Source organism: Camellia sinensis, chromosome 2 (assembly GCF_055761805.1).
Source record: "Camellia sinensis isolate YWXY chromosome 2, ASM5576180v1, whole genome shotgun sequence".
In the NCBI taxonomy this organism is placed as follows: Eukaryota; Viridiplantae; Streptophyta; class Magnoliopsida; order Ericales; family Theaceae; genus Camellia; species Camellia sinensis.
The window spans coordinates 48519042-48663220 of NC_138962.1; the positions used below are offsets into that span (position 1 = coordinate 48519042).

Below are 144179 nucleotides of genomic sequence, written 5' to 3' on the forward strand. Positions count from 1 at the left end.
TTCTAGCTGTCCTTTTTGAGATATTTTCGACCTGAGCTCTTATATTTCTATATATAGAGGGCCTTCTCTATTGTTTTCAAGGTTGAAAATTTTGGGAGTCTCTCTCTCTACAATTCTTTCTCTCTAGATTTCTCTCTCTCTCTCTTGCCCTTTTGTGCATACAAGTAGAGATACACTTCTAGTTTGCCTATCAACCCTTAACCAAAGTTGCTTATCTTTGGGTTGAGGTCGCTTGAGACCCTCTTTGAGCTCTAAAAGGTGTTTGTGGCTTGGATCGTTGCCTATTTTGTGCTTTGGCTCCAAGAGGTATACTACTTACTTTGCTAGCTTGTTTTGCACACTTGCTTTGCCATCTTTTTCTACAATTTTGGGGCTAGTTTGGACATGTAAAAAGTTCTGTTTTTTAAGCCTAAAAGTGGTGGTTTGAGCCCTTTTGAGTTAGGAGGTTGTCCATCCCTTTTGCTTCTTAGCTTGTTAAGCTTTTTGAACTATTTTTCATCACTTTCAAATCATCTTTTTTGGGCCTTTTAACCACTAAATTTTAGAGGATTTCAGTGGTAAAAATCAACTTTTGAAGTCCAAATTTGGAGGGGTTAGCCTCTCCTTTTTGTGTCTTGTTTGTATGCCTAGTTAGTTCTATGTGTTAGCATGTTTTTCTAGCTTAACTTAGCTTAATTCCAGCATGTTTTTGCTTCTGAAATAGCATGATTTAGCTCTATTTTGGGCTGTTTGGGTCAGTTGAGGCTTGTATTGCATAGTTATAGTGTTAATTCCTTCACTAGCTTAGTGTTTTAAGGCTTTAATCATCATTGGTGTGAGTTGATTGCATGTTTTGGTGCTTTTTCTACTTCATTTCGGCACTTAAATCTCTGCAATCTCCCTCATTTCTTCACTTTTTCATTTGCTTTGAGGGTTGCTTCAACCTTAGGATTGTTTAAGCTTGAGATATAGGCTCATGCTTAATGGTTTAATCCTCATTTGAGGGTTCATTACCAACGGCATGAAACTTCTCTCATGCCTTAAACTGTCCCTTGGTTGACAATTCTTTCATCTTAGAAGACATTCACCAATGGACAATTGGATTAAGGAATGGTTTGGTAATTAAAATGAGTAAACAAAAATTGACAAGTAAAAGAGGCAAGATAAACATCTTTCGTGTCGCATTGCACGTGTTCGAATCGAACGTTAATTCGAACATGAGGAAAATGGGACATTCATACTCAAAATTGATGAAATGTGCCACTTTCCTTGGTCACCATCACCCTTGATCATACATGATAGGGTGGAGGTCTTTTTGAGTCTTGTTTTACACTCATTAAACTTGTACAAACTTGGTTCTTTGACCATCATGTATGGAAATTGCTTGATTGGTGGTTTGAGAGCCGAGAGTTATACTCCTTTCAGCTTGTGTGATGATAAGGAGGGTAACAGTACAGATAACCCTTGAGAATACACTGTTTTCCCTCTGTTTGCTCTCTATTGCAGCAAAAAGGAAGTTCAGGGTAGCAGTGGCCAACCGGCCCTCAATAGTGGCCGACGGCCACTAGCAATGGCCAATCGGCCATCAATGGTAGCTAACGACCACCATTGATAGCCGACCAGTCATCAATGAAATTTTGCACAATGTGTTCCTGAGGTGGAGCAGAGGCATTCTAGGAGTTGGCAGCACTGTTGGTGTTCAAATGTGTAAACAGAGGCGTTCAGTGGCAAGGCGATACCTTTTTCGAGTAGAGGAACCGAGCATGTATGCATCCCTCACTTCCCGAGGCCATTTAATTGCTTTGTTTAGTTAATTAGTGGTAGCTAATTAATTAGTTTAATTTCTTTGTACTTAATTAGCTTAGTATTTAGCTAATTAATTCGATTTGTAATATTTAATTAGCTTAGAATAAGTTAGTTAATTAGTTTCAGTTTGTAATAATTAGTTAGCTTAATTACTGTAGCTAGTTAGTTAGCTTATTCATTCGGACCCTCCTTCGCAAGGGCGTAATGTTGTAATAAGTGTGCGTGCGTATGTGTATGTCTTCCAACCCCACGTCTTTCTCCCTTTTATTTAATCGCTTTTGATGGTTCGATTAGGGACATATTTCGATTAGCATGTTGCATGCTTGCATCCATTCATTTGTCTTGCATGCACCGAGGCTCAGCGCGTCATTCAAATTGCATTGCAATTTCAATACTTCTTTGAATACGTGTTTTATCGCATGTTGTTCAAATCAATCCATATGCCATATTAGTAGCCGAGCTATTAATTTCATATTGCATGCATTGCATTAGGCATCTTAACATAGTTAGGATCATGCATTTTTCTAACTAGTTTTTGTTTTGGCTTGGAGTACTCGGTGAGTTTTTATACTTGCATGAGTGTGATTGTCACATTGCTATGATTAGCATGCTTGCCACGAGGCTATGTGCTTAAATGCTTAATTACATGAACGCCTGTGGATGAAGGCTTGTTGTTTGAATTGGAAAGATTCAACGAATGTAAGTTTTAAGCCCACTTTGTTGTGGCAAATCCTGTTTTAAGCCCACTATGTTTGGTGGCAAATTCGCATTTTTTTAAGCCCACTTGAGGTGGCGAATTCAAACCATTTTCGCAAACAAATATGAGTTAAATTGTTCTAAGTCTTACAAACTAGTCTATACTTGCATGTGTGTGTCACATAGTAACGCTAGTTTAATAACTGGAATAAGAGCACACAATGTTTTTAAAAGAACATATCATGATTAGTAGAGGCTGATCTTTGATCGGGCTAGCGGGGATGCTCATTTCAGGACCTTGCCCTCTTGTACCTAAGTTCCCGAGCCAAGGCAACTTTGGTGATGACGGACACGTTGCCCTCAGCACAAGTTAGGGTTTCCTAAATTTTTCCAAAATAAATAATATTTAGGTGGCGACTCTGTATCTGGAAAAGCAGTCTAATTTTGACATTATTTGATTTAAAATCGATTTTAAAAAATGTTTGCCGAATTTGGACTCTTTGGTGTTTATCAGTTTCACATTGCACTTTCGAGACTAGATTCAGAACCACGAGAATCCGAACTGTGAGGCCTTTCTTTTCAACCCTTTCCGAAAGGCGGGGCGCAAGAAAATGGCGAGTCCACAGATCGCCGTTGACCTATTCGGTCTTGTGCTGTGATATAAGGGCGTGTATGCCACCTAGGCGTTTGAGTAGAAAATTCCTTTGGGAACAATATTGGTGTAGTCTGTTTTGAGGAATCCAAGGAAATTCTAGAAGCGTATGGGTCAGTGCTTGGAACCCCGTCTTTGAGTGAATGGGGTGGGAGAAGAATGTGGGTGTTTGAGTGTCGGGGGCAGAAATTCTTGGGAAATTAGTCCGTTGAACAATATTAAGGTGGGTGACAAATAGTCACTTTGGAATGGTTTGGATGTAAGTTGTGAAGTTGGACTTTGGAAATTCAGCGCTGATTTAGCTGTAAGGCGGTGTAATACCATGGGTTGTGTTTGGGGGTGTTGAGCCTCGCTTATATGTGTGTGGTTATCAATGTGCACTTATCGGTGTATGTTTTTGAAACCCGTGAGTCAAGGTAAAGTGTTAGTTTCTTGGTTGGGAACACTCGTAAGCCTTCGAGTATCGACGGTCATTTTCATTAGTGTTGGTATTGGTGTAAAACTTTCGAAATTTGGAAAGTCATGTGTGCTGTATTATCACTTTTAGCACTGTCTTTATTTCTATTAGTTGTTGTTATAAAAATGTAGTTGTTACATTGTGAAATCACTGTAGGTGTGATGGATGTGATTGGGTGTTGGTTGGGATTCACCGGTTGTTTGTTAAGGAAATAAATTGAAAAGTGATTGTTGGTTTTTGTAACCTTTCATAGCATTTTTTATTTCAACTAAAACCATGGGAAGAAGATTTTAAGGTTTGTTTTGAGAAAATGTGTAAGTGGGAAAAAGAGTTTTCTTTTAAGATAATATGAAAAACCCTTGTTTTAACTAGCTTATGTGACCGTTTCGTTACCTTGTGTGGATGATAACTTGCGTTGGTAATGATAATGATCATGACAAAATGAAATTGCAAGATGATGGTATTTTGTGTTGATGACACAATTGTTATTTCTGTTAATTGTTATTGTGGAAATGTTATGTTGATGTTGGTTGTGGCATCACCATGTGAGTGATGGACGTTATTGGGTGACGGTAAAGACTCACCAATTGTTATATTGGAACAGAATTGAAAATAAATAAAATTTGGGACTTGCTTGAAAGGTATTTTTGGTTTATGATCGGTGTGAGTTTTGAGCACCTATAGGGAAATGTTTTACATACAAAGAAATGATTTGTTTTATCAAGAGTCGAGAAAATGATGAATTTTTTTTTTTTTTACAAGTTGAGTTGTTAGTTATTATACCTTTATGGTTGGGATTGCGTAACAACTTTATTTGAATTGCTAATCTTGGGTCTGCATGTTCGGTTATGTGGGTCGATTGGCGTTGTATGGGCTTGTTATGTCGGAGTTTGCCTTGAGCAGGGTTTTGTTGTAAATGCATTCCTTTTTAGTGAGTTAACCAAGAATCCTGTAGTGAAAACTTGATTTTCCTCCATGTTGGGATGTTAAGCACCCTGGGGTGTTTGGACGTGCCGTGGTCGTTGTCTTCTGGTGGAGGCCTTGGGTGTACGAGTTTTTGTCGTTGTTGTTCTTGTTTCATAGGCCCAGCGAGTGGTATGGGTCGAGGAGAGGTCTGTGACCTTTTTTTTGTGTCCTTGGTAAGTCGGGTGTCCTTGGAGCTCCGAGGTGTTAGACCTAGAGTCGGGAAAGTATTCCAAGTTTAGATGAAGCCTAGAGTTAGTGTCGTATTCCCTTGGTTGGTGGGGAGGTCTTCTGTAACGACCCCATCACGTGTAATGATTAGTACTTGATTAATTAAGAGGATTTGAAATTTAATTGCTGAGTATTAGGATTTAATTTGGAATTTATGAGAATTGTGGAATCTGACTCGTATATGATTCTATTAAAGATTTATTTCGCAATTACAAATTAAAGGTCCAAATAGCTTAAGGAAGTGAAGTTAGGAAGTTGAATCGATTTAATCTTAATTACGGACCCATTTGGGAGTTTAATTAATATTCGGTTCAGTTTAGTAAAATTGAGATTTGATTAATTAGATCCGAATTGGAGAAAATTAAGTTAATTAAATTATTAGGATTGAGAATTGTGATTATTATGAATTAAACTTATTTATGGGACATCCAATTTGGATATGTAATTTATTAACGGAAATTTGAAGTCTAATTAGAAATTGAAGGCCTTAATGATGTGAGAAATCAAGATTGAGAATGAAAATAAGTTTAATTTAATATTTGGAGCCTTTTGAGAGTTGGATTAAAAATCTGATTCAGAGTGATAAATTTAATATAATTAATTAGGCTCTAAAAGAAATCAAATTAGACTAATTAAGCTAAGTGAGATTTGTGCTTAGTCATGATTAATTGGGTTAGGATTTTACACAACTAATTAAATTAAGAGATGGTTAATTATGCTAATTATAATTAAAGTTCAATTTCAATTAAGTATTCTAAGCGAGATTAATTAGTTAAGGAAATAATAAATACACCACATGGATTTATGTTACAAAGCCAAGTGTCCCACTAAATTAATAAATAAAATAATAAACTAAAAGATGAAGAATGAAGTCTAGGAGCTTCAACTTGCTGGAATCAGATTAGAGAAAGAAAGAGGGAAAGAGAGCACGGCTGAGAAACCAAGGGAGAAGGAAGAAAAGGAAAAGAGAGTGGGTTATCAAAACTCAAGCTAAAAATTAGGGAAAATTCATCCTAAAGTAAGAAACTTCATCCTCTCTCTAGTAATAAAAATTTATTCAAGGTGTATTTTGAGAAGATTAAAAATAAAGATTTGAGGATTAATTATAATTTGTTAAATTTGGACCTTATTTCTACATGCATGTAATTTGGAAGAATTAAAGAATGAATATGGGTTTTGATTTTAATTATTAACCCATATATATAATGTAATCTAAGAGTTTGACTCAAATTAAACATATTTTGGGACATCTATGACTATGAATTAAATTGAGGTTAAAATAAATTGAGTTAAGCTTGAGATTAAGGAAATGAGTTTGGGAAAATTTATCAAGTTTAACTTGTGTTATTCCTCATGAATTTGGACTTCATCTTTACATGCATCAATGAATCTTTAAGAAAGTTGGAGAATTAATTTCATGTTTGGGTATAAGGAGAGCAAGTTTTGGGAAATTATGAATTCATGAACATTTTGAACTTAATATTGAATTAAAGGAATTTTGGATGTAATTGGTTTGAATTTTGACCCTAATTTCACACATGCAAATATTTTCTAAGAATTTTTATAACTTTAATTTCATGTTTTAGATAATCCTCCATGCATCATAAATTAAGAAAGTTATGGAATTAATCTCATGGATTTTGTAAGAAATAAGGTTTTAAGTAAGAAATTAAGTAGGCTCATAGTTGTGGAAATTAATTTGGAAAATTACTTGTTTTGATATGATTTTGTAGTATTTTCTTGTAATACATGAGTTTAAGGGAATTGAGTCATTCAAGTTCACATTTTGAAGAGACAAAGGAAATGTTTTAAGAAAATCAAGTTTATGAAAATTTGGAGTTAATCTTAAAGTTTTGATTTTATAATTAGATTTTTATTTAATCCATGCATGTGATGTAATTTAAGAATTTTATTCAATTTAGATACATTTTAGAACACCCATGATTATAAATTAAGTATTTGGTTAAAAATTGAGTTAAGTTGAATTTCTAAGAAATTGATTTGTGTAATTCATAGTTAAGTTGATTTTGTTATTAATAGTAAAATTGGATCTATTTGTATTACATACATCATGGAATTTCAAAGAGGTTAGGAAGTCTAATTTATATTTTAGAATTGTGGGTTGATATAAAAAACATGAATTAAAACTAAATTTGGGCAATTGGAGCATGATTTTGAATGAATGTTTTTTAATTGAAAGTGTTTACTAAATTATACAATGTTTCTCCATTTTTGTGTACCAAAAATACATGTTTTGAGGCTTTGAATATCAAATTTGAACTTCAATTGCAATTTTGTAAATTCCAGAATTTACGCTGTCTGCTCGAGCGAGGAAAGCCTCGCTCGAGCGTGAAAATCGAGCTCCCAAAATTTTTTTTAATTTTACAGTCTGCTCGAGCAATCAAAGTGGCGCTCGAGCGAAGACCCAATTTTCAGCATATTTTGGAAAATTGCATTTAGTTCACATTTTATTCTCATCTCTTTCCAAAGCATTCTAGACATGATTTATGACTCAATAAAGATTAATACACTACCAATCAACATAGATTAGTTAGTTAAAGAATGAATCATTGATCTAGTGGTAATTGTTTAAGAAGCCGAGTAAAAGATCAATCTATTTGGAAAAGAAGGGCTTAGTAATGAAAGAATATGTGAAATAAGAACCCGGTTTATTTGAATGAGAAAGAATAAGCGTAGTAGAACTTCAGACTATTTAGACGGAAAAAGACTAGGAAAGTCAAGTTTGATCAAGGGAGTAATATTGTATTTCAATGTGTATATGTTATGTGCTTGTGTAGGTCGCGCGCCATTGTCTGCCTGATTTATCTGATATGTCCAGTCCGTCTGATTTGCTTCTGCGACTACTTGTGAGTAATAACTTAGTAAAGTTATGTTCAACTGTACTTATTTTCTGTGTGACAAAATAAGATCTGTTTTCTGAAATGATATGTTCTGTACAATGAATGATTGTCCAATTTCTAATATTTATTCGTGACATCCTTAACATCATGTGATATCTGTTAGCTATTACCGGGTATCGGAGGTTCCTTTATGAAACTTAATCTGTCAGCACTCTGTTACCTGTACCGGAGGCCCTGTCATAGGGGCTCAGCTTCTGTTCTGTTACCCGGATCCGGAGGTTCCTTTATGGAACTAGTTATTCGTAACCCTCACGTATCTACATTTGTTTTGTATCTGCTCTATTAATGCTAATGGATGTATCACGTATGCTTAAGCATGACTTATGATTTCTGTATATGATTTGGACAAATTATGAATTTGATACGAAACTGAATTATGAATTCTGAATCTGTACGGACTCATTAATTAAAACCCTTTACTCTGTTATTATTCACTAGGCTCTAGCTCACTGTATTATTTATGTATGTAGGTGATCAGGCGCATGACCAGACTTACAGGCATATCAGCCTAGGATCTGTTTTTGTCAGCCAACCTATGTGCCTCCCGTGGAGGTTCCGAATATGTCAGTGATTATTGCCATGTGATTTAAAGTTTTAGTTCTGTTTTCTTGTTTGGTTAAACAAGTCCTGTGTATTTTGAAAAAGGGGCTAAGTCCTTTTTGCCTGATCTGTATATATATTATGACTTAAAGATAATGTGTATATATGTATATAAAAAGTTTTAAAATTTTTCTGTCTCATATAAGTTTGCACAGCTCAATGGACGTTGACCTGTCTCAGAGGCCTTCGGTAATCCCCTAATATTATGTTATTTGCTTCCGTTAGCCCCTAATATTATGTTAATCTGTCTCAGAGGCCTTCGGTAATCCCGGGATTATTGGCTGGTTACGATGCTAAACCTATTGGGGCGGGTTTGGGTCGTGACATCTTCCTTGGTGCGGTGTTTCCTTCAGGAGGTGTTGGCTTTTATTTCTGCGTTTGTTTAATTTCGGGGACGAAATTTCCTAAGGTGGGGAGGTTGTGATGTCCCGAATCTTGGACTTGACTTGAACCTGCCTTTTGGACCTAACTTTTTCCTGCTTGGTACCTTGTTGGTTGTGTTGTTTTGATGATTAAGAGTTCGAACTTGTTTAATCTACTTCGCGTTTTATCTACTTCAGCAGAAAGAACGAAACTGAAGGGAACGGGATCACCTTAAAAAGTTCGGGCTAAGTTAGGTTGAATCGCACGTATAGGGGCTTAGGTCGCACGTGCGGATTGGGGGCCGCACCTGCGGGAAGGATAGCCGCACGTACAGGAGTGAGCTAGGTTGAAGTTTTGGTTCACTTTAGTTGCACATGCGGTGGAAAATTTCGGTACGTACAGGAAAGGGCTCTGCACGTACGGCCAGACGAGTGAATTGCCTCGTTTTTTGTGCTTTTTCAGTTTTATGTTTTGATCATTGGTCCCTTTTTCTCTCATTTTCTGAATATGTCTCTCTCTATACAACCTTTCTCTCTTTTTCTCTCATCTCTCTCTACCCAAACTCTCAAATGTTTGCATTTTCATTTGATCCCAAGAATCCATTAAGATTTTGGTACTAGTTCCTTATACCAAAACAACGAGCCTACCGAGGGCTACGTTTTGACCGGTGGAGATCGAATTCCGACAAAGTGGATTTTTAGGCCTTTCTCCTTTTCTCTCTTTGAAGTAGAGATTTCTTTGATCTTTTTCAATACCTCATTTATAGATAGACATGCAATAGGTTTTATTACATAAAAACCATGTTGTTATGGATTTTTTTTGAAAATCATGATAGAGGATCTAAAAGTTGATATTGAGTTTGAGATTTTTGTGAAATTAAATTGTTGTTTGGATTAATTGGGAAGTGGTTTAACATGTTGGTGTTGAGAACGAGGTAAAGCCCTAATTTTTGTAAAAATGCTTAACGAGTAAAAAGGGTTGAAATTGTGAAATAATCATGTTATGAATTAAGGGATTTAATTAATGAATTGGTGATTAATTTGAGATTGATCGGGTCTCATGAAATTTTAGCATATATCTTGTGTTAGGTTGTTCATAGTTAAGTATGACAAATTGGTAGCTTGTTAATTGCTAAAAAGGGGGTTTAATTATGAGATTAGAATCATTGGGTTACACTTTTATTGAGTTGAATTGAATGGATTATGACTTGGTTATCCATAGGTTGGTTTTTGGTTAAATGAAGAAAATGAGTTCTTTTTTTATTTTTTATTTTTATAGTTAGTGTACTGTGAATAAGAAATTGTGGAAATTGATTTTTGGAAGAAGGAGTAATTATAACTCTTTTGAAATTGAGAAATAACTTTAGGTAGAAATTGAGAACCTGTGAATATTATTGTTGTTGTTGAACTTAACGCCTCATAAAAATTGAATAATTGTGTTATGTGTATTTAATACATGTTGTTTAGAGGTTTTGTCCTTAGTCATTAGTAGAGGATGATGTTATGATGTTGAAATGGTTACGGGTATATAGTACACTCGAGTTATTTATGTTTGTGGTACAAGTGATGGTCGGAAATTGTACACGTGCTGAGAATATGAGGTACAGTACCTTTCAGCTAACGCCAGGAGAACTTGGCCGCGCTGAGAATAAGAGGTACCAGCACCTTGGAGAACTTGGCAGAGGTACCATTACCTTTCAATTGGTGTTTGGAAAATTGGCATTTCGTTGTGAAAAAATGTGCCATTGGCTTACCGTACTTATGGCAGGTAAAGTAGAGTTGTTTATTATAATTGTTTCAATGTAACTGTGATATGTCTTGGGTTGTGATGATTGTGGTTCTGGGAAACCGAGTTGTCGTACAAGTTGAGGAGGTAGTGGCTGGGTGCGCGTTGTTTTCATCTCTTGCACTAAATGGTTATATGTACACGTGGGTGTAACCAATTGATTGTTGATAGTATTTTTCTTAACTTTGGGTTTTAAGGCATGGAAACGTGATGGAGGTATTTATGCATTGGGATTATAAGAAATAAGGAAAAGAAAATCGAATCTTTGTGAATTTGTTTCAAAGGCAAGGCAATTATTATGTAATATTTTGTTAAAGATGGGAAAAACGAGAAGTAAATGAGAATTGGTGTATTGTTGAATAAATCGGAAGATTTTAACAAAAAAAAATACCTATGTATGTATACTCTAGTTATAAACTGGCACACTATGTATATGATATAATGTGAAGCATTTATAATCATAGCTATCTGTATGTTGTTATTGTTTAGGATCATATTGGGATCTCTACTGGACTTTACGTTCATCCCACGTTGCTAATTCTTTTCAAGTGATGCTAAGAAGTATTCGAGATCGAGGATCAACCTTAGTTGTTGGCCACGAGACCTTCTTATTTGTGGGTGGAATGTCGTTTTTGTAAAAGAGTTAGGGTATGTTTGGTTTGTGTTTGTAGAGTAGTTTCTGAGATAAAAAGTACGAAAACTTGTTTGGTTTGGCTTTTTTTAAAAATGATTTTGGAAAATTGTTTTGGGGAGAGAGTTTTTTTTTAAAAAAAAAGTGATTGATTTGATGTGTATGAGAGAGAGAAAGTGATTTTGGAAAGTAGATAACCAAACAAAATTTTGAGATTTTTTTTGAAAAAATTTGTTTGGTTTGATTGCTCTTGAAAATTTGTTTGTATAGAATTTTTTCCGAAAATTTTTCTAAAAAACAAACCAAAGAAGCCCTTAAACTCTTTCTTTTACTTTTAAAGATGTAAGCCTTCGGGCAGTTTATTGAGATATACTCCTATTGCATTCATTTTATAGTCGGATGAGAAAATTTTTATTTATTCCTCCTCGTGATGCAAGGATTTTTCCGCATGTTATCTCTGAAATTGATTTAATTTAATGAATTTGGTAATGGATTCTGAGTAATAAAAAGTGGAGCGTTACAGTATAATATTAAATATAAGTATAAGATTCATTTTATATAAGTGAAAAAATTCACATTTTCCTTCTTCTCCCGATGTGGGATTGTAAAATAAATTATAGATTAATTAAAGTTTTATTTTTATATAGTTAAATGGAAGCTAGTCAATGGAGATTTTTTTAATTGATTAAAATTAAGAAAATCAGTATGAGAAATCACGGTTAAACTAGTAAATCAGTTAAATCGAAAACGGTTTAATCTAATCGGTGGATCAAAAAATCAACCAACTTATACAAAAATTAATAAATTAAAACTTTTAAATGTTATTTTAATTTTAAAATTTAAACTGTCCTAAATTAAAGCATGCACAACACTACAATATTAAATAGGAGTACAAAATTTACTTTATATAAATGAAACAATTCACTTTTTCAATCTTTTCCCAATGCAGGATTATAAAATAAAATTAACAATTGTTTAGGCAAACTATGCACAACACTATAATATTAAATAGTTATAAGATTCACTTTATATAAGTGAGCCAATTCACTTTTTTTTTATTCTCCTTATATGGGATTGTAAAATTAATCATAAACTAATTAAAGTTTTATTTTTATATGGTTAAATGAAAGCTAGTCAATAGAGATTTTTTTAATTGATTAAAATTAAGAAAATCAATATAAGAAATCGTAATTAAACTGGTGAATCAGTCAAACCAAAAACGGTTTAATCTAATCGATTAGATCAAAAAATCAACCAACTTATACAAAAATTAATTAATTAAAACTTTTAAATGTTATTTTAATTTTGAAATTTAACTGTCTGAAATTGAAGCTTGCATAACACTACAATATTAAATGGGAGTATAAAGTTTACTTTATGTACGTGAAATAATTCATTTTTTCCATCTTTTCCCTATATGGGCTTATAAAATAAAAGTTAACAATTGTTTACGCGGAAAGTTTATTTTTAATCAAGCAATCTTAGTCATTCAATCTTTAATCATATTAATCTTTAGTTTATTTCGAATCAAACAAATCTAACCATTATATTTTGATAAAACCGCCATCAAACAAATCTAAACCATTATATTTTGATAAAACTACTAAAATCGTGATTAAACCAATGAATCAATCAAATCAAAAATGATTCAGTTCAATTGGTTAGGTCAAAAAACTATTCAACTTACACAAAAAGTAATTAAAACTTTTAAATTTCATTTTAAAAATTAAATTATATTGAATTGAAACATGCACAACATTAAATGAGAGTATAATATTCACTTTATATAAGTGAAATAGCTCACTTTTTTCTTCTTTTTTTCTCGATGTGAAATTATCAAATAAATCATAAACTAATTAGAGTTTTATTTTTATATAGTTAAATAAAAACTAACCAATGGAGATTTTTTAATTATTTAAAATTTAAAAATAAAGAAAATTAGTATGATATTTTAGAACTCTCACAAGTCTTCTCACTACAAGTACATTTTTCCTTATATAATAAGATAAATAGATAGATTGTGTAAAAAAAATTTATAATTATTTTTTTTTTTGAAACATCTAGGGTGCCGTTTGGTAACACTTTTGTTTTCAGTTTTCAGTTTATATTTATAAAAATTTTAAAAACTAAAATAAAAACTTGTTTGGTAAATTTTTGATTTATAAATCAGTAGTCTCAGTTTATAAATTTGGCCAAAAAATGTAAACTAAAAAAATATGCTTCCGTTTTGAGTTTTGAGTTTTTCTTTTTTTTTACCACCCAACACTAACCACCACCCGCCACCAATTTCCACCACCGTCTTCCGCCACCACCACCTGCCACCACCACTCACCACCCACCTGTCACCACCACCCGCCACCATCACCCACCACCCACCTGACATCCACTCGCCACCACCCACTTGCCACCCACTCACCACCACCACCCACCCACCCGCTGCCACCGCCGCCACCACCACTCACCACCTGCTGCCACCGCCGCCACCACCACCCACCACGCGCCTGCCATCCACCCGCCACCACCTACCTGCCGCCACCACCACCAACCACCACCCACTACTCACCCACTTGCCACCACCACCAACCACCACCACCATCACCTACCACCCACCTGCCACCACCACCCGCCACCACCATCACCACCCACTCGCCACCACGCGTCACCGTCACCTACCCACGTACCACCACCACTACCCGCCACCTACCTGGCGCCACCATCCACCCACCACCACCCACTTACCACCACCATCCACCCACTCGTCACCGCTTTCCACCACCGTCTTCCGCCGCCGCCGCCGCCACCACCTGCCACTTGCCACCACTTTCCACCACCGTCTTCCGCCACCACCACCCACCCACCCGCCACTTGCCACCACTTTCCACCACCGTCTTCTGCCACCATCACCCACCAGCTGCCACCATTTTCCACCACATGCCATCATTTTCCACCACCAACACCTGCCATCATTTTCCACCACCGTCTTCCGCCGCCACCGCTCGTCACCACTCACCACCCGCCACCGCTTGTCATTTCTCACTCTTTTTTATATTTTTAAATTTTTTTAAACATTTTGTTTAAACCAAACGCGTTTGTAGTTTATATTTTTTTAAAAATAAACAAAAACCAGTTTATAAAATTTTTATAAATATAAACTAAAATGTAAATTACCAAACAGGCCCAACATTTCCTTTTAGAATTGTCAAAACACGCGTTTCTTATTTTTGTGTAATTTTTCAGTAGGAAAATGGCGTTCACAACCTCTTGCAATTCCTAATTTTGGGATTCTTGTTTATGAAGAAAGCAATATGTAAGAAAGTATAGAACGTACAATAATAATACTATATATTTTAAAAGATATTTTTAAAATTTTAAAATTTGTGAAAAAAATTCAACTGCACCGTGGTCCATAACAAATGAGGTCCTGAAATAAATTTGCATCATTAATTGTAATTTAATAAATTATGGATAAAAAATTATTCCCTCCAACTTTAAATTTGACCATATATGCCAAGTATTTAAAAAAAACTAAAAAATCTAAATAAATTGTATTGCTTACTCAAGCATTTTCTACAACACACCACTTGTGTGGAATCCACCTACACCATAAGTAAATTAAATAGAAAAATATTATATATAATTATATTTTTTATTTTATTTTTTCATTCTTAATCACTATAATATAACTAAAATTTATTTAAAAATATCGATGTGTATGGGTGATTCACATTTATTTTACGTATATATCTCACAAAACATAATTTTAATCTCCACTGCACAATCCATTCCGGTTCAAAATCTGTGACCTAAATTTGGGTCCAATTTGTCTATAAAAGGGAGGCAACCTTTTCCTCTCATCTTCATCAACCAAATCATTCGAGAGAGGGAGAGAGAGAAATGGGTTCCATAGGTGGAGTTAACCAGCCCCATGCAGTGTGTGTCCCATATCCAGCTCAAGGACATGTCAACCCAATACTAAAACTAGCAAATAGCTACTCCATCTTAGAGGCTTTCACATAACCTTTGTCAACACAGAGTACAACCACAACCGTCTTCTGAGATCCACAGGCCCCAACTCCCTCGACGGCTTGCCGGACTTTCGCTTCGAAACCATTCCCGACGGCCTCCCTCCGTCGGATGCGGACTCCACCCAAGACATCCCTTCTCTCTGTGATTCCACCTCCAAGAATTGCTTAGTTCCTTTCTCCAATTTAATCTCCAAGCTCAACGACGCGTCATCACCGTCCGATGTGCCGCCGGTGACGTGTGTAGTCTCCGATGCGTGCATGAGCTTCACTCTTGATGCTGCTGAGGAGTTTGGTGTTCCTGAAGTATTATTCTGGACACCAGGTGCTTGTGGGGTTTTGGGTTATTCTTACTACAAGCATCTTATGGAAAGAGAACTGGTTCCTCTCAAAGGTAAAAATATTATACTACTATTTTTTTAATCAGAGATTTCTCTAACATGATTAAGATGGGATTTATACATTTTTTTTTATTGCGTCCCACTTTATGTGATGTGGTTGTTTGTAGTGAGTTCTGTGATGAAATAGTCTGCACTTTAAATTTTTAGTATAGATTTTACTTTTATTTAAATTGAAATTTGAACATTATCGATATGGTTGGATTTGATTATTTTTACTGTTTATTTTTTAAGGAGTTTCCAGCATATTATTCATGAAAAATGATGGGTGTGTTTGGTTTGTGTTTATTATTATGTTTGCATATTATTCATTCGATATGTTTGCATATTATTTTTTAAGGAGTTTCCTGCATATTATTCATGAGTTTCAAAAAATGAGTGACATATTTTATTATGTTTGTCTTTAAAAAATAAATACATTTTTTTTATTTTTATGATTCAGACATTTTATTTTGTAGGGCCCTCCATATATATCATTTATGAAAAAATTATATCAATTCAATAATCGTATTGAAGACAAATATATTTTTAAAAATATATCATTTATTTTTTTTAGAGACAAATATGATAAAATAAAAATATTAAAAGGTCTTATAAATCAACGTTTCATAGTATCGAAACATGATTCCTAATGAGCCGTACAAACCCATCAAATTCTCTCAAATTAAGATGTAAATTTGAGAGAAATTCAACCAAAATATATATATATATATATATATATTTATTTATATATTTATTAAACACACCTGTTAAAATAGATTTAATAATTTTGATAAATGCTATTATTTAATGAAGAGTGATGTTACATATATCAATTAGTGTACTAATTAGTGTACCAACACTAGTTATGATATTATTATTGACCTTACTTATTATACAAATTACAAATATTAAAAATATTTTAAATTATATCATATTATCAATTAATAAACTAATTGATACATATAGCATTAGTCTTTAATAAATGCCTCTAACAAAGTTTTAATCAATTCCACAATGCTACTACATACACAAAAGTTCACATACATGTAGGCCACACATGGTGTCCAGGGGTTCTGCACGTTCTATATATAGTATTTTTTTGATTAATAAAATTGTAAAACAAAGATATCATTAAAGTCAACAATATTATAAATGAAGTGTAGGGAAAAAAAATCAAATGATAAAACTAAAAATAGCCTAACATTTTCTTTCCATTTAACTTAACCAAATTATAAAAAATAAAAAATAAAAAAGAAAGAAAGAAATGAATTATAACTTATATTTCTTAATTTTTAAAATGTAAAATTAAATATTTATGTTTGACACTCCCACAAGCACTCTTTTTTTCTTTTCTTTTTTTTTTTCCTGACAAGAGATATATAATCATTTTTAAAATATTATAAGATCGATGTATTTTTTAATTAAGATTCAACGATTTTTATATAAATTTGTGTTATTTATTTAAGGCCATGCACGAAATGCCATGTGGTTTACCTTGGTATCCTGCTAAATATTGTATTTAACTTTTGTCTTTAGTAATTTTTTAAAATTTATTTCAAATTTTTTAATTTTTATAGTCTATCTAAGATTAAAAAAAAAATCCAAAGAAAGTTCACTATATTAAAAAAATAAAAATAACAAAGTGACTTTTTTATTTTTTATAATTTTTTTCAAATTTTTATTTTTACTTTTTTGAATGGTCTAGTCCAATAAAATTTAGAACTCTAAAACTTTAAAAAAAATTATTTTTAAATAGGGAATTTTTTTTTAAGGTTCATGATATTAAGATTTTATAAGATAAATAATATACAATATTTTCATAGCAGTTGGAGTCCCTCAATATTTTTACAGAGAAAATTCGATTCAAATAAATTTTAGCCTCGGCATAGAAAATTTTTAATTTTTACAAAAAAATTTCTTTGATTTGACAAGAAAATTTTGAAATTTCTCTAGATATGATTATAGAAAAATTTAGGGAAAATTACATATACGCCCCTCGAGGTTTGGCTAAATTACAGATACCCCCTGAGGTTTCAGAAATTACATCCCGCCCCCTGAGGTTTGTATTTTCATAACAATTTGCCCCCTGAGGTTTATATTTCATAACAAATTACCCCCTAATTTCTTATGCAAATATAGCATTCAGGGGGGAATTCGTAATTTCTCAAACCTCAGGGGGCATCTGTAATTTAGCCAAACCTCGAGGGGTGTATATGTAATTTGCCCAAAAATTTATTTAGGAAGCTTAGCTAATAAAAAAAAATATTTTCGACCTCTCTTACTATATAAAGTTGGAGAATGATAATTCACTAATTTTTTCTTTTAAAAATCATTATTAAAAAAATAAAAAATAAAAAAAAATGAATCTGGAACACAACAGCTATGTTTGATTTTGGCTTAAAAAAAGCACAAATTTGGCTACAAAAATTAATAAGACAAAATACCACAACTAAACTATAATCATTACACTTTTTCTTTCACAAAAGTCAAAAAAAAATCAAAAATAAAAACCAAATGAGAATAAAAAAACTAAATTAAAATAGCCAAAAAATCAAAAACCTAAATTATTTTAACTGTTCCCAAACAAAAACTAACACTATACATAATGTTTTTTTTGGTGACGTTTGCAATGAAATATAGATGCGAGTTTCCTAGCAAATGGATATCTGGACACAACAATGAGCAATGCTAGGTATCATGAAAAAACTTTCATGAAAATGATCATGAAAAATTTATGACCCTTGAATTACACTTAAAATAAAACACTACACACTAATCAAGGTAATCTAAGAGTCATAAATTTTTCATGATCAGTTTCATGAAAATTTTTTCATGATCCGTATCTTTTCTCCACAACAATTGATTGGATTCCTAGAATGAACAACATCCGATTGAAAGATCTTCCAACTTTCATCCGAACCACTGGCAATGACCCAATTCACTTCATGCTCAATTTCCTCATCCGCGAAACAGATCGAACTAACAGAGCCTCTGCGATCGTCATCAACACATTCCACGAGCTCGAACGCGCCGTCGTCGATTCTCTCTCCTCCACCTTCATTCAACCTATCTACACCATCGGACCACTACACCTAATGCTCAACAACCAAATCTCCGCCGACGATAAATTGAATTCCATAGGCTCTAATCTCTGGAAAGAAGACCCCGACTGCATCGATTGGCTCAATTCCCAACAACCCAACTCCGTTGTGTACGTGAATTTCGGTAGCATCACTGTCATGACCGCCCAACAACTCACTGAGTTCGCTTGGGGACTCGCCAAAAGCGAGAAGAACTTTTTGTAGATAATTCGGGCCGACATTGTTTCCGGCGACACTACCATTTTGCCGCCAAAGTTCGTGGCGGAGACTAAAGACAGAGGGGTGTTAGCGAGTTGGTGCCCTCAAGAGCAGGTCCTAAACCACCCTTCGATTGGGGGGTTCTTGACTCACAGTGGGTGGAATTCGACGATCGAAAGTGTTTCCAGCGGTGTTCCGATGATCTGCTGGCCGTTCTTCGCCGAACAACAGATGAATTGCCGGTACAGTCGTAGGGAATGGGGAATTGGGTTGGAGATAGATAGTGATGTGAAGCCAGAAGTGGAGAATCTTGTGAGGGAGTTGATGGAGGGTGAGAAGGGGAAGGAGATGAAGAAGAAGGCCATGGAGTGGAAGAAGGCGGCGGAGGAGGTCGCCGGAGCTGGTGGCTCATCTTCCCTTAACTTAGACAAACTGGTCAGTGAGCTAGTGAAATAAATAAAATACTATTATTATGTCATTTTAAATTATTATTTTTTTTTTTTTTTGGATGATTTTCAAATTTAAATAAAATTTTTAATTTGTGATGGGGTGAATCTCAATTCATTAACGTATAAAATTATTTTGAGATTCAACTTTCTAAATACTCTCATAATTTAAATTGTCTTAATACAATATCCAACGTATAAGAAATATTTTTATTTGGTTTCCAATCTAACTCCGTTAATGGAATCTCGTTTAGTATGTAACATTTTTAGCTTAAAATTAATAAAAAATTAAAAAATTAAAAAATTTATAACTTATACCAAAAGTTAAAGATTTTATTTTCTCTCTTTTTTTGCATATCTTTTCTTAAAAAATCAAAAAGTCATTTCAAACGTACTAATTTTTTTATCTCATATTTTAATTACAAAATAAAAAAATTACTAAAATAACATGTTCCCAAATAACGCCTCAATATCGTCAAAAGTCAAAGGTAAATTATAATATCAAAGATCAAAATGACACAAATCATACATTTTAAAGAGTAAAAGTGTAATTTTTTACGTTAGTGACACAGTTCACATATTATGACATCATTTTTTTTATTGTGAACTTAAAATATACAATTAATGACATAACAACTGTAATATATATTTTAATAAAATGATTAAAATTTAATTCATTCTAAATTATTTTTCTACACTTTTAAAATAAATTTTATGTTATTATTTAATTTTAAAAATTATTTTTATTTATTTGTTTAGCCTATACATAACACGGATTGATATGCTAATAATAAATTAAAAGAGAAATTTTTTAAGTGTATTTTCACAGTTATCCTTGATTCTAATGGAATCTACTGGGAGAGTTAGGTTCAAAGACTAATTTTTTTTTTTTTACTTTTAAAATAAATTTTATGTTATTATTTAATTTTAAATTATTTGTTTAGCCCTAGCACAGGTTGATATGTTAGTATTTAATAAATTAAAATAGAAATTTTTTTAAGTGTATTTTCATATTTATCCTTGATTCTTGTGGGGAAGTATTTTTTGAATGACAATACGTGGTTAAGGTGACATCGAAATGTCACTCGAGGTACCACGTGGCCAGATCATGTTGCCAAGGTGATCTCGACTAGACCAAAGTTATCTGCAAAGATACCGGAATCTGAGGTAAGCAGATATGGAACAGGAGTCTTAGAACAGGGAATGATCTAAGTCTGGACAAAGATAGGGCTCAAGAAAAGTTTATCTCTATCTAGCTGAGGGTCTAGGATTAGCATTGAGCCTGAATCCATTGAAATGAGGCTTCTAAAGAGATCAAGTCACTGTTGGTTATAAAAGCAAGACACCCTTGTGGGTCTAAGGTAAGTTCTTTTCTAAGGAGTTTTGAGTACTCTTTGCTATCTTTGAATGATATTGATTACTGACTTGATTGTCGGAGTGCCCCCAGGTGGACGAACCACCGTTGGATTTTCATCTTCTTGTGCAGGTTATTAGGCTTAATCTATTCTGTCGGTGCTCGCCAGTTGAATTCTTTGTTTGGTTGTGTGGTCAAAAATCAACATCCATAATTTGGCACCGTCTATGGAAATCTTAAGGAAAATAGATGGCTAGCGACGGACGGGAAGAAAAGATTGGGGATGACATTAACAGTGAGAGTTGTGAACACGCAGATCCTAACGTCGGGAAAGAAAACCGTAATGAAGGAACATAGGATCTGAATCTTGGGGAGAAGAATGTCAGCAAAGAGGGGAATGTCTCGAAAAAACCAGATCGAGACGAGTATTACAACGAAAGTGACCTCCAGGTATGGAAGTATAGATGCTTGAGGAAGGACGGCGAGAAGAAAGGAATGACAAACAAGTTGGCAGACCTACAATAGTTTGTCAACTTTATGATGCAAAACAACGTGATGCATCCACTGTTTCCATTGCAAGACACACCGGCACCAGCGACCAATACTGAAGCCCAAAAAAGAGGGCATAAAATAATCCTAAGAGTCCCGCAGCATGGCCAGGAAAATAAGCGCTCACATTAACTTCACGGGATGTCAGGCGAGCAGAGTCAATGAGAGTAGAGTCACAGAGGACACCCTGAACCAAGAGGACCTATGCCAAAGAACCTCGGCATATCCAGGGGAAGGGACTTTGCTTTGATACGGTGAATGAAGAGAAGTCCAAGAGGATGCACAATGATGCCGGGAGCAGCACGCTAAAAAGGTTGAAATCTGTTGATAACCGAGCTCCCGGCCAAACGAAGGAGGATCTGAGGGATTGCCTCCAGAGGGAGCGACTCCATACCGAGGTAACATCCCCTGTGAAGCCGAGAACGCCGTTCTCAATAGAGTTAGATAGATTTGAGGCCCCAAAGAGATTCCATATGCTAAGGTTCTAGATTTATGACGGTAAGTCTAATCCAAACTTTCATGTCAAACTCAATTGCTTTGTATAGCGCGAATGAGCAGTTGTTGTGCAAGATGTTCCCTTCATCCTTTAGGAAAATCACATCAAATTGGTTCCACAAGTTGTCGAAAGGAACTGTGAAGAGTTGGGAAAGCCTGGCCAAGATGTTTGTGGCCAGGTTTGTAACAAATAAGTTGCAGCCACTAAGGGTAGACTCCGTGCTGGCTTTAAACATTAGCGAAGGTGAAAGTCTCAGGGCTTATGCCAAACGGCATTATGAGGTGTTCAAACGAATACCGTCATACAACCAGGAGCTAGCGGTTGTATCTTTCAAAAACGGCCTGAAAGATGAATACTCGCTTTGAAAGTTACTTACAAAACTCTACCAAAGAGTATAGAGGAGCTCATGACACAAATTGAGAAATATGCCAGAGCAGAGAAAGACATATATGAAGCAAAGGCACCAAAGCAGGAGAAGAGAAACAGCTCACCGAAGCGAGGCTAAGGTAACACTAGTTTCAACAGGTAGGAAATAGGGTTGAGGGCTACACAGGCAGTCACCACGGTATTCAGGATCCCAATCTACAAAGTTCTGGAAAGGATCAGAAACTAACCGTATTACAGAGCGTTGGAAAATATCCTTGGCGAGTTTATGGGAAAGAGCCTTAGAAGCATTGTGCTTACCATAATGAGGATAGGCACTTGACTCAAGGATGTAGGGCTTTAAAGACACACTTGGAGGATCTAGTCAGACAGGATCACCTGAGACCTAGTAGATGAAGCCAAGACCAAGGAAGAGCAAGCAAGGCCACCACAAGCACCGGCAACACCACCTCTACCACTACCACCACAACAAGTAGAGGGACCTCGGGTGATCAATGTAATTCACTCAAAGGTCAATAAGAATAATGTACGGGGGGAAACTTAGAGAGTGAGGCACCTCCAACATGTGTACTAGGTCCAGGAAAAGAAGCCTAGGACAAATGAGTATCAGGGACCAATGGTTTCTTTTACTGAGGCAGACTTGGATATGGTGCAGCATCCACACAATGATGCCCTAGTGATAACACTGAAGATTGCAGAGTGTTAGGTGAGGCGCATACTAGTTGATCAAGGCAGTTCTTGTGACATCATATATGTTAAATGTTACAAGGAGCTTGGCCTTCACCCAGATGATCTGGAACAATCCAACAGCCCAATGGTTGGATTTAACGGAATGCCGACATGGCCTTTGAGAGCCACGAATCTAAAGGTGCAAGCAGGCACGAAAAAGGTAAGCATGAAGTTTACAGCAATTGATACCTCCTCCCCTTACAATGTTATTTTGGGAAGACCGTGATTGCACGCAATGAGGGTTGTTCCCTCAACGCTACACCAACTGTTACGGTTCCCAACTGAGCATGAAATCGAGGAGGTCAGAGGGGATCAAGTGTAGGCAAAAAATTGTTTCATGGCAGTAATGAAGTCCACTTGTAACGTGTGAGAGGCAAAGAGAGTAGAAATTGAAAACGAGAAAATTGAGGTCCTAGATGATGTCGAAAAAGAACCAGCCAACAAGAGTAAAGAAGCTTTGAAGAAGATTTTGGTCCAAGAAGGAGATGAGGAGCGTTTCTTTCTTCTCAGCTCAGGCTTAGCCAAGGAGGAAGAAAATGAGTTGGAGGCTTTTCTGTGAGCAAACATCAAAGTGTTTGCCTGGACGCCCTATGATATGCCTAGCTTTGACCCCGAGGTCACCTGCCACAGGCTCAATGTGGACAGGTCAGCTAAACCTGTCATCTAGTGAGCAAGAAGGCCAACATTAGTACATGTGGCGGCAGTCGAGGAACAAATAGACAAGTTGTTGGAAACCCAAGCCATCCGAGAAGTGAACTTACCCTACTTGGCTATCCAACACAGTGGTAGTGAAAAAGAAGAACGACAAATGGAGGGTCTACGTGGACTTCACTTGCCTAAATAAGGCTTGCCCGAAAGACAGTTTTCCTGTGAAAACCCATATTTAAATTATTCTTGAAAGAAAATAAAAGTAAATTAATAAATTACTTTTAAATTAACCAAATCCTATCACTAACAAAGACCTTATTAAGAATGATAATTTTGTGAGTGTTCAATATTTGTTGTTTATAAATTATTTTAATTAGGATTCAATATAATAATCATTCTTACTAAATATCTTAGATAAAAATCTTAAGGTATCAATTTTTAGAACCCCTACAAATACACACAAAAAAAAAAATACAAACAAACAAACCGTGGGCAAACAACCCACAGCTCCTACCAAACCCACCATCGTTTAGAATTTAGGATAGCCATAAAATTTAGGGAAAGCTTGTAAAATTTAAGGAAAAGCTTATAAAATTTAGGAAAAGCTTGCTCTTAGAAATTGGAGAAAGGGAATGGAATTTTTTGAAAAAAATAAAAATAAAATAACGGAAAGAATGAGAGGGAGAGAGAGATGTCTTCAACTAGCATTTTATATATATATATATATATATATATATGCATGCAAGCCTTCCTTGTGCATGCAAGCATTCGGTAGAAGAAAGAAAAAAAAAAAAAAAAAAAAAAAAAAAAAAAAAAAAAGAAAAAAAAAAGAGAGAAATCTCTTAAGCAACCAAGTTTAGTAGTAGGAGAGGAAGAAGAGTAGGAGGTTAAGAAAACCAAAGTTCTCATCCATTTTGTCACCCTACTACTAGGTAAGAAAACCCTCTCAACCCTCTCATTTTTTTTATATAATTGAAATTTTTCAGATTATGTACATTTGATACATTGTCTAAAACAGTGTTGAATCTGCCAGCATGTTTGCCCGAATTTTTAGACAATTTTATACTCAAACTTTCGAGATGATTTCTGCTACAAAGTTGTTGATAATGATGTCTTGTTTGTCCAAAAAATTTTGGAAATAATTTTTGAGCTTTCTACGAATTTATACAAATTTTTAACTAAATCTGAAACTGTATTGAGAATAAATTGTTTTGAATCTGTCAGCCTGTTACTCGAATTTTTAGATAATTTTATACTCAAAATTTAGAAATGATTTCTTCTACAAAGTTGTTGATAATGATGTCTAGTTTGTCCAACAATTTTTGGAAATACTTTTTGAGCTTTCTACGAATTTATATAAATTTTCAACTAAATCTGAAACTGTGTTGAGAATAAATTGTTTTGAATCTGCCTGCCTGTTACCCGAATTTTTAGATAATTTTATACTCAAACTTTCGAAATTATTTCTTCTACAAAGTTGTTAATAATGATGTCTAGTTTGTCTATAAATTTTTGGAAATAATTTTGAGCTTTCTACGAATTTATACAAATTTTTAACTAAATCTGAAACTGTGTTGAGAATAAATTGTTTTGAATCTGCCAGCATGTTTACCCGAATTTTTAGATAATTTTATACTCAAAATTTTGAGATGATTTCTTCTACAAAGTTGTTGATAATGATGTCTAGTTTGTCCAGAAATATTTGGAAATACTTTTTGAGCTTTCTACGAATTTATACAAATTTTTAACTAAATCTGAAACTGTGTTGAGAATAAACTGTTTTGAATCTGCCAGCATGTTTACCCGAATTTTTAGATAATTTTATACTTAAAATTTCGAGATGATTTCTTCTACAAAGTTGCTGATAATGATTTCTAGTTTATCCAAAAATTTTTGAAAACAATGTTTGAGCTTTCTACGAATTTATACAAATTTTTAACTAAATCTGAAACTGTGTGACAGATTTTACCATGTATTTGAAAATTTATTTAAAATTTTATACTAAGCCAAATCTGGTAATTTCTAACTAAAAGATGAAATTTGAGAAGTCTAGTTTCATGTTAAATTTTTAGATTATGGGTTTGATCTATAAATTTAAGCATGGAATTAATATAAGGAAATGTGACAAATCTGTGTCTTAAACACCCTTGGAATTTTTAAGAATTATTTATAATTTATTTTTGGAAAATGCTTTCTGAAAAATGACCATAACATGTTTATGGATTATTCTATAGATTGATATGAATTTTAGAGTTGTATAAATAATGTTTATAAAATTTTACTTGCAAGATATATATTCTGAAAATTTTTCAGGGCAGGATAAAATCACCACTTTCATATTATACTAGTCTAATTTAGTAAATCAAAAATTTGTGCAGGTGTGCATTTATGGTTTATTTCTTGTATTTAAGTTATTATGTTCATACCATGGTTTTAAGTAATTGTTTACTAAATTTTGTACATTGAACTATTATTGGGTGACATGCATAATAGTTTATATTGGGAGTTTTTCTTTAGTTGGTATAATGTTATTGGTGATTGAGATTTGAATAATTTATGTTTAATATATAAATTAACCAAAAGGATTAACGGTATATAATGAGTTACTGATGAAGGGTTAATACCGGGTATTCAGGGTGAGCCCTGGTTTTGAGAATTCTCACGTAAATTATGTTGCGAAACTCTAAGATGGCACGGGACTTATTTGAACCCTTTTCGGTATTCGGTTTTGGAGTAAGGGTGGATGTGCAGGTGGCACACGGGGAGGTTACTTGCAGGTGGCACACAGGGAGGTTACTTACCCCTAGCAGACCGTTTCCTTGGGGCAGACCACGGATGCCACTACTTGGGTATATAACTCCGGACGTGGGCATCCCTGGTAGTTACGGTTGGTAACACTTAAATATTTGACCAAGGGAGGGTTTCAAATTAACCGTTGCCATGCTTAGTGGTTGGTAAGTTAAATCTCTTTGGTGAGATTTCGAATGTCACCTAATTTATAAAAATTACTGAAATTATTCTAATGGTTGTAATTTCTGTGTATAATTATATGGTTATCTCATGTTTAGAATATTATTTTTCTCTTAAAAAGAATGGTAGGTTGGTTACGTTTTCTTACTGTGTTGCAAAACTCATGGCATATATTTTGTTGCCCTGGCGTTTCATGCCAGATTATGTTGAAAAAGGGACTGAGGCTGAAATTGGAGCTCCTGCCAATATCGAACCTTGGCTGACTTAGAGTCAAGATTTTATCAAAATAAAATCATGTTATCCCTTGTATTAGGATTTAACTATGTTGTGACGTTGGGTGTGAATTTGTAGTTTTATTTTGTTGTTGGACTTTGACTATGTAAGAACTTAAAAGTTCCTAATTAGTAGTTAAAACTTTATCTAGCAAGTTATCGTTATTTAAATCTTATGACGTTTCAAAAAAAAAAAAAAAATTAGGGCGTCACAGCTTGGTATGAGAGCCTAGGTTTGAACCTTTGGGCCATGGGTAGTAGTTTATTATTTTTACAATTAAGAAAACCTTAAGTTAATTTGTAATTCTCGGTGACCTAACTAAGTTAGAACCTTTTTATTTGTAGGATGCCAGGGTCATTAGACATTAACTCTAACGAGGAAAATTCGGTGGAAAACTATGACATAGAATCTGACCCAAGTGAAGAAGTGGAGATGCCTATAGAAGACTATGAATCCATAGAATCTGACCCAAGTGAAGAAGTAGAGATGCCTATACAAGACTATGAATTTGAGCTTGAGCTTGACCCTGAACCTGATCCTAAACTTGAGCCTGAGTCTGAGTCTGATGAAGTTGAAGAAGTTGTACCAATATACAACCCCCCGGAGGTTATTGTGATTGAGTCAGACACTGAAGATGAGTCTATGGAAGGCGATACCGAGGAGAACACTGGAGATATAGGAGCCACGTTTGAGGGTTGGGATGTGCGAAACGGGTTGCAGATTGGCTATTTTGTATATGTCAGACTTGATCCCCTAGGAGGTTGTGCTTGGAAAGCTGAAAGTTGGGTGGGTACCTATATCGGACCTATCCAGATTCTAGGACAAAAGACTCCTTGGGTTTATCAATTAGGCCCTTTCCCGAATGGTTTCACCAATAAGGTGGGCGACCTTTTTGACTTTTGGAGCCTTCAATGTATCATGCCCGACCCAAGAAAAATTGTGAGGAGGGATGGGTCAGTGGACTTCAGAGACTGGAGGACCTATCGGGAGGAGCTGGTGCTGCTGCTAGGGCATCATGTGTGCGAAACTGCTATCTTCGTAAGGATGCTGTGGCAATTCATGGGACTTTTCCAAGCCACATGGGAGTCAAAAGCCCTGGTGTGGAGAGACTTTCCTTGGCTATTTTAAGGGGTCTTAAGGGAACTATAAGCTAGGCTAACTGATTGTTTTGTATGCTCACATGTAAAAATTGCCTAGTTTAGAATTGTGAGTGTAGGAGTTAACTCAGATTGTAGGGGCTATCTCTTGCCCGTAGTATGTTATTTAATCTTTTCCTTTGTTTTAATTGTATTTTGCTAATTGTAGCTTATCTAATCTAATTAATGAAATCTTTTTTTTTTTAAACTATCCTTGCACATGAATATAATAATAATAATGATGAAAATAAATAAATGAATAAATCACAAGAAAATCCCATCATGCAGAATGGCTGGACGAACAAGAAATAATAACAACGGTAATGGCGATGGAGTGGCTGATGGCGATGTCAGTAGAATTATACGCGCGATTGCTGATGGGCTAAGCAATATACCACCCCGAAACCAAGATCAAAACAAATCGGAAATGATAGCAAAATTTGAAAAGCTACGTCCCCACAAATTCCTTGGTAGACCGAACCCCCATGAAGCTGAAGCTTGGTTAATTCAAATTAAGAAGTTGCTAGATACCTCCGACATTCGAAATGAACAAGATAGAGTGACCATGGCGGCATTTCAAATGGAAGGCGAAGCAGATCATTGGTGGGAAATGATCAAGAGTACTCGACAAGTAGAGACATTAATTTGGAGACAGTTCGAAGACCTGTTCATGGAAAAGTATTTTCCTAGCTCGTTAAGACAAGAAATGATTCAAGAGTTCCTCCAACTGAAATAAGGAAAAATGTCAATCGCTCAATATGCGAACCGTTTTGAAGCTCTTTCACGGTACGCTTCAGCCATAGTAGCAAATGAAGAGGATAAGGTTAGGCAATTTGAATGGGGTTTGGACACAGACATTAGAGGAAGAATGATCGCAGTGCAACTCTCCACCTATGCCCAGATGGTGGATCGAGTTTTAATTGTGGAACGAGAGTTAGCAGATTTCGAACGCATTCGAAATCAGCGATCAAGGAACAACAACCAACCACGCGGAGGAGGCCCAGTCTGCAACACCAAAAACCATCCTGCGCCAGCACCTTATGCCGGAGGGATGCAGCAGCAACAAAGGCAGAATCGAGGAAACCAGCAAAGAGGAAACTTTGTAAGTGAGTGGAAAGGAAGATGTTTTGGAGGTGGTCAACAGGGGCATCGTCGAAGTGAGTGTCCTCAAGGTGGGAGGTATTTTACGGATCAGCGAGGGGCACAACCATACAACAAATGCCAACCAAGCCTACTCAACATGCCCAGACCAACAAGGGGCAACCTCAAGCCTCTAAGAATGCAGGCCGACCAAGAACACAACCTGTAACAACCCTCATGCTGTTTACTGATTAATGACTGATTGATTACCGATAATCACTGATTACTGCTAAACGGAACTGATAATGACTGATAACTGACTGATAATTGAACTGATTAAAGTACTGAACTGACTGACTGAAATTGGAAACCGAATTGATTGAGTATATGTAGGTTAAATTGCATTCTATCTGTTTGACTGTATGATTATCTGTTCATGCTTATATGTTTAAACTGCTAATTGAAGGCCTTATCGGCGGCCGAATTAGAAACCGACTGATGTTCCCTGACCCTCGTAATTAATGTGATTTTATGGTGTATTTACCTGAAAACTGATTAGGTATGATTAAATTAGATTAAAATGAGTTAATCACATGAATTGGACTTATTTACCAAACTAGCCTTATAGTGGGCCACTACCTCAAACCTTTTGAGGCTTATTACATTTAATGCATTTGATTAAAACCAACATTTCATCAGCCTTTGTGTTGCCTCTAACCGACCAAGAAGAGAGTTAGAGAGAGAGGGAATTGTTCTTGTTGATTTAGCTTGAGAATCTTGAAGAATTGAAGGAGTTTTGTACAATTGAGCTTTCCTATCCTAAATACTAGACTTAAGGTAGCTCCATTGTCTTCTTGTTCATGTTTTGAGTGGATTCTCGCATGGTTCATGTCATATTGATGGAGTTTGGAGCCAATCATGGGTTAGATGTTGAATTGTAGCTTAATTGTTGCATGCATGTACATATATTGAAGTATTAAGGTTGTAGTTCATAATTCCTCACATGCATGTTCATAATTTTGTAATGGTCCATGTTTTCAACTTGTTTTTGGATCAATTGGCTCCCTAGAGCATCAAATTGAAGCTTTAAAATGATTTAAAGATCATGCATGTCATGTTTGAGGATTGTCCTTGGAAAATGGTTTGAAATTGGGTTTGAATAAAACACCCTTGGGCTTTGATTTCTCAAATTGAGTTTTAAATCATGTTTAACTATGAGTTTACATGTGTTTTCTGGAAATTTAGCCCAAGAGGTCGAGTTTTGATGCTTTTGAACTTGGTTTTGGAGCTTGGAGGTGCAATCTGGGTTTTCCAGATTTCGCACTTCCGCTCGAGCGGGGGAAGTGCCGCTCGAGCGTGGAATCCGAGCATCCAGCATCTCTCTGCACTGTTTTACAGTCTGCTCGAGCGGAGGATTGGGCGCTCGAGCGGAGTCTTGTCTCAAGCTCGAGCGGGCGTCGAGCGGAGATTTCACCCATCCAGTACTTTTACAGTACGCTCGAGCGGGGAAGTTTACGCTCGAGCGTGTACCTTTGTTGCATGACCGCTCGAGCGGGGAAACGTGCGCTCGAGCGGGACTCTGTTTTTCTGAAAATGCTTTTAAATGTGCATCTTTGCATCCTCATCCCGTTCTAGGCATTCTTAGGCCTAGTTTAAGGCATCTTGTTGAGGATATAGATGTAGAACACACCGAGGCATTAGGGATTAAGTTGTTATCTTTCCCAACTGTGTAGCTTAGTGTGTGTTCAACCTGTGAACTGTGTAGGGTTGGCGACTGGGGAGGCACGCTCTAGCATACTGTAGCCCAAACTCTGTGAGTAACAATTGTGTAAAGATATGTTCAACTGATATCTTTTGAATACTGAACTGAACTGTTTACTGAACTGGTATTACTGAATGAATGTATGTCCTTTATTTTTGAACTGTACTGTGGCATCCTTAGTACCTACTGTTACTGTTACTGTTACTGTTACTGTTACAGAGATCTCTGTCGGTTCCCTCGTGGAACCACTACTGTTTACTGACTGATGGCCATCATTACTGTTCGGTCTTTTAAGACCTACTGTCACTGTTACGCTAATGGATGTACCACATATGACTGTTTACTGTACTAAACAACTGAAATACTGATTGAATTGAACTGTTTCCATTACTGTAAGGACATTCATTCTAAACCCCTTTACGCTTTATGTTATTCACTGGGCTTTAGCTCACTGTTTATATATATATGTAGGTGCTCAGCCACCAGATCGGAGCTAGGAGCGTGGGTTAGACTCCAGTTTTGTCAAGCCAGCCTTTGTGCCTCACTGCGAGGTTCCGAGTTGCCATGCTATGGCCTGGGGGTGTTTTGTTTGTTTTCCCCCGCCTGTCTTCATACTGTCTAACTGTTCTGTATAGACTGAATGTTTACCGTACTGTTATCAAGGGATTAGGTCCCTGTACTGTGTGACTGTAAATTCTGTATAGACTGTACTGTTTGTGTATGTATGAATGCATGAAAAATCTTTTTGGCATACAGACTGTCGCAGCTCGTTGGACATTGTTTAATTACTGTTTTGGCTTCCGCCAGGCCCTGTACTCTGTTTTACTGTATTACTGTTCAGCAGGCCTTCGGTAATCTCGGATTACTGGCCGGTTACGGTGCTAAACCCATAGGGCCGGGTTTGGGCTGTGACACAACCACAAGGAGCTAGAAATGGAAAGAAACCGGGAGAGACTAACCAACAGGCAGTAGGAAGAATGTATGCTCTCCAAGAAGAAGAAGATGTTGATAACCCATCAGTAATTCAAGGTATGTTAATCCTTATGAATTCTTGGGTTAAAGTATTGTTTGATTCTAGGGCTTCGCATTCTTTTATATCCACTGCATGTATGACAAGTTTGGGTTTAAAGCCAGAGACGCTAGGGATAGCTATGAGTGTCGCTTCGCCCTTAGGAGGTCAAACCCGAGTAAATCTAGTATGTAAATCTTGTGAGCTAGAAATCTCCAGTTCATTTTTGATCTGTGATCTAAGAGTTATGGATATGTCTGATTTTGACGTCATCCTAAGAATGGATTGGTTGTCAGTTCATCGAGCCATTATTGATTGTTACTGTAAGACAGTGATAGTATCCCCCCTTAACGGCACGAAAGTTCAATTTAAAGGAGATAGACAAGATTCTCTAACTCCAACGTGTCGCAAGTCGCGATGGCATGATCAACTAAACGGATGGTTGGCAAGCCTAATTTTGGAAGATAAAACTCGAGAGGATCCAGGATTACCCCATGTGGTGTGTGAGTACGCTGACGTTTTCCCTGACGAATTACCAGGATGACCCCCAAAACGAGATGTAGATTTCACGATTGAGCTTCAACCCGAGACTTCACCGATTTCAATAGCACCATATCGTATGGCGCTAGCTGAACTTCGAGAATTGAAGGAGCAGTTACAAGAACTGTTGTGTAAGAAGTTCATCAGACCAAGCACGTCCCTTGGGGAGCACTAGCATTATTCGCGAAGAAGAAGGATGTAACCTTAAGATTGCGCATCGATTATCGACAACTAAATCGAGCCACTATTAAAAATCGATATCCCTTACCCAGAATTGATGACTTGTTCGATCAACTAAGAGGTTCAAAATGTTTTTCCAAAATTGACCTTAGGTCGGGATACCACCAACTTCGTTCCAGAGGAGAAGATATACCCAAAACTGCATTTCGAACCCGTTATGGCCACTATGAGTTTGTGGTAATGCAATTTGGTTTGACAAATGCTCCTAGGGTATTCATGAGTTTAATGAACAAAATTTTTACCCCCTATTTAGACCAATTCGTGGTAGTATTCATTGATGATATTTTGATATACTCACGATCGGAGGAAGACCACGAGCAACATCTAAGAACCGTTTTGCAAATTCTAAGAGAAAACCAATTGTATGCTAAAGCTAGCAAATGTGAATTTTGGTTGAAGGAAGTAAAGTTCTTAGGTCATGTTGTGTCTGAATCAGGGATATCAGTGGATCCTGCTAAAGTAGAAGCAGTAATGGGGTGGAAACAACCTAAGAATACGTTTGAGATTCGTAGTTTCTTGGGATTAACAGGTTATTATAGGAGATTCATTCAGGATTTCTCCAAATTAGCCAAGCCGATGACACGCCTAATGCAAAAAGGAGTAAAGTTTGAATGGAACGAAGCGTGTGAACAGTCATTTCAAGAACTCAAGAAGAGACTGACAAGCGCTCCTATATTAGTCATACCCGAACGTGACGTTGGGTACACTATTTATTGTGATGCCTCTAAGGAAGGGTTAGGTAGTGTGTTAATGCAAAACGGGAAGGTAGTAGCTTACGGATCAAGACAATTGAAGAATCATGAGAAAAATTATCCTACTCACGATCTGGAGTTGGCGGCTGTGGTCTATGCACTTAAGACTTGGCGACATTACCTTTATGGCGAAAAATTTGAGATATTTACCGATCATAAAAGCTTGAAGTACTTGTTCACCCAAAGAGATTTGAACATGAGACAGAGACGCTGGATGGAGTACCTTGAAGATTACCAATTCACCATATCTTATCATCCTGGGAAGGCTAATGTTGTAGCAGATACACTAAGTCGAAAGACAAGAGAGATTGTAGCCAGCATATCAATTAAAGAATAGGAAATGGTAAGCACTATGAATGAGTTTAAGTTACAACCAAAGACTCAGAATGGGAAGGGTAGGTTGTTTACAATAGTTACAACACCCCAACTTCTTACCAAAGTGTTGGAAGCCCAAAGATTTGATCAGGAGACCGACTTCATCAATGCCCGATTAGTGACCGAGGAATCTTCACCGGATTGGACACTCCATCAAGATGGTAGTTTAAGGTATTTAGGTAGAATTTTTGTGCCAAACATCGAACAATTAAGAGACAAAGTACTTGAAGAATTTCACCATTCAGTTTTTGTGATTCATCCGGGAGGAAACAAGATGTACCAGAATCTTAAGCGACAGTATTGGTGGAGTGGAATGAAGAAGGACGTTGCTCAATTCGTATCTAAGTGCTTGACGTGTCAGCAAGTGAAGGTAGAACATCAAAAGTCAGCAGGGAAACTCCAACCTATACCAATACCTAAGTGGAAATGGGAACACATAACAATGGATTTTGTAACAGGATTACCCCGGTCACCGCAAGGACATGATGCCATTTGGGTGGTGGTTGATCGATTAACTAAGACAGCACATTTCCTACCAATAGGACCAGCAGGCACACTCGAATCTTTAAGCCGATTATTTATTCGAGAAATCATTAGATTGCATGGAGTACCAGTCTCAATAGTGTCAGATCGTGATTCTCGTTTTACGTCACAGTTCTAGCAAAGTCTACAAAGGGCCTTGGGTACAGAGTTGTGTTTTAGTACAGCTTTTCACCCTCAAACTGACGGTCAATCAGAAAGAATAATTCAGACTTTAGAAGACATGCTTCGAGCTTGTGTGATGGACTTTAAAGGTAATTGGGGGAAACACTTACCACTAGTCGAATTCTCTTACAATAACAGTTTTCAAGCAAGTATTGGTATGGCACCGTATAAAGCTTTGTACGGACGGCCTTGCCGATCACCAATATGTTGGACAGAAGTCGGAGAGGCACCTCTTTTAGGGCCAGAATTAGTTCAAGAAACTACCGAGAAAGTGAAACTAATTAGGCAAAGGCTCGAGACCACTCAGAGTAGGCAGAAAAACTATGCAGATAAAAGGAGAAGACCTTTAGCATTTAAAGTTGGAGATCATGTGTTTCTGAAAATACAGCCTCGTCGAGGAGTTGTTCGTTTCGGAAAGAAGGGAAAGTTGTCACCTCGCTTCATTGGACCTTTCGAAATTTTGGACAAAATCGGAGAAGTGGCGTACCGTTTGGCTCTACCGCCTTAACTGGCTGGAGTACATAATGTTTTCCACGTCTCTATGCTACGGAAATACGAGCCACACCCTTCTCACATCATCAATTGGGAGGAGATTAATCTTGATGAAGACGTGACAATTGAAGAAAAGCCTGTCAAGCTTTTAGATCGTCGCGAGAAGAAATTCCGAGGTAAAACTATACCATTGGTTCGAGTTCTCTGGAGACATTGTGGGACGGAAGAGTCAACGTGGGAGCGAGAAGATATGATACGTGTCAATTATCCTCAACTTTTCGAGTCTAAAGGTACGAATTAATTTCGAGGACAAAATTCTTTTTAGGAGGGTAGATTGTGAAAACCCATATTTAAATTATTCTTGAAAGAAAATAAATAACTAAATTAATTAATTAGTTTTAAATTAACCAAATCCTATCACTAACAAAGACTCTATTAAGAATGATAATTTTGTGAGTGTTCAATATTTGTTGTTTATAAATTAGTTTAATTAGGATTCAATATAATAATTATTCTTACTAAATATCTTAGATAAAAATCTTAGGGTATCAATTTTCAGAATCCCTACAAATACACACAAAAAAAAAAAATACTAACAAACAAACAGTGGGCAAACAACCCACAGCTCCTACCAAACCCACCATCTTTTAGAATTTAGGATAGCCATAAAATTTAGGGAAAGCTTGTAAAATTTAGGAAAAAGCTTATAAAATTTAGGGAAAGCTTGCTCTTAGAAATTGGAGAAAGGGAATGGAATTTTTTGAAAAAAATAAAAATAAAATAATGGAAAGAATGAGAGGGAGAGAGAGATGTCTTCAACTAGCATTTTATATATATATATATATATATATATATATATATATATGCATGCAAGCCTTCCTTGTGCATGCAAGCATTCGGTAAAAGAAAGAAAGAAAGAAAAAAAAAAAAAAAAAAAAAAAAAAAAAAAAAAAGAGAGAGAAATCTCTTAAGCAACCAAGTTTAGTAGTAGGAGAGGAAGAAGAGTAGGAGGTTAAGGAAACCAAAGTTCTCATCCATTTTGTCACCCTACTACTAGGTAAGAAAACCTCTCAACCCTCTCATTTTTTTTTATATAATTGAAATTTTTCAGATTATGTACATTTGATACATTGTCTAAAACTGTGTTGAATCTGCCAGCATGTTTGCCCGAATTTTTAGACAATTTTATACTCAAAATTTCGAGATGATTTCTTCTACAAAGTTGTTGATAATGATGTTTAGTTTGTCCAAAAATTTTTGGAAATAATTTTTGAGCTTTCTACAAATTTATACAAATTTTTAACTAAATCTAAAACCGTATTGAGAATAAATTGTTTTGAATCTGCCAGCCTGTTACCCGAATTTTTAGATAATTTTATACTCAAAATTTCGAAATGATTTATTCTAAAAAGTTGTTGATAATGATGTCTAGTTTGTCGAGAAATGTTTGGAAATAATTTTTGAGCTTTCTACGAATTTATACAAATTTTTAACTAAATCTGAAACTGTGTTGAGAATAATTGTTTTGAATCTGCCAGCCTGTTACCCGAATTTTTAGATAATTTTATACTCAAAATTTCCAAATGATTTCTTCTAAAACGTTGTTGATAATGATGTCTAGTTTGTCTAGAAGTTTTTGGAAATAATTTTTCGCTTTCTACGAATTTATACAAATTTTTAACTAAATCTGAAACTGTGTTGAGAATAAATTGTTTTGAATCTGCCAGCATGTTTACCCGAATTTTTAGATAATTTTATACTCAAACTTTTGAGATGATTTATTCTACAAAGTTGTTGATAATGATGTCTAGTTTGTCCAGAAATATTTGGAAATACTTTTTGAGCTTTCTACGAATTTATACAAATTTTTAACTAAATCTGAAACTGTGTTGAGAATAAACTGTTTTGAATCTGCCAGCATGTTTACCCGAATTTTTAGATAATTTTATACTCAAACTTTCGAGATGATTTCTTCTACAAAGTTGCTTATAATGATTTTTAGTTTATCCAGAAATTTTTGAAAACAATTTTTGAGCTTTCTACGAATTTATACAAATTTTTAACTAAATCTGAAACTGTGTGACAGATTTTACCATGTATTTGAAAATTTATTTAAAATTTTATACTAAGCCAAATCTGGTAATTTCTAACTAAAAGATGAAATTTGAGAAGTCTAGTTTCATGATAAATTTTTAGATTATGGGTTTGATCTATAAATTTAAGCATGGAATTAATATAAGGAAATGTGACAAATCTGTGTCTTAAACACCCTTGGAATTTTTAAGAATTATTTATAATTTATTTTTGGAAAATGATTTCTGAAAAATGACCATAACATGTTTATGGATTATTCTATAGATTGATATGAATTTTAGAGTTGTATAAGTAATGTACTTAAAATTTTACTTGCAAGATATATATTCTGAAAATTTTTCAGGGCAGGATAAAATCACCACTTTCAGATTATACTAGTCTAATTTAGTAAATCAAAAATTTGTGCAGGTGTGCATTTATGGTTTATTTATTGTATTTAAGTTATTATGTTCATACCATGATTTTAAGTAATTGTTTACTAAATTTTGTACATTGAACTATTATTGGGTGGCATGCATAATATTTTATGTTGGGAGTTTTTCTTTAGTTGGTATAATGTTATTGGTGATTGAGATTTGAATAATTTGTGTTTAATATATAAATTAACCAAAAGGATTAACGGTATATAATGAGTTATTGATGAAGGGTTAATACCGGGTATTCAGGGTGAGCCTTGGTTTTGAGAATTCTCACGTAAATTATGTTGCGAAACTCTAAGATGGCACGGGACTTATTTGAACCCTTTTCGGTATTCGGTTTTGGAATAAGGGTGGATGTGCAGGTGGCACACAGGGAGGTTACTTGCAGGTGGCACACAGGGAGGTTACTTACCCCTGGCAGACCGTTTCCTTGGGGCAGACCACAGATGCCACTACTTGGGTATATAACTCCGGACGTGGGCATCCCTGGTAGTTACGGTTGGTAACACTTAAATATTTGACCAAGGGAGGGTTTCAAATTAACCGTTGCCATGCTTAGTGGTTGGTAAGTTAAATCTCTTTGGTGAGATTTCGAGTGTCACCTAATTTATAAAAATTACTGAAATTATTCTAATGGTTGTAATTTCTGTGTATAATTATATGGTTATCTCATGTTTAGAATATTATTTTTCTCTTAAAAAGAATGGTAGGTTGGTTACGTTTTCTTACTGTGTTGCAAAACTCATGGCATATATTTTGTTGCCCTGGCGTTTCATGCCAGATTATGTTGAAGAACGGACTGAGGCTGAAATTGGAGCTGCTGCCAATATCGAACCTTGGCTGACTTAGAGTCAAGATTTTATCAAAATAAAATCCTGTTATCCCTTGTATTAGGATTTAACTATGTTGTGACGTTGGGTGTGAATTTGTAGTTTTATTTTGTTGTTGGACTTTGACTATGTAAGAACTTAAAAGTTCCTAATTAGTAGTTAAAACTTTATCTAGCAAGTTATCGTTATTTAAATCTTATGACGTTTCAAAAAAAAAAAATTTTGGGGTGTCACATTTCCACTATCCAAGATTGATCAATTAGTAGTTGTCACTTCAGGGCATAAGAGGATGAGTTTCCTAGACGCGTATAAAGGCTACCATCAGATAGCAATGTATGCTACCATCAGATAGCAATGTATGCCCCAGATAAACAGAAGATGGCATTCATTATCCCGAAAGGTCTCTATTGTTACAAAGTGATACCTTTCGGATTAAAGAATGCAGGAGCAACCTACTAGAGGCTGGTAACCAAGATGTTAAAACATCTAATTGGGAGGATAGTTGAGGTCTACATTGATGACATGGTCGTGAAGACCAAGGAACCTGAGAACATATTAGCTGCAACTCAATGCTTCAAAATGTGCATTTGGAGTTAGGGTCCGGTAAGTTCTTGGAATACTTGGAGACCAGGAGGGGCATAGAAACAAACCCAAAACAGATCAAGGCCATCCTTGACTTAAAGAGCCGGCGTCAGCTAAGCAAATCCAGATTTTGACCTGCAAGGCAGCAGCCTTGAATAGATTTGTTAGCTGAAGTTCTGATAAATGCAAGCCATTTTTTCAATTGTTAAAGAAGGCCATAGATTTTTTGTGGACAAAAGAGTGCGAAGTCGCCTTAGCCAACTTGAAAAGGTACCTGACAACAGCTCCAGTTTTGTCAACTCCAATATTTAGAGAATAATTGTTTCCATACTTGGCAGTTTTCAGACCACGCAGTTGTAACAGCGCCCGCGTTGGGCCTCATGCTACAGTTCGGACTCGATTTGTGTCACGGTTCTTAATCTGAACCAAAGAGTCCAAATCTGGCAAATCGTTTGAGAAAACAGATTTTGTTGAAAAAGTAGTGCCAAACATGGACTGCTTTGCCAGATACAGAGTCGCCACCTAAATATTTTTAAAATGGGGAAATTTAGGAAACCCTGACTCGGTGCCGAAGGCCACATGTCCGTCATCACCGGAGTTTGTCTCGGCTCGGGAGCTTGGGTACGATCGGGGAAGGCCACATGTCCGTCAGGGTCGGAGATTGTAACTCCTAGATGTATAATCATTGGGAAAATTGGAATAAAAAGTAATGGGTTAATAAGTTTGTATTTTTTCTTGAAATTTCAATATTTTCTTGAAACCCTAGGTTGATTAATGATGATAACCAATGATTTGGCCCAAATTGAAAGTAGAATAATGAAATTGAGATATTGAATTAGATATGTACAAGTTTAATTGGAATTTGAAAATGTTTGAAAATTATGTTTAAAATTTGCGAATGAAGTTTGTTATGAATGTTGTAATTCATGCTTTAATGTAAAGGAAAAATTGGGGAAATAATTTATTAAGGATATGGATGACATGAACTCGGTTGTGGAATGTTGAAATGGAATTCAAGGATTTAGTTTGAATTATGTTGAATTGCAAATTGATGTGTAATTGGTATAAAGAGAATTAAACAAATTAAGAATGGAATAATTATATGTGACCCGATTTCTATGTGTATTACGAATTGTGTAGGGTCAGCTACAGGGGCGGACCAAGCATCTGAACACTGTGAGTAGTAGTACGGTAGTCGTACATTCAATGATCGTTAATGATTCTTATTGTTAACATTCTATTTCTTGCAAGTATGTTGATTAACAAAGAATACTAACATTATGTGCAAGATATCTATAGTGATTCATGACAAACCAAGGGAACGTATAAGCACTATGGAATCATGGTATTCATGTATCTCTGAAATCATTCAATTTGTAAATGTGCTTATCTCTCATTAGCAATTATTAGGAACGTCCTGTTAAACTTAAGTTAATTACGTTAACTCATGTGAATGATGTAACGGCTACCAGTAGTACTCTGCTAAGTATAAGCCAAATATGGTAACATATATGAACGAGCAAACAAAGGTGTATGCTTCTATATGCTATTAATAGATCAAGTGAACTACGCTATTTCTTAACGAATAATTAGCTAAGACCACGGATTGTTTTATACGTTAATACCTGCTAAGTATTATGATAAACAACGGATTGATTTACGGATGGCTCAACCCAAAGACAGAATTCAATATCGATGACCTTGTCATGTAGCCCACATTATGATGTAACCTGTTCTGTCTTTGCTAAGTGTACTGTAATGACATGATATAACAAGAAATGTTCTATGTTCTAATATGTTACGTTTTGGAAGTAAAGAACAATTGGCCATATATGTAAAGTATTCATGACATCCGTAGCACACGACCCTTATCCGGGGGTAATAATACTGTGTTTTCAAGTATGTTACAAGTTCAAGTATGTTACAAGTATACGCATGTTACAAGTTCAAGTATATACAAGTTTACGTATGTTATAAGTTTACATCTGTTACAAGTTTACGTATATTATAAGTTTAAGTCTGTTACAAGTTTAAGTTTGTTACAAGTTCACGTATGTTATAAGTTCAAGGATATTACAAGTTCTTAGTACCGAGGAACAAGAATGCTTTATATTGACTTGTTAGCACTATTGAAGTGCCAGGTATAATTAAGTTTGAATTCTGATTTTTGTTTATGAATTAAGCATAATGCATATGTATGAATTTGTTTCCGTTTATGATATGACTTGATATGTATGGTTGGTCTGTAAAACCTGTTAATTACTGGTATGGAACAAAGTGCTACTTGGAACTAAATGCTACATTGTGAGTCACCTCTGGAATCCATGTGAGCCACCTCTTGAGTCGATACATATATGGATGAGGCTTATAGCCAATCTGGGCCTATGGCCATTCTATATGATCTATGAGGCCAGAGGCCATTCTGTATTTTCGGTATGGAACAAAGTGTTGTACGGAACTAAGTGCTGCAATGCGAGTCACCTCTAGAATCCGTACGAGCCACCTCTTGAGTCCATACATATGTGCAAGTTATGAGGCCTATGGCCATTCCGAATAAGTTATTATAATATAAAACAAAGTGCTACATGGAACTAAGTGCTACGATGTGAATCACCTTTAGAGTCTGTGTGAGACACCTCTTGAATTTATACACATATGTTCAAGGGCTTTATGTTCAAGGGCTTTATGCCATATAATCAAGGGCTTCATGCCACATGTACAAGGGCTATATGCCAACATGTTTAAAAGTTTAATGCTAATATGTTCAAGGGTTATCGCCACTTTGTTCAAGGGCTTAAAGCCCTTATGTTCCAAGATATTATGTTTCAAGTCAATATGTTTCAAGACTGGGCCTTGGGCTTCAAGAATTAATACAGAATCAATTAACCTTATGCCTCATTATTTATGTATGCATTGATATGTATTATAATTCAAGTTGAGCATTGAATCGCTTATGTGCTATTATTCACTGAGCTTCACTCACTTTATATTATGTCTGTTCTGTAGGTAATCACTTTGGGAGTCCGTCTTAACCCTTGAAGCTCACCCTTCAATTGTCAACCTTAGTATGCCCAGGCTCCCAGACCAAGTCTATGCATTTATGTTAAGTTTTGTTAAGATTTTGGCTTGCACTTTAATTATTTACCTAAGGTTAAAATGTATGTATATGACCCCTTTCTATACCAATGTTTGTTTATGCGGTCATGTATGTGTATGGGTATGTCTAAAAATAAATGACTGTCGCGAATGTGATCCTGGCATGTTAGGTTTAGCTCAATGGATGCTTTTCTGTGTTATTTTATTATATTAAATGCTTCCGTTCAAGCCCCATATGATATGTATATCAGGTTAAGTGTCCGTTTCTGTATGGGTCATGCCCGAACTTTTAGGGGCGGGTTTGGGGCGTGACAAGTGGTATCAGAGCACGAGTTGCTATCTCACACACGAATCCATTGAGCTTTAGGATGTCTATAAAAGACGTAGGCATTGTAGACACCCCATTTTTGACCGACCTTAAGACTCAGACGTCACCAATTGAGTGCTTGGTGATGTTGCATATCGCGCTCGTTCAGAAGTCTCAGAGTCGCGGCCGTGAGCCCTGCCTCTTGACTCCCGAACCTTCTTTTGTACCTTGCCTCGGTTCGCGAACCAGACTCAGTTTTCTCTGTTTCTTTTCTTGAGGGGAGGGAGAGGTCCCGTAGACCATCTCTCAGTGGCCGTGGGCTACATTTCGTGGTCGTAGGCCATTTTGCCCGTTTCGGAGCCCAGTTCCCGGTTTTCGGAGCCGTCAGGCCGTGTGCCTCGGTTCGGGACCGCCTAACCACTTCCATTTGCTCCGGTTTTTGGCATGTATCTTATTTACTCCCTTTCGAGGGACACTGTGATCCGAGAGACCAACTTCGTGGTTGAGCACCACTCCCGGTGCCTAACAGCCCACTTTCGGGGCCCTAAACTGCGTGTTTCGGCTCCTGAACCTTCATTCTGCATTTTTGGGCTTTGACCCAAACTTGAGATAGTCATATTTTGAGCTCCTTTTCATGTTTGATTAAGGACCTCTTGATGTTTGACATCTCCATCTATCACTTGCTTCTTTACCCCTCCATTTTTCCCTTTTCTTGCACGATAGTTTAGGCCTACGTGTATTTATTTTCGTGGCTTGATGTAAACTACAAAGTTCCTTGTTTTGAACCCCTTTTCAACTTTGTTGAAGGTCTGTTGGCCATTTTGGACCCGCAGCTACCACTTCCCTCTTTGTCTCACCCTTTTGGCCTTTTTGGGGGGAATTTTGAATCCGAATTTCCCCCCCTTTTTTCCCCCTCTTTTTCCACCCCTTTTGCCTATATATACAGCACCCCAGGTCTGTATTAAGGGTTAGAAATTTTTTTTTAGAGCTCCTACATTATATATCTCTCTCTCTCTATATTCCAACCATCAAAACTCCAAGTTCCCTACACCATTTCTTCACCATTCCTTCACCACCACCTAGCACCACCACCACCACTCCATACCAGCAGTTTGGAGGTCATTTCCAGAGGCAAGGAGCATATTTTTCTCAAGCCAAGAGGTTGCTAAAGACTAGTCTTCAAGGGTGAGTCTCGTTTTTCCCTTTTTTGCACTTTTCTTGGTCTATATCTTAGCCCGTCTTGCTTATACATTTGAGCTCCGACCAAAACTTAAAGTGGCCATATTTTGAGCTTATTTTCATCTTTCATTAAGAGTCTTACCCTATTTGGGACCTCCTTGTTGCACTTGCTTCATTACCCTCTTGTATGCCATCTTTCTTGCATGATATTTTTGGCTTGTGTGTGATCTGTTTTGAGGCATGTTATAAACTGTAAGTGTGCTTATTTTGAGCCCTTATTCAACATTGTTGAAGGGCTCATCACCATTTGATATTTCCATATGCCACTTGCCATTGTAGCCCTCTTTCCCCCCCTTTTTTGCATGATTTATTAGCCTATGGTGTTTTTGTTTTTGGACCTTGATTCGAACTGAAAGTGATATTATTTTGACCCCCTTGTCATGTTTCATTAAGAATATTTTTCTGTTTGGGGCTTTTTTTGTATACTTAGTGTTGTAACCTCTTTTGGGCCTTATCTTCCATAGCATTTTGAGCATACTTGTGTCTGTTTTTGGGGTTTTTACAGTTCTGTAAAACATCATATTTTTGGCCCCTCTTCAATATTGTAGAAGGCCGCTAACCTGTTTGGGGTCAGCAGCTGTGAGTTGCTTCTTTGTCTCACATTTAGGGCTATTTTTGTATGCTTGTTTTGCCCTGTTTTTGTTTACTGTTTGGCCATGCTTTGAACTGTAAAAATGCTAATTTTCGGGCTGCCTTGCTACTGTCTATTCATTTCATGTCCATATTGTGCATGTTTGGTATAGCTATAGGCCATTTCGGGTGCCAAAATTCATGTTTCGGGACTATTCCATGCATCGGGTGTACTTTCGCCTCATTTCGGGGCTGTTTTCCCCCACATTTCAGTGCTGAAATTCCATTAGCATGTTTGCATATCATTTTCCGTGCCATTGCATTGCGTATGCCATTGCCTCGGTTTGCGTGCCCGTGTGCACGCATTTCGAGGCACTTCATTTTCATCCATCGGCCTCTTATGTGAGTGTGGCTGAGGCTCTCTCATGTTAGTATAAGTCCATGTTGCATTCCATATGCCATTTTAGCCATATTGCATTGCATATGCCGTTGCCTCGGTTTGCGTGCCCGTGTGCACGCATTTCAAGGCACTTCATTTTCATCCATCGGCCTCTTATGTGAGTGTGGCTGAGGCTCTCTCATGTTAGTATAAGTTCATGTTGCATTCCATATGCCATTTTAGCCATATTGCATTGCATATGCCGTTGCCTCGGTTTGCGTGCCCGTGTGCATGCGTTTCGAGGCACTTCATTTTCATCCATCGGCCTCTTATATGAGTGTGGCTGAGGCTCTCTCATGTTAGTATAAGTTCATGTTGCATTCCATATGCCATTTTAGCCATATTGCATTGCATATGCCGTTGTCTCGGTTTGCGTGCCCGTGTGCACGCGTTTCGAGGCACTTCATTTTCATCCATTGGCCTCTTATGTGAGTGTGGCTGAGGCTCTCTCGTGTTAGTATAAGTCCATGTTGCATTCCATATGCCATTTTAGCCATATTGCATTGCATTTGCCATTGCCTCGGTTTGCGTGCCTGTGTGCACGCGTTTCGAGGCACTTCATTTTCATCCATTGGCCTCCTATGTGAGTGTGGCTGAGGCTCTCTCATGTTGGTGTAAGTCCATTATTGCATTGCGTATGTCATTTCATCCATAGCATTGTGTATGCTCGGTTGTGTATTACCTCGTGCAGCGTGTATGCCATTCCATAACATTGTGTATGTTAGGATTGTATCTTAGTTGCATTTCATGCATGTCATGCATATTGCATCGTGTTCGGGGTAGGAGTTAGCCCAGGCACGGGAAACGAGGTGCATTTCGTACTCCGAGTGACGGAATGTGTCTCAATTCCCCAGTCACCGACACTCCGGATTATCCATGATGGAGTTAGGTTTTGTAGTATTTTCATTTGCATTCATTTCATATCGAGTTGTGCAATTCAACTCCTCGGCCATCATGCATCGGTATGCGTGATTGGTGGCACGAGGATCGAGACATGCATACATTTGTGAAATACATTGCTATGCCCCTTTCCTGCTCTCTGTTGTAGCAAAAGTCAAGAATCAGCAACTTTCCGAAGTTTGGCGCGCATTTCAAGAAAGAGTGCAAACAGAGGCTAATCGGGGCATCGCCGTGGATTTCCGCGCAAAGGCACCCGGGCATGCATCATTCATCATCCGGAGCGGAGTCAAGGCAGTCCCTGGCTTGCATGCCAGTTTTACAGCTTTCTTAGTTAATTTGTAAATTAATTAGGAATTTGTACATTATTTGGACTGTATTATTTGGACTGTACTATTCTTTTATTCGGGACTGTATTATTTATTTGGACCCTCTGCGCGAGGGCATAACTGTAATAAGTGTGCGTGTGTGTGATGTATGTCTTCCAACCCCACGTCTTTCTTCCCTTTTATTTACCCGCTTATGATGGTTAGATTAGGGCATATTTCAATTAGCATGCAGTATGACAGCATGTTGCATCATTCACCTGTATTGCATGCACCGGGCTCGGCACATCATACTAACTGCATCTGTATTTCAATTCCAAGTTGAATACATGTTAGCTGTAGCATTTCATATGCCATGTTTAGAATAGCCGAGCCTGCTATAGTTTGCATTTTTGCATGTGTTGTATTAGGCATTTCTGTATACTTAGGATCATGCATGATTCCTAATGAGCTTCCGTTTTGGCTTGGAGTACTCGGTGAGTTTTATGCTTTAGCACCCTTGCATGCATGTGAGTGTTGCCATGAATAGCATGCTTACCATGAGGCTATTTGCTTATGTGACATATCTGCCTTGAATGCCTGTGGGTGAAGGTTGGGTTATCTGAATTGGAACAGTTCATCAAATGTGTGTTTTTAAGCCCACTAGACAGTGGCAAAATCATATTTTTCTAAGCCCACCCGAGGGTGGCAAATTCACGTCTTAGCCTACTTGCGAGTAGCACCATCAAACCATTTTTCAAACAAACAAACAGGAAATGTTTTGTTCCAATTCAGGCGATCCAGTCTATACTTGTATGCTGTGCGAATCACATAGTAATCTAGGCTAATAACCGGAATAAGAACACACAATGTTTTCAAAACTTGATATCACGGTTAGTAGAGGCCGATCTTTGATCGGGCGAGCGGGGGTGCTCACGAAGTGACCTTCCCCAATCGTACCCAAGTTCCCGAGCCGAGGCAACTTTGGTGATGACGGACACGTGGCCTTTGGCACCGAGTCAGGGTTTCCTAAATTCCCCCATAAAGAAATATTTAGGTGGCGACTCTGTATCTGGCAAAGCAGTCCATGTTTGGTACTTCTTTTCTAAAAATCTGTTTTCTCAAAACGATTTGCCGGATTTGGACTCTTTGGTTCAGATTAAGAACCGTGACAAATTTGAGAGTCCGAGCTGTAGTGACCCCAAATGAACAGAACGGGACTAACCCTCCCGGGGCGTTCGGGGACGTCTACAGGCATCATGCATGACATCCTTAATGCACATGAAAGGAATTGATAGCAACGATGATGGTATATGTAATGACACTAACCGCAATGGTTATTATTCATGTTTGTTATACATTTCTTGTATATGTTGTGGCTGATTGCTATGCAGAACATGGTAAGATCTGCAGATGGGATTTAATCAATAAAGTTGTGCAGCGGAAGCATGGTGAGGGTTCGAACTGGTCGGTAAGACGACTTATATGTAAAGATTAAATAAAATGTATGTTGTCGGTTGTTGGTCATCTGTGAGATTTCTAAGAACAAAGGAAATGCTATGTGTGATACTCTAACTTTAAGCTAGAGTTATGTTTTCCTCACCATGATCATGTTTAGATCTATGATTTTGAGAAAGTACTGCATCTGGGTAGTATGATAAAATGTGTTTGTGTACGAATTGAAATTGTAGTGTTTTGACTTGGCTAATGGGAAGTACAAACATGTTGAGTTCTGGAAACATGAAATGATAAGCGACATTAGAATTATGGTAGCTGACAATTCATGAAATTATTATGATTAAATATTTAATGATTGATAACGAGCATGGAATTGTGATCAAGAGTTAGAATGTTGAAATTGCTACCTGAAATGTTAATAAATACAAGTATCATGATTTGTGATCACATAATGTTCGGTAGAATTTTATGGAAGTTTAATGATATAGGGAAATTGTGTTTCTTTTGTGGACTGCCATTTGACTGAAGGATATAATTTTGCTCTGATGTGTTTTTATTCTGAACCTAACGTATTGTTATCATAAACCCACCATTTTTTATTAAGGATGAAATATTTGTATGAGACTTAATTTAAGGCTTGTTCCATTATTATGATACAGAAAAGAGTGTTTATTAGAAAAAAAAAAAAAAAAAAAAACTTATGTGATCCGTGTTATTTAGAGATGTCATACCATCATTTACATTTGGTACTTTTGTCAAATGATTTTAACAACGACTATGCTATACAATGTTTAAGGAAATCCATATTTCGGGCTACGAAGTGTTTTATATGATAAGTACTTTCGAAAATGATAAAAATGCTATGAACTTCCGACATGTTTATGATATGATAAGCTTCCTGAATAATTTTCTCAAAATGACTAGATACGTTATGGAACTCCGAATGTTCAAGGTATGACAAGTTTTCTGAAAGAGATACTTTGCTGAAGGCTCTATGTTGAGCTTCAAATTATTCTGTCTTATCTGTTATAAGTTGGATCGGAGATTGTTCTGTCAAAGTTTAAATCAGTTTAATACTATTGGGAATTATTCCATCATCTGATATCCTTGCAAGGTCTGATAAGTTTCTAAGTAATATCTCTGAACAACGTATTGTATATAATTATGGAGGGTTTAAAGAACTTTATGTATTCCGTATGTTTGGAAAATGTTTTTGTCCATGATAGGAACATTTTACTAAATATGGAACAAGAATATAATACCTTTATGGTAAATGTATTATGTGCTTAATGTCATGATGTTGATTTTGAGATCTTCTAAACCAATATGGATTTGAAATGCTTATTACCTTACAGCAATTTGGGAAGTATGAAAATTAAGGCTTGATCTGTATTTGATTTTATGAATATGTAATTCCTTGATATGAGATTTAAGTTGGTATTTGGAGTATGTTAGAGATTTGATTTGAATTGATAAGTCTAATTCAGGTAATGAACAAAGAGCCACGAAGTCGTTGATTTAGAACTTAATTGCTACTGTGAATCTAGTTGTTGTACGAAGTATATATCTTTGACACATGATTATGTCGTGAATGTTTCCTTAATCTTGGAGGAATTATGGTAATGGGGGTTATTTGTGAACTTAAGAAGCTTGAATTATGTTTGATAGTTTATGAGTTGCATGCAAACGAATACTTGAAATGAATTCATTTCTGAATATCCTTAAGATGTTATACTATGTGGAAGATATGATTTGTGGAGTAATAAATTAAAATGTACAAGGTTATGAATAATGAGATGATGCTTTGATGTTAGTAAGTATTATTATCAATCGGGTTACCAAGTAGTTAGTAGAGATGAATTACTTGTGACTTTGGGAGCAAATTCCATCAGAATTGACTATATAGGATTGTGAATGGCCAAATGATTGAAAAATGTTATACGTACAGGATGAAGTTAGACTTGTGGCAAGGTGAATCAAATTTGGAGGGCCAAACTTCTTAAGGTGGGGAGAATGTAATGACCCCAAAAGTCATCCTTATTTAATTAGCGGTTAATGTGTTTTAATTCAACTATATCTATTGGAATTGAGAATGTTTTTATCTTATTTTGGGGTATGGATTGAGATGGTGGTATGATGGTAAAGTAAGATTAGACCAAAGAGTATAATCCGGATAGTTATTCTACAATCAGCTGTCACTCATTTGCCCTTTTCTTTTTCTACACTATGAATTTGAATGTGAGGTTAGAACCATTGGAAATTTTATTTCCGGGGCTTCAATTTGGACACAAGAACGACCTAAAATGGAGTCCCGATGAGAGAGTTATACCCGTTTGAAGTTTTTACATCTGTGCTGGAAGTAGAGTCGCACGTGCGGGGAATAGCGCCGCACGTGCGGGCTGTGCGGGACAGCAGCTCAAAAACGAGATTTTTGGCCCATTTCTTACATTTTCTTTTCCTCTCTTCTTCTCCCCTCTTCCATGTCCGAAACCCTAGCTCCCAAAACCTTGATTTCCTCCACTTTTATCAACAAATCCACTACGGATCTTGCATCAAGGATGGAGAACAAGAAAGGGTCAACATTTCCAACCGATTGAAATTCGAATTTTTTGGAGGATTCTTCTCAATCTTTGCTCCTTTGCTTGATTCTTGAGGTAGGGGTCCTTATTCCCTTTCAATATTTGCATTCATGGATGGAATTATGGAATTTTGTGTATATACAAACAGAATCTATAGTTTTGAGCATATTATGTCCAACTTGAGAATTTAGGGTTTAGAGTTGGAGATGTTGGAAGTTAAATTGGTGGGTTAAAATGATGGATTGTGACTCCTAGATGTATAATCATTGGGAAAATTGGAATAAAAAGTAATGGGTTAATAAGTTTGTATTTTTTCTTGAAATTTCAATATTTTCTTGAAACCCTAGGTTGATTAATGATGATAACTAATGATTTGGCCCAAATTGAAAGTAGAATAATGAAATTGAGATATTGAATTAGATATGTACAAGTTTAATTGGAATTTGGAAATGTTTGAAAATTATGTTTAAAATTTGCGAATGAACTTTGTTATGAATGTTGTAATTCATGCTTTAATGTAAAGGAAAAATTGGGGAAATAATTTATTAAGGATATGGATGACATGAACTCGGTTGTGGAATGTTGAAATGGAATTCAAGGATTTAGTTTGAATTATGTTGAATTGCAAATTAATGTGTAATTGGTATAAAGAGAATTAAACAAATTAAGAATGGAATAATTATATGTGACCCGATTTCTATGTGTATTACGAATTGTGTAGGGTCAGCTACAGGGGCGGACCAAGCATCTGAACACTGTGAGTAGTAGTACGGTAGTCGTACATTCAATGATCGTTAATGATTCTTATTGTTAACATTCTATTTCTTGCAAGTATGTTGATTAACAAAGAATACTAACATTATGTACAAGATATCTATAGTGATTCATGACGAACCAAGGGAACGTATAAGCACTATGGAATCATGGTATTCACGTATCTCTGAAATCATTCAATTTGTAAATGTGCTTATCTCTCATTAGCAATTATCAGGAACGTCCTGTTAAACTTAAGTTAATTATGTTAACTCATGTGAATGATGTAACGGCTACAAGTAGTACTCTGCTAAGTACAAGCCAAATATGGTAACATATATGAACGAGCAGACAAAGGTGTATGCTTCTATATGCTATTAGTAGATCAAGTGAACTACACTATTTCTTAACGAATAATTAGCTAAGACCACGGGTTATTTTATACGTTAATACCTGCTAAGTATTATGATAAACAACGGATTGATTTACGGATGGCTCAACCCAAAGACAGAATTCAATATCGATGACCTTGTCATGTAGCCCACATTATGATGTAACCTGTTCTGTCTTTGCTAAGTGTACTGTAATGACATGATATAACAAGAAATGTTCTATGTTCTAATATGTTATGTTTTGGAAGTAAAGAACAGTTGGCCATATATGTAAAGTATTCATGACATCCGTAGCACACGACCCTTATCCGGGGGTAATAATACTGTGTTTTCAAGTATGTTACAAGTTCAAGTATGTTACAAGTATACGCATGTTACAAGTTCAAGTATATACAAGTTTACGTATGTTATAAGTTTACATCTGTTATAAGTTTACGTATGTTATAAGTTTAAGTCTGTTACAAGTTTAAGTCTGTTATAAGTTCACGTATGTTATAAGTTCAAGGATATTACAAGTTCTTAGTACCGAGGAACAAGAATGCTTTATATTGACTTGTTAGCACTATTGAAGTGCCAGGTATAATTAAGTTTGAATTCTGATTTTTGTTTATGAATTAAGCATAATGCATATGTATGAATTTGTTTCTGTTTATGATATGACTTGATATGTATGGTTGGTCTGTAAAACCTGTTAATTACTGGTATGGAACAAAGTGCTACTTGGAACTAAGTGCTAAGTGCTGCAATGCGAGTCACCTCTAGAATCCGTACGAGCCACCTCTTGAGTGCATACATATGTGCAAGTTATGAGGCCTATGGCCATTCCGGATAAGTTATTATAATATGAAGCAAAGTGCTACACGGAACTAAGTGCTACAATGTGAGTCACCTCTAGAGTCCGTGTGAGACACCTCTTGAATTCATACACATATGTTCAAGGGCTTCATGCCATATGTTCAAGGGCTTCATGCCACATGTATAAGGGCTATATGCCAACATGTTTAAAAGTTTAATGCTAATATGTTCAAGGGTTATCGCCACTTTGTTCAAGGGCTTAAAGCCCTTATGTTCCAAGATATTATGTTTCAAGTCAATATGTTTCAAGACTGGGCCTTAGGCTTCAAGAATTAATACAGAATCAATTAACCTTATGCCTCATTATTTATGTATGCATTGATATGTATTATAATTCAAGTTGAGCATTGAATCGTTTATGTGCTATTATTCACTGAGCTTCGCTCACTTTCTGTTCTGTAGGTAATCACTTTGGGAGTCCGTCTTAACCCTTGAAGCTCACCCTTCAGTTGTCAACCTCAGTATGTCTAGGCTCCCAGACCAAGTCTATGCATTTATGTCAAGTTTTGTTAAGATTTTGGCTTGTACTTTAATTATTTACCTAAGGTTAAAATGTATGTATATGACCCCTTTCTATACCAATGTTTGTTTATGCGGTCATGTATGTGTATGGGTATGTCTAAAAATAAATGACTGTCACGAATGTGATCCTGGCATGTTAGGTTTAGCTCAATGGATGCTTTTCTGTGTTTTTTTATTACATTAAATGCTTCTGTTCTGGCCCCATATGATATGTATATCAGGTTAAGTATCCGTTTCTGTATGGGTCATGCCCGAACTTTTAGGGACGGGTTTGGAGCGTGACACCAGCAATGCAGAAGAAGGAAAAGAAGCTAAAACTCTGCGACATCTACATCGGCGACTCCTTTCGCTTGTTTGATGACGAAAGTTCAATCCGTCAAGGAGCGAGGGCAGGAGTGGTGTTGGTATCGCCAAATGGGCGAATGATTGAACAATTTATTCGCTTGGGGTTCAAGGCCTCAAATAACGACGCGGAGTATAAGGCGCTGATTGCAGGACTAAACTAGCAGCAGCCATTGAAGCCAATAAGGTGGTAATCTTCTGTGACTCCCAGCTTATTGTTAATGAAGCAATGGGCAAGTATGCAGTCCGAGATGAAAGGATGATAGCGTATGTCAAAGAGACTTTCAGACTACTAGCATTGTTCTAGGATTGTCGGTTACAGCAGGTTAGCCGAGATGACAACAATCATGCCGATGCCTTTGCTAACCTGGCTAGGGTAATAAAGTTAGGGGAAGCAAGAACAATCATGGTTGATTACTTGACAGGACCAAGTGTGGAGTCTCTGATAATAGCATATGAGGCAATGTGCATAGAGATTGGTCCAAGCTGAATAGATGCAATAGTAATGTTCCTCGGGGATGACAAGTTGCCAGACGACCGAAAAGAGGTGCACAAGACCAGGTTAAAGTCGGCCAAGTTCTGCTTATCAGCAGAAGGGCATCTATACTGAAGATCCTTCACTGGACCTTTACTCTGGTGTGTGCATCCCTCTCAAGTAGAGGAAATTTTTTATGAGATTTATGAAGGAGTTTGTGGAAGCCATGTAGGGGGCAGGTCACTTGCCCATAGAGCCATCTCCCAGGGATATTGATGGCCATACATGCAAAAGGATGTTGAAGCCTATGTTAGAAAGTGTGAGAAGTATCAAAGGTCTGCACATTTGATATATTAGCCAGCAGCAGATCTGAATCCAGTATCCAGTCCCTAGCTGTTTTCCCAGTGAGGCATGGACCTAGTGGGACCACTGCCACAGGCAACTGGACAAAGAATGTTCTTGTTAGTAACCACAGACTACTTTACAAAATGGGTAGAGGCTGAACCCCTTGTAAAGATTCGAGATATCAATGTAAAGAACTTCATCTGGAAAAACATAATAACCAGATTCAGGATCCCAAGGGCCATTATAGCCAATAATGGCACTCAGTTTGATAGTAAGCTGATTAAGAGTTTTTGTGAAAATACAAGATTAAAAATTATTACTTTACTCCTAGCTTTCCTTAGAGCAATGGTCAAGCAGAAGTTTCCAACAAGACCATCTTGGAAGGGATTAAGAAGAGACTGGAAGCAGCCAAAAAAAAGTGAGTGGAAGAATTGCCCAATGTGCTGTGGGCATATCGGATTACGCCGAGAAGATTAACTAGGGAGTCTCCTTTTGCCATGACTTATGGCACTGAAGCACTTATCCCACTGGAGGTCGGTATCCCTGGAATCATAACCCAAGGAGTGGAGAATGGGACCAACGAGGCATTCCTGGCCCAAGATCTGAACCTCTTGAAAGAAAGAAGGAAGATAGCAGCAATTCGACTGTGGGCATACCAGCAGCAGCTTGCTAGGGCTTATAACAAGAAGGTCAACCCAAGAGAGTTCAAGGTTAGGAACCTCGTCATGAGAAAAGTTGTCGGCAACAAGAAGGATCCTAGAGAGAGCAAACTTGGCGCAAACTGAGAGGGGCCTTATAGAATCATCTCGGTTGCCGGTAATAGAGCATATCAGCTTGAAGACACTGATGGCAAATTTGTGCAATATGGCTGAGTAGTCTTATGACGATGTTTCCAAATGAAACATGACAAATAACTTAGACTTACTATATGGTAAAGTTGAATTCAACTTGCCTATGGTAGAGTTGAACTAAGTTTGCGATGTTTCTGAATGAAACATGACAAATAACTTAGACTTGCCATGTGGTAGAGTTGAATTCAACTTGCCTATGGTAGAGTTGAACTAAGTTTGCGATGTTTCCAAATAGAACATGATGAATAACTTAGACTTATCATATGGTAGAGTTAAATTAAAACTTGCCATATGATAGAGTTGAACTAAGTTGGCGATATTTCAGAATGAAACATGATAAGTAACTTAGACTTGCCATGATGGCAGAGTTGAACTAAGTACAAACTGATCAGATTAACAGAGACACCGAGGAACAGAACCTCGGCTAAAAATTGTTGGATTCAGACTTCGGCAAAAGTCAGAGATGCATGCTTAATGTGAACATAAGTGATACTTAGGTTCACATTAGGGGGACATGAAGCAGGAATAGGCTTGACACTTGCTGAAATTTTTTAAAGAATTTACAAGTTTGAGTCAGTCGAGGTAACCAGATGAAGGGTTACCTAAGGTATTTGTTAGCCGAGATAACCAACCAGGTTGTGACGCTTGAAAGGGTGGAGACTTGGCAGAAGACAACAAGTATAGAGTAAAGAGGCAATACTTGTTGAATGTTATTCAAAGAATTTTTATAAAGAGCACGCTGGCCGAGGTCACAGTAAAACATGAAAATCAGTAGTAAGTTGGTTCGAGGTGACCAATTAAAGATGCACCCAAGATAAAATGGGTCTGAGGTGATAAATATTAGATATGTCCCAACCTGAAGTGATTATACAGTTAAAGTATACTTGGAAGAATTGCAATATTATTCTAAGTATGGAAGCATACAAAGTAGTGAAGACAGATAAAACATGCATGAAGAAAGTATTCAACACTTAGAAGAAAAGAAGACATTCATTTAAAAAGAAAAACTTGTTCAAATGTAGACAAAAAGGCTCATTGGCCTGACATAGAAGAGTACTTGTTCACTTACACAGGTGGCACTTCGGCCCAACAAAAACAAAAAGATTGCAGCAGCTACTGAAAACAAAATCCTAAGTACTATGAGCATTGGTATTGATCTCGGATTGCTCAACCTCAGCCATTGGAGTTATGTCGGCCTCGGTTGGCAATGCAGCCCCCTTCTCTGCCGCTATCTCGACATCTATTTCAAACAAGGTTTCGTCCAAGCTCTTTTTAGCAGTACGGACCTCGGCCTCAGAGGTTGTTTGTTTCAGAGAGACAATCTTGGAAACCAAGTCTTCCTCCTCGTCATGAGTCAAGTCCAGGTCTTAATCATTCAAAGTGGTAGACTTGGCCCCAGTATCAGCTTCCATCTCTTTATCAGCCCCTTCATCGACTTCCTCCTTGTCAGCCTCATCGTCCGACTCTTTGGGAGTTTGAGGGAAAATCACTTAGAGCTGGTTGATGTCATGCAAAGGGGAATCCATTGGGATAGAGAATTTGTTGAGGGCTGCTGTCTAACTGAGATAAAATCCCCAGTTACAAGCTTGGTTGACCTGGGCTTTATAGGCGTCACACACGTCGGCTTGGCCTTCGACGTAGGCCTTTTCATCAGCCGCCTTGATTTTGGCTGCCTTGGTCACCAAGGCCTCTTGAAGCTCAGCCTCGGCTTTGGAAATTTTGGCTTCGGCCTCTTCAGCCTCGACCCTGAGAACCTTGGCAACAGCCTCAGCTGCCTCAGCCTTTTCCTCAACCTGGCCTTGCACTCGTCTGGCAACCTTGGCCTGATCTAGCAGAGTCTTGATCTTGGCCTCGGCATTGTTTAGAGATGCAAGGTAGCCAGCAGCATCTTGAGTCTTTTGGACCAGCTTTTTCTTGAAAACCTCGACTTTCATTGCAAAAGAGTGGGCATGCTGGATGGCCTAGAAGAAAAGAAATGAACAAGTTAGTAAAATTTCTAAGTTACTTAAAGTAAAAAGTACAAGTGTTGAGGACTTACCAGAACAGAGTGCTACATCATCAAAGCAAAATTTTCATACTCAGTGATCTCGGCCATACGGTTTAGATCCGTAGATAGAAGAACAACTATAGAGAGTGCGGCTCCAACTTCAATACTGTCATTGCACTGTCGGCGGCCTTCATTTGTTGGTCCCCAACTATGATCGCAGGGGCCTAGGCATCATCGACTTTGAAAAAGCCTGGGCCTACTGCACCCTCAGACCTCAGCTTCTTCAACCGAGTGGTGTCGGACGGCTCGGCCTCCGCGAGCCTCTTCTCGACAACAGAGGCACTTTTTTTTATCTTGGCCAATTTAGAGATCGACACGGTGTCTTTAGACTCGATTTGGATGACAGAGGCTTTTGTCTTAGCCCTCTTCACCCTTTTTGGTTTGGGCTTGGGTTGGGATTGAGATGGTGAAGAAGATTGAACTGTGATGACCCCTGGCAAGTCGCCAAGAGATCTTCAACAATGGCTTTACTGCGACCCATGTCGTCGGCAGTCGCAGTAACGGTGACTCTAATGCAGAAATGGATTGCAGGAAGGGCAATTAGAGAATTGGCAGGATCGAAAGCCAACGCTTCAAATTCTCGGCATTTGTGGCTCCGAGTTTTACCAGCTGGAGCGTTTGGTAGAGCACAACATCGGCATCGGCGCTGGCGCTGGAATGTCGGGATAAGTTGAGGGGGCAGAGGTGGATAATTGCTCTACTGGATCTGAAGAGGAGGCTTGGTCTAGACTTGGGGACGAAGTGGCTGGAGGAGTTGTGGCAGATGGAGGAGTCTTGCTTCGGCGGGGAACGTCGGGCAGAGCCGACTTGTAAGTTGAGATATAGTTGAGCAGTAACAGGGCCTTGCACTTCTCAATTGGTAAACCCAAGAGCCTTTTCAGACATGGGCTTGGAAAGGTGCTCTAGCAGAGGTCCTTTGACGTTTGGGGAAGAATTGCAAAAAGCGCCAAGTAAATGTTAGTACATATAGAAAAATTAACACGTGTTAACAGAGATAAGGTCATGGGATGACTCAGTTCTTAACCTCGTCCTCTCTAAACATTGCTCGGCTCAGAGGAAAGAGATGACGATCATCATTTTGAGCAAATTTCCAGTTGCCCGAGACAATCAAGTAGTCATCTCCAGCGCCTTTGTTGGAGTTAAGGAGATCGGCTATGAGTTTGTAGGCAGTGGACCTGGGCTTGAGGTAATATGTGTAACCTTTCTCTGACTTAAGGCCACACATTATTGAATGTCGGCTAATGTAATCCTAGCTTTTTCTCGATGTGCTAGTTCGATAATACCATTGATAAACCTATAGAAGTTGATGGCAAGTTGCATGGGGTTAAGCTCGTAGTAGTGAAGAACTTCCCTAAACAGGGTGTCTAGAGGGAATCAAAGTCCACACTCTATGAATGCAATGACTGGGAAGGCCATGGAATCTCCATCAGGTATGATAGAGTCCTCTTCCCTAGCCAACCTGATTTGAACGTCAGCTGGGATGATGAACTCTCGACAGAAATACTCCAGTTTGGTCAGGGTGTCTACTCTTTACCTAAACATATCCATGATCTTGGCTTAAACTATTTTGTGATGGATTTCAGAGAAAAGACAATGGTAGAAGTTTGAGAAGCTCGACTACACTCAAGAGAGTAGTAGGGTGAGGATTGAGAAGATCTAAGGGGAAATTTGTTTCGGTTTTCCTAGGTGTATGATTTCTGGCAAATCCTAAACCTAAATCTACAAAGATCAGAGGCAAAGATATGAAAACAAGCAAGAAAAACAGAAAAAGAACATGATTTAGAATTAAAAAGAATCAAAGGCAAACAAAATTCAAAAATCAAACGAAGCAGAAATATAGAAAGAAACATAGATACAGTGCCGGACATTCAAGAACACAAATATGATCAATGCAATGGTGAGTGCTCAAGAAATGGGGGAACAAGAAATCGGATTTTCGTGCATAGAACAGTCAAGTTTGTGAAAATTGTGTGCAAATGTGCAGTAACAATACTATTGAGCATCCTAGAAATATAATAACAAACTTCGAAGAATGAGGCAAACTCAAGAACGAAAAATGGCTCATACTATTCAGAAAATAAAGTGAAAGCAGAGAAAACAGGGTACGACTACAAATACAAATGCAAATTCTACAACAACATATACAATGTGAAACATATGGCAAGAGGAAGTTATATTGAAAAACATATTCAAAAAGCAGTAAAGAATTGAAGAAGGAAAAGAAAAAATTAAAGAACTTACTGAGTAGGGCCGAGGAAACAATGCCGGGCAATACTCGCCGAAATCAGACGATAACAGTCACCGGAGCGGAACAAGGAGTGCCTCGTCAAAAGGGGTGGACGGCACAATTGCAGGAGCTTGAAAGAACTTGAAAATAACGGAATGTAGAGAGAGAAAATCTCGAACAAGAGAGAAATTGATTTTGCAAAAGTGAAGAGACAGGGAGAGAGAGAGAGAGAAAGAGGAGTTTTTGTTAAAAATACGAAAGGCGGCAAAACATAATGAAATGCCTTGGATGACGTGCATGTCAGGCAGCGTGGGCAGAAATGACGCGCCCTGACAACGCATGTCAGGTACGAAGTAATGAGGAAAGGACACGTGCATGAAACGGTTGAAAAGGTTGTGCATGACAGCTCATGCACAGTTAAAACTCTTAAAATTCTTGAAGTAATGAAGCAATAACCTCTACAAAAGGTGTGATTTCGTTTGAGATGCTTAAAGAAATTGATTCTTGATTCTTGGTTCTTGGTCCTTGATATAATGGGCAGTAAAGTCTTGGTCACTTGAAGCCGACGAGTCACGATCTCGGTCGGACAGAAGAGTGAATTTCAACCGACAAGTTGTATGGACAAACGATGTAGGTTCAATCACCTCAGGTTGTCGAAATAATAGAACCTAAAGGGTAGTTGTGGGAAAGTATTTTTTGAATGACAGCACGTGGCCAAGGTGACACCGAAGTGTCAGCCGAGGTACCACGTTGCCAGGTCATGCTGCCGAGGTGATCTCGGCTAAGCCGAGGTTATTTGCAGAGATACCGGAATCTGAGGTAAGCAGATAAGGAACAGAAGTCCTAGAACAAGGGAAGATCTCAGTCTAGATAAGGATAGGGCTCAAGGAAAGTTTATCCCTATCTAGCTAAGGATCTAGGATGAGCATTGAGCCTGAGTCCATTGAAGTGAAACTCCTAAAGGGATTAGGTCATTGTTAGTTATAAAAATAGAGCACTCTCGTGGGTCTAAGGTAAGTTCTTTTCTAGAGAGTTTTGAGTACTCTTTGCTATCTTTGAGAGATATTAATTACTAACTTGGTCATCGAAGTGTCCCTGGGTGGACGCACCACTGCCGGATTCTCATCTTCCTGTGCAGGTTGTTGGGCTTAATCTATTCTGCTGTCTTCAGCTGAATTCCCCGTTTGGTTGTGTGGTCAAAAATCAACACCCACAATTCTAATGGAATCTACTGGTGGAGTTAGGCTCAAAGACCAAATTAGAACACTTTTTATAAAGATTAAATTCACATAATTTAACGGTGATTAAAATGACACAAATTACAATTATTTGGGGACTAAAAATGTTATTATACCAATTCCATAGTATGCTTAGCATATTCCTCATGATATAAGCATTATTATAAATTATCAAATTTGTCATTGCGTCTTTGCTTCAACTTTGTTTTATGAAAAAAGTAATTAAAATGGATATAAAAATATATAAATAACTTTAAAATACATAAAAAATATATATATATATATATATATATTGAAGTTATAAATATTTTAATATTATTTGTTGGTTAACGACAACCCATAAACATGGCCCTTGTTTTATATGGTTATTTTTGTCTAGTTTACCGTCTACTGTAAGCTTTTGATGCATTTAAGCTGATTGCTAATTGACCTAGCCATCAGGTAATGCGTACTCTGCGGGTGAATTCAGAGGAAAAATTAAAAAGTAATTAGTACTCTCAATTTTGATAAATAAGTTAATTAAGCAATGCCACTGAAGTTTTTTATTTTTAAAGTTCAAAATTTAAATTGTATGGATCAAATCTATTTTAAACGTATCTCATAAAACATCAAAAATTTCAATATATACTTTGGAGAGATAATATCTTGAACAATTATATACCCAGGACCCTTAACACAAATAAATGCATCCCAAGTTTTATATAAATTACTTCTCAATACATATTTTTTTTAAATTTATTAAAATTTCATATACTGATTCTTGAATATCTTGAATATGATACAAATAGACGCGTCAGAAGTTCTATATAAATTACTTTTCAATATAAATTTTTTTTCAAATTTATTAAAATCATATATTGATTCTTGAATCGCCACTATAGTAGAATAGTCGTGTGGTATTTTCTCAGATTTTGTATATGTAATACATATTCCTTTTAAGTCTTCAAGTAAAGTTCTTCACATCACAATGCTTGTAGTGTTGGGTTAGCCTTTCAAAAATAGAGACAAAATAAAACGTCCATAACAAAGACGTTTACTGTCTACCTTTGAGTCAACACATTTCCATTGTAATGTCCAAATAAATATTGTTACTTTCTCTTAAATCATAATAATATTATTTGATCCGATTATTAAATCGTTTATTTCTCTTTAAATTTCTTCAATGTTTATTTTTACACATGTCTGGAGGTACTTAAATAAAAGTTATAGACTTCTTTAGCCTCCGTTTGAGAAGTGGATTGGCTTTTTAACTTTTTTAGCTATTTTAGCCTGGGACTAAAAAACTTGATTTGGGAAGGGCTTTTTGACTTTTTTGGCTTTTTGGTGAGGTGTCTTCCTGTCAAATTACCAAACTACCCTTTTTGCCTTTTTTTATTTTAATTTTGGGTTTGGATTTGGCATATTTTGCTTAATTTTTTTTTATTTTAAATTTGGGTTTAGATTTGGCGTATTTTGCTTAAATGTTTTTTTTTTCGGTTTGGATTTGGCATATTTTGGTTTTTTTTTTTTATGTTGGGTTTCGATTTGACGTATTTTGCTTAATTTTTTTTTTTTTGGTTTGGATTTGGCATTTGTTGCTTAATTTTTTTTTTATTTTTTATGTTGGGTTTCGATCTGGCGAATTTTGCTTCAATTTTTTAATTTTTTTTTATTTTGGGTTTGGATTTGGCATATTTTGCTTTAATTTTTTTTTCTTTTAATTTGTTTATTTTGGGTTTGGATTTTTCGTATTTTGCTTATCTTTTTTTTTTCTATTACTTTTTTTTATTTTGGATTTGGATTTGGCGTATTGTGCTTAATTTTTTTGAATTTTTTTTAAAATTTATGTTTTTGTCTTTTTTTTGGTTTTTTTTTTTACATTAATTAGTTCTTGTTCTTTATTTTTATTGGTATACAATAACTTTTTTTTTTATTTATGTGTTTCATTTATTTGTAAATTACGTCGCGAATGGTAATTTTTGTTCATGTTTTTTTTTAAAATGTTTTTGAATGTGGCTTAATTTTGTCGTTATTTTTTCAAAATTTACGATTTTGTTATTGTCTTATTCACTCACATTAATTTGTTTTTATATTTAAAAAATAGATTTTCTCTCATTTTATTTATTTGTAAATGACGTGGCAAATGGTCATTTCTGTTTTTTTTCTTTTTTTTTTTCCTTTTTTTTTTATGACGCCTATGTTTGTGGTGCTTCTTTTTTTAATTTGCGTTTTTGTAATTTTTTTTTAATTTGTATACAGTAATTTATTTTTATATTTGACAAATGTGTTTTCATCTGTTTTATTTATTTCTAAATTACGTGACAAATGCTAATTTCGGTTGGATTTTTTGTTTGGAAAAACGTTTTTTTTTTCAATTATTCAAAATACAGTGGAAAATCATATATTGTCGCGGCACATGACAAAAAGTGAGGGTCTATTTTGGTTTTCTTGTTGTTTTCAACTTCTGTTTTTATGTTTTTAATTGACGTCGCACATGACCATTTCTGTATTAGTTTTCTTTTTTATTTTTTGTTATTTTTTCACCTTTTTTTGTTTTTCGAAAAAAAAAATATCTACCTTGGATTTTGGTTTTTCAAAGTTAGGCACAGCACCAACTGGAAGGGGCTACATTCTCGTGGAAACTCATACATATTGTACATGATATATTTTTTTTAATACAGTCTGTTCCACGTGTGTCATTAGTAATGTTACAATCATACGAAAATTAATTCGACTATTATATATTTCTTAACATTCCGTTATTACGCATGTAACATAATTTGTCGCGTATGTGAAGGCGCACCAATGCCATATGGGGGTCCTTATCCCCAACCATTAAACCATCCTCGTCATGTTCAACTTCTGGTATGGCATTTACTATTGTCATAGCCTCTTCCTCGTCACAGATTGGGTGCACAGTTGTTGGGTTATCTGTGTTTCGCCGTATATAATTATGTAATGCCATTGTCATTCAAAAACGTTTTCTCAAATATATGAATGAAGCCAGAGATGAAGACAGATTTTTTGAAGACACATGGAGACATTCTCAGATTTCTGAAGAGAAAAGCAGAGGGCAAAATCAGATTTCAGATTATTATCAATACATAAATTTAGGTTTTAGGTTTCAGATTTTAGCAAAAAAAGTGATTAGGAATTCCACATTTTAGAAACCAATCCGAAATATTACAAATTCAGATTTCATATTTCAGAAAAATGAGATTTCATTCAGCAAAATCAATGAACACTTTGATATGAATTTTTTCATTTTTAATGAGAATTATAAGAAATCAAATGTGAATCCATTCTTAAATTTGTTTAAGACACATGAACAATTTACAAATCAATGAACAATTTACAAACTGAATTATAAGACACATGGAGACATTCTAGATTTATGAAGACAACACTGAAATTTGTTTCACATGGAGTCATTCTTTTTCTAAATTTAGAATTTCTTAATTTAATGATAACATTTCACATAAATCTGAAAAAAAGAAATGGAACAGACCATAAACAAAATCATGAAATTCAATTTGAAAAAAAGAAAAAATCATGACTAAAAAATGATAACATTTTCCATAAATCAAAGTGAAGATCTAAATTTTTAGTCCATAAACAGGACAAATCCGAATGGTTTCAAAATAAAGAATGACAACATTTCCCATAAATCGACATATACGGGAGTGAAGAATGAAATAAGTCAACCCAATAAATGGAACAGATCATGGATGGGGGGTAATTTCGGAGATCAATTTCAGTATAAATAAACAAAACACATGCGTTGAACCAGTTTTTTTTTTTTTTTTTTGCAAGATCTAAACAATACAGTTCGGTTATCTCAGATGCCAAACAAAAAAATAACATCCACAGTCCGAAATTTCCGTTTGTACTCAAACACAACAGATTGGGGTTGAAGGAGATAAAAATAACCGAAAACGAAAACAAAAAAAAAAAAAAAAAAAAAAAAACTGTGTACCTGAGGATTGGTACTGCCTACGAGGTGATGGTTGCAGTATCGCCGCCAATGTGCAGTCCGGTGGGCTTGGGCTATGGACAGCGTCACTTACTGTTCTTTTTTGCCAACGGTAGTCTCTGATTTTCGCTCTCCTTCTTCGAAACATAAAGCCCTAGGTGAGGAAAAGAACTTGTCTTGCTTTCGTGTTGCTCTACCTATTGAGAAGGGGGTAGTTTGGTAATTTAGACAGACCCTCAACCACACCACAGGCACGTGCCTTCTTTTTGGATGTTTGTAGCTATTTTAGCCCTTTTTGGACGTTTGTGGCTAATTTAGCCCAATCTTGTCTTGCCAAACTGTAACAACCCTCGTCACTATTTACCGAATAACCACTGATTACCGTTAAACTGAAACTGATTATGACTGATACGTGAACTGAATAAACTACTGAACTGACTGACTGAAATTGAAACTGAATTGACTGAGTATGCCTGTTTTATTGTAATTCTATCTGTTTGGTTATTTGATTATCTGTTCGTGTCTTTGTGTTTAAACTGCTAATTGAAGGCCTTATCGGCGGCCGAACCGGAAACCGATTAGTGTTTTATGATCATCGTGATTTATGTGAATTTATAGCATATTTATTTGAAAACTGATTTGGTATGATTAAATTAGGTTAATTATTGGTAAATTGCACAACTTAGACTTAATTACAACCTTGCCCTATTAGTGGCCATTACTTGGACTATTATTGAGCCATATTACATTGAATCAACACAATTCATCAGCCTTCTCCTTGTTATTGCCGACCATAGAGAGAGAGAAACTAGAAGAGTTGATTTCAACTTGTTTCATTGTGAATTGGCTTGAATCTTGGTAGAATTGAAGGTTGATAGCAACATTGACCCATAATCCAAGACCTAAGGTAGATCATTGACCTTCCTTATTGTGTATTTGAACTTACTCTTGCATAATTCTTGGGTCTTTAGTGAGTTAAGTCAAGAATTGGTTCATTAATGTTGAATTGGAGCTCATTCCATGCATGCATGTTTGTATTGTTGAATTTTGAGTTGATTCCAAGGAGAATTGTCACATGCGTGCTCATGGTTATGTTAAGTCCATGTTTTCATCTTGTTTTTGTAAGAGTTAGCTCATTTGAGCTTGTATTTAAAGCTTTGAAATGGTTTAAATCCATGCATGTCATGTTTCTTGCATGTTCAAGAAAATTGGTTTCAAATTGAGTTTGTTTGAAACACCCTTGTGCTTTGATTTTATAAATTGAGTTTTGAATCATGTTAAAGTATGAGTTTTGATGTGTTTTCTGGGAAAATTGGCCCAAGAGGATCGAAATTTTTGTTTAAAACTTGGTTTTGAGCTTGAGGTTCAAATCTGGAATTTCCAGAATTTGGACTCACGCTCGAGCGAGGTGACTGGCGCTCGAGCGTGGAAATCGTGCTCCCAGCATTCTTGTTCTGTTTTGAAGTCCACTCGAGCGGAATAATTGACGCTCGAGCGGGACATTGTGTCTCATGCTCGAGCGGGTGTCGAGCGCCCAATCGAGCGTGATTTTCGCCTATCCAGCACTTTTGACTGTTTTGCAGAACGCTCGAGCGGGTAATTATACGCTCGAGCGAAAACCTTTGTCTGCATGTCCGCTCGAGCGGAGTAACCTACGCTCGAGCATGACCCCTGTTTTCTGTAAAGTCTGAAAATGCTTTTAAAGTGCATCTTTGCATTCTCATCTCATTCTAGGCATTCTTAGGCCTAGTTTAAGACATCTTAATGAGGATATAGATGTAGAACCACACCGAGGCAAATTAGGGATTAAGTTGTTATCTTTTCCAACTGTGTAGCTTAGTGTGTGTTCAATCTGTAACTGTGTAGGATTGGCGATTGGGGACGCGCTCTAGCTTTACTGTAGCCCAGAACTCTGTGAGTAACAACTGTGTAAAGATATGTTCAAAATCATTATCTTCTGAACAATTGAACTGTACTGCTTTCTGAACCGATACTGTTAATTGAATGCATGTATGTCCTATATTCTGAACTGTATTGTGGCATCCTTAGCACCTATTGTTTACTGTTACTGTTACAGAGATCTCTGTCGGTTCCCTTGTCGGAACCACTACTGTTTACTGATAGATGGTCATCATTTACTGCTCGGCCTTTTAAGACCTACTGTTTACTGTACTGTTACGCTAATGGATGTACCACATATGACTATATCGACTGAACGACTGAAATACTGATTTAATGAACTATTTTCATTACTGTAACGACATTCATTCTTAACCCCTTTACGCATTGTGTTATTCACTGGGCTTTAGCTCACTGCTCATATATATATGTAGGTGTTCAGGCACCAGACCGCAGCTAGAAACGTCGGGGTAAACTCCAGTTTTGTCGAGCCAACCTATGTGCCTCAAAGCGAGGTTCCGAGCCTGTCAAGTTATGGCTTAGGGGTGTTTTAGTTCCCTCTTCTGTCTCTGTAATCGTTTTGTAGACTGTACTGTACTGTTTAATAGGGACTAGGTCCCTGAACTGAATGATTGTATATACGTACATACTATTTCTGTTCAACTGTATATATTTGAATGAAAAGTCTTTTTGCGTACAGATTATCACAGCTCATTGGACATTGTTTATTTACTGTATTGGCTTCCGCCAGCCCCTGTACTCTGTATTACTGTATTACTGTTAAGTAGGCCTTCGGTAATCTCGAATTACTGGCTGGTTACGATACTAAATCCATAGGGGCGGGTTTGGGTCGTGACACAAACACACGCTTAGTAAAAGTAATTCTTCTTTGTATAGTACAAACTGTAATTAAAGCATTTACACTATATAGCCATCTCGATTGCAACATCAGACACTTTTTCCAGCAATGGTTCCTTAGTTTTTCAAATCATTTTCCGGAACAAAAGTGACCATGACTCCTTTGTGCAATGTTAAGGATACAAAAAAAATTATCAAAAAATTTATCAAATACTCACATGAATGTGGGTAGAGATTTGAAAAAAAAAAAAAAACAGATTAGTGAAATTTGAATAAAATATGATTGCATTTCACATATCTTTCACACATTTTTTTTTTCTTTTTCTTTTTAAATTCGTATCAAGATTTATGATTCAAATATAACCTAAAAAAATTCAAAGTGATGAAGTGGTCAAACTTGTGTACTCAAATTCAGATTGGGGCAAGCAAATTAATTAACCAAAAATAATTCATCCTCATAAATTTTTCCCTCAAATGTCCTCCGAATGTGTTTCTGACTAGTAAGAAAATGATTCTGACTAATAATAAATTATTGTCTTACCCGTCAGAAGTATATTTAGGTGGAATTCAGAAAGAAAAATTGTATGAATGTAACATTGCTGATTATTTAACATCAAATTATAATTAATATTTTTATTTTTTTATTCAACCGTACCCCATAATTTAGGAGGTCAGTTCAAGATTATGATGACAAAAGGCTTGATTTTATTTTTCGAATTACATAGGTGGATATTAAAATTAGTTTGAATTTGTTTTAAGTTTTACTTAATTTATTTCGAAAGTTAACTTTTTATGTGATTTGATAGTTAATGTAACTTTTGATGTCTAATTTTGAATAGAAATTATCTTTCAAAGTTAATTGGAAAAAAACTTGAAGCATGAGTAACAAAGTAGAAGAAAAAAATTTAAGAGTGAAAATTTAAAAAATAACTAAATATAAAAGAAACAAAATGTAATTTACCATTATTATATATTTTTTGTACTATGTATATATTTTTTAAGTGAAAGTGTGATCAAACACACATCAATAGGGAAGATTTGAACCTTTGATCTGCCACCAATTGCCCAAATCAAAAAGATTTTTTGTTTTGTTGTTTTGTTTTGTTTTTATGGAAAAAGAAACGTGCAAAATGCCCCGTAGTTTTTTTGTAAAAGTGCTGTTTTTGAGACTAGGCAAATCAAAGAGATTTTACACTAGTTTGGCATCATCAAAATAAGATAAAAAGTTTAAAAAATTATTAAAAATGTTAAAAAACTATCACTATTTACCAAAAAAAATTATAAAAAAATTATTTTTATACGCGAGTTTGTCTTTGCCTGACTTTGGTGAGGATAAATTACACAGGCAAAGGCAAACTTAAAGACTGTGTTGTTCGGCCCGTGGGGGTTTATCACGGGTCCCATTTTAATAATCTGAACCGTTCAATGTATAGAACTCGTTGAGTACTATATGTCTATAAAAAATCATATTGATCGGATATCGCTAACTATATGATCAAATTAGTTTTGTATAAAAAAATGGATGGTGTTATAATTAATGGTTGAAAAAAATACTAATCGGATCAGATAGCTATTGATATCCGATCAACGTGATTTTTTACTAGTATATAGCACTCGACAAGTTCTACAGATTAAACGGTTCCGATTAACAAAAAAGGACCCGTGGTGGGCTCCCACAGGCCAAACAACACAATCCAATTTATGCCCGAAAAGAGGAGAATCATCTCCTACCCTACACTCTGCCACGCTGCCCCTTACGCCTTCCAAATGTATGGTCTATTCTATCACTAACTTCTTATATACACTTATTTATATAATTTTTTAATACATTATTTTTTTTATAAAAAATTAAAAAATTAACTCAAACATTTATATTTTTTTTCTTAACTTTTTAATCTAAAAAAATAAAAAAATATATTTATTAAGAACACTTCAAACAATCTCACGTGCAAAATGCCTCATAAGTTTTGTAGAAGTGCTGTTTTTGAGACTACACAAATCAAAGAGATTTTGTTTTGTTTTTATGGAAAAGTCCAAGTGCAAAATGCCCCATAAGTTTTTTTTGTAAATAGCAGTAGTAAGATACAAAAATTTCTACTAAATATTTTATCAAATATCTCATATAAAGTGAGTTTTATATAAGTATAAAGTCCATATCTATATTAGACATTTAATAAAATATTTAATAAAAATTTTAGGACTTCTAACATTTTCCTTTAATAAAATAGTTGTATTTGACACTAGGTGGGGAATTGATTTTCTTTGTGGGGGTGGGCTTTGTTCAAGTGGCCCATCACAAATCTTATTATAATGATCTATATTGTTGAAATTTTTAAATAAATAATCCGTAAGTCCTCTTTGAACAAATGTATTCTATAGTATTTAATTCTAAAACATCCGCCTCCTTTCTTTTTTTTTTTTTTTTTTGGTTTTTGTTTCCTTCTTTTTGAAATTTGGCAATCACATCTTCTTTCTTCTTTTTCTCTTTCTAAAATACAATTATTGACCATCGACGATTACCAACAATTTTTATTTCATCGATAATCACCGATCACCAATTCTTTATTTCAATATACTCAGATTTACTCAAATTTGAGTTTCCGGCGAAGGGAATGAGTAGATAAGTTTTCAAAGATGAGTTTCTAGTGAACGAGATGAGTAGATCTGTAACAACCCTCGTCACTGTTTATCGATTAACCACTGACTGCTGCTAAACTAAGACTGATTACGATTGGTAACTGCATTGATTGAAGTACTGAACTGATTGACTGAAATCTGGAACTGAATTGATTAAGTATATCTGTTTAATTGTATGTCTATCTGTTGACTGTTTAATTATCTGTTCATGCCTTTGTGTTTAAATTGCGAATTGAAAGCCTTATTGGCGGCCGAATCTGAAATTGATTGATGATTTGTGATCCTTAGAATTAATGTGATTTTATGACATATTCAGTTAAAATGTGATTCAGTATGATTAAATTAAATTAAAGAATGTAAAACACATAGGTTGCCTTATCTACTAAATTGTCATTGTGAGTGGGCCACAAGGACATCTTTGAGCCTTATTACACTCAAACAAAAACATTTCCTCAGCCCATTTGTCCTTGCTAGCCGACCAAGAGAGAGTGATAGTGAGAGTAGTGAATTCAACATAGAGATTTGGCTTGAATCTCGAAGAATTGAAAGCTTAAGTGCATAATTGAGCCCCTAGACTTGTAATTGAGGAACCTAGGTATGAATTTCCTTCTCTTAATTGTGTATTGAAGTTCCTTCTAGCATGGATCATGGTAGATTAAAGAGTTAAGTCATGAGTTGGTTCAAAAGTGTTGAATTGAAGCTTAATCATTGCATGCATGGCATACTCTTGCATTTTAGAGCTTGTTATTCATGAATTTGCCACATGCATGTCCATGATCAACAACAGAATCAACAGCCCCCACTTCCTCCTCCGGTACAGCCGGAGCAGAATGTGAATGTTAATGATAGGGACATAATTGCTCTCACCCATAAGTTCAGCAAAATGAAACCGCCGTCCTTCCAGGGAGGCCTTGAACCGTTAAAAGCTGAAGTATGGGTTCTCGAGACAGAAAAATTGTTTGAGGTTTTTCCGTGCTCCGAAGCACATAAAGTGCTATTGGCCACCTTTACTCTGCAAAAAGAAGCTAGAAGGTGGTGGATGCTTATCCGTAATGACAATACTGTTATGACTTGGGCTCAATTCAAAGGAGCCTTCTTTGAAAAGTACTTCTCTCAGTGTGCTAGGGACAGAAAAGTAACTGAATTTGAACAGCTGAGACAGGACACGATGTCCGTTGCTAAATATGAGACAAAATTTACTGAACTCGCCCGTTATGCACCACATATGGTTGACACTAACTACAAGAAGGCCAGAAAGTTTGAAGGCGGCCTTAATGTTGCAATACTCGATAGAATAAATGTTTTGAAATTACCGAACCATGTAAATGTTCTTGACCGAGCCTTGATGGCTGAATCGAACATCGAAGCACTGAAAACTGAAACACCAGCATCTGAATGGCGTGGTAAAAGGAAGGGTTTTAAATTCAAGAAAGGCAAGCATAACCCATTGAACAAGAAACAGAATACGGGGTCAACAACTAGACCCAGCCAAGGAAGTGGTTTCATACCACCCTGTTCTGAGTGTGACAAGAAACACAAAGGGATCTGTTACAAAATATCTTGAGCTTGTTACAGGTGTGGCAAGGTGGGCCACATGGTTAAAGACTGCCTCTCTGCTCCACAAGCCAATAGTAAAGCTGCACCAAGCGTGGCAGCATCAACTGTTGTACCAAAACCGAACCCCAAAGCTACCGGGAAAGAGCCTATGAAGCAGGGCCGAGTGTTCGCCCTAGTACCGGGAGACATGCAGAATACCGAGACCGTTGTGTCAGGTATTCTCTCTATTTGTACTCAAAATGCTTATGTACTGATTGATTCGGAGTCTACGCATTCATATGTGTCGCATGCTTTTTCGCGAAAACTGAATAGACCGTTAGAACCCATGAATTATCTGTTAGCTGTATCATCACCCATTGGGGAATCTATGACCTGTGCATATATGTACCCTACTTGTGAAATTACTGTTGGAGATGCACATTTGTTTATTGACTTACTGCCACTGAACATTGATCATTTTGATGTAATATTGGAAATGGGTTGGTTAACGAAATACCATGCTACCATAGACTGTGTAACGAAACAAGTAGTTTTCCGTCCACCGGGTTTACCCGACTTTGTGTTTAATGGGGTTAGAATAGTACCTCCTCCGTATTTGATTTCATCTGTGAAAGCTGTTAAATTGATTAGAAAGGGGTGCAAGGGATATCTGTGTTCTGTATTGACTGTATCTACTAATGATAATGCTAACGTAAACAGTATTCCTATAGTCAGAGAATTCCCAGATGTTTTTCCAGATAATCTGCCAGGGGATTTGATTGACAGGGAGACTGAATTTACCGTTGATGTGATTCCGGGGACGCAGCCAATATCTAAAGCTCCTTACCAAATAGCTCCAACTGAACTGAAAGAATTGAAAGTGCAACTGCAAGAACTGCTAGATAAGAAGTTCATCAGGCCTAGCACTTCGCCATGGGGTGCTCCTGTTTTATTTGTGAAGAAGAAAGACGGCTCACTGAGACTGTGTATCGACTACCGTGAACTGAACAAGGTAACTGTGAAAAATAAATACCCATTGCCACGTATTGATGACTTATTTGATCAGTTACCGGGTGCTCAAGTATTCTCTAAAATCGACCTCAGCTCAGGATACCATCAGTTGAAAGTTAAACCAAAAGACATTGACAAAACTGCTTTTCGAACGAGGTATGGACATTACAAATTTTTACTTATGCCCTTCGGAGTTACCAATGCACTTGGTGCATTTATGGACCTCATGAACAGAATCTTTAAACCATACCTTGATGGCTTTATTGTAGTATTCATTGATGACATACTAATTTACTCCAAAAGTGTAGAAGAACATGAACATCATCTGAGACTTGCCCTACAGACCCTAAGAGAATAGAAACTTTATGCTAAATTGTCTAAATGCGAATTTTGGCTCGATCATGTTATGTTTTTGGGGCATGTTGTTAGCAAAGATGGAATTTCTGTTGATCCGCAGAAAATTGAAGTTGTAGTAAACTGGCCTAGACCAACAAATGTGACAGAAGTCCGAAACTTTTTGGGTTTGGCCGGATATTACAGAAGATTTGTCAAAGATTTCTCCAAAATTGCCTTACCGTTGACTCAGTTAACTCAGAAGGAGATGTCATTTGATTGGACTGACCAAAGGGAATCGGCGTTCCAAGAGTTGAAAACTCAACTTGTAACTGCACCGATTCTTACCCTACCTTCAGGTACGGATGGTTTTACTGTATTTAGTAATGCTTCTCATAAGGGTTTGGGATGTGTTTTAATGCAGAATGAGAGAGTTATTGCTTATGCTTCCCGACAACTGAGACCGCATGAAAAGAACTACCCGACCCATGATCTGGAACTTGCTGCAGTAGTATTTACACTGAAAATTTGGCGTCACTATCTGTATGGGGCGACATGTGAAGTATATACTGACCATAAGAGTTTGAAATATTTCTTCACATAGAAAGAACTGAACATGAGACATCGAAGATGGCTAGAACTGATTAAAGACTATGACCTACAGATTTTGTACCATCCGGGAAAAGCCAACACCGTTGCCAATGCACTGAGTCGGAAATCGATTGAAAATTTAGCCTGTTTGCTTACCGGGCAGAAGGAATTGCTTTGTGACCTTGAAAAATCTGAAATTGAAATTGTTTTACAAGAACAAGGTGGAACGATAGCTGCTATTTCTGCTCAGCTAGCACTGATTGGAGAGATTAAAGACAAACAGTAACTGGATGACTTCTTGAAGAAGATCATCGAAGAAAGGGAAACTAAACCAAGACCGGGTTTCAAATTTGAAAATAATGTACTGAAATTTCAAGAAAGATTGTGTGTACCGAATAATTCTGAATTGAAAAGAAGAGTTCTGCAAGAGGGCCACAATTCAAAATTTTCTATCCATCCAAGGAATACGAAAATGTACCAAGACCTGAAACTGAATTTCTGGTGGCCGAGAATGAAGAAAGAAATTGTTGATTTTGTATCAAAATGTCTTCATTACCAACAAGTCAAAGCCGAACATCAACGACCCGCAGACTTATTGCAGCCCTTACCCATACTGGCGTGGAAATGGGAATATATCACCATGGATTTTATTGTGGGATTGCCTCGCTCCAGTAAAGGTATGGACTCAATTTGGGTTATTGTTAATAAACTAACCAAATCTGCTCACTTCCTACCTGTTAAGACAATTTATAATGCGGACAAATTGGCTATACTCTATATTAATGAAATTGTTAGACTGCATGGAGGGCCTGTGTCCATTGTTTCTAACAGGGATTCGAAGTTTACATCGAGATTTTGGCAAAGCCTACAGACTGCATTGGGTACTGAATTGAGACTGAGTAGTGCTTATCATCCTCAAACCGATGGCCAGTCAGAAAGGACCATCCAGACTCTGGAGGATTTACTGAGAATGTGTGTCCTTGATTTTCAGGGAAACTGGGAAAGCCATTTGCCCTTAGCTGAATTCGCCTACAATAACAGTTACCATTCAAGTATTGGTATGGCGCCTTTTGAGGCATTGTATGGCAGAAAATGTAGATCTTCGATTTGCTGGGCAGAAGTTGGAGATGGGCCTTTGCTTGGGCCCGAGATTGTTTATGAAACAGCTGAGAAAGTGAAACTGATACAACAGAGACTGAAAACCGCACAGAGCGGACAGAAAAGTTATGCTGATGTCAGAAGACGGGATAAAGAATACGAAGTGGGTGATCACGTGTTTGTGAAAGTGACACCGATGAAAGGCCAGACTTATTTTGGAGTTAAAGGCAAGTTAGCATCGAGATACGTCGGACCATATGAGATTATTGAGAAAATCAATCCGATGGCGTATCAAGTTGCGCTTCCTCCTAAAATGGAGCATATGCACAATGTCTTCCACATTTCTATGTTGAGGGACTACCTCCGGGATCCTTTCCATGTAATAGAGCCTACTCGTGTAGTGTTGAGTGATAACTACACTTACGAGGAACGGCCTATTCAGATCGTAAACAAACGGATCAAGAAGTTGAGAAACAAAGAGATCCCGTTAGTGAAAGTTGACTAGCAAAACCATGGTGGCGTGTATGCCACTTGGGAGAGGGAAGATGACATGGCTAAAAGATATCCTGACCTGTTTCCACTGAAACCTGTTTTCTTCCAGAACGAAGGTAACTCGAGTTTAGAGGACTAAACTCTTTTTAAAGGGGGGGGGGACTGTAACAACCCTCGTCACTGTTTACCAACTAACCAATGATTGCTGCTAAACTGAGACTGATTATGATTGGTAACTGCATTGATTGAAGTACTGAACTGATTGACTGAAATCTGGAACTGAATTGATTAAGTATATCTGTTTAATTGTATGTCTATCTGTTGACTGTTTGATTATCTGTTCATGCCTTTGTGTTTAAATTACGAATTGAAGGCCTCATCAGCGGCCGAATCTGAAATTGATTGATGATTTGTGATCCTTAGAATTAATGTGATTTTATAGCATATTCAGTTAAAATGTGATTCAGTATGATTAAATTAAATTAAAGAATGTAAAACACATAGGTTGCCTTATCTACCAAATTGTCATTGTGAGTGGGCCACTAGGACATCTTTGAGCCTTATTACACTTAAACAAAAACATTTCCTCAGCCCTTTTGTCCTTGCTAGCCGACCAAGAGAGTGATAGTGAGAGTAGTGAATTCAACATAGAGATTTGGCTTGAATCTTGAAGAATTGAAAGCTTAAGTGCATAATTGAGCCCCTAGACTTGTAATTGAGGAACCTAGGTATGAATTTCCTTCTCTTAATTGTATATTTAAGTTCCTTCTAGCATGGATCATGGTAGATTAAAGAGTTAAGTCATGAGTTGGTTCAAAAGTGTTGAATTGAAGCTTAATCATTGCATGCATGGCATACTCTTGCATTTTAGAGCTTGTTCTTCATGAATTTGCCACATGCATGTCCATGTTTTGGTCATAAACCATGTTTTCACCTTGTCTTTGAAAGAATTGGCTCATTAGAGCATGAAATTGAAGCTTTGAAATGGTTTAAATTCATACATGTTATGTTTGATTTATGTTCATGAAAATTGGTTTGAAGTTGAGTTGTTTGAAACACCCTTGGGATTTGATTTTACAATTGAGCTTTGGAATCATGTTAAACTATGAGTTTTGGGATGTTTTCTGGAAAATTGGCCCAAAAGGATCGAAATTTATGTTTTAAAAGTTGAATTTGAGCTTGAGGTTCAAATCTGGAAATTCCAGATTTTGAACTCACACTCGAGCGGGGTGACTGGCGCTCGAGTGTGAAATTCGTGCTCTTAGTACTCTGCACTGTTTTGATGTCCGCTCGAGCGTAATAATTGACGCTCGAGCGGGACATTGTGTCTCATGCTCGAGCGGGTGTCGAGCGCCCAATCGAGCGTGATTTTCATCTATCCAGCACTTTTGACTGTTTTGCAGAACGTTCGAGCGGGTAAGTCTACGCTCGAGCGGAAACCTTTGTCTGCATGTCCGCTCGAGCGGAGTAACCTACGCTCGAGCGTGATCCCTGTTTTCTGAAAATTCTAAAAATACTTTTAAAGTGCATCTTTGCATCCTCATCTCATCCTAGGCATTATTAGGCCTAGTTTAAGGCATCTTAATGAGGATATAGATATAGAACCACACCGAGGCAAATTAGGAATTAAGTTATTATTTTCCCAACTGTGTAGCTTAGTGTGTGTTCAATCTGTAACTGTGTAGGGTTGGCGACTGGGGACGCGCTCTAGCTTTACTGTAGCCCAGAAACTCTGTGAGTAACAACTGTGTAAAGATATGTTCAAAATGATTATCTTCTGAACAATTGAACTGTACTGCTTTCTGAACTGATACTGTTAATTGAATGAATGTATGTCCTATATTCTAAACTGTATTGTGGCATCCTTAGCAACTACTGTTTACTGTTACTGTTACAGAGATCTCTGTTGGTTCCCTTATTGGAACCACTACTGTTTACTGATTGATGGCCATCATTTACTGTTCGGTCTTTTAAGACCTACTGTTTACTGTACTGTTATGCTAATGGATGTACCACATATGACTGTACTGACTGAACGACCGAAATACTGATTTAATGAACTGTTTTCATTACTGTAAGGACATTCATTTTTAACCTCTTTACGCATTACGTTATTCACTGGGCTTTAGCTCACTGCTCATATATATATGTAGGTGTTCAGGCACTAGACCGTGGTTAGAAGCGTCGGGGTAAGCTCCAGTTTTGTCAAGCCAACCACTGTGCCTCACTGCGAGGTTCCGAGCCCGTCAAGTTATGGCTTAAGGGTATTTTAGTTCCCCCTTCTGTCTCTGTAACTGTTTTGTTTACTGTACTGTACTGTACTGTTTAATAGGGATTAGGTCCCTAAACTGAATGATTGTATATATGTACATACTGTTTTGTCCGACTGTATATATTTGAATGAAAAGTCTTTTTGCATACAGACTGTCACAGCTCATTGGACATTGGCTATTTACTGTTTTGGCTTCCGCCAGGCCCCTATACTCTGTTTTACTGTATTACTGTTAAGCAGGCCTTCGGTAATCTTGGATTACTGGCCGGTTACGGTGCTAAACCCATAGGGGCGGGTTTGGGTCGTGACAAGATCTGAGTAAATCTACATTAAATCCGATCAAGTCTAAACATAAAATAATTGTCAAAGTACAATTCTCTCTCTCTCTCTCTCTCTCTCTCTCTCTCTCTTTCTCTCTCTATGTTTATCTCTCTTCTTCAATGTCTTGATTTTTTTACTTTTTTTTCTACTGCACACTTCCCTTTTCTTGTTTTAATAAAGAAAATCTTCAAATTCGGAATAATTTTTTTTCGAGTTTTAGTTACAGACGGTGAAAACTGTAAAATTTTTCAGTTTCAGTTTTTTTTGTATTGAAATGAATCACGCTTTAAAACCGTAAAATTTTACAATTTTATAAAAAATTTTGTAGTTTTATAATATGTTTTTCTATTTGATTAATAAGGAGAAATGTTTAATAGAATCATATTTTGAAACGGTAACAATTTTATAATTTCAAAACATGCTTTTCAATTTGATCAATATAGGAGATTATTTGCTTAAATTTTACAAAAATTGAAAAATAACTTACGTTTTTTTCTCATTATTGTTGTTTCTTGTTGTTATTTATTTATTTTTTTTACAATTTATCAATATTTAGCACATTTTACTATATTTTTTCACTCTAATTTCTCCATTTATTCTTTTTTTTTGACAATATTCTAAATATTCCGATGAGTTTTCGGTAACATTCTTGACATCCAACAACGTTCTAGACATTCCGGCGACTTCTAATGACGTTCAGAACACTCTGACGATACTCCAGTGACTTCCTAGTGATGTTAAAACATTCTGGTAAGCCTCCACTGACCGTCTAACAGAAGTTCGGCGATGATGGGATGTAGCAGCGTCTTTAATTTTTTTTTTTTAAAGATTTTTTGATAGCAATTAAAAATATGTAAGACTAATTGTTGCAAGTATTTTGTTTTAGCATTTGATGAGATTTAAACTTTGTATATGAGAAGTACACGGCAGTGCCCCTTTATATATATATATATATATATATATATATTATTTTTGAAAAAATATTGACTTAATAATTGCAATATTTTTATTTTATTACATTTGTTATAAAAAAATGTATAATTTATTTTTTAAAATATACTTATCATCATCTTTTTTAGAGACAAATGTCATAAAAAGAAGGAAAATTTACATATCAAATGTATCTCTAAAAACTATTTACATATCAAATTTACATATCAAATGTATCTCTAAAAACTATTTAAAAAAAGGGCCCGCTATTTCCACTCCATTTTATTCCATATAAACTCTATTTTTGGTCCTTATTATACGTAGTTACTATTCTTACCCCATTTTGCTCAAAATATACTCCCCTCTATGGATAATAAAGACAAAGAAGATAGTATATTTAGAGCAAAATGAAGTGAAAATAGTGACTCACTTTATAAATTCATTAGAAAGTTTATAATTTTATTTTTAATTTTTATAAAGTTTATCATTAATTTAAAAATATTTTTTCAAACATCCACTAATTTTAAATTGCCCTGAAAAGAAAATGTTATGATTATTAGATTAATCAAAAAAAATTCATGGCTGATACGTTGAAGTACTTACAAAATAAACGGTTCAGATAACCAAAATAATACCCATAATGGACCCTAGGGATCCCTCAAGGTTCGGATGTCAAATTATAACTTTTGTTTTTTGTTTTTTTTTTTTTTGGTTCTATGTGATGTTTTTTAATTTTTTTTTAAAATTATATTTTTAGATTCTACTCAATTAGATGGATTAGAAATAATTTTTTTTAAAAAAAAAACTTAAAAGTTCACTAAAGACAAAAAAATATATATACGTTTATTTTTTTATTTTTTAAGATCATTCTACACTAAATAGATCTAAAAAGTATTTAAAAAAAACTAACTTAAAATTTAAAAACAAAAAATTCAAAAAGAAAATGTTACCGTTTAACTGGATGTCAAAAGGCTTTGGCACATGGTTTTCAATACTTTATTTATTTGTTTTTAAAGAAAAATAGCTGCAACAAAGTTTATTTATTTATTTATTTATTTTTTTAAGATCAGATAGCTGTTGCAAAGTCGAGTAGAGAAGTCGTTATCAGTTCCGTGAGAATTTAAAGTAGCATTTGCTACAATTTTAGAATTATGATCTGATAATAGAATTATATTTTAAATTTATGAGTTTTAAAATTATGTTTTAAGTGTGAAAAATTTGTTTAGTTATGAGTTTTGAAAAAAGTATTGAATTAAATTCGAAATTTTTGAAGTGAAATATGATATTTGATTAAAAAATTTACAACTCATAACCAAATACACAACCCAAAATTCTATTCAAATCTCATAAAAAAATTTAAAAATTTTCAAAAATATTTTTTATTTAAAATATAAAAATAACAGGTATCCAAAAAAAAAAAAAAAACCACACACAAACACTGTTCCGGTCAACAAGCTGGTTGTTCGGGGGAGGCGTTCGAGAGGATGACCGTGTAGACTTCTTTTCAAAATGGGTGTGGAATCAATTTTTAAAAACGCGAACCAAACATTACAGTGAAACCAAAAAGTGGAATTAAATTTAGAAAGTTTTACCAAACAGGGGTGTTTGGGAAGAGTTTTTTTTAGTTTTTTTTGGCTAAAATAGCAGTAAAAGACAAAATATGCTAAAATAGTCAATAAGACAAAATGTCATATCAAACCCATAATCATTTCAATTTTTCTCTCATAAACATTACATTCAACTACAAAAAAATTTAACTATCTTCTTAAACACAAAAATTTTAGCCTCTTAAAATAGTCAAAAACAAAAATAATCTACTAGAATAACAACTTTCCAAACACCTAAAAATATTAATTTTTCAAAATTACCCTTTGGAAATACAATCATTACACTTCAAAAGTAATTTTATTGAATTTAAAAGAATGGCAAAATAGGAAATTTATCAGTGTGTTTGGTTTGAGTTTTTTGGATTACGTTTTTTGAAAACTAAGTTTTTTTATTTTCGTGTTTTTTTGTTTTTAGTGAATATTTTTAAAATTTTAAACATTTTTTTTACTTGTTTAGATGCACCTTACTTAGATGTATCTAAAAAGTAAAAAATTTGTGAAAAAAATATTTTAAAAAGTTAATAAATACATAAAAATATAAAAAATGTACTAAATTCTCATATTTTTTTTTATATTTTTAGTATTTAGTAAATTTTTAAAAAGTTTTTTTGACAAATTTTTTACTTTTAAAAAGTAAAAAAAATTACTTAAAATATTAAAAAAATTCAATAAAAACAAAAAAATACGGAAAATAAGAAAGTAAAATTTTCTGAAAAGTGTTTTTTGAAAAACCTAACCAAGCAAATTATTTTAGCCATTGATCTTTGAAAATGAACTAATATTTTGGGATAATGAAAAATAGAATAAGGACCATTATTTTGGGATAGGGTGAATATAAATTTTTTAAAAAAATTACAGATAAGTGATAAATTTTATACACATTAATAATTAAATTTATAAACTTTATCATGAATCTGTAATATTTTTTTATAATACACCATTGATTGGTAATTTCCCCCCCCCCAAAAAAAAAAAATTTTGTGGGCCATCTCCCACAATAGTTATATACAAAAACAATAACGGTGTGCTACATATACCAATTAATATATTAATTAGTATACTAATGATAATAAAATAATACTAGAGATTCTAAAAATTTTATCAAAAATTCTACCAAATATTTCACATGGGTGTGAGACCCATGCAATGTGAATTCCACAATCATATGATATATTTGATAGAATTTTTAAAATTTTAAACATTTTTTATGATAATAATGTTAGGAATCAGGAATTGAGTTATGATTTAAATTTAATATTTGTATGGTGAAATCTACACTTTAAATGAATCTAATTACAAGATATTTTTATTAGTCTATTTCTTAATTTCTAGCATTATTGAAACAAAAATACTACTGATTAACTATTAGGAGTCCCTTTCTTTCTTTTTTTTCTTTCTTTTTTTTGAACTAGATTAGGGCGCCATCTTGGGCATAATCAATTCCCACAATTCCTGTATACAAAACTTAATGCTAAAAATTATCCAAGTTTAGTTCCTTGACAACTATTGATAACTACCAATGGGTTATCTTCGACCTAATCAATTCCTACAATGCCTCTATATGGAAAATATTTGAGATTCTCAAAACAATTTCATACTTCTGTCTATAATGATATCTCAAAATAGGTGTCAATTTTTAATTTGTTACATATCTAATAATTGAGGGACTAATTCCTTTACCACATTATTGTGGGTAAATTTATGATCAAATGTGTAGATCTTTAACATTATTTCGTGTATATAACCCAAAAGGATAGGATAGAGGGTGTTGTTAGGTTTTCGCAAATCTATTATGACCTTTCTAGATATTCAAATTGTTTAAATTATACAGCACATAGTGAAGATTATTCGTTCAAAAAATCATGTTAATTGAACAATGGTGAATGCATAATCAAATTATATTTATTTTCAAAATAATTATTAGTCTGTACTCAAAACTACACTAGTCATCTTTTTTCTTTTTTTTTTAATAAATATGATCTGATTAAGTAATTATAATTGTCTAATTAATTTAATTTTTTTTTTATAAATGATCTTCTCAAAAATTCTTACAATTTGAATTATTGAAATTATCAAAGTGGTTCGTAATGAACACACCAAAACCTAATAACACCCTCCAATAAATTTTAAATTTACACATTGTATATTTAAATTCTAAATATATATATATATATATATATATATTTTTAGTCTCAACAATACCTACTATTTAGCTACGCCTTGTTTGGAAGATTAACACATTCTCTTTACTTTTCTTTTCTTTTTTTTCTGCACAATTTATTTATAAAAAATTATAAAAAAAATAAAAAATTTGAATTCTCGAACCCTCCCTCGCTATCATTTTTCTATTAAAAATATATGAGTATTACTATTCAAAACTAAAAATTCGACATAATTTTTAAATTCAGTAATATGACAATCAATTAAAATATTAAAGATAGCACTATCTTTCATATTTTCTCTAATTATCAATTAATTATATCACTTACATAGTGATGTTTTGAAAAGTTAGTAAAAAATGACTTTTTGACTTTTTAGTAACTTTTTTGTGTAAAAAAATTGACTTTTTTATGACTTTTTTGTGATTTTTTATGTAAAAAAGTTAAAAAAAAATCAAACAACTAACTCTTTTAACAAGTTTCCAAATTACACAACATTAATATTAAATCTATAAAATATAAACGGGACTTCTATGTGATTTTCCAAAATAGATTCCCTCCCATTTGCTTATAAAAGGAAGGCAACCCTCACTTCTTCTATCTCACTCATATCATTTGAGAGAGAGAGAGAGAGAGAGAGAGAGAGAGAGATGGGTGGAGCTAAAAAGCCACATCATGCAGTGTGTATACCATATCCAGCACAAGGCCATGTGAACCCAATGCTAAAACTAGCAAAGCTACTCCACTACAGAGGCTTTCACATAACCTTTGTCAACACCGAATACAATCACCAACGTTTACTCAGGTCCAGAGGTACCAACGCGGTCCACGGTTTGACGGACTTCCAGTTCGAAACCATCCCCGATGGCCTCCCTCCTTCAGAAGCCAACTCCACCCAAGACATCCCTTCTCTCTCCGAATCTACCTCCAAAAATTGCATTGTTCCTTTCCGCAATTTACTCTCCAAGCTCAATGACACGTCATCGTCATCATCGGATGTGCCGCCGGTGACGTGTATCGTCTCCGATGGGTGCATGAGCTTCACTCTCAAAGCTGCTCAAGAGTTTGGTGTCCCTGAAATACTCTTCTGGACAACAAGTGCTTGTGGGTTCTTGGCTTATACACACTACAAACATCTTGTGGAACGAGGTCTTGTTCCTCTCAAAGGTAAATAAAACCTTTAATCTAAAAAATAAATAAAACAAAAAAATTACGCTTCATATATTTTATTCCTTAAATTATTTTAATTTATTGAATTTTAATTCTTAATCTTAAATTTTGTGTCAATTTAATCCAATTGACAACGCTATTAAGATCTTTTTACAAATGCTAATCATAGTATTGATTGAAGTTAACTTATTAAATTGTTCAAGTTATAATTTTACTCTTAAAAGTATGGCTCAAGTCGCTATTCTGCACATTTTTCATAAAATAATGTAATAGTTATAACTAATTAGACTAAACTGAGACAAAGTAAAAAATTTAAGAGGATCCTATGTTATTAGATGTATAATTAATTAAAAGTTGACACATGTAATACCACATCATTATGAGTATAATTGTGAGAATTTTATGTGAGTTTTAAACATTCTTCATTAAAAATATAGAAAATGTTGAACAAAAGTATAAATAAATTTAATATTTTAAAAAAATAATAAATATGATATTTTCTTTTATGAGGACAAAAACACTCCATTCGTGGCGAACAAAATCAATGGTAAGCTTTTTAACTATTAATATTAAAAATAAATAAAAACAAAAAAAAATTATAATTAAAAGCCTAATTTTATCATACGATAGCACTCAATTGTCCACTATTTATCTTCTCTTTTATTTTTTATATTTAATTTTATGTATTGCATTTTTCATAATTTTTATAACAGGTTAATCCAAATTGAAAGAACTTTAGTTAGAAATTATTTTTGTTTGGTTAAATTTTTAAATTTTATTTTGAAAAATTAGAAATTAACTTAATAAAAAAAAAGGAAGAAGAAGATGTTTTTAGAGTTTAAAAATTATTTCTATAACGAACAAAGACAAAAAATAAAATAAAAGGAAAGGAAAAACAAAAAGATGTTTTGGTCTTACTATAAAAAAACGACAAGATTTAAGTTTTTACAACTTTTTATATTAGCAGAACAATAATGCTTGGTAGTCCAAATTATTATGACTCAAATAACTTGAATGTTTTAAAACAACGTCATTTTGGTACATTCGAGTTATCGAACCACACAAATTCAAGCTACCAAGCATTTTTCTTAGTAAAAATAGTTGTACTTATTTAATAGTTTCTTAACATATACTTTTAGTGCACATATTAATAAAAATTTAAAAATATAAGGACTAAAATGACACAACAATTAAGATGTAAAAAATATTAGTATAATTTACCCCTCAAAAAGCATGACATTTTCTCATATAAGGGATTCAACTTGAGAAAGCAGTTGGGCTTAATGGGCCTATTATAAACAAAATCTCGGTGATCCAAAATCGTTCACTTTTTAGTATTCATTAAGAAGAATATTCATGAAAAAAATTAAGATGATTGAATTTCGGTAATTGTATATTTAAATTACATTTATCTTAAAAAAAATGGACGGCTAATATAATTTTAAGAATAATCGTCTACTTTTAAAGACAAATATGATTTAAATATATAGTTATCGAAATTCAATTATTTAAATTTTTTACATGAATATTCTTCTCAATGAATTATAAAAAATGAATGGTTTGGATTGCCAAGATTGGACTTATAATAAGCCTATTAAATCCAAAAACTCTCTTTAAGTTGGATCTCTGAAAGAAGTAAAACCTTTTCTATTTATGGTGAGATATGAGAACTTATTGTTGCAATTAAAAGTGAGTAGAAACTTCAGCTTAGAATATCTATATCAGTCTCCGCAAATTTTAAATCAAATTATAACTTAAAAAAAAATTACTTTTGTTATTTTAACTAGCATTTTTTTATATACGCATTTCATCTCTATTCTAAAATTTAATTTTATAAAATATTCAGTTTGTATTGTTAAAAAGAAAAGTTGCTAATTTTGTATTGTTAATATATATATATATATATATATACAGTTTCATATTCCCTAAAATCCAAACTTCCTCTATTGTTATTATATCTTTGCAATTTCATATTCTAAAAAAAAAAAATTTATGTAGTTGCTAGTCGTTCGATAAAATGTTCAGCCACTCTTAAAAATAAATAATAAAATATTATGTAACTTGTGAATAATGTTGCTTTGTAACGTAGCAAAATTAACCAAAAATTAATTTAAAAATAATTTGTTAAGAGTGATGAAACAAAATTTTTATGATTGATTAGTTATATTTAACCAAAACCTACATTTGTTGAAATGCTTTTAGCTCTAGAGATTTTATCAATTGATTTCCGAGAGAGAGATTAAAAACCAACTTTTAACATTATTAATTCAAAATATAATAATATAATAATTAAAAAGATTTTTGAAATTTACATTCTCACATCTGTTTACGTAATTTTGTGATCGAATGCAGATGCGAGCTGCCTTACAAATGGGTATTTGGAGACGACAATTGATTGGATTCCTGGAATGAACAACATCCGATTGAAAGATCTACCAAGCTTCATCCGAACCACGGACCCAAATGACATCATGCTCAACTTACTCATACACGAATCAGAGGCCGCTTTCAAAGCCTCTGCTATAGTCCTAAACACATTCGACGCGCTCGAACGCGCCGCTGTAGACTCTCTCTCCTCCAATCTCCCTCCTATCTACACTATCGGTCCACTCCATTTGATCTTGAACCAGATCTCCGATCACAGATTGAAATCTATAGACACCAATTTCTGGAAAGAACAGCCCGAGTGCATCGATTGGCTTGATTCCCAACAACCCAACTCGGTTGTGTACTTGAATTTCGGTAGCATCACTGTCATGACCGCCCAACAACTCACTGAGTTCGCATGGGGACTCGCCAACAGCGAGAAGAAATTTTTGTGGGTAATTCGGCCAGACATTGTTTCTGGCGACACTGCCATTTTGCCGTCGGAGTTCGTGGCGGAGACTAAAAATAGAGGGGTGTTAGCGAGTTGGTGCCCTCAAGAACAGGTCCTGAACCACCCTGCGATTGGGGGGTTCTTGACTCACAGTGGGTGGAATTCGACGATCGAAAGCATTTCTGGCGGTGTTCCAATGATTTGCTGGCCGTTTTTCGCCGAACAGCAAACGAATTGCTGGTACAGTTGCGGTGAATGGGGGATTGGGTTGGAGATAGATAGTGATGTGAAGCGAGAAGAAGTAGAGAAGCTTGTAAGGGAGTTGATGGAGGGTGAGAAGGGGAAGGAGATGAAGAGGAATGCCGTGGAGTGGAAGAAGAAGGCGGAGGAGGCAGTCGGAGCTGGTGGTTCATCATCCCTCAACTTGGATAAATTGTTCAGTCAAGTGTTGCCACCAAATAGCAGCAAGTAATTTGACGCAATAAATAAATAATAAGTTATATATTTCAATCAATAACTTGTTCAGTCAAGTGTTGCCACCAAATAGCAGCAAGTAATTTGACGCAATAAATAAATAATAAGTTATTTATTTCAATCAATGATTAAGATGCAACAACAAAAATTTTGAGTTTGGTGATGTGTGGCTGGAGTTTATTGGTGTTTCGGCAGTGAGTTGGGTTAATTCTAGCTAACACAAATTATCCTAAAGTCAGGACCCACGGCTGCGGTGACAACACCAAAAAAATATTTTTTTTTCACGTTTAAAAAAAAAGAAAAAAAAAGAACTACAATAATCAACAATTCAGTTGCCATTGTAAGTAAATATTCCTTTCTAATAAATTTAGCTTGGATGAGCTAGCTTTCTCTCATTTTTCAAATCCTTTTTCTTTGTTACATTTGGAAGAATTTATGTAACCACCATTTGTTGCTACAATGATGAGGAATATCATTATTATATGCATGTAATATTTTGTGGAGTATATGTTAAAATATTTGTGGGTAATATGAAGTGTACACTATAAAAATTTCAGGTTTTTGCGACGGCATTTTCTCTTAATGTCGTCTCAAAAAATTTTTTGCAACGGCAAATGACTTTTAGCGACGGCAAAAAGAGGGTCACAACAGAGGCCATTGCAAAAAAGTTTTTGATGTCGTCGCCTTTTTTTTTTGTGACGGCATTTGTTGCCTTTTGCGACAACATTTTACTGTCGCCTATAATATATAAAAAATTGAGACCTTTTACGATGACACTACTTTACTGTCGCTAAAAGTTTTATTTGAGACATCAAGAAATGTTGTGGCGAATTGTGTTTTTTTTGCAACAGCATGACCACTGTCGCCAATGGTTCTAATGTTTTTTGCAACGGTGTGGTGCCGTCGCCAAAAAAAATAAATAAAAAATAAAAACCTGCAATATGATTATTAAAAATATTAAAATTACCTGTATTAAATGAAAAATAATTGAAAAAGAAATTAATAATTACATAATAATATAAAAATATAAAAATTCCTGTATAGAAATAACAATTTCACCATAATAAAAATATTATTTCATCCATAACTGCATATCAACAAAATTACCACACTGCATAATGTTCCATAATACATATATAATGTTTAAATACATAATGTTGTTCATAATTCAAAATAACATAAATCAAAATTAAAAGTTTTCCTCACCATTCTCCATGGGTAACAAAAACAAAAGTTAGTCGCATTTTTCACATGCACGCATTCCACAAGAAGCAAACTCCTTCTCGGGAAATATCTGAAAACAAAAAATAAAAATAATTAATGAAAATATAATTATGTGTTAATATGTTAATTACAAAAACATATAAAATTTAACTACTATATAATTACAAAAATAATTAAGTAAATAATTTTGCTTAGACCGAAATTTGACTCTAACTTTCAAACCGAAAACACGATTCAAGTCTCGTCTTCTCTCACAAGTCTATCGTGCCTAAGCGGTCGTGTGTACCAAGTTTCGTGCTAATCTAACGCCGTTTGGCCATTTTGGGGCGTCAACACCTCGAATTCTAAGTTTCTTAAGGAACTAGTTTACCTAGCGTGAAATCTGAGTCTAACTCCCAAACCGGGAACCCGATTCGAGTCGCGTCTTCTCCCACAAGTCTCTCGTGCCTAGGCGGTCATGTGTGTCAAGTTTTGTGCTAATCCAACACTGTTTGGTGATTTTGGGGCGTCAACACCTCGAATTCTAAGTTTCTTAAAAAACTTGTTTGTCTAGAGTGAAATCCGGTTCTAACTCCCAAACCGGGAATTCGATTCGAGGCCCGTCTTCTCTCACAAGTCTCTCATGTCTAGGCGGTCGTGTGTGCTAAGTTTCATGCTAATCTGACGCTGTTTGGCGATTTTGGGACGTCAACGCCTCAAATTCTAAATTTCTTAAGAAACTAGTTTGTCTAGAGTGAAATCCAGCTCTAACTCCCAAACCGGGAACCCGATTCGAGTTCTGTCTTCTCCCACAAGTCTCTCATACCTAGGGGTCGTGTGTGCCAAGTTTCGTGCTATTTCGACGCCGTTTGGTGATTTTGGGGCGTTAACACCTCAAATTTTAAGTTTCTTAAGAAACTAGTTTGTCTAGAGTGAAATCCGGCTCAAACTCTCAAATTAAGAACCTGATTCGAGTCCCGTCTTCTCCCACAAGTCTCTTGTGCCAAGGCGGTCATGTGTGCCAAGTTTCGTGCTACTTCAACGCCATTTAGGGATTTTGGAGCGTTAATATCGCAAATTCTAAATTTCTTAAGAAACTAGTTTGTCTAGAGTGAAATCTGACTTTAACTCCCAAACCAGGAACCCGATTCAAGTCCCGTCTTCTCTTACAAGTCTCTCATGCCTAGGCGGTCATGTGTGCCAAGTTTCGTGCTATTCCAATGCCGTTTGGTGATTTTGGGGCGTGAACAACTCGAATTCTAAGTTTCTTAAGAAACTAATTTGTCTATAGTGAAATCCGGCTCTAACTCCCAAACTGAGAACCTGATTCGAGTCCCGTCTTCTCCCACAAGTCTCTCATGCCTAGCCGGTCGTGTGTGCCAAGTTTCGTGCTACTCCGACACTGTTTGGTGATTTTGGGGCGTTAACATCTCAAATTCTAAGTTTCTTAAGAAACTAATTTGTTTAAAGTAAACTCTGGCTCTAACTCCCAAACCGAGAACCCAATTCGAGTCCTGCCTTCTCCCACAAGTCTCTCGTGCCTAGGCAGTTGTGTGTACCAAGCCATTTGGTGATTTTTGGGCATTAACACATCGAATTCTAAGTTTCTTAAGAAACTAGTTTGTCTAGAGTGAAATTTGGCTCTAACTCCCAAACCGAAAACCCGATTTGAGTTCTGTCTTCTCCCACAAATCTCTTGTGCCTAGGCGGTCATGTGTGCGAAGTTTCGTGCTATTCTGACGTCGTTTGGTGATTTTAGGACGTTAAAACTTCGAATTCTAAATTTCTTAATAAACTAGTTTGTCTTAAAGATTTAGCGAATAAAATGCACCTCTATGGATAAAATTAACTAGTAAGATCATGTAATGATTAAATAGGAAATTCAAATTGCCATATAGAAAATTACATGTTGGACATTGATTAATTTAGAAAAAGTATAAATCGAGGAAATTTCAACATGAATTCATGTGGTAAAATTCAAACCAGTAGAGATGTTTATATACATACATATACGTGGTAAAATCCACTATTTCACTTTACCATAATCATTATAAAATACTTTGAAGTTAACATTTAAAACTATATGTCAATATTTATATTATTGCATTTATTTAATAATTTAATTATAATAAAGTGACTAAAGACCCAAACAAAAGTTACAAACAACTTCCAAGAGCACTAAGATACAAAGTCAACTTGGATTTTCATAAATGTTTTAATTTCCAAAAGCACTAGCATTCAATAAAATTTTCAATACACAAAATTGAAACTCCTTTACCCACACTGTTTGTTTTGTTTTCCAATTTTTAGTACCCATTTTCTTTTTCTTTTTTCCAGCTCTCCTTTATTACTGTAGACACTCCATTTTTGACCGTCCTCAAGACTTGGACGTCACTGTTTGAACACCCGATGATCATCCATGTTTGTGTTCGTCTTAAGTTCCCGGAGGTCTCGGCTTGCGCGCCTTGCCTCAGGATCTCTCGACTCGACTGTTTAGTGTCTGGTTTTGCACCAAACACTTGTGTTTTGCCTTGGAGAGGCAGGGAATGCCTTGTGAGGCATCCCCACACATCACCGGCCATGGCCAGAGGCCACCGGCTGGTGTTTTGTTGCCATCGGCAATGTATATTGCCAGTCGGCATTCTTTGTTGCCGGTCGGCAGTCCATTTTGTCAAGATGGCAATTTTGAGCAGTCGACTACTGTTCATCTACTTTTGCAAATATTTTAATACAGCTGTATGGAATTTTGTTCCCCTCTATACACGTGTATGGAGGGATGGCCTTCTTGTTTGCTTACCTTGTAAGCTTTACAAAATTGGCTCCTCTATAAGAGGAGCTCCCCTCTCCCTTGCTTAGGGTTAGAGATTTTTAGAGAGAAAGAAATTGTTAGAAGCTCTGGTTCTAGGGTTAGAACTTATACATATTCTATCTCTATATCTCTCCCTCTCTTGAGTGTTCTAGGTGTATTTGTTCATAGTATTGCACACAAACACCCACCATTACACCTTCCCTTGACTATTGAGGTTCTAAGGGATTGTTTGCAGAGTTTTGGAGCTGGTTTGGAGCTTAAGGAGCTGCTGGAGCTTCATTCGTGAAAGAGGTCTTCAGGGGTAACAATCTTGCCCTTTTATTCCCCATTCTTGCATACTATTTTTTCCTATTTTAGAACTATTTTTGAGCTTAGTGTATAATATAAAAAAGTTCTATTTTTGGGCCCTCTAAATAGTTTGTTTAGAGTGTTTTGTGGTTTGGAGGTGTTTGACCCCTCTTAGGCCTCGAGAGGCCTCATTTTGTGCTATTTTGAGTGAGCTCCGGGACCTTGGTGTTTGGGCCTCCTCACCACTGAAATCTTGAAGGATTTCAGAGGTGAGGATGGTGCCTTGAGGTCCCAAGAAGGAGAGGGCCACCCCCTCTCCTTGTTGTCCTTGAAAAGGGCCATTTTTGCCTCTTTAATGAGCACCTAGCTAAGCCTCATGTTGACCATGCCTTGGCTGCCATTTATGCTTATTTTGCCATGAAATAGCATTGTTGTATGTTGGTTTTGGTACACCATGCATTCTTAGCATGTCCACCTTGTAATGCCATGTTTAGGCCTTAATATGCCTTATGTTGTAAACCATTGTTCAAGTATGTTTTAGGCTTAGCTTTGTGAAGCTTTTGTGCTTATTTTTCCATGTTTGAGGTCTGTCCTTAGTCATTTTGGTCGGCCATGACATGCATTATATACCCCCTTTGCATTTTTGGTTTGTTGGCCTTAAGTGTGTGAGTGTGTAGCATGCATTACTTGCTTTATTTCAGTGGTTTGGCCCCATTTGTAGCATCATTTCAGTCCCTTTGACATGCCTGTATGCTTGCCTTGGACACCTCTTTAATGCTTTGAAAGCTTGTGTTGTATGCTCCATGTTTTGGTCATTGTGCATGCTTTTGAATTTAAGCCATTTAGATGCCATCTAAGTGGTCTTTTGGACTTTGTTTTATGTGCTAAAACTCTGTTTTCGGTCATTTAAGTCTTGCCATGTGTGGTCATACCAAGTGTAGTTCAACACCTCATTAGCTTACCTTGAATGCTTGGGCCATTTGTTGCATGTTTAGCCTATCTTGTTTGCTTGGTTTGGCACCATGTTCTTGCATGATTTTCAGAGCTTAATGCATGCCCCCATGTCCATGATTATTCCCTTTTAAGTGTGCTTGAAAGATGCCCCTTGATGCTTGAGTGTTTAGGCCTTAACATGCGCATGTGTGTATGTGTGTTTGGTCCCATCGTCTTAAGCTTTGGCCACTGTTTTGGACCTAACTTAGAGCTGTCCAATTCCATCCCTTGCATGTCATTCAAGTGTTGTTACATTATCCCATGTTTGCATGCTTTGGTTGCATGTGTTGCATGTTTGAAAGCACTCGCATTTGGCATGCATTCCCTTGGTCAAGTTACTAGCATGTTGCATGATTAGATTGCATCTCGCATACTTTAGTAGTTTGCATAGTTATGGCATGCTTATTTGCTTGTTTGCTTAGTTTGTGTACCTAGTGTACATCACTTGCTTGTATGTTCATGTTGCATGCTAGCTCACATGATTAGGATTGCATTGCATTGGCATGCATGCTCTACCTCTTGACCAAGTCATGATGGAGGTAGAGGCCCCTTGGTTTGATTGTGGGCATCGCATTTCATTTGACATGAAAATGCATAACTTGGTCTCTTGGCCCATCACGCATTGAAATACGCGATTGATGGTCCGAGAACCAAGGACCATATCCCTTTGAGTCGTATACATGATAAGGGATAGGGTTGGTGCATACATTGCTTGAATTGCATTGCCATGCTATGCCTTTCCCTCTGCTGCTGTCAATTCAGATTCTGCAGGAACTTTCTGCCGACCGACAGTGTTCAGTGCCGACCGGCAATCCTTCCTGGGCCGATAGCTTCACCAACAGCCGGTGATCACATACCACTGCCGGTGGCCATTCTACTCAGCCGGTGGTGTCTCCCAATGTCCAGGGAAGCAATTCTGAGACTTTGGCAGTCTTTAAAGAGGCAGAGCAGGGAAAACAGAGGCGGCCTATGCATGGCAGTGTACTTCCGAGCAGGACCGAGTATGCTTTGCATTGGGCTCTCTTCCCGAGGCGGTTTATCTGTTTTCCCTAGATTAGTTAATTTGCTTAGCTAATTAGGTGGCCTGTAATATTTAATTAGCTTGTAGGTTAATTATCTGTAATATTTATTCGGTCCCTCCGAGCAAGGGCAAATTTGTAATAAGTGTGGATGCGTGTGTGTGCATGTCTTCCAATCCCCGCTTCTTTCTTCCCTTTTATTTACCCGCTTATGATGGTAGATTAGGGCGTGTTTAAATTAGCATACCTTATGCTATGCATGCGTGCATCATTCATCAATATTGTATGCACCGGGCTCAGTACATCATACTAACTGCATTTGTACTTCAATTCCAAATTGAATACGTGCATCAATTGATTGCATTTCACATGCTATGTTTAGGTTAGCCGAGCCTACTCTAAATTGCATCCTGTATGCGTTGCATTAGTCATTTAAACCTAGACTTGGATCATGCATTGATTGCTAACCAGTTTATTGTTTTGGCACGGAGTACGATGTAAGTTTTTATGCTTTAGCATATCGCATGCGTGTGAATGCTATCATGACAGCATGCTTACCATGTGGCTAGATGCTTATGTGATAAACTGTCTGAATGCCTGTGGGTGAAGGTTGGATTGCCTGAGTTGGAATAGCTCATTGAAATCCATATTTTAGCCTACTTGCGAGTAGCGAGTTCCAAAACATTTTTCAAAACAAACGGATATGCAATGCTTATTCCCAAATTAGGCAATCTAGTCTATACTTGTTTGCTGTGCGCATAACATAGTAATTCCAGGCTAATAACTGGAATAAGAACACATAACATTTTCAAAACTGGATATCACGGTTAGTAGAGGCCGATCTTTGATCGGGCGAGAGGGGGTGCTCATAGCTGACCTTCCTCAATCGTACCCAAGCTCCCGAGCCGAGGCAACTTTGGCGATGACGGACACGTGGCCTTTGGCACCGAGTTAGGGTTTTCTAAATTCCCCCATAAAAAATATTTAGGTGGCGACTCTGTATCTGGCAAAGCAGTCCATGTTTGGCACTTCTTTTCAAAAATCTATTTCTCAAAACGATTTGCCGGATTTGGACTCTTTGGTTCAGATTAAGAACCGTGATACACAAATCGAGTCTGAACTGTAGCGAGGGCCCACGCGGGCGCGTCTACAGTTTCTGGCGACTCTGCTGGGAATTTAGAGAGCTTGACTCGAACTCGTGATATCCTGTTTTGATTTCACTTATGTGTTTCTTTGCATTGCATTTGTATTGGTGCACCTAGGACACTGTGTTTGCCATCTGCCATTCCTGAACGGTTTGCCGGAGGCTTGCCTTGTCAAGGCATGACCATAAAGCTGACCGGCTATGGGCTCTGACAGTATGGGAACACAAACCCCGGTTTTACCGGGGCACCCTTTTCGACCATTCGACCTAGTGCAAATCGAAATCCATAGTGACCATTCCAAGCTAGGACAGGTTGCTTACCCGATGTTAGGTTGTTTGAAAACTGCTGCGTGCGTAGTGAAACCCTAGCTCCTGACAAAATAGGACAGGGAAACCCTACCCCAACATAGGGGTGTTTTGGCTCTCTTTACTTGCTATGTGCTTTTAGAGTGTATCTCTACAGGAACATACATACCAGTTTGCAGGTTTGAGCATCAAGGCCCGAGGGCACCAGTATCAGTTTATGAGAATCAGTTATCTGTGGGTATCAGGTTCAGTTTTGGGAACAGTGATTCTGGGGAATAGTGATCGGCAATAGAGTGCAGTTGTTCGGCTACACCCGTGTTTGATCTGTTTGGGCTAAAATTCTGTTTGTTTTTCCTTTCAGTTCAGAGTGTCCAGAGAATTGATACAGAATAGCTAGTGTTCCCCCTTGCTGAGGCAGGACTTTTGATGACGCAGAATTCAGAAGAGATTGTGGTTATGACAGCTACACTGGATCAAGGGATCACCCTACAGGATGAAACCAATGTTGATGTATCGCATCCGCCCAGGTCGCCTGTCGCGCACCTGGTCTGGACCCCCCAGTTGTATCAGGCTCGCGAGCCCACTACATTCGAGCTGATATGAATGATCGGTGACCTCCAGAGATCCGTGGCCGATCTGGCCTATGGAATGTCGGCTTCACCGCCAGCGGCACCATATGTCGGGAATTTCATGCCACAGGAGCCCCCGCTACTGGAGCGGATTGTGATTGAGCTCAGCCAACCAGAGGTTACCATCAGCTACGGCAACGACCTGTCAGCAACAACCGGGCTTCGCTCTGAAGTAGCAACCCAAACCCTTGACCAGGCTGAGGCCAGAGGTAAGAACAAAATGAAGGCGGATGCCGATCCCATTGAACAACTGCTACGGGCGGTCGAGGCTTTGAAAGCCGGGGGGATGAACAAGCAACAGATATCTGCAGTTGTGACAAGAGCTGCGGAGGATGCTTTTCCCACTCCACCTGAGGGTAGTTCAAGTCAGTCGAAAAATCGGGATAGGCCCCGTCATGCCATAACAGTTTCTCCTATTTCCAGCCCTGCACCCGAGAAAGATCAGAAAGCCAAGACAGTGCCTGCTGACCCTTTTGCTTGTGCGTCTAGTAAGAACGCTCAGACTTCAAAATACCTGCCCCGAGGGCGCAGGGTCTTTTATGCTCTCTACATGCCTCTGTCTAAGGCACTTCAGATCCTTGCCGAGAGGGGACACCTTAAACCCTTGGAGCCTCGGCCTCTCCCGAAGAATCTCCCTGCTACGCATGATGTTGCCCAGTACTACGCATACCACCAGCAGACAGGCCATGCAACCGACAATTGTTTCCGCCTCCGTCATGAGGTGCAAGATTTGATTGACAACGAGGTTATCCTCCCGCCCACCTCAGCCAAGTCCGTTACCACCCAGTTATTGGATTTTGAGGACGCAGATACTACAAGTATGTAATCAGAAAGTGAACCACCTGCGGGCGATATTTGGTGTATTTTGGATGTGGCGTCTGTCACGCATTTTTGAGCATCTGTGAACGCTAGTTTTGTAAATTCTGGCTTGGGTATCGAATCAGTCTTTTGTTTTGAGTCTGTCTCTTTGTCTTGAGTCAGTCTTTTTGCTTAAGGGTCTGTCTTGTTGTAGCGAGTTAGTCCCCTTTGTATAGAATACCAGGTGATTCCGGGGTTGTTGCCTCGAACACCGTTTTGTCTTGTAATTACCCGTTTTTGTTTTTGAGTCTGTTTCTGCCGAGGGGCCAGTTATACTAACAAATCTGAATAAAACAGCGGTGGCTATCTCATTTTCATGCTTGCTTCCAGTGTAAGTTAGTTGTGCCAGAGGATTTGAATGGACTGACAGTACATCTCGCCTACTCTCCTGCGCGCCAAACTCATTGCATTAGCCTAAGTTTTTCAAAAACCCTTTTTGAACACTGCGGTGATAAAAACGACGAGGAAGGAATTCCTCAGGTTTTGTAAAAATTTGATCATTTTGAGAGAAAGAGAAGCATGCTAAGCCCTTAATGAATGAAACCATGCTTGTCAGCGTGAGTACTGGGAAGGACCCTGGCTTGATCCAGATTGGTTCCATACTATCTTCGGCGTGAGCGGTTTGTCGCTTTCTTAAAAACTTTCAAAAACAAATGTTTTGCGCGGCCCTGCGAATACCTGTGTGGAACCGCTCTTGAGATTGTGCAGCCTAGGATCGTTCTCAGCCTCAAGATTCAACCCGTCCGTTTTGAACCTTGAACCCGTTCAGAAAGTTCAAACGGTCAAACGTCATGCAAGGTCTATATGGCCAGATCAGAAGCAGCCCTCGAACAAGAGGCACCAAAGTCGAATAAAAAAGATTAGATCTCACCAGAAGAAGCTCGTGGTGCAGCCATGATGGATTCTCCTACAAATCATTGCAACAGCCGTTCTCCTAGATACAGAGAGGCTTCAACTTCAAAAACCATTTGGCACGGACTTGTTACACTTTTACCCTTTGAGAGGCTCGCTGGGCCGAAAACCCGGAAGGGCGACCCAGGCAAAAGTTAGAGCAAGAGAAAAATACAAAAAAGCAAAGCAAAAAAAATACAAAAAAAAAAGAAGAGAAGAAAAGAAATGAACAAAAAAGAAAATGAAAAGAAGCTCGCAAGGTCGAAAACCCGCATCGGGCACCTTTGCAAAAGTTAGAGCCTGAAAAGTGAAAGTTAAAATACCCGAGTGTACCTTAACCGGAACTACGTAAGGCTTGATTCCCATGTTTGGGATACGTAGGCAACTTCATCCTGAGGTCCAGTCCCCAACGCTTTCATAGCAACTAAGTCCATGCAATGGTTTTTAATCATCCTTGATTCCCATGTTTGGAGTATCTAGGCAACTTCGTCCTGAGGTCCAGCCCTCAACACCTTCAAGGTGACTGTGTCCATATATTGGTTTTGACCATCTCCGTCTTCTCAGCATCCGAGGGTTCGTTCGCGATCATCACTGACAAAGACTGTTTACCAAATGCTACGACACCGTCCAGACAAGGGGCAACTTTCCATTGCCATGAGTCGCCGTTCAAACCAGGGGCAACTTTTCGTTGCCATCCACCCCTTTCAAGCCAGGGGCAATTTTCCATTGCCTCCGATCCGAGGTTACGCATCTCAAAGAGTAAGTTCCATGCTCGTTGAGCATTGACTGTTTGCAAAATAGTTTTTGAAAATTTTTACTGAGGTTGACTATTTTCTCGAAAACTATTCCATTTTCCAAAACTAGACCATTTTTTTGGACCCAAAAAGGAAAATTTTCAGTGCTTACAGCCTGACTTGCATGGTTTTCAAATCAAAAATCGAACAAGTACATTAATCCGATTCTCATCTTGATCAAAATTGTCTTAGTAGAAAACCAAAACGAAAAATGGTCAAAGTGATGAACTAGGGGCACAGTTGAGTCAGGTGTTCTGTCTTTCCCCCGTCATCAACATACTTGCCAGGAGGGCACTTTACCCACCAGAAGAAATAGCTGTGAGCTAACAGCATTGGGCATTAACCCGCAACTTCCTATTCATTCATTGATCACCTCGGGGAGGGACGAAAAATGAGAGAATAAAGAATAGAGAGGTGTAAGTTGAGAGAAAAAGCGAGCCGAAGGGTTTTAAGAGAAAAACCGAGCTTGAGTGCCAGAGTGAAGTGAGAATCACAAATGAGGAAAGGGTGGGAAACAATACCCAGAGAAACTGGCTCCTCGTGATCTGAGGTCCCCCGTCCTCGTTAACGCGTCTGTATGTCGTGTCTTTTGTTTTGTTTACCTCAACCTTTGTTTTGAGTCTTTTCCGAGTGTTACTCGATGTGTTCAGGTCGTGTACCCTTTTGTTTGACTCCTTCCCGCTGTATTCAGTTGTAAGCTCGACATCCCGGTTTGAAAATCCGTTTTATTTCAAAAATCGTTTATGCCCAGAGTGCTGTGCCTTTCTCTACATCTATGCGAAGTAAAAGAACAAAAAATTGGGGCATTTGAGTGTGCTTCAACTTCAACTGGTCCTGTCTTTGTAGTCCGCCTTGTCAGATTGGGCTATTTGTTCAAGATTTGTTGTGTGCAAAATGAACCAAATGCTGTGTTACGGGCTGTATGCAGATTAATCCCCAGTAGAGTAAGGGCTGTGTGTCCAAGAATCAGGCAGTGGGTTGCTTGGGTTATTTTTGCTGTTGGCTGTTTAGTTATCTGATTATTACAGTGCAAGTGTTCAATTTTCAAAGAACCAATCAATTTCATTTACATTGAGGTGTAATATGGCGTGATGTAATGCAAAGCATGAAATGTAAAGATGTACGGATGTAAACACTTTTTCAGATAAAAAGCCTGTTTCATTTCATCATCTTTTCAAGTACACAAGTTTTGGAAACAAAAATCTGCCTGCGGCAGTACAAAGTATCCTAACTACCAACAAAAGGGAAAAGTACAAAAAAGAAGAAAAACAACAAAAATCTGTCAAGCGGCTTCGAGGGCTATCGGTCTGTCCTAGTCCTCTTCCTGGACGAAGGTCCAGGAGCATCATCAACATCGTCATCAGAGCCCGAGCCAGTGCTGCCTTCGGTCTCCTCCTCCGATGACTCCGCATCTGACTCTGCCTCCGCCTCCGACTCCTCGTCATCATCATCATCAGGGACTGGAGCCCGCGAACTACTCCCGACATGAGTACGCCCCGCCTTGGTGCGGGGGAATACTCTGCCCTCCTCATCTCTCCGTCGGGCGGGGACGGAAGGTCCAGCCGGAGCACCTCCTGCAATGGGAATCTGGAAGGGAGGCTGAAAAAGTGCATAAAAGGCAAATGTATCAGTATGCTGTGGACAGTTTATCAGTGCAGAATGCAGTGTATGAGTACAGTGTGTGAATGCTGTGGACAGTTTATCAGTGTAGAATGCAGTGTATGAGTATAGTGTGTGAATACCGTGAGCAGTTTATCAGTGCAGAATGCAGTGTATGCAGTGTATCAGACGCTGTGAGATCAGTATGTCAAGTGTTGTGTCGTGCATCAGATTACGTGAATCAGCTTGCGAGTGATTTGAGGCCATGTTCAGAAGAACATACCGGAATACTATAGAGCGCCAGGAGGTCGAAGGTCCGCTGTAGCATCCCCATCATGGAGGCATTCAACTCCACGGACTGCCGGGTGTACTCAGAGGATGCCTGCTAAAGTACAAGATGCATCAATATTCTGTAGAATATCAGATAAACTATAATAAAATACCAATACAAGATGCAAAATGAAGTAATACATACCGGAGGCAAGTCGGGGATATCGGCTAACTCATGACCAGCCGAGGGAGGAGCAAAGGGGATCTGGTAGGTCACCCCATCCTACCCTCTGTATGTCAGTAAAGTGGGCAGAGCAGGCCAACCGGTCCCCCGTCCTCCTTGAACTCCGTCCCTGCCACGAACTCGAGCCCTCCTCGATGTGCCTGCTCCAGCCCCAGCTCCCGCTCCAGCTACTGGCGCCGCTGGCCTCTCCCCCTCAGCTCGGCGACCACCGCTCAAGGGTCGCATAATGTAAGTCCGGACGTACTCTACGTAGTCGCCCTCGCCTCTATGATGCTCTACACCCCAGCCAACGGTGTAGTCCCTCATCTGCTCAAGAGAGAACCCCTCTATATGCCTCATATGTATAGGAGGCGGACCCGGAACTATCTGCTCCGGTAAACCCAGGGTCTGACGCAAGAAACGCTCGCCCAGGAACCAAGCCCGACAGACCGGGCCCTCCAACAAAATTCGACAACGGGCAGTCTCCCCTGCGCCCTCATAGTGATCCCTCACCACGGCCGGCAACGGAGCCCAAGGCTGCCAGGTGATTTGAAAATAATATGCAGTTTGTTATCTATCTGTTATTGAAAACATACGGTGCGAAGCAAAGCCAAAAAATAAACTCTAAAGTTGAACATACCTCCACGGCGGTGATGGTGTCGAAGTATCGGCGGAAGAAAATAAGAGACTCTCGTGGTCTCCGCACGCATCGCACATCGAAGCGATGAGAGAAAGGGACGCCGAGTGAGATCTCCTCATCAGGTACTAGGGCAAGCCTAGGAAAGTAGGCATACACCCACAACTGCAGAATAGATATCAGTATGACTATCAGACAAGGCAAAATACAGAATAAAGCAGAAATGGCAGAACCGTGTGTTGTGCAGTGTATTGTGCAGAGTGTGCAGTGTGTGCAGTGTGCAGTCAGTGTAAAGTAGAGTATATGTGTGTCGGGTGTGCAGTGTACAGTCAGTGTGGGGCAGTGTACAGTATATGTGCAGTGTACAGAATACAAAAAGCAGAAGGCAGGAATGTAAAATGGGAAGAAGACGTACCTCTCAAGCTCGCCAGTAGCCACCAAGGAGCTGTCCGCTGAGGCGAGAAGAAGAGCTCATATAACCATACAATGTGGCCAGGCCTGCGCCACCCCAGTCATAGTGGCGGATCCGCCTAACGTCCACCAATGCGCTCAACAAGCATAAAGGCACGGTGTTCGCCCGATCAGCGAAAAGGGTCGTCCCGAAAAGGAACATGATGAAGCCCCGCGCGTACTGGTCCACCTCCTCCGGGGACATCTACGCCTCCTCTGCCAAGGCCGGCTGGACCCGAAAATGGCTCTCGAACCAGGAATACCTGACGAACCTCGCTCGAGCCAGGGGAGGCTGAGTGCCGAGCAGGTATAGCTTGGCAGCATCCCACTCATCCATATCCGTGTCGAAGGGGATCGGATCACCCCCTACCCCAATGCCAGTAAGCATCAAGAAGTCGTAAGGGGTCATCGTCATGTCCCCTGCGACGGAGAAGTGGAAGGAGTTGGTGGTATCCCACCACCTCTCCGCTAGAGCAGCAAGCAGGGGCTTACAGGTAGTCAGTCGAGAGAGCCCCCTGCAGAAGATGCCGAAGCCGGCCTCGTCGACGATGTCACGAACCGCGTCTGGCAGCTCTAGGTACCAGTCCCGAGCAACGGTGTTCCCATACCCGCGGATGGTATGGGAATCCCCCTGTAATCAAAAACAACAATCACGAGGCAATATTCAAAATGCAGTTCTAAGAAGCATACAGTGAACTACAACGTGTGATGTGTCAGCGTGTTCGGGTGGTTTAGGACAGATGTAGCATGCGTGCAAGTTTTAACAGATTCAAACAAATACCAGGTGCCGGTGTGCTTACAATGAACTACAACGTGTGATGTGTCAGCGTGTTCGAATGGTTCAGTACAAACGTAGCATGCGTGCATGTTTTCAGACTCAAACAGATACCGGGTACCAGTGTGTATGCAGTGAAATACAATGCGTGCCGTGTGTTCGGGTGATTCGGGGTCAGTGCAGTATATGTGCATGTGTCAGTCCTAAACAGATATCAGTTGCAAGTTTGTTTGCGATCAACTACAATACGTCAGGGTATCGTAGCTAAAGCAGTTAAAGAGCACAACCAGCTACAGTAGTTTTGTATCCTACATTGCAGAAAGTAAAGCAGAGAAAGAAAGTTACCTTGGAAGCGCCGAAGGACAGGTGGGAGGTAGGATCACGTAGTAGTAGCTCGGGTAGCACGTGCCTATCAAAGCTCCTGAACTGGCGTAGTCCGTCAGGAAGCATCACGTGAACCGCGGGCCTGTAGGTCTCCGGATCGAACGGTCGGACGCGGAGTGGCAAAGGCTCGACCTCAGGGTCCATCTCGTGCTCTGGAGGGATCCCGCCCTATGGAAGGTCGTCCGCCATCTCGAAGGGGGTGTGAAAATGGCCAGAAGACGGAAAATCGGACAAGAATGCGAAAAGTCAACAAAAAGTCAAACCCCGAGAGGGTCGAAAAGGGCCGGAAAAGCCGGAGTGTGGAAAAAGTATAGAGATCGAGAGGAACTCAAGGGAAACAAGCCCTAAGTGACGGAAATCAAAAAACAAACACCGAAACGAAGTTTCGTTCGGTTAAAAATGTCCGAAACGCGAAGGAGATCGCGAATCGAACAACGAAATAGAGGCTAGAACGCAAGAAAACGAGGAGATCGAAGGACGAAAACACTCTAGAGAGAGAGAGAGGCAATTTTCGAGCAAGAGGATGTGAGAAATATAGGGCTAGAGGCCCTATATTTAAAGACTCGCGGCCGAAATGTCAAAACTGCCCCGAACAGGGAGTTTTTGCCGGTCGGCCACACTCTTTGCCGGTCGGCAATATATTGTGCCGATGGAATTTTATGAAGGCCGATGGACGGCCGGTGGGCATCTGGTGGCCTCCTATAATGGTTTTTGGTCCTCCTACATCCTTGTTTGGGTTATTTCCGTGGTTCAGGGCCTTCATTGCTCAAAACAGTGCATCTCTGACGCTCAGCCGGCCTCCGTTTTGACCTCGGATCGTGCCCTCTACATGTAGCGCTCAAATTCGTACAAGGTGTATCCTTTCCGTATCCTTTTGGCTTTTGCAAAACTCGAAAGTTATCCCCATATGCATTTGGGCATGCATTCAATTATGCCGTTTAGCGCATTGCACTGCCTTGCGCATCGCATTCCATTCGCACTGTCCAAACGCATCACGCCGTTTTGCGCGTCTTACTGTATTTGGCATACACTCATTGTTCACGCTATTTTGCGCACCTCACTTTCACTGTCATGCATACATGGTAAATATTGTATAGTCATGCATTGTAGAAAATAAACATGCATTGTCATTCGTTTCCATTATAGCTTGCATGCATCCGTTGCATTTTCCACAGCAGATCGCATCATACTGCATTATCATGCATTTTTGTAAAATATCCGTTCCATTACATATTTGTAGATATTGCATTGTAGATTGCATGCATTCATTGCATCACCTTCCATCTATGGCTTGCGCCTTTCCATGTTGAGCTTGGTCTGGTATGTGCCCATGCTTCTCGTGTCAAAGCATAGTTCAGTGGACCGTTCTATGTTAGCCGCGGCTTGTTGTGTACATGCCTTTCCTAGGCAAGATTTGGTTTAGCCCGCATGCCATTTCCATTGCATTTTAGATTGCATGCATTCATTGCATCACCTTCCATCTATGGCTTGCGCCTTTCCATGTTGAGCTTGGTCTGGTATGTGCCCAAACTTCTCGTGTCAAAGCATAGTTCAGTGGACCATTCTATGTTAGCCGCGGCTTGTTTGTGTACATGTCTTTCCTAGGCAAGATTTGGTTTGGCCCGTGCGCCATTTCCATTGCATTGTAGATTGCATGCATTCATTGCATCACCTTCCATCTATGGCTTGCGCCTTTCCATATTGAGCTTGGTCTGGTATGTGCCCATACTTCTCGTGTCAAAGCATAGTTCAGTGGACCGTTCTATGTTAGCCGCGGCTTGTTTATGTACATGCCTTTCCTAGGTAAGATTTGGTTTGGCCCGCGTGCCATTTCCATTGCATTTTAGATTGCATGCATTCATTGCATCACCTTCTATCTATGGCTTGCGCCTTTCCATGTTGAGCTTGGTTTGGTATGTGCCCATACGTCTCGTGTCAAAGCATAGTTCAGTGGACCGTTCTATGTTAGCCGCAGCTTGTTTGTGTACATACCTTTCCTAGGCAAGATTTGGTTTGGCCCGCGTGCCATTTCCATAACATTGTAGATTGCATGCATTCATTGCATCACCTTCTATCTATGGCTTGCGCCTTTCCATGTTGAGCTTGGTCTGGTATGTGCCCATACTTCTCGTGTCAAAGCATAGTTCAGTGGACCGTTCTATGTTAGCTGCGGCTTGTTTGTGTACATGCCTTTCCTAAGCAAGATTTGGTTTGGCCCGCGTGCCATTTCCATTGCATTATAGATTGCATGCATTCATTGCATCACCTTTCATCTATGGCTTGCGCCTTTCCATGTTGAGCTTGGTTTGGTATGTGCCCATACTTCTCGTGTCAAAGCATAGTTCAATGGACCGTTCTATGTTAAGACGCAGCTTGTACGTGTACATACCCTTCTTAGGCAAAGATTTGGTTCGGCCTGCGTCCTTTATCCATCGTATCTTTTCCATCCCGATACACATTCCTTCCGTAGACCGCATGTTTTACTTGCGTAGACCGCATGATTGCATTCAATTTCATTACCTGCGTAGACCGCATGTTTTGCTTGCGTAGACCGCATGATTGCATTCAATTTCATTCCTTGCGTAGACCGCATGTTTTGCTTGCGTAGACCGCATGATTCCATTCAAATTTCATTACCTGCATAGACCGCATGTTTTGTTTGCGTAGACCGCATGATTGCATTCAATTTCATCACTTGCGTAGACCGCATGTTTTACTTGCGTAGACCGCATGTTCATTCAATTTCATCACTTGCGTAGACCGTATGTTTTGCTTGCGTAGACCGCATAATTGCATTCAATTTCATCACTTGTGTAGACCGCATGTTTTGCTTGCGTAAATCGCATGATTGCATTCAATTTCATTACTTGCGTAGACTGCATGTTTTGCTTGCGTAGACCACATGATTGCATTCAATTTCATCACCTGCGTAGACCGCATGTTTTGCTTGCGTAGACCGCATGTTTGCATTCAATTTCATCACTTGCGTAGACCGCATGTTTTGCTTGCGTAGACCGCATGATTGTATTCAATTTCATTACCTGCGTAGACCGCATGTTTTGCTTGCGTAGACCGCATGATTGCATTCAATTTCATTACTTGCGTAGACCGCATGTTTTGCTTGCGTAGACCGCATGTTTGCATTCGATTTCATTACCCGCGTAGACCGCATGTTTGTTCAAAATTCATTACTTGCGTAGACCACATGTTTGCATTCAATTTCATTACTTGCGTAGACCGCATGTTTCGTTTGCGTAGACCGCATGATTGCATTCAATTTCATTACTTGCGTAGACCGCATGTTTGTTCAATTTCATTACTTGCGTAGACCGCATGTTTTGCTTGCGTAGACCGCATGTTTATGTTCAATTATATTACTTGCGTAGACCGCATGCTTATGATCAATTTTGTTGCCTGCGTAGACCGCGTGCTTCACTTACATGTCTGTGCCTTCACAGCATCGTTATGCTTTCCACTTGCTTTGCGTTGTCACGCATTTCTAAGTACATTAATGTGTATGTTGTTAATCACATTGTACCTGTTAAGTTTGTTTTCTTTGCAGGTACGATATTGTATGTACGGTTCATTTAAAGTTGGTGCAACCAGACGAACCGCACAGGCACAATATTGTATGTACGGTTCATTCGAGGCTGGTGCAACCAGACGAGCCGCACAGGTATTGTATCCTCCGAGTGAGACGTATCGAGAATTGCATAATTCTCTTACATCCTTTCTACATTGTAGTGTAGTTTGGTGTATGCTAGCTTAAAACTGTTGCATGTGTCCTCCGTTACAACTTTCTTTGCATGATCATAAGTTATGTTTGGCCCTGTGCATTGTCTTGCATTTTGCCCTTGCCTTCAGGCGCATATCTTGTTTGTCTTGCATGTTTGTCTAAGTCTTCGGCCTTATCAAAAATGGGTCGTCTCTGGGCTTTGACACTCACTCCCGTCATTGTTATGACTTTCGAGCTCTGTCAAAGAGGGGCAACTGTAGACACCCCATATTTGACCGTCCTCAAGACTTGGACGTCACCGTTTGAACACTTGGTGATCATCCATGTTTGTGTTCGTCTTGAATTCCCGGAGGTCTCGGCTTGCGCGCCTTGCCTCAGGATCTCTCGACTTGACTGTTTAGTGTTTGGTTTTGCACCAAACACTTGTGTTTTGCCTTGGAGAGGCAGGGAAAGCCTTGTGAGGCATTCCCATACATCACCGGCCATGGCCAGAGGCCACCGGCTGGTGTTTTGTTGCCATCGACAATGTATATTGCCGGTCGGCATTCTTTGTTGCCGATCGGCAGTCCATTTTGTCAAGATGGCAATTTTGAGCAGCCGACTACTGTTCATCTGCTTTTGCAGATATTTTAATACAGCTGTATGGCATTTTGTTCCCCTCTATACACGTGTATGGAGGGATGGCCTTCTTGTTAGCTTACCTTGTAAGCTTTACAAGATTGGCTCCTCTATAAGAGGAGCTCCCCTCTCCCTTGCATAGGGTTAGAGATTTTTAGAGAGAAAGACATTGTTAGAAGCTCTGGTTCTAGGGTTAGAACTTATACATATTCTATCTCTATATCTCTCCTTCCCTTGAGTGTTCTAGGTGTATTTGTTCATAGTATTGCACACAAACACCCACCATTACACATTCCCTTGACTATTGAGGTTCTAAGGGATTGTTTGCAGAGTTTTGGAGCTGGTTTGGAGCTGCTGGAGCTTCATTCGTGAAAGAGGTCTTCAAGGGTAACAATCTTGCCCTTTTATTCCTCATTCTTGCATACTATTTTTGCCTATTTTAGAACTTTTTTTGAGCTTAGTGTATAATATAAAAAAGTTCTGTTTTTGGACCCTCTAAATAGTTTGTTTAGAGTGTTTTGTGGTTTGGAGGTGTTTGACCCCTCTTAGGCCTCGAGAGGCCTCATTTTGTGCTATTTTCAGTGAGCTCCGGGACCTTGGTGTTTGGGCCTCCTCACCACTGAAATCTTGAAGGATTTCAGAGGTGAGGATGGTGCCTTGAGGTCCCAAGAAGGAGAGGGCCACCCCCTCTCCTTGTCCTTGAAAAGGGCCATTTTTGCCTCTTTAATGAGTACCTAGCTAAGCCTCATGTTGACCATACCTTGGCTGCCATTTATGCTTATTTTGCTATGAAATAGCATTGTTGTATGTTGGTTTTGGTACACCATGCATGCTTAGCATGCCCACCTTGTAATGCCATGTTTAGGCCTTAATATGCCTTAGGTTGTAAACCATTGTTCAAGCATGTTTTAGGCTTAGCTTTGTGAAGCTTTTGTGCTTATTTTTCCATGTTTGAGGTCTGTCCTTAGTCATTTTGGTCGGCCATGACATGCATTATATACCCCCTTTGCATTTTTGGTTTGTTGGCCTTAAGTGTGTGAGTGTGTAGCATGCATTACTTGCTTTATTTCAGTGGTTTGGCACCATTTGTAGCATCATTTCAGTCCCTTTGACATGCTTGTATGCTTGCCTTGGACACCTCTTTAATGCTTTGAAAGCTTGTGTTGTATGCTCCATGTTTTGGTCATTGTGCATGCTTTTGAATTTAAGCCATTTAGATGCCATCTAAGTAGTCTTTTGGACTTTGTTTTATGTGCTAAAACTATGTTTTTGGTCATTTAAGTCTTGCCATGTGTGGTCATACCAAGTGTAGTTCAACACCTCATTAGCTTACCTTGAATGCTTGGGCCATTTGTTGCATGTTTAGCCTATCTTGTTTGCTTGGTTTGGCACCATGTTCTTGCATGATTTTCAGAGCTTAATGCATGCCCCCATGTCCATGATTATTCCCTTTTAAGTGTGCTTGAAAGATGCCCCTTGATGCTTGAGTGTTTAGGCCTTAACATGCGCATGTGTGTATGTGTGTTTGGTCCCATCTTCTTAAGCTTTGGCCACTGTTTTGGACCTAACTTAGAGCTGTCCAATTCCATCCCTTGCATGCCATTCAAGTGTTGTTACATTATCCCATGTTTGCATGCTTTGGTTGCATGTGTTGCATGTTTGAAAGCACTCGCATTTGGCATGCATTCCCTTGGTCAAGTTACTAGCATGTTGCATGATTAGATTGCATCTCGCATACTTTAGTAGTTTGCATAGTTATGGCATGCTTATTTGCTTGTTTGCTTAGTTTGTGTACCTAGTGTACATCACTTGCTTGTATGTTCATGTTGCATGCTAGCTCACATGATTAGGATTGCATTGCATTGGCATGCATGCTCTACCTCTTGACCAAGTCATGATGGAGGTAGAGGCCCCTTGGTTTGATTGTGGGCATCGCATTTCATTTGACATGAAAATGCATAACTTGGTCTCTTGGCCCATCACGCATTGAAATACGCGATTGATGGTCCGAGAACCAAGGACCATATCCCTTTGAGTCGTGTACGTGATAAGGGATAGGGTTGGTGCATACATTGCTTGAATTGCATTGCCATGCTATGCCTTGCCCTCTGCTGCTATCAATTGCAGATTTTGTAGGAACTTTCTGCCGACCGGCAGTGTTCAGTGTCGACCGGCTATCCTTCCTGGGCCGATAGCTTCACCAACAGCTGGTGATCACACACCATTGCCGGTGGCCATTCTACTCAGCCTGTGGTGTCTCCCAATGTCCAGGGAAGCAATTCTGAGACTTTGGTAGTCTTCAAAGAGGCAGAGCAGGGAAAACAGAGGCGGCTTATGCATGGCAGTGTACTTCTGAGCAGGACCGAGCATGCTTTGCATTGGGCTCTCTTCCCGAGGCGGTTTATCTGTTTTCCCTAGATTAGTTAATTTGCTTAGCTAATTAGGTGGCCTGTAATATTTAATTAGCTTGTAGGTTAATTATCTGTAATATTTATTCGGTCCCTCCGAACGAGGGCAAATTTGTAATAAGTATGGGTGCGTGTGTGTGCATGTCTTCCAATCCCCGCTTTTTTCTTCCCTTTTATTTACCCGTTTATGATGGTAGATTAGGGCATGTTTAAATTAACATACCTTATGCTATGCATGCGTGCATCATTCATTAATATTGCATGCACCAGGCTCGGTACATCATGCTAACTGCATTTGTACTTCAATTCCAAATTGAATACGTGCATCAATTGATTACACTTCACATGCTATGTTTAGGTTAGCCGAGCCTACTCTAAATTGCATCCTATATGCGTTGCATTAGTCATTTAAACATGGACTTGGATCATGCATTGATTGCTAACCAATTTATTATTTTGGCACGGAGTACGATGTAAGTTTTTATGCTTTAGCATATCGCATGCGTGTGAATGCTATCATGACAGCATGCTTACCATGGGGCTAGATGCTTATGTGATAAACTGTCTGAATGCCTGTGGGTGAAGGTTGGATTGTCTGAGTTGGAATAGCTCATTGAAATCCATATTTTAGTCTACTTGCGAGTAGTGAGTTCCAAAACATTTTCCAAAACAAACGGATATGCAATGCTTATTCCCAAATTAGGCAATCTAGTCTATACTTGTTTGTTGTGCGCATAACATAGTAATTCCAGGCTAATAACTGGAATAAGAACACATAACGTTTTCAAAACTGGATATCACGGTTAGTATAGGCCGATCTTTGATCGAGCGAGAGGGGGTGCTCATAGCTGACCTTCCCCAATCGTACCCAAGCTCCCGAGCCGAGGCAACTTTGGCGATGACGGACACGTGGCCTTTGGCACCGAGTTAGGGTCTCCTAAATTCCCCCATAAAAAATATTTAGGTGGTGACTCTGTATCTGGCAAAGCAGTCCATGTTTGGCACTTCTTTTCAAAAATCTGTTTCTCAAAACGATTTGCCGGATTTGGACTCTTTGGTTCAGATTAAGAACCGTGATACACAAATCGAGTCCGAACTGTAGCGAGGGCCCACGCGGGCACGTCTACAATTACCCACACTCTTTGGAGAACAATTATGAAAATCATGAATTGATTTTTATTTGTGGGATTTTTATTTGAAGCAAAATTTTCAAATTACAAACATATAAGTCGCACTTGATTTAGGGTTTTAAGGTCAAACTACGAGATTACTCGCATAAAAACTTCAAATTTTAAACTTGAAAAAAAGAATCGAAGAACAGATCTTTCTAAGTGGATTTTCATATTAAGTAGGTTTTGGGGTATAAAATTTGCTCCTTTCTTTTTAAAGTGTGAATTTTTCAATTTGTTCTATTAAGGAAAAGAGCACAAGTTCATACAGTAAACCATAAATTGGTGCTTGTTCCTTTTTAAAACACTGTACATGTACAACATTGTTTTCTGTCTTTCAGTATGTGCATATGAAATGCATGCTAGGCAATGGTTTGTAACATCATATTTTTTCTATAAAAATGGAAAATTACAGTCAACAAATGGAATTGGAAAGTTCAAAATATCAAAGTATAACAGATAGTCACCATTATGCATAAAGAAAAACACAAAGAACTTAAAGCAATTAATTCTCAAAATCCAAGATAACAAAATTAAACAAGAGCACCTACATAGAGAAACAAGCATAGTTCACAAGTCTCAGTAATCAATAGTGACCACCTTTTACGAGAGACAAAATCATATGGAAAGCTACCTGACAACAACCATCTGTGAGTTCCTGGAAAGAGCGTATTATTTGACGTAGATCGGTATCCATAAGTTCATATGCAATATACACATCATTGAACTTATCTTTCTCTGGTGGCTGTATGATATCCTTAATTTTAATAACCTACACAATAGTAGTCTGTTAAATCATCTCAAACTCATAGCAAAACATAAAAGCATCAAGAAAATAAGGGTCTGACATTTATTCTCCTTACTCTCCTCGCAACAATGGCTAATGCCTTTGTTGACATAACTGATCATGTTTAAAATAGCAACATGTTGGGTGTGATGCATATAAACACTGACCATTAGAAGTGTATGTCTCTGCAACAAATAACGCAATTCCTTGCATGTTAAATAGGTAATAAGCTTCAAAATCACACTCACCGATTGTAGCATTGACCAATGGATTAGATTTAAGTCTGCAACTTAAACAAAACTTATAAAGGTATTGGTTAAAAAAGGTCAAGCATAACCATTGTATACTAAGAAGAGCAATTTTGATTTAACTTACTGTATCATCTTTAAGTAGAGTTATAATGAGATAACTGAATAAGTTACCTTTATCTTTTTTAAACCGATATGTTGGCATTATATTAAATCGCATCTCAAAATGGCATTTGGAACTTGGAAGTGAAAATAACATCATTGAATCATTTAAGCTCTATTCACTCCCTATGAAACTTGGGAAGTTGAAACAAAAAAGAGATCATTTTTCTATTCTTCAATTCATATTAAATCCAAAATAAAAACAAAAAATTCCAAGTGAACCCTAATGTCACATTACAAATTGGCATTTCGAAGCAAATACGGTCAAGAGAGAATGATGCAGTTCAGTGAATCAATGCAGAAACAAAGCAACAAAACACAACAATTTTAAACAAATCTAAGGGTTTCGATTTCCTCCAAACCAATTTTCAATCAAATAAGAAATTGCTATCTTATTTTTCTCTCTAGAAGTACGAATTAGTTACCTGGTGAATGAGAGAGGGGAGATATGGATTTGTGTGATTTAAACTACAGATCAGTTAAGAAAATAATTAGAAATTAGAAAACGATTTATGGAGAAAATAATCAGACAAATCAAAAATTATATACAATTGACTTATATATGTAGAGAAAGAGAGTGTAGAGAGAAAGAAAGACGATGAATCGAACTCACAAAGAAATCGGATTCTAACGACCTTGCTTGTACATGTACAAGAAGTAGATATAACTAACGAACCAGATTAATGATGAATATAAGTCTCACACTGCTCGCCGTTGCTCGACGTCGTCGTCTGCTACTGCTTGATGCCGTCTCATGTTTTGCTACCGTCACTCAACGCCGTCGTCTGCCGCTGCTCGCTGTCGTTCGACGCTGCCGTCGTCTGCCTTGCTCACAGTGACGAGAGAGAGAGAGAGAGAGAGAGAGGGATTTTTGGTTCAAAAGATTAGGGATTTGAGATTTGGGGATTTTTGGTTAAGGGGAAAAACGAGCGCGAATCAGATTTTGGTTTTTTTTTTTTTTTTTTGCGACGTCAAGTATAACCGGCACAAATGAAAATTTAAGGTACCATTTGGTAACGTTTAATTGAAAAAAAAAATTATTTGAAAAAAAATTAATTAAAAAAAAAATTGTTAGTCAAATTTTTAAATTTCTGTTTGAAAACTAACGTAAACTCATTTTTTGAGTTTACAATTTTTCCTCAAATTTATAAACTGAGAAAACCATTTATAAACAAAAAAAAAATTATCAAACAAGTTGTTATGACAGTTTTGTAAATTTTTGTAAATATAAACTGAAAACGAAATTGTTACTAAACAGGCCCTAAACAATGAATCCATGGCTCGTTTAGTAATTTTTTTTATTTGCGATGGAGGTATTGCCATCGCCGGTAACCTGTATTTGCGACGGGAGAAGGTTGTCGTAGCCCAAAAAAAAAACTCATTTTTTGGCTAAAAACCTCCATGACCATTTTGTTGTGCAATGAAAGATGGGAAGAGAGAGAAACAAAAAATGAGAGAGAAACAAGAGATGATCAGAGAGAGAGAAAAAAAAAGAGATGAACGAGAGAGATATAAAGAGAGACATTAAAAAAAAAGAATAGAGATGAGAGAGATAGGAAGAGAAATGAGTGAGAGAGATAAAGAAGAGAGATGAGTGAAAGAGAGAGAGAGAGAAGAGAGATGAACGAAAAACACAGAGAGAAAGAGATAGAGAGAGAGAGACCCATTTCATTTTTTGACTTTTTCATCTTTCAACAATAATGGGCTCAGAGAAAGAGATGAGTGTGATTGAGAGAAATGAACGATTGAGAGAGAAGAGAGATGAGTGAGAGAGAAAGAGAGAAAAAAAGAGAGAGAGAGAGAGAGAGAGAGAGAAACAAGTTGAGCGAGAGATAGACAAAGAGAGAGAGAGAGAGAGAGAGAAATAGAGAGACAACAAAAAGAGATGAACAAGAGATATATATATAGAGAGAAAGAAAAAAAAAAGATGAGCAAGAGAGATAGAAAGCGAAGAGTGATGAGAGAGCCAAAGAGAAGAGTAATGAGTGAGTGAAAGAGAGAGAGAGAATAAAAAGAGAGAGAAACAAGATGAGCGAGAGAAAGACAGAGAGAGCAAAAGATAGACAGAGAGAGAAAGAGAGAAAGACAGCAAAAAGAGATGAACAAGAGACATGGAGAAAGAAACATAGAAAGAAAGAGAGAGAGAGAGAGAGAGAGAGAGAGAGAGAGAAGAAAGATGAGCAAGAGAAATAGAGAAAGGAGATAGATAAGAGAGCTAGAGAGAAGAGTGATGAGTGTAAGAGAGAGAGAAAGATGAGAGATTAAGAGAGAGAGAAGAGAGATGAGTGGGAGATAGAGAGAGAGGCTCATTTTATTTTTTTGACTTTTTTCTCTTTCGAAAAGTGATTAAGAGAAATGAGAGATGAGTGATTCAGAGAAGAGAGAGAGAGAAAAATAGAAAAATAGATCGATAAATCAAGAGGGAGATCGGTAAATCAAGAAGAGATGGGGGAGAGAGTGAGCAACGCAAGCATAGTGTGGGAGAGAGAGAGAGAGAGAGACACACACACAGAGTCAAAAATGACAAAGAGTAATGAGTGAAAGAGAGAAAGAGAAAGAGAAAAAGAAGAGAGATGAGCGAAAAAGAGAAAGAAACAGAGAGACAAGAAGATGAAAAAATGGGTGAAACATTACAAAAATTTCAGTTTTTTGTGATGGCAAAATGCCGTCGCTAATACTTCTAATGCCGTCTCATCAAAACAGTCTCGTTTTTTCTATTTATTTTTTTTTTTTTGCGACAGCACCTATTACTGTCACAAAAAACTCTCTTATTTGTGACGGCAGTTCATGCCGTTGCAAAAAATGCGCATTATTTGCGACGGCAATTGTTACCGTCACAAAAAAGTTGCTTTTTTGTGACAAGAAGAGGTGCCGTCGCTAAAAACCCATTTATTGGCGACGATAAGTGATGTTGTCGCAAAAAATCACTCTATGCGACGGTAAGTGATGCCGCCGCAAATGTTTCCATATTATAAAGTCAATTTTCTTGTAGTGGTAGGTGGAATTGAATTTATACTTAAAAAGTTAGAATTAATATTAATTAAATTAAAATAATAGAAATTAAAGAAAAATTTGAGTTAAATTATAATGGTTTCACAAATTGAAACACCTTATATATATTAAGAATTAATTTGACACAATTTAGATGTTGAAAATCAAATTAATACAATTTAAATATTAAGATTAGAATAACACAAAACTCAACTTATATTATGTATGAGATAACTTATATTATGCATGAGATAAAATAATATGTTATTTGTAAAAAAAAATATGGTAGTCATTTTTTTTTTCTTTTTGTCTCTCGTCGAAATTTTTTTTTTATTTATAATTTAAAGAGTTGTATAAAATTATGAAAAAATAAGTTTGATATGAAAATAGTTTAATACATTTTGTGATTTTATCAAACTCATAAATCTTACATCCAACCCAAAACAAAACAAAACAAAAAAAATTGGGCTAGAATGTTTTTTGTTATTTTTTTATTTATTTTTATAAAAAAGAGGTTCAAAACAAAAATAACTATAATATATATGGGCTAGAATGGGAAAAGCCCATTAAAGGTGTAGGCCTGTATTCTTGAGGCAGAGCGCTTTTCATGCATAGTCTGGGCCTGGCTCGGCCCAGATTTTTTTTCCTTGGGTTCTAACTCATGACCATCGCACCATTCCTTCCTACTGATGAAATTGTCACATGTAATTCTATCATGTTTGATTTTGAAACTTTTAATTAGTTGTAAAGGGAGAGTGACTTGATACAAAAATTAAAAACTAAAGCAGGAGTATTTATTAGATAGTTAATCGTTATTTTTACCTATTTATTCTTGATAGTTAGTAGACACAAAAATATAGATAATTAAAAAATTTGTAAAAGTTCTGGTTCTGTAAAAGTTCTGGGAGTGTGAATCCGCCGCTCGAGCGGGATTGTTGACGCTCGAGCGGGAGTCTGTGAGTGACGCTCGAGCGGGGTGTTTGACGCTCGAGCGGGTCGACTGGGTTTAAGTTTCGTGTTTTGACTTTTCAAATCACTTTTTCACTTTCTCTTCTCTCTCCTACTTTTCCAAAAAACACCATTGTTGAGCCTCTCACTCTAGAACTCTACCTTCTCTCTAGGTTTTGATCTAGTAAGAGTGATTTACTCATCTTTGGCCTTTACAAAAAAGTTGTTGATCGTCGAAGGCTACATTTTAATCTGAAAATTTCGGGATTTGGAGCACGTTGGGCTTTGTCATTTTCTCCCTTGGAGCTCCGAATTTGAGGTAGGGATATCCTACTCCTCTTTATGGATTTTGTCTTTAAACTTTGGTATTTTGAGATGTTGGGGTTGGTTTGGTAATTTTGTGAAAGTTTGGGGCTTTTGTGTTATTTTACAAAAGTTGGGGTTTTATTTATAATAAACCTAGATGCATGTTTGGCATAGAGAAATGGAATAAATGTTGAATCATTGATGAAAATGGGACCTAAGGTTTGAGATGGTAATTATGGAAAATGACCAAATTACATTATTTGATTAATTGGGATAATTAATTGTGAGAAATGAGGAAATGAAATGGAATTGTCGAGATTGGGAATGCATGGGGTTAAAGGGTGTAGTTGAATTATTTATCACTCACTGAATTGAAATGTTGATTAAATATCCATTGTGCATTTATTTTCTGTATAGAGATAACTGCTTTGGGCTATCGGTGGAGGATAGTCGTGATTGTTGTAGACAATGCATGATGATTAGGCAAACGAAAACTAATCAATGGAATGTGTCATGGAATTTGACGGTTGATAGAATACATTAACTGTATGTATTGAGTGGTTGTATATAGAACCAATGTGTTTGTATACGTTAAGTGTAGAGAAGGAGATGGGGGATGTACTCCGCGGTTTAAGGGAAGATAGGGGATGTACCTCTAAACCGGATAGTGTTGGGAGAAGATAGGGGATGAACTCCGTAGATACAGCTCATATGCTTGTCTAGAGAAGTGAAGATAGAGCTCATATGCTTATCTTTGTGAAGTGTGGATAGAGCTTATATGCTTATCTGTGAATGTGGGATATTGTCGTTATACATATCTATTGAGAATGTGGATAGAGCTTATATGCTTATCTGTGAATGTGGGATATAGTTTTTATACATATCTGTTAAAATGATGATGGAGCTAACATGCTTATCTGTTGAAAAAGGGAAAAATGAAAAGTAACTTGGACTTATAAGTCGTATGACATAAATATGTGATTTATGTGAATGTATCAGTGTTAGCCATCTATCAATTGCTAATCTTTTAGTCATTGTTCATGGTCGGTTTAGTGTATTTCTACTGGGCTGTGGCTCACCCTATATGGGAATATCATTTTCAAGTACAGGTAGCATGCCACCTCCAAGGACTTAGCTTGGGAGGCTAGAGGCGGACATACTTTTGTCGTTTTATTTTTGATGTATTACATGTAAATTCAGGCCAAGGGCTTAAGGTGTAAACGAGTTAGTACTCTTTTGTTGTAACCAAGTGTTAACTTGGAAAGCTGTAAGCCCGTAGGGCATTTTGTTTTTATTGTTAACATGTAATACTTTTGTAATGAAACTCTGATGAATAGAAGAATGTGGTTATTTCATATGTCAATGAATGTCTTATTTGATGGGTTTAATGTTATTATTTTGAGGGCGTTACAACTTGGTATCAGAGCGTACCGGGTGCGAATACTTTGGGTACGTGGGAAGTGATTAGGATCACAATGGGTTTGTCTCGCTTGATAGAGACTTGGATGTAGTGTCATATGCTATGTGCTTAATTGATAACATGCTTATGTGTTTATTTGGGTATGGGATTTAGTTTCTAGGATGTTGATTGGATCCTTGGGTTACTGGGAGTCTTGTTGGAAAGGCACTTGATCAATACTGTTTCTAACCGGAACTCTAGTAACGCCTCGGGACTGTCATTATCTGGAAATGAAATTCGTAAGTGCTTATGTGTTTATGTGCTTACGTGGAGTGAGTTACAGTTGTCCATGCATTAGGATGTGAGTGTTTAGTTTCGGCACATTTATGAATGTGCTAATGTTCTGCATTACCTTTATTAGGATGTCAGGACGAGGAAGAGGTGCTAGGCGTGGTAGACCTGCGAGGCAGGAAATACTGTTACCGGAGGAGGTTCCGGCAGTACAGGAGGGAGTTGGTCAGTCCACTGTGGCCGAGCCAGCGGGTCAGCAGGCCATGGGTGCCTTGGCCAGAGAGATAGTAGGAGCTTTGGGCATTCTTAGAGCTGGGAATCAGGCAGCTGAGGCAGGGCCTTCTTTCTTGAAGAGGGAGTTTTTCCGGTCTAATCCGGATGAGTTTATCGGGGATCCGAAAGAGCCACTGAAGGCTGATGAGTGGCTAGAGCAAATGAGTAAGACGTTTGAGATGCTTAGCATCGAGGACGGAACATTGAAAGTGACCTTGGCATCCTTCCAGCTGAAGGGAGATGCGGGTCAATGGTGGAAATACGAGAAGGCTCGTGTTGGTAGTACTTGGGAGGTGTTTGTGAATGCTTTTCAGGAGAGGTTTTTGTCTGCAGCAGCTAGGGAGAAGCTGAGGGATCAGTTTAGCCGGCTTAAACAGCAGGGCTTGTCAGTGGCCGAGTTTGAGGCTACTTTTACCAGTCTGTCCAGGTTTGCACCTGAACTGGTGGCGTCTGAGGAACGCCGTTGCTATGAGTTTGAGCGGAAGTTGAGGCGGGGCCTCAAGTTGAGAGTTGGTGGGTCTTACATCCGAGAGTATAGACACCTGGTAGATGCTGCTGCTCATATGGAAATTATGATGCAGGAAGAGGAGGAAGAGCAGAGGGGCTCCAAGAGGGGCCAAGATGGCCAGGGTGATGGCAGGAGGCAGAGGGGTTATAACCCTCAGCAGTCTCAGGGAGCAGTTTCTAGATCGACCTTTCCAGTGCCGAGTGCAGGCTCGGGGAGAGGCAATCAGGGGGAGTTTGCTTGTTACAAGTGTGGCCAGCTGGGTCACAAGGTTTCAGTTTGCCCGCAAAAGGGTGGGGGTCAGAGAGCTGCTTTTTCAGCTAGACCGCAGAGTCAGAGTTTGGGCAGGGGGCAGCCCTTGTCTTGTTATCAGTGTGGACAGCCTGGGCACCTGAAGAGGTTTTGCCCGCAGTTGAGTGCCACTTCGGGAGCGTCTGGTTCCAGGAAGACGCAGAGTTTTCAGCCAGCTCAGTCTGTGCAGGCCTCGAGGGCCAATCTGGGGGTTTCGTCGTCCCAGTCTGTGCAGCAGTCTTTTGCTCCTAGAGGTGAGCAGGTAGACCAGGGGCCTACGGGACGCGTGTATGCTGTTACCGCGCAGGATTTAGTACCAGCTCCATCGGTAGTGAGAGGTACTTTTCTGTTTTGCAACTCGGTTGCTAATGTGTTGATAGACACGGGTGCATCTCATTCTTTTGTATCTTGTGCATTTGCATCTATTTTGGAATTGGAGTTAGCACAGTTAGCATCTCCTATTTGTGTGGTATCGCCTTTGGGTGGTGAGTTGATCCTGAAACAGGGTGTTAGAGGTTGTGATATAGAGGTCGCCGACCATAGGCTTCCTTTTCCGTTTGTTGTCATGCCCATGAAGGGTTTTGATGTTATTTTGGGTATGGACTGGTTATCGTCATACCGGGCTATTATCGATTGCTACCGCCAGAGGGTCACGTTATGTACCTTGAGCGGGGAGTGGTTCCATTTCTTGGGAGACCGGGTTGGTAGTGTTTTGCCACCAGGGTATGATTCGCGAGGGCGAAGTGAGCTTAGTGGTCTACTTGCTAGCTTTGAGAGTGGTGAGTGTGATGAGACCCAGATTGTATTGCCGAGGGTGGTTTGTGAGTATTTGGATGTCTTTCCCGAAGATCTTGTTAGTTTGCCACCTCACCGAGAGATAGAGTTCTCTATTGATCTAGTGCCCGGCACGGTGCCGATTTCTATGGCACCTTACCGTTTTGCTCCAGCAGAGTTGGTTGAGTTGAAAGTTCAGCTCCAGGAATTGCTAGATAAGGGTTTTGTTCGCCCTAGTGTTTCACCGTGGGGAGCACCAGCCCTCTTTGATAAAAAGAAAGATGGTGCCTTAAGATTGTGTATAGACTACCGGAAGTTGAATCGGGCTACGGTCAAGAATAAGTACCCTATGCCCCGTATAGATGATTTGTTTGACCAGTTGAAGGGTTCCCGTTGTTTCTCTAAGATAGACTTGAGATCGGGTTACCACCAGTTGAGGGTCAGGGAGGAGGATATTCCTAAGACGGCATTCCGTACGCGATATGGCCATTATGAGTTTCTGGTGATGCCATTTGGGCTTACCAATGCACCGGCAGTCTTTATAGACTTGATGAACCGGATCTTCCGGGAATTCTTGGATCAATTTGTAGTCGTTTTCGTGGACGACATTCTTGTCTAATTCACCTTCTGAGGAGGAGCACGAGGAACACTTGCGAGTGGTGCTTGAGTTGCTTAGAGCCCATAGGCTGTATGCCAAGTTTGGGAAGTGTGAGTTCTGGCTGAGGGAAGTCAAATTCTTAGGCCACGTGGTATCCGGGGAAGGAGTGTCGGTTGATGCATCCAAGGTAGAGGCAGTGCAAGATTAGGCACAGCCTAAGAGTGTGTTTGAGATCCGCAGTTTTCTGGGATTAGCTGGGTATTACCGCCGGTTTGTGAAAGATTTCTCCAGGTTAGCGTCACCGTTGACTAGACTGACTCGGAAGGGAGTCAAGTTTGTGTGGAGTGAGACTTGTGAAAAGTCGTTCCAAGAGTTGAAAGTTAGATTGACCACCGCTCCGGTGTTGATTATTCCGGAGAGAGGGTTGGGTTATGCGGTTTATTGTGATGCCTCATGAGAGGGTTTGGGTTGTGTGTTGATGCAAGAGGGGAAAGTGGTGGCTTATGGCTCACGTCAGTTGAAAATACACGAGAAAAATTACCCTACACACGACCTAGAGTTAGCGGCTGTGATCTTTGCCTTGAAAATCTGGAGGCATTACCTTTACGGTGAGGGGTTCGAGGTGTTCTCGGACCACAAGAGTTTGAAGTATCTGTTTACACAGAGAGACTTGAATTTGAGGCAGAGAAGGTGGATGGAGTTCATTGAGGATTATGATTTTGAGTTGCACTATCATCCGGGAAAGGCCAATGTTGTGGCCGATGCCCTTAGTAGGAAATCCATCAGTGATGTAGCTAGTATAGCCATCCGAGAATGGGAGATGTTGGGAGCAATTGGCGAGTTTGATTTGCTACTGGGCGAATCCGTTGAGGCTGCGGCCTTGTTTTCTGTTGTTGCACAGCCTACACTTGTGACACGAGTGTTAGAGGCACAGAGAGGTGACCTTGAAGTAGAATCCCTCCGAGAAAAGATCTCCAGTGGGAAGGTTGAGAAGGGTTTGACGGTGTATCTCGACCTGAGTGTGAGATACGGAGACCGTTTGTTTGTGCCGAAGTCTTGCCGAGAGGAAGTACTCCGAGAGTTTCATCATTCGCGCCTTGCGGTGCATCCGGGAGGTACTAAGATGTATCGGGATTTGGGTCGCCAATTTTAGTGACGGGGTATGAAGAGAGATGTGGCTGTTTTTGTATCGAAGTGCCTTACTTGCCAGCAAGTGAAGGCCGAGCATCAGAGGCCAGCGGGTTTGTTGCAACCCTTGCCTATTGCCGAGTGGAAGTGGGAGCATGTCACTATGGACTTCGTTGTAGGTCTTCCGAGGACTCAGCGGGGTAGTGATGCTATTTGGGTGGTTGTAGACCGGTTGACTAAGTCGGCACACTTCATTCCTATACGCGTGAGAGATTCGGTAGATCATCTTGCCGACTTGTATATTCGGGACATAGTAAGATTGCACGGGGTCCTAGTGACGATCGTCTCAGATAGAGATCCTCGTTTTACTGCTAGGTTGTGGCAGGGTTTGCAGAGTGCCTTGGGCACTAAGTTGACCTTTAGTACGGCTTACCATCCTCAGACTAACGGGCAGTCCAAGCGTACTATTCAGATCCTCGAGGATATGCTTCAGGGTTGTGTCCTAGACTTCAGTGGGACGTGGGAGAGGCACTTACCCTTGGTAGAGTTTGCCTACAACAACAGTTTTCAGTCTAGCATCGGTATGGCACCGTTTGAGGCCTTGTATGGCCGACCGTGTAGGTCTCCAGTGTGTTGGGCCGAGGTGGGTGATGCACCTTTGTTGGGTCCGGAGTTGGTTAGGGAGACGACGGAGAAAGTTGAGCTTATCCGTAGGAGGCTTGTTATAGCCCAGAGTCGTCAGAAATCTTATGCTGACCATAGGAGGAGGCCTTTGGCGTTTGAGGTAGGTGATCATGTCTTTCTAAAGATATCACCTAGGCGAAGCTTGATGAGGTTTGGGAAGAGTGGGAAGTTATCCCCTCGATTTATTGGTCCTTTTGAGATCCTTGAGAGGATTGGCGAGGTTGCTTATCGGTTAGCCTTACCGCCGCAGTTGTCCGGAGTGCATGACGTGTTTCATGTGAGTATGCTTCGGAAGAATGAGCCGGATCCATCGCATGTGTTGGATTGGACCGATTTAGAGGTAGATGAGGACGCCTCGTATGAGGAGAGACCGGTTCGAGTCTTGGACAGGCGGGATCAGGTCCTGCGTGGTAAGACCATTCCTTTGGTGAAAGTCTTGTGGAAACATCACGGGGTGGAGGAAGCCACTTTGGAACGTGAGTTGGAAGTCCGCGAAAAATATCCGGACTTGTTTATTGATATGTAATCTTGTATTTAGATTTTGAACTATTGTTGAACTTAAGGGCTTTTATATATGTCTTAAGTTGTGAAACATTGAAAATGTTTGGTTTATTGGAAGTATGTTTTGGAACTTGCCTCATATGGAAGTTGAATGTAACATTATATATGCTGAATATATTGTTGAAATTGGAAAGGAAATGCGTAATGTTGATGCATGTTGAAAGTACATATGTTGTTTACATATTGTGAAATGCCTCTTGTTAAAGGGAGGGGGTGACCGGTAATGGGTCGGATTGTCGAATGTTAAAATGTAACATTGTTTAAAATGGAGAAAAATCTGTTTTGAAAACTTGTACTTAATTTCGGGGACGAAATTCTTTAAGGGGGGGAGGTTATAGCGATCCCGGATTTACCCTTGTTGTATAGTGATCCGGACATGTGTCCGTAGATGTTGGTAGTTGATTATTATCTTGTTTACATCCCTTTTACTTCGTATTTGAGTTATAGGATGTGTTGGGCAGGTTTGTTACAGGTTGGTTGAGTTTAGAAACCAAAACTAGCTGCCCAGATTTTGACCTGTCCGCTCGAGCGGGGGTTTTGGCGCTCGAGCGGGAATTGCACCCATCCAGTATTTCCTGTGCAGGGTGGGACGCTCGAGCGTGGAGTTGGCCACTCAAGCGGGGTTGTGTGAGTGACGCTCGAGCGGGGAGTTGGAAGCTCGAGCAGAGACCTGGTTCTGTAAAAGTTCTGGGAGTGTGAATCCGCTGCTCGAGCGGGATTGTTGACGCTCGAGCGGGAGTCTGTGAGTGACGCTCGAGCGGGGTGTTTGACGCTCGAGCGGGTCGACTGGGTTTAAGTTTCGTGTTTTGACTTTTTCAAATCACTTTTTCACTTTCTCTTCTCTCTCCTACTTTTCCAAAAAACACCATTGTTGAGCCTCTCACTCTAGAACTCTACCTTCTCTCTAGGTTTTGATCTAGTAAGAGTGATTTGCTCATCTTTGGCCTTTACAAAAAAGTTGTTGATCGTCGAAGGCTACATTTTAATCTGAAAATTTCGGGATTTGGAGCACGTTGGGCTTTGTCATTTTCTCCCTTGGAGCTCCGAATTTGAGGTAGGGATATCCTACTCCTCTCTATGGATTTTGTCTTTAAACTTTGGTATTTTGAGATGTTGGGGTTGGTTTGGTAATTTTGTGAAAGTTTGGGGCTTTTGTGTTATTTTACAAAAGTTGGGGTTTTATTTATAATAAACCTAGATGCATATTTGGCATAGAGAAATGGAATAAATGTTGAATCATTGATGAAAATGGGACCTAAGGGTTGAGATGGTAATTATGGAAAATGACCAAATTACATTATTTGATTAATTGGGATAATTGATTGTGAGAAATGAGGAAATGAAATGGAATTGTCGAGATTGGGAATGTATGGGGTTAAAGGGTGTAGTTGAATTATTTATCACTCACTGAATTGAAATGTTGATTAAATATCCATTGTGCATTTATTTTCTGTATAGAGATAACTGCTTTGGGCTATCGGTGGAGGATAGTCGTGATTGTTGTAGACAATGCATGATGATTAGGCAAACGAAAACTAATCAATGGAATGTGTCATGGAATTTGACGGTTGATAGAATACATTAACTGTATGTATTGAGTGGTTGTATATAGAACCAATGTGTTTGTATACGTTAAGTGTAGAGGAGGAGATGGGGGATGTACTCCGCGGTTTAAGGGAAGATAGGGGATGTACCTCTAAACCGGATAGTGTTGGGAGAAGATAGGGGATGAACTCCGTAGATACAGCTCATATGCTTGTCTAGAGAAGTGAAGATAGAGCTCATATGCTTATCTTTGTGAAGTATGGATAGAGCTTATATGCTTATCTGTGAATGTGGGATATTATCGTTATACATATCTGTTAAGAATGTGGATAGAGCTTATATGCTTATCTGTGAATGTGGGATATAGTTTTTATACATATCTGTTGAAATGATGATGGAGCTAACATGCTTATCTGTTGAAAAAGGGAAAAATGAAAAGTAACTTGGACTTATAAGTCGTATGACATAAATATGTGATTTATGTGAATGTATCAGTGTTAGCCATCTATCAATTGCTAATCTTTTAGTCATTGTTCATGGTCGGTTTAGTGTATTTCTACTGGGCTGTGGCTCACCCTATATGGGAATATCATTTTCAAGTACAGGTAGCATGCCACCTCCAAAGACTTAGCTTGGGAGGCTAGAGGCGGACATACTTTTGTCATTTTATTTTTGATGTATTACATGTAAATTCAAGCCAAGGGCTTAAGGTGTAAACGAGTTAGTACTCTTTTGTTGTAACCAAGTGTTAACTTGGAAAGCTGTAAGCCCGTAGGGCATTTTGCTTTTGTTGTTAACATGTAATACTTTTGTAATGAAACTCTGATGAATAGAAGAATGTGGTTATTTCATATGTCAATGAATGTCTTATTTGATGGGTTTAATGTTATTATTTTGAGGGCGTTACATGCAGTAAGCCTGAACTTAGTAACATACATTCATCATTTCTTTTAGGATTTTATTCTTTCTTTCAACAATTCCATTTTGCTGTGGAGAATAGGGTGTTGTAGTTTGGTGAATAATGTCATGTTGTACACAAAATTCATTTAATGGTGCATCATATTCACTACCCCTATCACTTCTAACCATTTTAATGGTTTTACCAAGTTGATTTTCAACTTCAATTTTGTAGAGTTTAAACATTTCTAAGGCTTCATCTTTACTTCTAAGTAAGTATACATAACAATATCTTATGCAATCATCGATAAATGTTATGAAATACTTCTTACCTCCTCTAGTTTGAACAAATTTAAGATCACATACATCAGTATGAATTAATTCTAGAGGCTCGATTTTTTTTTTCAACCGATTTATATGGAGCCTTAGTTAGTTTCGCTTCTACACAAATCTCACATTTGTGATTACGATCAATTTCAAATTTTGGTATGTAATCCAAACCAATTAATCTACGTAAAGCATCAAAATTCACATGTCCTAATCTACCATGCCATAAATTCAACTCAAGAATATAAGCAAAAGATGTGTTATTGTTATTAATAGCAAGTTTTAGTACAATTGTCATTACATTCAACTTGAAAAGACCATCACTCGTGTATCCCTTACCAACATACATACCACTCTTTGTTAATACAAATTTATCAGACTCAAATACAAGCCAAAAGCCATTTTTACTTAACAAAGAAGCAGAAACCAAATTCTTCTGGATGTCAAGGACATGCAGTACGTTGTTGAGGGTAAGTTTTTTTTCCTGATGTCATCTTCAAGATCACTTTTCCTTGTCTAGCCACAATAGAAGTAGAAGAATTTCTCATGAAAAGTTGTTCACCATTTGCAGCCTCATTGTAGGTAGTGAGCATCTTCTTGTCTGCACAAATGTGACGAGTTGCTCTAGTGTTAACCCATCATTCCTTGGGATTTCCAACCAAATTAGCCTCAGACACCACAGCAGAGAGATTGATGTCATTTACCCTGTCAGAGATGTAATCTAATTCTGTCACATTGGCCTGATTGGTGGTCTTCTTGCTTGTACTTCCGCAATCCTTCTTAGGGAAACGACAATCAGAAGCTCGATGTCCGGTCTTGCCACAATTATAGCATTTACCTTTGAACTTTTTATTACCATTGTTGTCACCTTATTTAGAACCATCTCTAATAAACTTCCTCTTTTTGTTATGTGGTTTGTACACTTGTTCAACCACATTAGCCTTGGACTCAATGGGATTTTTATCATTCCTCTTTTCAACCTTTCGGTTATCTTCCTCAATTTTTAGTCTTACAATCAATTCATCCATGGTCATCTCCTTGCGTTTATGTTTTAAATAATTTTTGAAATCTTTCCAAGCTAGTGGTAACTTTTCCACTAAAGCAGCGACTTGGAAAGACTCGCTAAGAGACATACCTTCAGAATGAACATCATGCAAAATTATTTGAAAATTTTGAACTTGAGAAATTACTGTTTGGGAATCTACCATAACGAAGTTCGGAAATTTACCGACAACAAATTTCTTTGTGTTGGCATCCTTTGTCTTGTATTTTTTCTCCAAAGAATATCATAATTCTTTTGCAATTTTTAGAGAGCTATAAACATTATACAACATGTTGTCAAGGCCATTAAGGATGTAGTTTCTGCACAAGAAATCAGAATGCTTCCAAGCGTCTACAACGGCAATAACTTGCCGATCACTTTCATCCTCTCTAAGTAGTAGAGCCTCTTTATGGAGAAACCAGGCCAAATTTAGAGTTGTAAGATAGAACAACATTTTCTGTTGTCATCTCTTAAACTCAGTGTCATTAAATTTTTTTGATTTTTCTCCATGATTTATCAGAACTTGAACATGGCTCTGGATAGAGATCAGAGTTGTTGTAACGATCGGATTTAGAGTACTACTTTCAGCAGCCATAATATCTGATTACAAAAATTAGAAAAAATCAGAACACAAATTAATTTTCTAGTTACTAAAACCAGAAAATAAATTATAACACAAAATAATTTTATTTTCTTTGTTACTAAAACTAGAAAAATAAAATACCATAATAATTTTCTGCAACACAAATTAATATTCTGCAATTGTTAATGACACCAATATATTACTACTAGTTGTCAAAGAAAATAAACTGTATATTACCACTATTTGTCAAATAGGATATTACAACTATTTGTATTTTCCAACCAGAATATCACTTTGTAAAATCACAAAAAATTAAATATAATGAAGACACCAAAAAATTGGTGTATCTTAAGATTGTTGAACAATCTTCACTGTATTTAATGAAATAAATAAATTATGTTTGTGAACTTAACAACAAACGGAATACAGAAAAAATAAAGGATAGAAGAGAGTTTATTTGATTACAAAAACCAAACCAGAAAATAAAATAAAATAAATAAAATAGATTTTTATTTTGTTACAAAAATAAAATGAAAATCTGAAACAAAAAAATAATAAAATAGAAAATAAATTAATTACTTACCAAATTAATTTTTTGAACAAATTTTCTGATCAAGTCCAGTGTTTAACATTGTGTCCTTAAGACAGATTCGTCATCTTCACGGTGCTTTTAGATTGTGGATGTCTATCTCCCAGGATAAAATGATCAACAGCAAGCAATAACAGCATTACAAATTGTTTGCACAACGAACACACTTTGTGTCTACACTCTTTCTCATAAGAAAATAATACAGCAAAATACAGAGAGAAATTGCAGAATATTTTAGACAAAAATGAAGTGAAAACATCAAATGAGGGGCTGCTTATTTATAGATAGAGTGGTGGCTATTTAATTTGAATTAAACAGGTACAAATTTGAATAAATAGGTGTGGTACCTGTTCGGTTTGAATAAATAGATACAAATCTGTTGGGTTCAAATTTTGAACAAATAAAACCTGTATTGAACAGATTTGAATCTATCCGGGTGAGGAAAATAAAATCGGAGCTAATTTTTTAAATTAATTTTCGAAATTCAAATTCCAAAAAATTAGAATTTAATTTTAGAAAATAAAATTCAAATGCTTTTGGCCCAAAAAAATAGGTATTGGGCCGGACAAACCCAACCCAACCACACACCACACACCTGCGTCGAAGCCCAGCCCGCCCAACTGGCTGCGGCGCTCACGCGTGTTTATTTTGGGTCCAATGGGTCTAGCCCACTTTCCCCATAACCTCACTCTCTACAAAACTTGGGTGCCTCTTGGGGCCTACCCCAAGTTCCAACCCTAAGCCTTATAAACCCACTCAAAGATTCCTGCCAAATCAATGTGGGACAAGCCTTTATTCAAACCTTTAGAAAATTTCACCAAAAACACCATTTCCATGGAGCTCTCTTTGGCTTCAATTTCCCATTCACCCGATAATAGTTTTGAGTAACCAAATATAGCACGTGAATCATAATCCGGCATAGAACGCGTTACTACTTAAACCCACCAACTTTGGCGCATGGGTCCCACCTAAAAATTAGATCAAAGTTAAGGAAAAATCTGATTTTTCCAAAACTTCCAAAACCATTTCTAACACATGTGACATCTAAATTTTTTTCCACTACTGTTTTGGAACACTACATAGACAATATCACATGATACTCTAGAGAATAATGTTTGATCTACCGAATTTTCTCTGCTTGGATTGCCAGATTGAATATTTTTGACTGAGTTACAATAAAAAAATCTTCTTCTTCTATTTTTTATCGACGAAAGTCAGTTAATAATTGTTAGATTAGTACCTATAAGAGTTAGTCTCTTCACCCTTTGCAAAGCACCAAATGCTTGTCCCCTTATTTCAACTCCTCTCAGAAGAGTTGAACGTATGGCCTCTCCTTATGAACCAAATCCTTAGGAAAGTCATGATGGTCAACTAAGCTAGGCCTAGTTGGTTACATGTAAGATATTCGTTCAAACAATTCAGACAGAGTAAAATTCGATGAATGTAGCAATACTACTCTAGAACTACTACAACAATTATCCTTAATAATTTTAATTTGACCAATGTTTAATACTAAATTTTGGAAATCATTTAATATATTCCTCTTGCATGATGATCACATTTCAGATGACCTAAAAGGAAAATTTTGAGATCTTAAAAAATCTCTCACAGTTCAATTCACAATGTTGTAATTTAACAAGTGTCAGTTTTTTATTAGTTATATACTCAATTATATGGGATCCACTATCTTTGCCATATCATTATGGATGCATTTGTAGGTTCAAAATGCGAGTCTCTGAGAAGAGTTAAACGCATGACCTCCTCTTAAGAACCAAGTCCTTAGGAAAGTTATGATGACCAACTAAGCTAAGCCTAGTTGGTAATATATAAGATATTCATTCGGCCAATTTAGACAGAGTAAAATTCAATTGGATGTAGCGATACTACTCCAGAACTACTACAATAATTATCCTAATTAATTTTAATTTAACCAATGTTTAATACTAAACTTTGAATATCATTTAATAAATTACTATTGCATGATGATGACATTTCAAATGGCACCTAAAAGGAAAATTTTGAGACCCTAAAAAATCTCTCACAGTTCAATTCACAATGATGTAATTTGGTAGGTGTTAGTTTTTTATTAGTTATATACTCAATTATATGGGATCCACCATCTTTGCCACATCATTATAGATACATTTGTGGGTACAAATGTGAGTCTCTAAGAAGAGTTGAACACATGACCTCTCCTTAGAAACCAAGTCCTTAGGACTTAAATCATGATGACCAACTATTCATTTGGACAATTTTATTATGGATATTGAACAATAATTATTTTAAATCAATTTATAGAATATAATTGAAAGCAAAACAGATTCTAAAACATAGGTTTTACCATTCAATAAAATTATATATACATATATATAACAGAATAAGTAAAAGATAAAGAAAATGATTCAGAAAATAGCATGTGTGATTGTGAGAGGCACGTCAAAGACGCTGTCCTAAAGTCGTTATGCGCTCCCTCTATGAAGGTTTTAACGATCACAAATGATTCCAAGATACAACCCAAAACTTTACAGGATTGGATACAATGCACAGTTGCACCAGAAGAATTTGCCAAGAATGTATCGACTGCCTAGAAATATGAAATATAAAAATACTATAAAGAGAAAAAGGAGAGAGAGAGAGAGAGAGAGCAGAGAATGTTGTATATTTTTCTCAATGTTAGAGCCCTGTATAAAAAGACTCTATGGTGTCTATTAGGAATAGACACAACTACTGCATTTGAAACCAAACACATATTTAAAATTCAACTAAATAAGACTATTAAAAGGAATAAATGAATAATAAAATATAATAATAAATAATTAAAGTTTTGAAGCTTTTAGAAAATCTCCAACAATCCCCCACAAGATTCAAAACTTTGTAAAATTGTCAAATAAATAATAATAATAATAATAATATGGGCAACTTTAAAACCATACAATGGGTGTAGGTGTTTTTCAAACTTGAACCTCACTTAGTGTTAACAGTTTCATTCTGAAAGAATCTTAGTGAACTAGGTCTTGAATTAAATCCTTTTTACCAGAATTCAACATGTCACACATATGGTATGATACATAACTGTGGTGCGGGTTAGCACTATTAGCAGTCATGTGCTCAATCTTGATTCTCATGAGAGTTTTAGGAAATAGCCCTATTTCTACAGTTGCGGCTTCACGACGCTCTCACTTAGGTGAATCCTCCAAAGATAGAAGTGACAGATGTCTATCTTGCGAGAGTATGCCCACCTCAGATTCATTTAGAGTAAATACTCTTCCTTAACCATCACATTTACATTAGCACTGATATCTGAGAGATGGGCAGGAGAATGTAAATAATAAATTTAATAAAGTCTCATTCTTTAAAGTGCTAGAATATGAGTCACTCTATAAGGATTGTTCTTACCCGTTGAACTTCTTTCATGGGATCTGTGGCTCCCCTTTTTCGTGCCCCCTTTTGGAAGGTTTGAAAGAAGGGCCTCACAGTTCAGACTCCTGCGGTTCTGAATCTAATCTCACAAGTGCAATGTGAAATTGATAAACACCAAAAAGTCCAAATTTGACAAATTATTTTGGAAAATCGATTTTAAATCGAATAATGCCAAAAATAGATTGCTTTGCCAGATATAAAGTCGCCACCTAAATATTTTATTTTGGGAAAATTTAGGAAACCCATGACTCATGCCAAAGGTCACGTGTCCGTCATTATCAAAGTTGCCTCAGCGTGGGAACTTAGGTACAAGAGGGGAAGGTCATAAATTGAGCACTCCCACTCGCCGATCAAAGATCGGCTTCTACTAATCATGATATAATTTTTTTATAAATATTATGTGTTCTTATTTCGGTTATTAAGCTAGCTTTACTATGTGATGCACGCAAGCAAGTATAGACTAGTTTGCTCAAGTTAGAACAATTTAACTCATGTTTGTTTGTGAAAATGGTTTGAATTTGCCACCTCAAGTGGGCTTAAAAGTTTGCGGATTTGCCAATAAACATAGTGGGCTTAAAACATGATTTGCCACTCAATAAAGTGAGCTTAAAATGCACATTTTATTGAATCGTTCCAATTCAAACAACAAACCTTCATTTGCAGACAATCATGCAATTTAACAAGTAAGCATTTAGCCTCATGGCAAGCATGCTAATCATGGAAACATTCACACTTACGCAAGTATGCTAAAGCATAAAAACTCACCTAGTACTCCAAGCTAGGAAAACATGAGTTAGAAAAATATGCATGGTTCCAAACTATGTAAAATGTCTAATGCAACACATGTAATATGCAATTAATAGGCTCAGCTACTAATATGACATATGGATCGATTTAAACAACATGCGATTAAACACTTATTCAAATAAGTATATGAAATTGCAATGCAGCTTGAATGATGCGCCGAGCCTCGGTGCATGCAATACAAATGAATGGATGGGGTATACTAATTGAAATATATCCCTAATCTAACCATCAAAAGTAATTAAATAAAAGGGAGAAAGACGTGGAGTTGGAAAACATACACACACGCCTCGCGAAGGAGAGTCCGAATAAATGAAAGCTAAACTAATCTAATTAAGCTAATTAGACTAATTATTACAAATCACATGAATAACTAGTTAAGCTAATTACTAATTATTACAACACTTTAACTAACTAGCAAACTAATTAATTAATTTACAACATAAATGCACACGAACTAAGCATTTAAGATATTAAACTATCTGTCACTGCTCCGCCTCGGGAAGTGGAAGATGCACATGCTCGATTTTTGCCTCGAAAAGACCTTCGTTTTGCTCTCAAAAGCCTCTGTTTGCAGGGTTGAGCATTTCCAGAACCTTTCTGCTCCACCTTACCAAAATCAACAGAGGTTCACATCAGTGACTTGCCGGCCATAGATGGCTGCTGCCGGCTATCTGCCGGCCAGGGAGGTGTCTTGCTGGCCAGAACTGATGCACTGTCAACCATAAATGGTGGCCTGACGGCCACTGATGCACTGGGTCATCATGCTGCAATAGAGTACAAACAGAGCAATAGAAGGTTTTTCCAAGGATTTGTTTGTACTGTATCCCTCCTTATCATCTCAATATCTCAAAGGAGTGACACATTTGAATCCAAAAATCACCAATCAAGCAAGTTCATTGCATGATGGCCAAAGATCTAAGTTGTACAATTTCAATATATGTACCAATATGACCAACAAGACTATCACCTTATCATGCATGATCAAGAGCAATGGAGACCTAGGAAAGTGGCACATTCCATCACTTTTGAGTATAAAATGTCTCATTTTTCTTGTATTCAAATTAATGTCCAATTTAAACACATGCAATGCAACACAAAGACATGCTTATCTTGTCACTTTTACTTGTCAATTTTGTTTATACATTTTAATTATCAAATCATTCTTTAATCAATTTGTCCATTGGTGAGTGTCTTCTAAAGTGAAGGAAGCGTCAACCAAGGGATAGCGTAAGGCAAGAGAGAGATCATGCCTTTGATAATAAACCCTCAAAGAGGATTAAACCATTAAGCATGACCTTAATCTCAAGCTTAAAGGATCCCAAGCTTGAAACAACCCTCAAAAGCAAATGAAAGAGTAAAGCAAAAAGGGAGGTTGTAGAGATTTAGGTGTTAAAATTGAGTGATAAAAGCACTAAAAACATGCAGCCAAGTCACACAAATGATGTTTAAAGCCTTAAAACAACAATCTAGTGCAAGGATTTACACTACATCTACACAAAACAAAGTTCAAATGAATCAAAAAGTCCAAAACAGAGCTAAAGCAAGCTATTTCAGAGGCTAAAACATGCTAGACTTAAGTTAAGTTAAGCTAGAAAAATATGCTAACATGTAAGGCTAACTAAGCATGCAAACAAGACACAAGAAATCTAGGCTATTGTGACAAAATCTGGTGACAAAAATTTTTTTTGTCTTAAAATTTAACCCAAAGATGACGAAATATTAATTTTGTCGTTTGTTAATTTTTCTCAAAAGTATAGGAGACGAAAACAAAATTTTGTCTACAAAAATAAGATGCCAATTTCATTTGCATTGGCGCAAATTATTTTAGCTCATTGGAGAAGAACATTTTTATCACAAAATATAATTTTTTTTGTGACGAACGTAATTCGTTGCCAATAAATTCCATACCTATTAAACGATGTCATTGCATATTTCCACTTATTAGGCGACAAATATATTTTTGTCTGGGAAGGATAAGTTATGGAAGACGAAAATATTTTGTCACCAATAAGCACTCTATCATGCAGATAATGTCATTTCGTTTTTCTATTAAATAGGCGACAAATATATTTTTGTGTTGGAAGAATAAGTTGTGGGAGACGAAAATATTTCATCACTAATAAATTCTAATTGATTGAGTGACGAATATATTTTTCGTCTCATAAGGTTAAGTTGTGGAAGACAAAAATATTTCATCACCAATAATAAATTCTTTGTTCTGGTATTTAAGGATACAAAAATATTTTATCACTAATCATTTCTCTTTATTAAAATGCCGTAGGTTTGTGTTTCGAAGCATTGAAACTGTGACTGCAAGAGATACACTCTGACGCTTATCACTCATTTTCATGTACACGGACCTTGAAGTCGTGACCCAAGAAGACACTTTCTACAAACCCTCATTTCTCTTTCGCACTTGAGTCTACTCCTCTCTCACAAGTATTGAAGTCGTGACTCAAAAAGACACACTGTAAACCATTTCTTCTATTTCGCGCTAAAGCCCCTCTCTTCTGTCTCACACTTAAGCCCTTCGTGCATGCCAGCATTGAAGCTATTATCCAAGAAGGCACCCTATGCAAACCCACTATCCTTTCTCACAGTGCAGGCCCCTCTTGCACGCGAGCAGTTTTTCTCATTGTCTGAACCAACTCTACCCTTTTCCGTCTAGAACACCCATTTCAGAAAAATCGAAGGTCAAAACCTCTCTCCACAAAAAATAAAAAAATAATTAATTAATGTAGCTTTTTTTTGTGTGTTAGAAAAAATACAGAGAAACAAATAATAAAAAATTTGTAATTTTCAAAATTAATAGAAAACATTACCTTGCTTAGTATGGATTTTTCAATAATTAATTTTTAAAATTTCGTGATAAAATTTATTTTCATTTTAGAATGTACCCCAAACATGACCAAATATTACTTTTGTCGTTTCTTTTAATTCTTCTCAAAACTATAGGAGACGAAAAAATAAATTCGTCAGAAAAAAAAAAGAGGCGCCAATTTTTTTTCTTGTTGGCGCCAATTATTTTAGCTCATTAGAGACGAATATTTTTGTCACAAAATTTAAAGTTTTTTGCGACAAAAGGAATTCGTTACCAATAAATTCTAAACTTATTAGACGATATCGTTTCATTTTCTTATTTATTTAGTGACAAATATATTTTTTGTCAAGGAAGGATAAGTTATGGGAGACGAAAATATTTCGTCACCAATAAACTCTTCATGCTCGTTTTATCTTTCTGTTAATTAGGCGACAAATATATTTTTGTCTCGGAATGATATGTTTTGGGAGACGAAAATATTTCGTCACTAATAAATTCTCCATGTGTCATATTACATTTTGATTGATTGCGTGACGAATATATTTTCGTCTCATAAGGTTAAGTTGAAGGAGACAAAAATATTTCATCACCAACAAATTCTCCATACCCACACAACGTTGTTTTTGTATTTTTGTTGATTAGGCAACGAACATATGAGTTTGAGACTAAAATATTTTATCACTAATTATTTCTCTTCATTAAAATGTCGTCAAAAACTAAGAGACACTCTCACTTTAATCAGTCACTTTCACACACACACAAATACTAAAGTCGTGACCCGAAAAGACACCCTCTTCAAACCCTCATTTCTCTCGCACTTGAGTTTCCTCTCTCACAAGTATTGAAGTTGTGACTCCAGAAAACAATCTCTATAAACCATCTCTTCTATTTCACACTAAAGCTCCTCTATTTTCTCTCACATTTAAGCCGTTTGTGCATGCAAACATTATTATCCAAGAAGACTTTTTGTGCAAAGCTACTATTCTTTCTCACAGTAAGCCCCTTTCCACAAAGAAAAAAATAATAATAATAATTAAACAAGGAAACAAAATACAAGAAATCTAGGCTATTGTGACAAAATTTGGTGACATTTTTTTTTTTTTTTTGTCTTAAAATTTAACCCAAAGATGACAATATTAATTTTGTCGTTTTTAATTTTTCTCAAGCGTATAGGAGACGAAAAAAAATTTCATCTACAAAATTCAGGCGCCAATTTCATTTGCATTGGCGCGAATTATTTTAGCTCATTGGAGACGAACATTTTCGTCACCAATAAACACTTCATCATGCAAATGATACCGTTTCATCTTTCTATTAAATGGGCGACAAATATATTTTTGTCTTTGAAGAATAAGTTGTGGAAGATGAAAATATTTCGTCACTAATAAATTCTGATTGATTGCGCGACGAATATATTTTTCGTCTCATAAGGTTATGTTGTGGAAGACAAAAATATTTCGTCACCAATAATAAATTCTCTGTTCTTGTATTTAAGGAGACAAAAATATTTTATCACTAATTATTTCTCTTTATTAATATGCTATGATTTTGTGTTTCGAAGCACTGAAACTGTGACCCTAAGAGACACACTCTGACCCTTATCACTCATTTTCATGTGCACGGACACTCAAGTCGTGACCCAAGAAGACACTTCCTACAAACCCTCATTTCTCTCTCGCACTTAAGCCTACTCCTCTCTCACAAATGTTGAAGTCATGAAGCAAGAAGACACTTTGTAAACCATTTCTTTTATTTTCGCACTAAAGCCCCTCCCATATATCTCACACTTAAGCCCTTCATGCATGCCAGTATTAAAACTATTATCCAAGAAGACACCCTATGCAAAACCGACAATTCTTTCTCATAGTGAAGGCGCCTCTTGCATAAGCACTTTTTCTTATTATCTGAACCAACTCTACCATTTTCGTCTAGAAACACCCATTTTAGAAAAATCGCAGGTCAAAACCCCTCTCCACAAAAAAAGAAAAAAAGAAAAAAAAAAGATAATTAATGTAGCTATTTTTTTGTGAGAAAAAAAAATAGAGGAAAAAATAATAATAATTTTTTAATTTTCAAAATTAGTAGAAAACATTACCTTGTTTAGTATGAAGTTTTCAATAATTAATTTGTAATTTTTAATCAATATTTTTTTAGTGAACATTTTTTAATATTATAATTTTTTTTCTTTGTTTTTTAACTTTTTAAGTCCCTTTAATTTAGATGAGGAAAAATTGCAGCAGTTGTCCCGGTACTTTGGTCCTTGTGTCATATAAATGGTATGTGCCATATCTATATCTATCTATCTATATCTATATATTATATAAGGAAAATGGGGGTTTTTAACTTACAAACCCTGTGGGAGCTCCAATATCTCAATCTTAATTTTCTAAATTTTTTATTTAAAAAAAAAAAACTCAGCATTTATTGACTTCTTTCAACCCACTTTTTGACTTCTCCTATATCTACTCCTACACCCTTTTCAACTTCTCCCATACACTATGGCTAGTGATGAGATTGTGAAATTATTTTTATAAAAATTCTTATTAAATCTATATATATATATTATAAGTTAAATGGGATTTCTAACCACAAGTCTTATGGGTGCTTCAATATCTCAAAATAAAATTTCTAATTTTTTTATTTTTAAATAATTAAATTTCAATTTATCGATCCACGACAAGAAAATGCACTTTTAGCGACCACTTTCTCTCTCTCTCTCTATCTCTATCTCTATCTCAATCTCTCTTCTCTATTTGTCTCACACTTACCCCTCTCTCTCTCACCACCCATCTCCACTACCATATTCACCACCACTGCAAATGTCATTCCACTACCACCACTACTACCACTGTTGTCACTCCACCTCTACAACTAACGTTTGTTGGCTTATTTTTCCTAAGAAGGAAAATATCATAAATGCGAGCGTGCCAGCAAGGATTGAAAAATCCTTACAGATTAAATTGAAGCCAATTATCCAGCGATTGTGTTGACGGTTCTTTTGCCTCAACGAAGAGGACTTCAAATTTGCCAAGTGTAGCGAAAAGAAAAAGTAAAAGAAGAAAAAGGGACAGAGAAAGATGATTGAGTGAACAATCAAAGTAATAAATACTTACCTCTACTCCTATGCTTCGAAAAGAAAGCACATAAAATGCTTCGAAATAGAAATGCTGAAAGTAAATGCTTCGAAATATAAATCTATGTTAAACTACTCCTAAAATAAGGAAAATGACAAGAAATATTGAAATCAATTGTCTTTGATTTTTGTTCTGGATTCTATCACAATGTGGCCATTAATGGCTATTTATAGAGGAAAAAATACAGCAATAACTACTTAGTAACTACCCATTTCTTCCATCTTCATTCTTGTCTTGCCATGTGTCCTTCCACTCATCCACTTTGTCCTCCCACTCATCCACTTTGTCCTTCATATTCTCCATTATCTCTATAACTTCTTTTAACTTCCAAATGAATAAGAGGATGCCACGTGTCCTGCAATTATATAATAATAAAATTACAGATTTATGGTGCTAACAATGTTATTACCATTATTGCCACCACTCCACTACCGCCACCACCACCACTACTGCCACTACTACTACCGTTACCTCTCTTCCACCACTGCCACTCCATCTCCTCTACCACTACCACAACTTCATCACTAATCTCCTTCGTCATCGCTGCCACCACCACCATCATCACCTCTTATCTACCACCTTCACTACTACTGCCGCTTCCTCTCCTCTATCACAAAAAATTAGTTCTTGATTTTTAGTAACCAAAAAAAATGGACCGCAGAAAAATATTTTTCATTAACTACAAAAATTTAACTTTATTTTAACAAAAAATATTTTTCATTAAAATATTACCCCTACTTCTACCAAATAAAAATAAATAAATTTTTTTCAATAAAATAAAAATGAAACAAATAAATTTTCAACCATAGTAACTAAAAAAAATGAAAAATCAAAAGAAAAAAATTGCATTAACTACAAAAAAAAATATTTTAACAAAAAAATAAATAAAATCCCATAGTGTGATCAATATAGTGTGATCAGTATACATTCTCAAAAATAGTCAAAATCCCCAATTTTTCCAAATTTCCTCAAACCCTTTGGCGCCTATGATTTCTTTTTCCCTCTTCTCTCATTTTCACTTTCAAATCTCTCTCTCTCTCTCTCTCTCCCCATCCACATCTCCCCATCTCCATCTCCATCTCCATCTCCATCTTATTAAAACTACAAAGTTTTATTTGTAAACCCTCTTTGGCAACAAACCCTTTGGTTGCCAAAATGTGATATTTTCCTTGGTTTCATCTCTACCCAACACACGATTGATTATCTCTCTCCCTCTCTCCCATATTGAGTCGCTCACTCTCTCACATCGCACACAATGCTCTTACTTCTTCACCGTTTGCCTTCATCTATTGCCATTTCCATTGTTTTGCTCCGTCCCTCTGCAACAACAAACCCAAGTTAGTTTCTCTCTCTCTCTCTCTCAATTGATGAGCCCTAAGTTGTTGCGGGGATATTGGTGATCAAATACCCACACAAAAATCACCCATAATAGCCACAAATGGTGCAACTTTGAACACCATAATCTGAATTTCTTATGATTTTAATTTCTACCCATTAATCTGCTCATAGTTTTATGAATTGGGTTGATCTTGCTTTTTTGTATTGTTCATAATTTTTGTGATTCTCTGTAAATTATTCAATTGGTTGTGGTTAGTAGTTAAAGTGCATATAGGAAATCATCTAGATTGTAGAAATTATTCAACTTGTTTGGTTCTGGTTTTCATAAAATAGTTTTCAAAAAATTCTACTTTTTTTATTTTTCGTATTTTAATGTTTTCAATGAATTTTGTTAACATTTTAAGCAATTTTTTTTTTTAAATTTAGACACGCCTAATATAAATACACTTAAATAGTATAATATTTGTAAAAAAATATTTAGAAAATACACTAAATACCAAAAAATACAAACAAAAAAAAATGAAAATTCAGTACGTTTTTTATATTTTTGTGTATTTATTAATTTTTTAAAATATTTTTTCACATATATTTTACTATTTAGATACATCTAGGTAAGGTGCATCTGAAAAAGGAAAAAAATTCTATAAAATTTAAAAAGTATTCACTAAAAACAAGAAAATAAAAAAAATAAAAAGCTGAATTCAAAAAACTAAAACCAAACACACTGATTAATAATCTGATGAGAATTTATAAATCTAATAGTTGAAAACCTCTCCACTTGCTCATTGGTTTATGAATTGGCACTACTTAGATGGTGAGGCCATCTTTCTGTAATTCCATGTTCTAGTTATGGGGTCATAGTTATGTATTTATGAGTCAAATTGTATTTTACTTTTGCAGATACATAATATTTAATTATTTTTTCCTCTAACCTTGCAAAAAGTTGAAACATTTTATGGGTCCATTTGTTTTGGGTTATATGGGATAAGATTGGATTAAAATGGATGTGGGTTCCATTAATATTGTGTTTGTTTGCAAAATGGAGAAGGAGATTCACAATACCTTGAGATTATGATAAGTCTCTATGGATGGGATTAGTAGTCCCCCGTGAGAGATGGCATTAGAAAAACAATCCATTGGGATTAGAGGGAGACTTATTATTTTGCTCTCTATTATCCTACCTAATTGATTTACTCTACTTTATTAGTATAGTATTTTCTCTATCATTTTTTTTATATAATTATTCCATCATTTTTTACTCCACCATTCTTTATATAAAATAATTTAATATAAAAATATAATAGTATAATAATATTTATACCAAAGAAATATTATATTAAAAAAAATAGTACCAAAAAAATATATATTTGTGAAATATAATTTTAATATTTATAAAATATTTTTTTAATATTAAAATATGTAAGGCATTTATTAGTCGGTATAAGCCCAAATTTGATAGTAATGCAACAAAGGGTATTTATGGAATTTTACATGGTTAATCTCACTCCTATCTCTCAAAACAAATAGGAACTATTGCTAGTTCATTGGTTATCAAACAAGCACAATTTTTCTTAGTCTCCTCACTAACAGTCTTTTCACTAATAATCTCCTCATTAACAATCCCAACCAATTTATCTCTGAAAACAAACAAGCCCTATATATACATATAAACTATGTGTTCTATATAATCTATAATAGTTGTCCTTTTCTATTTGTTTCCTTATAGTGGCTTTGACTTTTATATTTGTTTGTCTGGTTCTAATAAAATTTGTGGCTACTACCAAAATAGGAAGGAGTTTGGGGAGCAGCGACTTGCTCGTGAGCAAAACGAGAAGAAGATGGAAGAGCATGGACAACATATTGCAAATATACAATCCATGATGTCATAGTACTTAAAGCATTGTCGTGGAGGACCATCTATTTGGTACGTATATATATATATATATATCTTAGAAAATTCAATTTAAAAAAAAATAAATGTGAAAAAGTACCTAACAACGGATGATTTGGGGGAGGGGGAAATTATAAAATAGCCACCAAATAGTTGAAGGAACGGCATGGGACAGCTAATGGTATGTTGATAAGACATATGCTTGGAGAATTAGAGTAGAAAATGTGAAAACTTAACTAAAAACGGGTTGTTCGAGGAAAAAATTATGAAACAGTCACCAAACAGCCCAATGAATGGCACAAGAACCTTGCCTAAGCCTTTGTAAACTTGGGAGAGCTAACGTATGTTGATAGGACGTATGATTACAAAGCCAGCACAAAAAAAAATGTGAAAATGTAACCGAAAACAAGCCATTTGGTAGCAAAATTATGAAGCAGTCACCAAACAGTCCAAGAAACAACATCGACACCTCACCTAACTATAATCAAACTTTGGAGAGTTAATGACGTGTCTATAGGATGTACGGATAGAGAATTAACGCAGAAAATATGAAAATATAGTTGAAAATGAGCCGTTTAGGGGCAAACTTTTTAAAGCAGCCACCAGACAACCCAAGAAACAACCTAGACACCTCACCTAACTATAACCAAACTTGTGAGAGTCGATGGCACGTATATAGGATGTGTGGATAGAGAATTAGCATAGAAAATGTGAAAATGTAATCGAAAACGAGCCATTGGGGGGAAAATTGTAAAGCAACCACCAAATAGCACAAGAAACAGAATGGACACCTCATCTAACTATAATCAAACTTGCAAGAGTTGATGGCACGTCTATAAGACGTATGGATAGAGAATTAGCACAGAAAATGTGAAAATGGAACCGAAAATGAGCCATTCGAGGGAAAAATTTTAAACCAGCCACCAAATAGCCAAAGAAACAGCATAGGCACTTCACCTAACTATAATCAAACTTGTGAGAGCCAAAGGCGCGTCTATAGGATGTACCATTGGAGAATTAGAGAAAAAAATGTGAACAATTAACCGAAAATAGGTCGTTTAGGGGTGAAATTATAAAACAACCACCAGAGTTAGTGTCAAATTTGTTACTTTGGTGGTATGGTAGCAAGTTAAGCATTTGAGAAAACTAATCTGGGAAGCAATTCCACTTGCAGTCCTTTAGACTCTCTGGATTTCAAGAAATGGAAAATTTCCCAATAACAAAGAACCTGTTTTGGCTGAGCTTGTGCTTGTGGAAAGTATAAGGATCAAAGTGGCAACATGGGTGAAGTTGTAATAACCCTCGTCACTATTTACCGAATGACCACTGATTACTGTTAAACTGAACTGATTATGACTGATAATTGAACTGACTGACTGAAATTGAAACCGAATTGACTAAGTATACCTGTTTAATTGTAATTCTATCTGTTTGGTTATTTGATTATCTGTTCGTGTTTTTATGTTTAAGTTGCAAATTGAAAGCCTTATCGGCGGCCGAATCTGAAATTGATTGATGATTTGTGATCCTTAGAATTAATGTGATTTTATGGTATAAGTATCTGAAAACTAATTAGGTATGATTTAATTAGATTAAAATGAGTTAAACCGCAAACTTGGACTTATTTACAATCTCACCACTTAGTGGCCACTACCTTACACCTCTGGAGACTTGTATACATTCAATTAACACATTTCATCAGCCACACCTTGAGAGCTCAACCGACTAGAGAGAGAGAGAGAGAGAGAGAGAGCCATAGGAGATTGGCCTCTTTTTGTTTGGTTTTGCTTGGAGACTTGAAGGAATTGATAGGATCCTTGCATAATTGTACTTCTAGGCTTGAACTACAAGACTTAAGGTAGAATTTCATCTCCTCATCCTTGTGTTTAAGTAAATTCTTGCAGGATTTATAGCAAATTGAAGCCTTGAGCCAAGTTATGGCCCTTACTTGTTGAATTGTAGCTTAATTGTTGCATGCATGTTACCATTGAAGAGTTTTGAGGTTGTATATTCATGATTCATAACATGCATGTCCATGTTTTGAGGATATCAACATTGTTTTTCATCTTGTTTTGAAAAGAATGAGCTCTCTAGAGCATGTTTTAAATTCATGCATGTCATGTTTGAAATATTGTTCATGAAATTGGTTTGAATTGGGTTTGAATTAAACACCCTTGGGCTTTGATTTCTCAAATTGAGTTTTGAATCATGTTTAACTATGAGTTTATAAGAGTTTTCCAGAAAATGGGCCCAAGAGGATCGGTTTTGATGCATTTAAACTTGAATTTGAGCTTGGAGGTGCAATCTGGAATTTCCAGATTTTGCACTCCCGCTCGAGCGGGGAAAGTGACGCTCGAGCGTGGAATCCGAGCATCCAGTATCTCTGCACTGTTTTACAGTCCACTCGAGCGGAGGATTGGGAGCTCGAGCGGAGTCATGTGTCTCAAGCTCGAGCGGGCGTCGAGCGTCCGTCGAGCGGAGATTTCACCCATCCAGTACTTTTACAGTACGCTCGAGCGGGGTATTTGCCGCTCGAGCGTGTACCTTTGTGGCATATCCGCTCGAGCGGGGAAACCTGCGCTCGAGCGGGACTCTGTTTTTCTAAAAATCCTGAAACTTCTTTCTGATTACATCTTTGCATCCTTATCCCATCCTAGGCGTTCTTAGGCCTAGTTTAAGGTATCTTGTTGAGGATATAGATGTAGAACACACCGAGGCATATTAGGGGTTAAGTTATTATCTTTTCCAACTGTGTAGCTTAGTGTGTGTTCAATCTGTTAACTGTGTAGGATTGGCTTTCTGGCTTTCTGAGGAGACGCTCTAGCTTACTGTAGCCCAGAACTCTGTGAGTAACAACTGTGTAAAGATATGTTCAAAAATAATTATCTTCTGAACAATTGAACTGTACTGCTTTCTAAACTGATTACTGTTAACTGATTGAATGTATGTCCTATATTCTGAACTGTATTGTGGCATCCTTAGCACCTATTGTTATTGACTGTTACTGTTACAGAGATCTCTGTCGATTCCCTCGTTGGAACCACTACTGTTTACTGACTAACGGCCATCACTACTGTTCGGTCTTTTAAGACCTACTGTTTATTGTACTGTTATGCTAATGGATGTACCACATATGACTGTACTAACTGAACGACTGAAATACTGAATCAATGAACTGTTTTCATTACTGTAAGGATGGACTTAAGAATATCAAGGTGAAAGGTTGCATTAAATGAAGCTGTCCAAACCCTCCTAATCACTCCACCACTGTTGTGCTCTGTTTCATTTAGCTACTAATACTTGTTGCCCTCTCTTCGTTACTGTCCTGCAGTTCTGTACATGTGGCTTGGTATGATTATTTTTGTGGTCTGTTTCAGAGCATCTGTTGTTTTTATTTTTGTTTCTACTTAGTTGTACTGGTATGAGATGCTTTACTCTTTATGTTTTGTTGGCAACCTACCAACCCCTGATGGTGTGTTTGCACATGACTGGGCATATATTTTGGTGCCAATCTATTTGGGATTGAATTGTGTTGCTATAATGCAAATTGTACCCATCACTTTGATGTATTATCAGTATGTATTATGGTTATCATCAATAAAATTATCTTCATTTTGTTGATCCAAAAAAAGAAAAAAGGAAAGCACGATACTGATGGCTAGTCAATACAATGTCCGACTACATAATTAGTATTATACTTGTAAATTTGAAGAGTTATATAAGTGTATTCAATAAACACTAATTGTTATTTTATTTCTTTTTTTACAGATGGATAGTGGAATCACTTGCTATTGGATTTATTAGTTGTTTTATTTGGATGCTATGAAGTTTGCGTTGACTACTTTGTCTTTATTTGGATGTTATGATGTAATTTGCTTGAATGTTCATTTTGTTTGATAAGGATACACATACTTCGTGGAGTTGCACTAGTTATTGTTGGATGTTTGGTGGAATTGTACAAGTTATAACTTTTGGATATTTTTTGGATATTGCACTATTTTATTGTATTAGGATGAAATTTTTTGTAATGATGAATGTATATTTTCATTTTGTTAATTCGTAAATGTGTTGATGACAGGTTAGGTTAATTTGTGCATGGAATTGTTATATTCAACAGGTTTCAACATGAAGAGGGTTATATTTGTTGAACTAAAATTCAGATTTTGATAAAATAGGAATATAATGTAGAAAAAAATATTATGGAATTAGTGACAAAATTTTCCATCCCTAAAGAAGGTTTTTTCATCTCTTATTTGGCTTAGGTGGAAGATTAATTTTGTCATGAATTCTTTATTTCGTCACTAAATGAATTTGTCATGACGAAAAATAGTTACATTTTGTCACTATTACCCTCAATGTGTGATATTTTTTTTTGACATTATTTCGTCATTTTTAATGATGAATTTGTTTTTGTCTCTATTGGTAACTTCTTTGAAAAAAAAATTTCGTCTTCATTTATATTAAATGTGACAAAATTATTTCGTCTCTATTTTTTATATTTATGACAAAATACTTTCGTCTCTAATTTCTTTTTTTAATGACAAAATATTTTGTCGCTAATTACTTACAAGTATGTTCCCAACAGAGTGTATTGGAGACAAAAAAATTCGTCACAAGTTTATCATTTTTAATGATGAATTTGTTTTTGTCTCTATTGATAGCTTCTTTGACAAAAAAAATTTCGTTTTCATTTATACTAAACGTGACAAAATTATTTCGTCTCTATTTCTTATATTTATGACAAAATACTTTTGTCTCTAATTTCTTCCTTTAATGATAAAATATTTTGTCACTAATTACTTACAAGTATGTTTCCAACAGAGTGTATTGGAGACAAAAAAATTCGTCACAAATTTATCATTTTCAATGACGAATTTGTTCTTTCGTCTCT

General features: G+C 37.1%; 1 long non-coding RNA gene and 1 pseudogene across 1 annotated transcript; both read left to right on the plus strand.

Moving 5' to 3' along the window:
* The first annotated feature begins 14978 nt into the window (after positions 1-14978).
* On the plus strand, positions 14979-85743 carry LOC114312195 (7-deoxyloganetin glucosyltransferase-like; annotated as a pseudogene).
* On the plus strand, positions 42941-45709 carry LOC145819543 (uncharacterized). Its single transcript, XR_014360302.1, has 2 exons — positions 42941-43238; positions 45350-45709. It is a non-coding gene; the product is annotated as an uncharacterized LOC145819543 (long non-coding RNA).
* Positions 85744-144179: the final 58436 nt, after the last annotated feature.